The sequence below is a fragment of the Rhinopithecus roxellana genome, chromosome 12 (assembly GCF_007565055.1).
Source record: "Rhinopithecus roxellana isolate Shanxi Qingling chromosome 12, ASM756505v1, whole genome shotgun sequence".
Classification (NCBI taxonomy): domain Eukaryota; kingdom Metazoa; phylum Chordata; class Mammalia; order Primates; family Cercopithecidae; genus Rhinopithecus; species Rhinopithecus roxellana.
Window position 1 is genome coordinate 120434693 of NC_044560.1, and position 125442 is coordinate 120560134.

The window sequence follows — 125442 nt, forward strand, 5'->3', positions numbered from 1 at the left end:
GGAGGAGTGGGCACAGTTGGATGCAGCCCAGAAAACCTTGTATCAGGAGGTGATGCTGGAGACCTGTGGGCTTCTCGTGTCTCTGGGTAAGGCCCCTTCTGGTCCCGTCCTCACTTAGGATTGAGTTGTCCTACTCGTGTTCCCCTCTCTCCTCCACAGCCTACTTGTTCTGAGGCTTCTGGCAGCACACAGGGGTGTTCAGCATTTGCTCTGAGTGTAGCACTTGGGAGACCAGGGTCTGGTGTCCAGGAGTCCACTCCCATCTCCACTGCTTATGATCCTTGTGTTCCTGGGCAAGTTAAGGAATCTCTGTGTCTCAATTTTTCTCATGAATAAAAAGGGCCAGGCCAGCACGGTGGCTCACTCCTGTAATCCCAGCACTTTGGGAGGCCACGGCGGACAAATCAGGAGGTCAGGAGTTTGAGACAAGCCTGGGCAACATGGTGAAACCCCGTCTCTACTAAAAATACAAAAAATTAGCCCGGTGTGGTGGTGGGTGCCTGTAATCCCAGCTACTCGGGAGACTGAGGCAGGAGAATACCTTGAACCCAGGAGGCGGAGGTTGCAGTGAGTGAAGTGCATCACTGCACTCCAGCCCGGGCGACAATGTGAGAGAGACTCCATCTGAAAAAAAAAACAAAAAAGGGGGGCCAATATAGTGTTTATTTCATAGGGCTAGTGTGAGGGCAAATGGTTCAGTACAGTGTGTGTGGTAGGTGGTTGGGTGCAGGTTAGCAATTGTGACCCCTGTTGCTGTCACTATTGTTACTACTCTTTAAATCACTGTCCTTATAATCAGCAGGATCACACTTGGACTCAGCATTTTTTGGAACAACTTTGTATAGTTCTGTGATTACATTGGCCAGATGCTTCTGATGACTCGACTGAGGTGTTCATTTTAGCTTGGCCATTCGCCATTTCCCAGATTTTAGCAATCACTTTCTCTGCCTGAGCCTCGATTTCTTCATCTATAATGTGGTCCTGATTGCAGTACATTCTTAATGTGCATCCTGTGAAGAAATCCTAAAATAGAATTTTTCATGCAGGGCCCATAGGAGTAGCAATGTAGTGCTTTGCTTAGAATGTAAAAAAAAGCCTTAGATCAGTGAAGGAACTTACCTTTCTCCTGAATGGAGATTCAGTATCTCAAATATGTTATTTCTTTTCTAAACTAATGCCTAAATTTAATTCAGTGTTTATAAAATACAATGCATTTAAATTGCTTGGCATATTTGCTAGGTTATAGTTACATTGTATAAATATCAGTTATTTACTTGCTATTAGGAGTAAAGTTCTATGGCGGGGTGGCATATTGATTAAGGACTTGGATTCGAGAGCCACAGCAGGAAAGTCTCTCCAAGAAGTGACATTTGAACTGAGACCCAAAGAGTGAGTTAATTAGAAGGAACAAGAGAGAGGAGCAAGTAGTATTCCAAGTAGGCAGGCCGGCATGTGCAAAGGCCCTGAGGTGGTGGGGAGCATGATCCTAACAAAGCTGAAGGAAGGTCTGATTCCCCTTTTCCACTGCACTGTCATTGAACCCAGTGCCAGACACATAGCAAAAATGAGTGAACATTTGCTTAGAGATGACTGATGAATCCCACCTTGTGTTTTTGTGGGTCCTACTGCCTTGCCATTAACTTCTCTATAGAGTACTTATGTATTTTACCCCCTTATATTTTGAAAAGTTTTGGGCTATATGTGCAGATGAGCTCATACAGTCTTAACCCTGAAGGATATATATATATATATATATATATATATATATATATTTTTTTTTTTTTTTTTTTTTTTTTTTTTTTGAGGCAGAGTCTTGCTCTGTCCCCTGGGCTGGAGTGCAGTGGCGCGATCTCAGCTCACTGCAAGCTCCGCCTCCTGGGTTCACGCCATTCTCCTGCCTCAGCCTCCTGAGTAGCTGGGACTACAGGCGCCCGCCACTGCGCCCGGCTAATTTTTTGTATTTTTAGTAGAGATGGGGTTTCACCGTGGTCTCGATCTCCTGATCTTGTGATCCGCCCGCCTCAGCCTCCCAAAGTGCTGGGATTACAGGCGTGAGCCACCGCGCCCGGCGGAAATACATTATCTCACCGAATAAGCTTAGCGGTAAGGCTGGCTCCTGGGTTGGTGGGTGTTAAGCCAGTTGTCTTTCTTTACTCCCTCTTTCTTTTTTATTTTTTGGAGACAGGGTCTCACTCTGTAACCCAGGCTGGAGTGCAGTGATGCAATCTCAGCTCATTGCAACCTCGGCCTTCTGGGCTCAAGTGATCCTCCCACCTCAGTCTGCTAAGTAGCTGAGACCACAGGTGCATGACACCACGTGCAGCTAATTTTTGCATTTTTAGTAGAGATGGGGTTTCACCATGTTGCCCAGGCTGGTCTCAGACTCCCAAAGTGTTGAGATTACAAACGTGAGCCCCTGTGCCCAGCCTTTTTGCTCTCTCCTCTTGGTAAGGTTTTTAGGCAGGTTCCCTCACAGAATTCCCACGATGCTGCATGGCAGCAGGAGTGGCAGCCTTCCTCATTTAGCCCTTCCTGGAATGAAGGCTTTCTCTCTCTTTGGAGTGGCTGGTATAGGTCACCTGCCTACCTCAGAGTACAGATGATCAGGGTTGCCATTTGCAAGATGATGGAGACCAGGGCTTTTCTACCTGCCATGGGGACTAATTATAAAATCCCTTCAGAAAATTTGTCTGAACAGGGTTGAGATTTTTGTAGGATGGAGATTAAAAGTAACTGGTACTGTCACACAGCCAACACTACTGCTTACAGTCTTTGGGGCCCAATGAGGATGTTTTTTTGTTGGTTTTTTTTGTTTTTTGTTTTTTTCTTTGAGGCGGAGTTTCGCTCTTGTTGCCCAGGCTGGAGTGCAGCGGCATGATCTCAGCTCACTGCAACCTCTGCCTTCCTGGTTCAGCCTCCTGGTTCACCTCCCGAGTAGCTGGGATTACAGGCGCCCGCCACCACACCTGGCTAATTTTTTGTATTTTTAGTAGAGATGGGGTTTCACCATGTTGGTCAGGCTGATCTTGAACTCCTGACCTCAGGTGATCCACCTGCCTTGGCCTCCCAAAGTGCTGGGATTACAGGCATGACCCACTGTGCCCAGCCAGATGGTGTTTTTGTAGTTGTTTTATGGTCACGTTTAATATTTTCTTTGCTTAGCTGAGAATAGCTTCATTTCATGGTCTTCCCCATCCTGAAGTCCCAGATCAGATTGAGAGGTTTCTTTCTTCTAACCTAACTCCCTGTGTCCTCTTTCGTTCTCCATGCACAGGCTGTCCTTTGTTCGAACCAGAGCTGATCTACCAGTTGGATCGCAGAGAGGAGCTATGGATTGTTAAGAAAGACCTCTCCCAAAGCTCCTGTCCAGGTAGGAGCCAACAGCTGGGAAGGTGGGGATCATGGCAGCTTGCACATGGAAAAGTGAACCCTGCCTCTGAATTTTGTGGGCAGTCTTATTGTGGTCTCTCTGGGTGCTTGGGATCCATGGAGACTCTTTTTTTTGTTTTTTTTTCCTCAGACAGGATCTCACTCTCTCACTCAGGCTGGAGTACAGTGGTGTGATCATAGCTCACAGCAGCCTCAACCTCCTGGGCTCAAGGGATTCTACCACCTCAGCCTCCCAGGTAGCTGAGACTACAGGCATGTGCACCATGCCTGGCTGAGTTTTTAAAATTTTTTATAGAGATGGTCTTGTTATGTTGCTGAGGTGGGTCTCAAACACCTGGGCTCAAGCTCTCCTTCTGCCTCAGCCTTTGAAAATGCTGAGCCACCAAGCCTGGCCTCTTTTTTTTTTTTTTTTTTTTTTTTGAGACGGAGTCTCGCTCTGTTGCCCAGGCCGGAGTGCAGTGGCGGATCTCAGCTCACTGCAAGCTCCGCCTCCCGGGTTCACGCCATTCTCCTGCCTCAGCCTCCCGAGTAGCTGGGACTACAGGCGCCCGCCACCTCACCCGGCTAGTTTTTTGTATTTTTTGTAGTAGAGACGGGGTTTCACCGTGTTAGCCAGGATGGTCTCGATCTCCTGACCTCATGATCCGCCCGTCTCGGCCTCCCAAAGTGCTGGGATTACAGGCTTGAGCCACCGCGCCCGGCCGCCTGGCCTCTTACATCTTAAATTTAAGTACTTCCAAGTTAGGTCCCAGATGTATATACTTCACTAACCCATAATAAAAAAGTATGGCTAACATGTATTTATTTTTTACTCAGTGCCTTGCTCTCTGCCAAACATAGTATATGTAGTGTTTCACTTCATCTTCACTATAGTCCTATAAGGCAGACTCGATTTTTGGCCCATTTTCTTTTCCCCCCGAGACGGAGTCTCTCACTGTTGCCCTGGCAGGAGTACGATGGCGTGATCTCGGCTCGCTACAACCTCCATCTCCCGGGTTCAAGTGATTCTGCTGCCTCAGCCTCCCAAGTAGCTGGGATTACAGGCATGTGCCACCACACCTGGCTAATTTTGTATTTTTAGTAGAGATGGGGTTTCTCCATGTTGGTCAGGCTGTTCTCAAACTCCTGACCTTAGGTGATCCACCCGCCTCAGCCTCCCAAAGTGCTGGGATTGCAGGCGTGAGCCACCACGCCCAACATTATTTTCTCATTCAAGATCTACTCTAGGCTGGGCATGGCGGCTTCATGCCTGTAATCCCAGCACTTGGGGAGGCTGAGGGTGCTGTTTCATCTTCTTGTTCTCACTGAAATGCTGATCTTGTTTCTTCTTCTTCTTCTTTTTTTTTGAGATGGAGTCTTGCTCTGTTGCCCAAATTGAAGTGTAGTGGCACAATCTCGGCGCACTGCAACCTCTGCCTTCCAGGTTCAAGTGATTCTCCTGCCTTAGCCTCCTGAGTAGCTGGGATTACAGGCGTGTGCCACCATGCCCAGATAATTTTTGTATTTTTGGTACAGACAGGTTTCATCATGTTGGCCAGGCTGGTCTCGAACTCCTGACCTCAGGTGATCTGCCTGCCTTGGCCTCCCAAAGTGCTGGGATTACAGGCATGAAGCATTGTCCCTGGCCTTTGTTTCTTCTATAATGCCATCTCTAATCCTTTTTGTGTATTGTATTCCTTCCAGGTGACAACACAAAACCCAAGACCACAGAGCCTAGCTTTTTTCACCTGGCCTTGCCTGAGGAAGTCTTACTGCAGGAACGACTGACACAGGGAGTCTCAAAGGACTCCCAATCAGGGCAAGCCAAGGATCAAGATGGGCCATCTGAAATGCAAGAAGTCCACTCGAAAGTAGGGATAGACTCCCAGGGGGAGAAGCTCCTGGAGAAAATGAGTTCTGAACGTGATGGTTTGGGGTCAGGTGATGGTATATGTACAAGGATTACACAAAAACAAGTTTCAACAGAAGATGATCTCTATGAATGTGATTCACATGGACCAGTTACAGATTCCTTGATTCGTGAAGAGAAAAATTCCTATAAATGTGAGGAATGCGGGAAAGTGTTTAAAAAGAATTCCCTCCTTGTTCAGCATGAGCGGATTCACTCTCGAGTGAAGCCCTATGAATGCACAGAGTGTGGGAAGACCTTTAGCAAGAGCACTCATCTTCTTCAGCACCACATCATCCACACCGGGGAGAAGCCCTATAAGTGCATGGAGTGTGGAAAGGCTTTTAACCGCAGGTCACACCTCACACGGCACCAGCGGATTCACACCGGAGAGAAGCCTTACAAGTGCAATGAATGCGGAAAGGCCTTCACCCACCGCTCCACGTTCGTCTTGCATAACAGGAGCCACACTGGAGAAAAACCCTTTGTGTGCAAAGAGTGTGGCAAAGCCTTTCGAGATAGACCAGGTTTCATTCGACACTACATCATCCACACGGGAGAGAAGCCCTACGAGTGCACTGAGTGTGGGAAGGCCTTCAACCGCCGGTCATACCTCACGTGGCACCAGCAGATTCACACTGGAGTGAAACCCTTCGAATGCAACGAGTGTGGAAAAGCCTTTTGTGAGAGTGCAGACCTCATTCAGCACCACATCATCCACACCGGGGAGAAGCCCTATAAGTGCATGGAGTGTGGGAAGGCCTTCAACCGCAGGTCACACCTCAAGCAGCACCAGCGGATTCACACTGGGGAGAAGCCTTATGAATGCAGTGAATGCGGAAAGGCCTTCACCCACTACTCCACTTTTGTCTTGCATAAAAGGACTCACACTGGAGAAAAACCCTATGAATGCAAAGAATGTGGAAAAGCCTTTAGTGATAGGGCAGACCTCATTCGACACTTCAGCATCCACACTGGAGAGAAACCCTATGAGTGCGTGGAGTGTGGGAAGGCCTTCAACCGCAGCTCACACCTTACGAGGCACCAACAGATTCACACTGGAGAGAAACCCTATGAATGCATCCAGTGTGGGAAGGCCTTTTGCCGGAGCGCAAACCTTATTCGACACTCCATCATTCACACTGGAGAGAAGCCGTATGAATGCAGTGAGTGTGGAAAGGCTTTTAATCGCAGCTCCTCCCTCACACATCATCAACGGATTCATACTGGGAGAAACCCTACCATTGTGACAGATGTGGGAAGACCTTTTATGACTGCACAGACTTCAGTCAACATTCACGAATTTTTATTAGGAAAAGAGTTTTTGAATATCACCACTGAAGAAAATCTGTGGTGAAAGGAACATCTTACCATCTGGCCATTCATACTGAAGAGAAACTTCATAAGCATCCTGTCTTTGAGAAAGCGTGTCATAGATTATCATTTGTCATCTGAACAATCATGTTAGAAATTGAACCGGCCTGGAGTCTTATTCTCCATCTGAGAATTCACCCATGAGAGAGACCCAGTGGTTACTATGCACTTAGGAAAACCTTCAGCCACATCTTTCTTCTTAGTTTACAGTGACATATTATCTCAGGGATATTTAAACAAAGGAGAAGGAGATATAGGGAAGAGGAATAAAACACAGCTTCTTTTAGACTTGTCTGACAAGCCTATGGCAATTTGTCATCCCTTTTTTATTTTATTTGGGAGAGGGAAATGTTTCAGAAACAAAAAATCTCATCCCCTTTATTTTTCCTCTGTGTACATTCACTGCTGCCCAGCGTCTGAACAGTTAGATGAATGGTTTGAAAACATTTGGTGAACGCTTGCTTAGTCCTGCAACATTCTCCACTCTTGAGGTGTAGGAGCATACATCTTTATAAAAAATATGGAGGCTTGAGTTATGAAACACTTTTATAAGGAGATAAGGATGTACATATGTTTGGACACATTGTCCACTTCAGATGCTTGTTTAAAAAAAACTTTCACCGGATGTCTGTACCCAATACACATACTTTTTCTTGATGTGGGTTTACTTTTTTTTTTTTTTTTTTTTTTAGTTTTCCTGGGATAGGGATGGTAGTGTAATTGTTCGTGCACAGAGTAATCCTGGGCATCTTAGTTTTTTTCCTATGATTGTGGTTTCTCAGCTTCTTTACCTCTCCTTTGAGACAGTTAGGTCCACCTCACTTTTCTAAAGGTCAGATTAAGGCCCCCCAAAAATACAGTATGTAGCTGAATGCATTTAAAAGATCGTAGTAAGCTCAGAAAAACAAACACATAGAAGGAATGTCATTTTTAATCTTTTTAAACAGTGTGTGAAAATTCTCTTTAACTGGAATTTTAACACGTAAGCCAGCATGCATATATGTAGGGATGTGTGACTTTCACAGTTGTCACCATGGACTTAGGCTTGATTAAAATGATACACATTTAGAGCATTTTGGAATTCCTTTTTGATAACATTTTTAAGACTAGATTTTGCTGGGCGTGGTGGCTCAAGCCTGTAATCCCAGCACTTTGGGAGGCCGAGATGGGCGGATCACGAGGTCAGGAGATCAAGACCATCCTGGCTAACACGGTGAAACCCCATCTCTACTAAAAAATACAAAAAACTAGCCGGACGTGGTGGCGGGCACCTGTAGTCCCAGCTACTCGGGAGGCTGAGGCAGGAGAATGGCGGGAACCCAGGAGGCGGAGCTTGCAGTGAGCTGAGATCCGGCCACTGCACTCCAGCCTGAGTGACAGAGCAAGACTCCGTCTAAAAAAAAAAAAAAAAAAAAAGACTAGATTTTGAGCCACATGTGATAGTATTACCTCATATTAAAAATACATATTGTACAGTAGTAAAAATCATGTATTCACTTTGAACTCCTCAAAGCCTTATTTATTTATTTACTTACTTGGTTTGGGAGCAGAGATTTAATAGGCAAAAGAAAGAGAAAGGAGGCCGGGCATGGTGGCTCAAGCCTGTAATCCCAGCACTTTGGGAGGCCAAGGTGGGCAGATCACGAGCTCAGGAGATTGAGATCATCCTGGCTAACATGGTGAAACCCCATCTCTACTAAAAATACAAAAAATTAGCCGGGTGCGGTGGCGGGCGCCTGTAGTCCCAGCTACTCGGGAGGCTGAGGCAGGAGAACGGCGTGAACCTGGGAGGCAGAGGTTGCAGTGAGTCGAGATCGCGCCACTGCACTCCAGCCTGGGCGACAGAGCAAGACTCCGCTCAAAAAAAAAAAAAGAAAAAGGAGACTAGCTCTCTGCTATGAGAGAGGGGGTGTCCTAGTGGGACTTCCCTCTTCAGAGCCTTTTTCTTTTTCTTTCTTTTTTTTTTTTTTTTTTTTTTTGAGACAGTTTTGCTCTTGTTGCTCAGGCTGGAGTGCAATGGCACAATCTTGGCTCACTGCAACCTCTGCCTCCTGGGTTCAAGCAATTCTCCTGCCTCAGCTTCCCCGAGTAGCTGGGATTACAGGCGTGTGCCACTACGCCCGGCTAATTTTTTATTTTTAGTAGAGATGGGGTTTCTCCATTTTGGTCAGGCTGGTCTCGAACTCCTGACAGGTAATCCGCCTGCCTCGGCCTCCCAAAGTGCTAGGATTACAGGCGTGAGCCACCGCGCCCAGCCCTCAGAGCCTCTTAATGACCACATTTATAGTTTTCTGTTGTAGGCAAAGCCATTTTGTATTGCATTAATTCATGTCATTATTTTGAAGACATCTCTTGGTCCTTTTTTTTTTTAATTGAGATGGAGTCTCGCTCTATTGCCCAGGCTGGAGTGCAGTGGTGAGATCTCAGCTCGCTGCAGCCTTTGCCTTCCGGGTTGAAGTGATTCTCCTGCCTCAGCCTCCCAAGTAGCTGGGACTATGCGTGCGCGCCACCACACCCAGCTAATTTTTGCATTTTTACTAGAGATGGGGTTTCACCATGTTGGCCAGGATGGTCTCCATCTCTTGACCTTGTGATCTGCCTGCCTCAGCCTTCCAAAGTGTTGGGATTATAGGCGTGTGCCACTGCGCTCGGCCCTCCTTGTCCTTTTTATGTCATGTCTAAGAACTCCTCACCAGGTTTTAGGTCCTTAATATTTTCTATCGTATTTCCTCTTACAAATCTTCTACATTTGAATCTGATCCATGTTAATTTTTGTATTACAGTATGAACTGAAGTTTTTTAAGCTCCATTTGTTGAAAAGACTATTCTGCCTCTATTGAATTGCTTTTACACCTTAGCAAAAAGTTATTGGTCTATTTCTGGGTTCTCTATGTTATGCCACTGGTCTTTGAGCCTAAACCTATGCCAGTACCACTGTATTTTGATTACTGTTGCTAGCTAGTAAATTTTAAAATAGGGTAAACTTATTCCTCACTCTTTGTTCTTTTTAAAAATTGATTTGGGGCTGGGCGCGGTGGCTCATGCCTGTAATCTGAACACTTTCGGAGGCTGAGGTGGGCAGATCACATGAGGTCATAAGTTCAAGACCAGCCTGGCCAACATGGTGAAACCTCATCTCTTAAAAAAAAATACAAAACCTAGCCAGGTAAGGTGGCAGGTGCCTGTAATCCCAGCTGCTTGGGAGGCTGAGGCAGAAGAATTGTTTGAACCCAGGAGGCGGAGGTTGCATTGAGCCGAGATGGTGCCACTGTGCTTCAGCCTGGGTGACAGAGCGAGACTCTTGTCTCAAAAAATAATAAAAATAAAAATTGATTTGGCTTTCATACCAATTTTTTCCTTTGGCTTTGCATATATATTGCATGTTTGTCTCTACGAAATATGTTGCTGGGATTTTGATACAAATTGCCTTAAATCTAAAGATCATTTTGGTGGGAATTGACATCTTGTTGAGTCTTGCAGTTCATGAATATGGTACGTCCCTCTGTTTATTGCGGTCCTTCTTATTTCATAAGTGTTTTGTAATTTTCAGCTTATAGATTATGGACATATTTTAAAAATCTAGACAGTTTCTTAGGGGGCCATTATATGTTGTATTGAGTTTTATTTTTATTTTTTATTTTTTTGAGACGGAGTCTCGCTCTGTCGCCCAGGCTGGAGTGCACTGGCGCAATCTCGGCTCCCTGCAAGCTCTGCCTCCCGGGTTCACGCCATTCTCCTGCCTCAGCCTCCCATGTAGCTGGGACTACAGGTGCCCACCACCGCACCTGGCTAATTTTTTGTATTTTTAGTCGAGACGGGGTTTCACCGTGTTAGCCAGGATGGCCTCGATCTCCTGACCTCGTGATCCGCCCGTCTCAGCCTCCCAAAGTGCTGGGATTACAGGCGTGAGCTACCGTGCCCGGCCTGTATTGAGTTTTAAATTTCAGTTTGCACTTGGTATTATAGAGAAATATATAAATTATAATTTTTATATGTATATTGTGACTTTACTGAAGTCAATAGTTCTAGCAACATTTTTTTGATAGCTTTCTTAGGATTTTCTTTCTTATAAATATTAATGTTATTAGAAACATCTTATTTCTTATTTCTCTTTTTTTGAGACTCTTGCTCTGTCACCTAAGCTGGAGTACAGTGGTGCAATCTTGGCTCACTGCAACCTCTGCCTCTCGGGTTCAAGCACTTTTTACCCTCAGCCTCTTGAGTAGCTGGGATTACCGGCACTCCACTATGCCCAACTAATTTTTGTATATTTTGTAGAGATGAGGTTTCACCATGTTGCCAAACTGGTCTCAAACTCCTGAGCTCAAGTGAGTCTCCTGCCTCAGCCTCCCAAAGTGCTGGAATTATAGGCATGAGCCACCACTCCTGACCCAAACATCTTACTTCACTTTCCCAAGCTATATTACTTTTATTTCCTTTTCTTGTATTTATTGCACTAGCTGGAACTTCCAGTGTGATTTTGAATAGAAGTGGTGAAAGAGGATGTACTTGCCTTTTTCTTGATGTTTGGGAGAAAGCATTCCGTGTAGATGGTGAAGTATGATACCTGTAGACTTTTATGTACGTGTTCTTTAGAAAGTTTCCCTTCTGAGTTGCTGAGGGCTTTTATTGTGAATGGGCATTTAATTTGCCAAATGCTTTTCCCCCTTCAATTGATATGATCATGTAATTTTTCTTCTTTAGCCTGTTAGGATGGATTGCTTTAACAGATTTTAGAATTTTTTGTTGTTTTTTTAAGACCACGTCTCACTCTTTCACCAAGGCTGGAGTGCAGTGGTGTAATCTCAGCTCACTGCAACCTCCGCCTCCCAGGTTCAAGTAATTCTCTTGCCTCAGCCTCCCAAGTAGCTGGAACTACAGGCGTGCACCACCACGCCCAGCTAATTTTTGTATTTTTAGTAGAGATGGGGTTTCACCATGTTCCAACCTCAAGGAATCCGCCCACCTCAGCCTCCCAAAGTACTGGAATTACAGGTGTGAGCCACCGTGCCCGGCCGATTTTTGAATGTAGGCCAGCCTTGCACTCCTGGAATAAACCCCATCAAGTCATAGAATATAATTTTTTTTTTTTTTTTTTTTTGAGATGAAGTCTGCCTCTGTCACCCAGGCTGGAGTACAGTGGCACGATCTCAGCTCACTGCAACCTCTGCTTCCCAGGTTCAAGCAATTCTCCTGCTTCAGCCTCCCAAATAGCTTGGACTGCAGTCACGTGCCACCACGCCTGGCTAATTGGAATATGATTTCTTTTAATTACAACATTCCATTTGCTAGTATTTTATTGAGAAATTTTATATCTGAAATCATGAATATTCTATCTGGCCAAATCATGTGGCTGGAATTTCCCCAAAAGTGGCAGAGGGGTTCCCGCAAGGGACTTTCAAAAAGTCCTGAGATAGGACCTGTTGGAATTCCAAAGAAAGGAGCATAAAACACCAGGGTAATCAGTTCAAATCATTTCTCGGAGGAACTTTCATATGGGGTTGGGGGGCTGCAATGTGTCCTTGTGTTGGACAGCAAACAAACAAAAAGCTCTACTTGTGTGTGTCCGGGATGAGAAGTTTGGGTTATAGAGGGTATATGAGGGCGTAAGGAACTTGGCTCAGATCCAGGACCAGTTTCTACATGCTTAGCAACGTGTTTGATCTCTCAGTATTTCGGGCAACAACGTAACTTTGTCAGTGCCTGGGCATTCCAATCCCTAGCTTACATTTAAGCCTGCAGGGAAGGCACACGCTTGGTCCCGGGTCACAGAGCTGTCGAAGCACCTTGCATTTTCTAGGTCAGGACACAGAAAGCAGGGGAGTTGGGGACCACAACAAGGAGCAATACTGGGCAGTAGTTTTAATTTTTTGTTTTCACTTTATCTGATGTTGGTGTTTGGACTAGTACTGGCCTCCCAAAATAAATCGAGAAGTTTTCCTCCAGTGCCCCCCTTTTATTTGCATGACATTTGGTAGAACTGGTGTCGTTTCTTTTCAGTATTTGGTAGAATTTTTCGGTGAAACCATTTAAGTCTGGAGGTTTCTCTTGTGGAAGATTTGAATTACATAGTCATTCAACTTAATAGGTACTCCAAGTATTTCATATGGGGTGGGTTTTGATAGATTATTCTTTTTGAGGAATTGTTTCATTTCATCTAAGTTTTCTAATTTAAATTTGTGGAGTTATTTATTTGAAGCATTCCCTTATTATTCCCTTCATGACAGAAGGTTCTGTAGTTGTATCCTTTGTTTTATTCCTAATAGTGATTATGTGTCTTCTTTCTTTATCTTTGTTCATTTTAGATGTTTATAAATTTTATTGACTATTTCAAAGAACCAGTTTTCTGTGTCATTGATTTTCTATGTGTTCTGTCTTTGATTTCTATTCTGATCGTCATTATTTTCTTTTTCTGCTTGTTTTGGTTGTATATTGCTGTTTGTAGTTTCTTGAGGTGGGAGCTTAGATTATCATTACTTTATTCTAATGTAAGCATTTAGTTTTTTTTTTTTTTTTTTTGAGACGGAGTCTCGCTTAGTCGCCCAGGCTGGAGTGCAGTGGCCGGATCTCAGCTCACTGCAAGCTCCGCCTCCCGGGTTTACGCCATTCTCCTGCCTCAGCCTCCCGAGTAGCTGGGACTACAGGCGCCCGCCACCTCGCCCGGCTAGTTTTTTGTATTTTTTAGTAGAGACGGGGTTTCACGGTGTTAGCCAGGATGGTCTCGATCTCCTGACCTCGTGATCCACCCGTCTCGGCCTCCCAAAGTGCTGGGATTACAGGCTTGAGCCACCGCGCCTGGCCAGCATTTAGTTTTATAAGCTAAACTCAGCACTGTTTGAGCTTCATCTTACATTTTCCTATATTGTAATTATATTTTCATTCAGCTTCACTATTTCTTGATTCCATTTAAGGAATTATCTGTGACACATGGGTTATTTAGAAGTGTGCTCTTTCAGCCGGGCGCGGTGGCTCACGCCTGTAACCCCAGCACTTTGGGAGGCTAAGGCAGGCAGATCACGAGGTCAAGAGACAGAGACCAGCCTGGCCAACATGGTGAAACCCCATCTCTACTAAAAATACAAAAATTAGCTGGGCGTGGTGGTGTGCTCCTGTAATCCCAGCTACTCGGAAGGCTGAGGCGGAAGAATCGCTTGAACCCGGGAGCTGAGATCGCACCACTGCACTCCAGCCTGGCGTGCAGTCTGCCTAGCGACAGAGCAAGATTCCGTCTCAAAAAAAAAAAAAAAAAAAAAAAGAAAAAGAAAAAAAGAAAAGTGTGCTCTTTCATTCCCGAGTATTTAAAATATTCCTGTTATCATTTTGTTATTTTAAGTTTCACATTTGGCCTGAGCACAAGCTCGTTTAATTTCAAAACATTTGTATTTGTTGAAGTTTGTTTTGGGCCCATAAACAAGAAACCAATAAACAACATGCTTGTTGAGTATTCCACAGGTACTTGTAAAAAGGATGTATATTCTGGTGTTGTTTGGTAAAATAGTCTGTGTTTATGGATCCTGTTGATTAATGATGTTATTCAGACTTTCTATATTTTCCTTATTTTTTGTCTAATATTTTGCTAAAAGAAGAATGTTAAAGTCTCCAACTGTAATTGTGGAATTTTTAATTTCTCCTTTCAATTCTATCACTTTTTGCTTCATATATTTGAATGTTCTCTTGTTTGGTGCATATGCATTTATGATTATTATATCTTCTTCATGCATCGACCCTCTTATCATTATGAAACTTTCCTCTTTGACCATTTTGATTTTCTGAGCTCTGAAGTTTATTTTCTCTTATACTAATACAAGATATAACTGCTGCATTGTTAAAAGTTAACGTTTGAGGCACAGCGCGGTGGCTCACATCTGTAATCCCAGCACTTTGGGAGGCCGAGGCAGGCGGATCACTAGGTCATGAGATCGAGACCATCCTGGCTAACACGGTGAAACCCCGTCTCTACTAAAAATACAAAAAATTAGTTGGGCGTGGTGGCGGGTGCCTGTAGTCCCAGCTACTCAGGAGGCTGAGGCAGGAGAATGGCATGAACTCGGGAGGTGGAGCTTGCAGTGAGCCAAGATGGTGCCACTGCACTCCAGCCTGGGCGACAGAGCAAGACCCCGTCTCAAAAAAAAAAAAGTTAATGTTTGCATGGCTTATCTTTGTCCATTTCTTTTATTTTCAACATGCCTACATCATTATATTTGCAGTAAATTTTATGTAGACAATATATAGTTGGGTCTTGCTCTTTTTCACTTTGAAAATCTCTCTTAGTTGGTATATTAAACCATTTATCTTTAAAGTGGCTCTTGATATGTTGCGCTAAATCTATCATTTTTTTCCTTTGTTTTTCTTTTTCTTTTTCTTCTTCTTTTTTTTTTTTTTTTTCTTGAGACAGAGTCTTGCTCTGTTGCCCAGGCTCCAGTACAGTGGTGTGATCTTGGCTCACTGCAACCTCCACTTCCTGGGTTCAAGCAATTCTCCTGCCTCAGCCTCCTGAGTAGCTGGGATTACAGGCATGTGCCACCATGCCCAGCTAATTTTTGTATTTTTAGTAGAAATGGGGTTTCACCACGTTGGCCAGGATGGTCTTGATCGCCTGACCTCATGATCTGCCCACCTCGGCCTCCCAAAGTGCTGGGATTACAGGCGTGAGCCACTGCGCCCGGCCCCATTATTCTTTTAATACAATTGTCTCAAGCGTTTATCCTCCACGTACTGAGCACCATATTGAATGATGTTATAATTTCTGCTTCTGTTGTCAAACCTATTCATTTGAAATCTCTAGTCCTATGTCATAATGTCAAACTTTGTTGAAAGGACAAGAATAGTCTCTTGGCCTGTATTTCTTACCCTTTCCATTGTTCTTCCATCTTGAAGCCTCCTTCTACCATTTTCTTTGCGTGTAGAGAACTTCCTGTAGCCATTCTTTCAGAATATCTACCTGTGACAAATATTCTTTTTTTCTTTTATCTGAGAATATCTTTATTTATTGATTCTTGAAGGAAATTTTTTGTGTGGTATAGGATTCATGGTTGACAAGTCTTTTCTTTTGGAAAACTTGAAAAACATTGCAGCAATTCCTTGTGGCCTCTGGTTTTAAATGAGAAATCTGCTTCCGTTTGAACTGTTGTTCTCCTTTACTAATGTGTCATTTCTCTCTAGCTGCTTTTAAAATGTTTGTCTTTAGTCTTCAGAAATGCAATTATGATGTGCCCTGGTGTGGAATTTTTTTGTGTTTATCCTGTTTGGTGATTGTTCAGGTTTTCAAGTCTTTAGGTGTATGCCTTCTGCCAAATTTGGGAAATGTTTGGCCTTTATTTCTTCAAATATTTTTATTCCCACTCCCTTCCCCCTTTTTGCAACTCAGAAAAACTGAGTGAGGACTTTATTTTAATTGTTCCAAATGTTAGGTCTCTATTTTAACTGTTCCAAATGTCCTTGAAGCTCTCTTCTTTTAAGTTTTGTGCTCTTGATCTGTCTTTGGAGAGGGCTGCAGGGAGTGGAGTGCTAACAACTCTCACTACTTGCCTTGAGATGACATATCCTGGAATTGAAAGTATAATGCCAACCGGCATTGCCTTGCACTGCCTCCTTCTGCCTTGCTACTAGGTGGGGGTGAGAGTTTGACTCTGCTGCTGTGCAAAGGGAAGGAGCATGTAGGCTTTTTTAATCAGGTTGCTTAAAAGTGGGCCAAAGGGGAGGTGGAGCTTTTAAACTGGCAACAGTCAAATGTCACATATAAAAATGGAGTCAGAGGCCAGGCATGGTGGCTCACACCTGTAATCCCAGCACTTTGGGAGACCAAGGAGGAAGGATTGCTTCAGGCCAGGAGTTCAAGACAAGCTTGGCCTGCTGGGCGCGGTGGCTCACGTCTGTAATCCCAGCACTTTGAGAGGCCGAGGCGAGCAGATCACGAGGTCAGGAGATCGAGACCATCCTGGCTAACATGGTGAAAACTCGTCTCTATTAAAAATACAAAAATAAAAATAAAAAATTAACCGGGCATGGTGGCAGGCACTTGTAGTCCCAGCTACTCAGGAGGCTGAGGCAGGAGAATGATGTGAACCCGGGAGGTGGAGCTTGCAGTGAGTTGAGATCACGCCACTGCACTCCAGCCTGGGTGACAGAGCTAGACTCTGTCTCAAAAAAAAAAAGCAAAACTCTGTCTCTACTAAACTACAAAAACTTAGCTGGTCATGGTGGTGCGTGCCTGTAGTCCCAGCTACTCAGGAGGCTGAGGCACAAGAATCGCTTGAACCCGGAGGCAGAGGCTGCAGTGAGTCGAGAATGTGCCACTGCACTCCACCCTGGGCGACAGAGTGAGACTCTGTCTCAAAAAAAAAAAAAAAAAAAAAAAATGGAATCCGACTCTTACACTTTTGGTTGGCTGAAAAATAGGGAAAAAAAACCTCAGCCTTATTTATAGACGGATCATCCTGATGTTTGGAGGAAGCTGCAAACAGACTAATACATCACAACCTGCCTTGAGTGGTTGTGATGTGGCCAGGGATGTAGAGAAATCCTCTCCGTGGCCTGAAGTTGGACCAGTACAAGTGGGCATTACCTTTGTGTTGGGAGAAGTGCCCTGAAGTAAAGATATGTGTGCTTTTGTGGGAAATGGCTTGTCTCCTCGTTCGGAAGCATCGCAGATCAGTGACAAGTATATATAGAACAAGGGCACGAAATTACTGGAGCGGGCAAAGTGAATGGATATTTATGTCCCATGTCAGAGCCTATAAAAAGAAACCCACTGCGGAAGAGGGGAGGGGACCCTAGTAGTTAAGGTTAACCAGGCTCAGTCCTCAGCCATCCCAATCCTTGCACTCTAGGGATATAAACATAGTCACCAAGGTGTTAGGGATGGAGGGTTTTTTGTTTTTTTTGTTTTTGTTTTTGTTTTTTGAGACAGAGTCTCGCTCTGTCACCAGGCTGTAGTGCAGTGGCACAATCTCAGCTCACTGTAACCTGGGATTACAGGTGTGAGCCACCGTGCCTGGCCACTCATAAAGTTTTATTGTGCCCGCTGTTCCATCTCACTGCCTCATTTTCATTCCTGTGCATCCGGAGTTCATATCTCGATAAACTCCCTGTACTCCAGTAATCATCTCACAGTTTACTGCCATAGAATATCAAAAGTAAGAAATTATTTCTATTAATGAACACCCAATTTTCACACTTTCCCCTCTCACTGCTGTAGATTGTCACTTCATACTCATTTTCTGAAATATCTTCTCCCTCTTTTTGCCCCATTCTGTGGCACTCACCATGCAAAGCTCTAAACCTAGATTGAACAATAGCCCAACATTTTCTGAGGTGACCCAGGCTGTTTGGAAGTTCTGGGAAAAACCTTCACCCTACAGACCTCTCAGACCTCTTCCCATCCTTCAGTGAACTAAAATCTCTGGAGGATCCAGTTTCTCAGATGCCCAGTATTTTCTAGCCTTGTCATTGCCAGTTTTGAGGGGAAACCATTTATCCACACCGATTAAAGGAATGTCAGCTGAGGTTTTCTGTTAGTCTTCCTAAATTGTGGCAGCCAGTGTCTCCCCATGAGTTCCGTGCAAACCCCCACATGGCTCTGTACATCTTTCTCTTTGCAAAATTAATATTTGCAGTATATAAAATGATACGTCAGATGTATGGTTGTCTTTCCTAAATCTATACCCCCATCCCTATGTTTTCACTTACTATAAAGGAAGTTCAAATTTTGTATTATTTTCTTGCATGTTTTCTTTATATATCATTCCTTTTTTTTTTTTTTTTTTTTGGACAGGTCTAGGGGAATATCTAAGGTGTAGTCTTGAATTATCTCTAAGTTTAAATATTCTATTAATTTTTTGCCTTTTTTATTTTATTTATTTATTTTTTATTTTTTATTTTTTATTTTTATTTATTTATTTATTTTTTTTTTTTGAGACGGAGTCTCGCTCTGTCGCCCAGGCTGGAGTGCAGTGGCACGATCTCAGCTCACTGCAAGCTCCGCCTCCCGGGTTTAGGCCATTCTCCTGCCTCAGCCTCCCGAGTAGCTGGGACTACAGGCTCCCGCCACCACGCCCAGCTAATTTTTTTGTATTTTTAGTAGAGACGGGGTTTCACCGTGTTAGCCAGCATGGTCTCGATCTCCTGACCTCGTGATCCGCCCTTCTCGGCCTCCCAAAATGCTGGGATTACAGGCTTGAGCCACCGCGCCCAGCCCCAGAACTGTACCAATGTTATGGCTGCCTTTTTTGATATTATTACTGAGATAATGAATATTAAAGCAGACTGGTTTGTTTAGAGATTTAACCCTTTATTCTCATTATACTAAAATTGTTTTATGTAATTTGAATTCATGTTTAAAACTGTAAAGTATGTTTTCCTGCTGATGTTTTCTCCCTTATTTCTATGTGTCAGATACAAATCTGCATTTTTTGTGTATTTGTGTTTAATAATTACAGGTATGTATTTTCTAGACTTCGACTTAATATATTTATATGACATTATACCTTAGATATGTAAGCTATGAACTAATTATTACTGGATATTTTTAATTCATCAAAAATTACTGCCTACTTATTCAATAATTTATTCCATGTTCTTTTCATGTGATAGCTAATGTATTTGGGCTTAAATGCATCTTCTTATTTTATGCTTATCTTTTCTTCAGTTTTGTTTCTTGTGCTTTCTTTTAAAAACATATAGATTATTAATATTAATTTTCCTTTTAATTTGGAATGTATACACTCATTTTGTTAGTCTTTAAGCTGAAAATTATTGCACATGTATTTAACACATCAGGGTATAGAGTTATTAATACCTTTACCCTCCTCTTGGATAATATAAGGCAGGTTATCATGTAGTGGTATTGAGGCATAGTAATTCTGTTGTTCTACTCAACAAGGGGATATTGTTCATGTTTTATACAGATAATGAATAATTGTATTGATCCACAGATGCATTCCTTATATCATGCAGATCTTTGTCCTGGAATCACTTTTCTTTTGCCTTAAATTTAACCTTTCGGGTTACCTTTTTACCTAAAATTTTCATTTTTTACTTCATATGGTCTTATTTTATACTCTTTCTTGAAAAACACTATTGCTGTGGATAGAAATGTAAGTTTGCACTTATTTCTTCAGTAACTTCACTGTATCCTTCCACTACATCCATGAGTCACTATATACTGGATGTGAGTGGAGACAATTTATATTGTGACTATAGTTTTCCTGTGCTACAGAAACAAAATTTGAATCTGATGCAAAGGAAAATACACCCTAGAGATTGTAACAGTGATATGGGGTCAGTGATTGGAGGATACTGAGTTGTTGGAATAATGAAGGAGTGACAGGGTAGAATGCATAGTAGAAATAATAAAATCTGTATCTGGTGAACAAATGGATGGATCATGCCATGAATTGGCTAGATGCTAACTAATCACATTTTCATTTGTTTGTTTGTTTCTGAACACCTGGGGGGAAAGCATGTTCCAGCTTTCCTTACACTTAATTTGGGGCCATGTGAGTGAGCTGTGGACAATGGAATATGGGCAGAAGTGATTGTGAAATTGTGTCTTGGGCGGGCGCAGTGGCTCAAGCCTGTAATCCCAGCACTTTGGGAGGCCAAGACAGGAGGATCACGAGGTCAGGAGATTGAGACCATCCTGGCTAACACGGTGAAACCCCGTCTCTACTAAAAAATACAAAAACTAGCCAGGCGAGGTGGCGGGCGCCTGTAGTCCCAGCTACTCGGGAGGCTGAGGCAGGAGAATTGCGTAAACCCAGGAGGCAGAGCTTGCAGTGAGCTGAGATCCGGCCACTGCACTCCAGCCTGGGCCACAGAGCGAGACTCTGTCTCAAAAAAAAAAAAAAAAGAAAGAAATTGTGTCTTAATTGTGTTTTCATTTGTGCACCATTCTAGAGATGTCTTCAGTGGTTCCCTTTTTCATACCTTCCCAAAATTTAGTGGTCCCATGGGAGCTGCAGGTTCAGGTGATGGGTTGATGGTGGTGTTTTGTTTTTGTTTTTGTTTTTGATACAGAGTTTTGCTCTTATCGCCCAGACTGGAATGCAATGGCATGATCTCAGCTCACTGAAACCTCTGCCTCCTGGGTTCAAGCAATTCTCCTGCCTCAGCCTCCCAAGTAGCTGGGATTACAGGGGCCCAGCACCATGCCCTGCTAATTTTTGTATTTTTAGTAGGGACGGGGCTTCACCATGTTGGCCAGGCTGCTCTTGAACTCCTGACCTCAGGTGATCCACCCACCTCAGCCTCTCAAAGTGCTGGGATTACAGGCATGAGCCACTGTGCCCGGGGGTGATGGTGATTTTTTTTGTTGTTTGTTGTTTTTTTGTTTTTTTGCTTTTTTGGAGACAACAAGAGTTTCACTCTTGTTGCCCAGGCTGGAGTGCAATGGTGTGATCTCCACTCACCACAACCTCAGCCTCCCGGGTCCAAGCAATTCTCCTGCCTCAGCCTTCAGAGTAGCTGGGATTACAGGCATATGCCACCACACCCGGCTAATTTTGAACTTTTAGTAGACACGGGGTTTCTCCATGTCTACATGTTGGTCACGCTGGTCTCAAACTCCCAACCTCAGGTGATCTGCCTGCCTCGGCCTCCCAAAGTGCTGGGATTAAAGCCGTGAGCCACCACACCCAGCCGGTGATGTTTTGATGAGGTCAGGACATTACCTATGTCTCTTAGTTTCAGGCAGGACCCTCTCATAATCAAGTTTGTGATTGAATCTACTTGCCTTGAGTGCCAGAAGGAAGAACAAGAGGTAGAGAGGCAGGTTTTGGCTACTGTGAATTAAAGATGAATCAGGAAGTATCCTCTAAAGTCACAAACTTGAAACTGAATGAATTCTACCCTCCACTTAGGTCTGAGGGCAATTAGTCCTGCTATTTCCAAAATTTGAATCTTCTTTGTAAAATTTTAGTATTACAGACAGGGTCTCGCTCTGTTGCTCAGGCTAGAGTACAGTGGCGGGATCATAGCTCGTAGCAGCTTTGAACTCCTAGACTCAAGCCATTCTCCTCAGCCTCCCGAGTAACTGGGACTACATCCCAAAATTTGAATCTTGTGGCCTGTAATAATGAGTCTCAAGTAGCATGCCTACCTACGGTTTTAGGAACACTTTTTCTGAACTGTTTAAGAAATAACCCAAATGTGTGCTTTCATGTAAAACCTTTAATCATACCTACGAGGCTAGCTGCTGAGTTAGGGTGTCATTGTATTTTATGTTTTGATAAATGCCAAGGATCCTGCTGAGGCTTAGCCTCCCACAGAGTATATGTGAAAGCATTTTGATGTTAATGCTAATGACAATAATAACAATAGTTCTTTTTAAAATTGAATACAATGTGATAACAGTTTTTATGTACATTCCAATGAGGAGCAAAGTAGTATTTCCCATTCTAGTCACGGTATTGTCACAGACGCTGCATCCCATCCCTAGAGTTCCTGATTCAGTAGGCCTGTGTCAGGCCACAGAGTCTGCATCTCTATCAAGTTCTCAGGTTATGAAGATGCTACTGGTCTAGGGACCACAACTTTGTAACCACTGAATTAAAGGCCCGTTTATTAATGTTACTGCCTGGCAGCTCCTGGAGCAAAAGACTGAATTTATTTTTCATTTTAAATCTTGGACCCCAGCTCTGGGAGAGGTGAAGGGGTGAGCCCAGGGCCACGCAGGAAAATCAGGAACGAGTCTTCCCTGCCTCCAATAGCCACAGAAATGTGAGTACTCTGAGGTAAGGACCCCTGTGGTTGGAACCCTGGAACTTTACTTCTCCACTATTTCCTAGTGGTGCCACTTTACCCACAGAGAACCAAACGGGCACAAGCGCGTGGGAATATACGGGACTTTACCCAGAATTCCATTGCTTGCACTTTCCCACGAAAGTCTGAGCCAATGATAACTCAGGAGAGGGTCCTTTCCTGTGGTGTCAGGGAGGGACTTCCGGTTTCCTTTGGAAAGAACTTTCTATGGTTGTATTTTCTGCTCCGGCCACGTGGTCTGTACAGCTACTGCAAGATGCCCTCTCTGGGACGCTGGAGAAAGATCGAGAGCCCCAGCCCCGTCTCTGTCTCCCTGAGACTCAGCATTCCAGACTGGCTCAGGTGGCCTGGCACCTCAGGTTTGCTGTGCGCCCTCCAGGAACGTGCGTGCTCCGGTCCTGCATGGTCCCGCACCCACACTACGTTGCCATAGCCCCCCAAGCAGTGGCCTGAGCGTTGTACGCTTTTTTTTTTTTTTTTTTGATACGGAGCCTCACCGTGTCTCAGGGGCTGGAGTGCAGTGGCTGATCTCGGATCACTGCAATCTCCACCTCCAGGGTTCAAGCGATTCCCCTGCCTCAGCCTACCGAGTAGGTGCAACTACAGGTACGCACCACCATGCCTGGCTAATTTTTTGTATTTTAGTAGAGACAGGGTTTCACCATGTTGGCCAGGATGGTCTCAATCTCCTGACCTGATGATCCACCCACCTCCACCTCCCAAAGTGCTGGGATTATAGGCATGAGCCACGGCTCCCAGCCCCTTGTAAGCATTTTGCACTACTTTGTAGTGATGCTCAGAAGGCAACAAGCACCCTGAAGAGACCCCACCCAAGGTAGGGCTAGACTGGGTCCCCGGGGCTCTCCTTGTTGCCTGCCTTTCATGCTTGCATCTTCATGTTGGGTGGCCGGGTTGGTACTGATGAACTCAGTGCAGGTGAATGGAGGGGAACCAGGGGCCTCACCTTCTCAGATTTTCTTGGTCTCTATCCTCTTCGTGGCAGGCAGTGGTGTCCTAAGACTTTACTGCTCTTTCTCCCTGTTCTTTGTATCAGTGTCTTTATATGGACTCATTTTTGGCCCAGGATCCTGAGCCCACGCGAAAAGATAAGTTCTCATTATTGGCAACAAATGGGTTAACCTGCGGGGAAGGGTGTCCTAGTCAGGGGAACAGGAGTGTGCAAATACTTGGAGATGAGACTGAGTTGAGAATGATCAAGATTTCCATGATACTTGTGGGAACAGAAAACAGTGGGGCAGAAGTCAGGCCTGAAATGGCAACCTAAGGAGCTAGGCCTTTCTTCTGAAAATTTGCATCAGGGCATTGAGGTGATTTTGAAACAGCCAGGTGGGAAGGAGTCCCCCAAAAACCTCCAACCAGCCTGCCCACTGGGGTGGAGCCTCGGGAAGTTCGCCATTTGCAGCAGGGAGAAGCCTGGCCCCTCCTCTTCCTGTGTGGAACCGGGGATTCAAACGCGGTGTGCGGGTGGAGCATGGGGGTCGGGGGAGAGGTGTGGGGGTGTGGGGGGAAGCACTTTAGCAAGGGACTCTGGCCCTGTGGAGAGTCCCCGTTTCCCCCTTTTCTTCCTTTTCACCCGATAAAACCCTGCTTTACTCATCCTTCAAACCGTCTGGGAGCCTAAATTTTTTTGATGGTGGGACAGACAAGGACCCCGTCTTTAGCTGAACTAGGGAAAAGTCCTGTAACAATTTGTCAGATTGGCCACGTGTGGTGGCTCACGCCTATAATCCCAACACTTTGGGAGGCCAAGGCGGGCGGATCATCTGAGATCAGGAGTTTGAGACCAGCCTGGCCAACATGGTGAAACAGCATCTCTACTTCAAAAAGAAAACCAAACAAACATTAGCCATGTGTGGTGGCCAGTGCCTGTAGTCCCTGAGGGAGGAGAATCACTTTGACCCGGTAGGTGGAGGTTGCAGTGAGCTGGGATCATGCCACTGTACTCCAGCCTAGGTGACAGAGCAAGACTCCATCACACACACACACACACACACACACACACGCACACAAATTTCATAGATTACATACAATAGGTTCCTTCTGGATGCAGAGTTGAGACTAAAAGTTGATGGGGGAGACAGAGACCACATAGGAGTATGAACTGACAGCCTTAAGGCTGTAGTACTGGGGGCTTATGGAAAAAGGTTGAAGTGAAGAATGATTGTGCTTGGAAGGCGTAGTCTGTACGAAACCAGAACTGGTGGACAGGAGACCATTTGGACTCTGCATGCCAGATCCATAGCTTAGATGACTGCCTGCCTGCCCGGTTCTGCTCTTGATTAGTTATAGTGATCACAGGGACATGAGGAAGGAGCACGCACTTGTGGTGTCAAGGCCTTGTATTTTCTCTGAGTTGGGAGGCTGGGGAGGAGAGGGACCAGGGTGTATGTGTGTGAGTGGATAGACTGTTGGTGCTCTATGGAGAGATGCTGCTTGTGAGCCCAGCTGTCTCCATCATGAAAAGGTCGTGTGACCTTTGAGGATGTGTTCTTGTACTTCTGGGAGGGGTGGGAACTCTTTGAGGAGGCTCAAAGACTCTGGCCCAGTGATGTGAAGCACTTTGCACTCGTAACCACACTGGGAAAACCCTGCTTTAGTTATCTGTTGCAACATGGAAAATTACCCCAAAGTTTAGTGGATTGACAAAACAGACATTTATTCTCTCAGTTTCTGTGAGTTAAGAATTAGGTACAATTGGCCGGGCGCGGTGGCTCAAGCCTGTAATCCCAGCACTTTGGGAGGCCGAGACGGGTGGATCACGAGGTCAGGAGATCGAGACCATCCTGGCTAACACGGTGAAACCCCGTTTCTACTAAAAAAAATACAAAAAACTAGCCGGGCGTGGCGGCGGGCGCCTGTAGTCCCAGCTACTCGGGAGGCTGAGGCAGGAGAATGGCATGAACCCGGAAGGCGGAGCTTGAAGTGAGCTGAAGTGAGCTGAGATCCGGCCACTGCACTCCAGCCCGGGCGGCAGAGCGAGACTCCATCTCAAAAAAAAAAAAAAAAAAAAAAAAAATTAGGTACAACTTACTGGGGTACTTCTAGCTCAAGTTCTTTTCATGACTATATGGCCTAATTATCCTACAGGGCTGCTATCTTATCTGAAGGATAAGTGGACAAGCTTACACACATGAGGAACAAGCTGTTGGACTGAATTAGTCAGTTCCTTGCTGGCAATTGGCAAGAAGCCTCCCTGAGATTCTTGTCTTGTTGTCTCTACCAAAGGCAGGTCACCATCAAACATTCGGTTTTCACAAGAATGAACAAGAGACAGCATCCACGAGGAAGCTGGTATTTTTGTAATTTATTCTCATAAATGACTTCCTGTCACTTTTGCTATATTCTGTGCATTCTAAAAGAGTTGCAGGGTCTAGTCAAAACTCAACCGATAGGACTTAATAAGGGTATAGATATCGGGGCTTGGGTTTAATTCCTAATTTCCTGGGCTGGGTTTTGTTCTTCACTTTTTCCTCATGGACCAGCTGTCTCTGTCCAACGTTGTATCGTGGCATGACTCCTTTCCCTGGTTTCCTAGAGTATGGGATATAAGTACCATGGCTGGGCACTGTGCATCACCTTCTCCTCCTCCTAAGCAGCCCCAATATTTACTGCCCTAAAACTTTGCAATGAAGGATTTGGGAGTCAGGAGTCTTGTAAAATATTCAACAGATTTCAGGGGCTGGTCTGTCTTGGCTGGGTGAGCAGCTGCGCTCAGATTCCGCCTCCTTCCTCTAATAGTTGTTTCTTGAGACCTGATTGTTTGATGAATTGCAGCAACATTTTTCACAGAATTAGAAAAAACTATTCTAAAATTCACATGAAACCAAAAAAGAGCCCAAACAGGCTCTAAAGAATCCTAAGCAAAAAGAACAAAGTTGAAGGCATCACGTTTTACCCAGCTTCAAACTGTACCAGACAGTGAAAGTCACCAAAACGGCATGGTACCGGAAACAAACAAACAAACAAACAAACACCAGACACATAGACCAACGGAACAAACTAGAGAACCCAGAAATAAAGCTGCCTACAATCATCTGATTTTCAACAAAGTCAGCAAAAACAAACAATGGAGAAAGGACTCTCTATTTAATAAATGCTGCTGGGATAACTGGCTAGCCATATGCAGAAGATTGCAACTGGATGCTTTCCTTCCACAATGTACAAAATTCAACTCAAGATGGAATAAAGACTTAAATGTAAAACCTAAAACTATAAAAAAAAAAAAAACCTAGCATAAAACCTAGGAAAATACATTCCAAATATAGGCCCTGGTAATGATTTCATGATGGAGATGCCAAAAGCAACTGCAACAAAAGGAAAATAGACAAATGAGACCTGACTAAACTGAGGAGCTTCTACACAGCAAAATAAACCATCGACAAGTAAACAGACAAGCTACTCAATGGAAGAAAAAAGTTGCAAGCTGCGCCTCTGACAGTGGTCTCAGAATCTGTAAGGGAGTTAAACAAATTAACAAGCCAAAAACAACCCCATTAAAAATGGACAAAGGACATGAACAAACACTTTTCTTTTTTTTTTTTTTTTTTTTTTTTTTTTTTTTTTGAGGCAGAGTCTCACTCTGTCGCCGGGGCTGGAGTGCAGTGGCCGGATCTCAGCTCACTGCAAGCTCCGCCTCCCGGGTTTACGCCATTCTCCTGCCTCAGCCTCCCGAGTAGCTGGGACTACAGGCGCCCGCCACTTCGCCCGGCTAGTTTTTTTGTATTTTTAGTAGAGACGGGGTTTCACCGTGTTAGCCAGGATGGTCTCGATCTCCTGACCTCGTGATCCGCCCGTCTCGGCCTCCCAAAGTGCTGGGATTACAGGCTTGAGCCACCGCGCCCGGCGAACAAACACTTTTCAAAAGAAGGCATACATGCAGCCAACAGGCATATGAAAAAAAAGTGGTTAACATCACTAATCGTTAGAGAAATGCAAATCAAAACCACAATGAAATGCTATCTCACACCAGTCAACATGGCTGTTAGAAAGTCACAAAATAGGCCGGGCATGGTAGCTCAAGCCTGTAATCCCGGCACTTTGGGAGGCCAAGGTGGGTGGATCACCTGAGGTCAGGAATTCGAGATCAACCTGACTAACATGGAGAAATCCTGTTTCTACTAAACTACAAAATTAGCCAGGCAGGGTAGTGCATGCCTGTAATCCCAGCTACTTGGGAGGCTGAGGCATGAGAATCACTTGAACCCAGGAGGCAGAGGTTGCAGTGACCTGAGATTGTGCCATTGTACTCCAGCCTGGGGCAACAAGAGCGAAACCCCATCTCAAAAAAAAAAAAAAAAAAAAAAAAGAAAGTCAGAAAATAATAGATGTTGGAGAGATTGTTGAGAAAAGGGAATGCTTATACACTGCTGCTGGGAAAGTAAATTAGTTCAGCCATTGTGGAAAGCAGTTTGGAGGTTTCTCAAAGAACTTAAGACCTGGCTGGGTGCGATGGCTCCCGCCTGTAATCCCAGCACTTTGGGAGGCCAAGGCAGGCTGATCACCTGAGGTCAGAAGTTCGAGACCAGCCTGGCTAACATGGTAAACCCCATGTCTACTAAAAATACAAAAAATTAGCCGGGCATGGTGGCGCCCACCTGTAATCCCAGCTACTTGGGAGGCTGAAGCAGGAGAATTGCTTGAACCTGGGAGGCAGAGGTTGCAGTGAGCTGAGATCGCCCCATTGCAAAAACAACAACAACAGCAACAAAACAAAAAACAGAACTTCCACTTGATTCAGCAATCCCATTACTAGGTATATACCCAAAAATATATAAATCTTTCTACCAAAGAGACACATGCACCTGTACATTTATTGCAGCATTATTCACAATAGCAAAGACATGGATCAACCTAGATACCCATCAACAGTGGAATGGATAAAGAAAATGAAGTGGCCGGGCGCGGTGGCTCAAGCCTGTAATCCCAGCACTTTGGGAGGCCGAGACGGGCGGATCACGAGGTCAGGAGATCGAGACCTCCTGGCTAACACGGTGAAACCCCGTCTCTACTAAAAATACAAAAAACTAGCCGGGCGAGGTGGCGGGCGCCTGTAGTCCCAGCTACTCGGAGGCTGAGGCGGGAGAATGGCGTAAACCCGGGAGGCGGAGCTTGCAGTGAGCCGAGATCGCGCCACTCACTCCAGCCTGGGCGACACAGCGAGACTCCGTCTCAAAAAAAAAAAAAAAAAAAAAAGAAAATGAAGTACATATACACTATGGAATATTGCAGCAAGATGGATGCAGCTGGAGGCCATTACCCGAAATGAATTAATGCAGGAACAGAAAGGCAAATACTGCATGTTCTCACTTATAAGTGAGAGTACACATGGACTAAATATTGAGTACACATGGACACTAAGAAGGAAATAGTAGTCACTGAGGCCTACTTGAAGGTGGAGGGTGGGAGGAGGGTGAGTATTGAAAAACTACTTACTGGTATGTTCGTTACCTTGGTGACGAAATGGTCTGTACACCAAACCCCTGTGACTTGCAATTAACCTATGAAACAAACCTGCACATGTACCCGCAGAACCTAAAATAAACATGAGAAAGAAAAAAATAGATTTGTATATAGTTTGTGATAGCAAGTGATAAAATAGACTAGTATCTACATATATTTTATGCATTCGTGACATCTGGCTTTTCTTAATGTTTTCCATATTTCTAGGTTACACAGTTCATCTGTGAATTTTTTCCAATTTTTCATATCTCCAAAATTTTTCCTACCTATCTGTTGAAAAAAATTATGTATGAGTGAACCCACACAGTTCAAACTTGTATCATGTAAGGGTCAACTGTAGTCATAAAATGGAAGAAAACACAGCAATGAAAACTACTGCTTCACATACACAGAAATAAAAATAAGACAAAAAACCCCGCAACTACTAGTTCATGCAACAGCACCAGAGAATCTCATAGAAAAAGACATTGATGATAATATGTCAGATACATACTGTAGAGTTCTGTAGATAAGTCCAAAAATAAAAAAAAAAAAACAGGCAAATCTTATGCATGGTGATAAAGGACAGAATAATGGTTACCTCTTTTCAGGGCTGTTGAGAATTTTCTGCATCTTTGTATAAGTGGGGTTTATGTGGATGTTGATATGCAAATATTCATCAAATGCTGAAGACTGACAGTTTGTCCATTTTATCTTGTTTAAATTACACATATTAAAAACAGATGAAAAGATATAGTAAATACCAATACACACACCCCAGATAATAAAAAGTAGAATTGGTAATACCAAAATTTTAAAATGCGACTCAGATTACAAATTCCATCTTATACTTTAGAGGAAACTTACCTAGAATTTTACTTTGCTCATTTTCTTTTTTCATTCATCGTTTGACACCTTACGTGAGTATCACTAATCCTTTTTTTGTTTGATTTTGAAATTCATATGAATGGAATCATTCTCTTAGTGTGCTTTTCTTTGCTGTGGATTATTTTCAGTGTTTTTGAGATACATTTATCATTTTTAATGATCATTCTTCATTTACTTATAGGATCTGTATTTAAAGTTATTAGTGTCCTTATAAAATTGTATTAAAAACATCTCTAAAGAATATATTGTAGGTACGGTGGCTCACGCCTGTAATCCCAGCACTTTGGGAGGCCGGGGCGGGTGGATCACCTGAGGTCAGGAGTTCGAAACAAGCCTGGCTAACACAGTGAAAGCCCACCTCTACTGAAAATACAAAAAATTAGCCGGGCATAGTGGTGGGCGCCTGTAGTCCCAGCTACTTGGGAGGCTGAGGCAGGAGAATGGTGTGAACCGAGGAGGCGGAGCTTGCAGTGAGCCGAGGTCATGCCAGTGCACTCCAGCCTGGGCGACAGAGCAAGACTCCATCTCCAAAATAAAAAAAAAAGGATATATTGTAGTACCATTATTTGAAAAAATATTACATTTTTAACTGTCTTTTGTGATGCATGAGTTATTCAATATCTTGTAACTTAATTTCCAAATGCTTCTTTTTATATTTTCCATGTATCTCTCTTATTGATTCATATCTTGATAGCATCCTATGTCTTATTTCACTCCATGTGAATTGAAGATACTTTTTAGTCATCTATATTGATAGTTCTGTAAATATTCAGTTGTACTAAATATAAGCATCCTATATTTGTATTTATTAGGCCAGAATTATCAATCTTAGCCTGAGAATTCACTGGAACTTTAACAATTTTATATTGGTTGTTTCTACTAATTGCTGAGATAACAGACATAAAAATGCTCAACATATTCATAGATTTATGTCTTTATCCTTTTAAAAATTGTTGCTTTAGGTAATACAAGTCAGCATTATACATTACATACAGTTCAAAATATAATTTCTTGGTGATCGTTTCTTTCTTTTTTCTTTGTTTTCTTTCTTTCTTTTTTCTTTTTTTTTTTTTTTTTTGTTGAGATGGAGTTTAGCTCTTGTCACCCTGTCTGGAGTGCAATGGCATGGCCTCTCAGCTCACTGCAACCTCCGCCTGCTGGGTTCAAGCTATTCTCTCGTCTCAGCCTCCTGAGTAGCTGGGACTACAGGCACCGTCACCACGCCTGGCTAATTTTGTATTTTTAGTGGAGACAGGGTTTCACCATGTTGGCCAGGCTGGTCTCGAACTCCTGATTCGCCTGCCTTGGACTGCCAAAGTGCTGGGATTACAGGCATGAGCCACTGTGCTTGGCCAGCGATTGTTTCTTTAATACTGATACTTTCAGATATAAATTTTCATTTTCATGTGTTAATTCTTTGTTGTATGAAATATATTTTTCCCAAAGCTGTTTCATATGGTTTTCTAATATTATACTCTAGAAGTGTTTCTTGTATCCATACTACTGTTGGATTTTTTGTTTTGTTTTGTTTTTTTAGTGAGAGACAGTCTTACTGTGTCACCCAGGCTGGAGTACCGTGACACTATCAAAACTCTCTGCAGCCTTGGCTCAAGTCATCATCCTGGCTCAGCCTCCTAGGTAGCTAGGATTACAGGCTTGTGCCACCACACCCTGCTATTACTTTTTTTTTTTTTTTGGTAGAGATGGGGCCTGGCTACGTGGCTCAGGCTGATCTATTAATAGAATTCCTGACCTCAAGTAATTCTCTTGCTTCAGCCTCCCACAGTGCAGAAATTATAGGCATGAGCCACTGTGCCTGGCCTTTTGGAAATTTTTAGCACATCAAAACTTACTAACTGCTAATTTGAGAATGTATTCCATACTCATTTCATGAGATAGCTGATATATTTGGGTTTATATACATCCTCTGGTTGTGTGTGTGTTTTTCTTTGCCTTACTCATTGTGTGTACTTTATTTTTTTTTAATGTTTTATTTCTTTACATTTCCATTTTTCTTCAAATTTGTAAGATATATACTCTGATTCGGTTAATGTTTAAGCTTTAAAACAGTTATTTAATACATTATAGAGTTAATGTCTTTGCTCTCCTCAAGAAATATAAGAAATTTGTACATTGGTTAATTTGCCCATATCAGTTTATATACTATTGAGGATATGCATGGTAATTCCACCATTCTGTTTCCAAGAAGTAAGTATTAATCTTTTATTTTATTATTTATTTATTTATTTATTTTGAGATGGAGTCTCACTCTGTTGCCCAGGTTGGAGTGCAGTGGAGCAATCTCAGCTCACTGCAACCACTGCTTCCCGGGTTCAAGTGATTCTCCTCCCTCAGCCTCCTGAGTAGCTGGGATTGCGGGCACACACCACCACGCCTGGCTAATTTTTGTACTTTTAGTAGAGACGGGTTTTCACCATGTTACGCAGTCTGGTCTCGAACTCCTGAGCTTGTGATCCACCCACCTCGGCCTCCCAAAGTGCTGGGATTACAGGCGTGAGCCACCATGCCTGGCAGTATTAATATAAAGATAATGAGTGGTCTCTGGCTGGGCGCGGTGGCTCAAGCCTGTAATCCCAGCGCTTTGGGAGGCCGAGACGGGCGGATCACGAGGTCAGGAGATCGAGACCATCCTGGCGAACACGGTGAAACCCCGTCTCTACTAAAAAAATACAAAAAATTAGCCGGGCGTGGTGGGGGCGCCTGTAGTCCCAGCTGGAGGCTGAGGCGGGAGAAAGGCGGGAACCCGGGAGGCGGAGGCGGGAGAAAGGCGGGAACCCGGGAGGCGGAGCTTGTAGTGAGCTGAGATCCGGCCACCGCGCTCCAGCCTGGGCGACAGAGGGCGACTCCGTCTCAAAAAAAAAAAAAAAAAAAAAAAAAGATAATGAGTGGTCTCATTAATCCACAGATGCACCCGTCTCAGATCCTCATTTCTTCTGTCATCACAGACCATTCACTTGGGATCACTTTCCTTCAACCTTAACAAAGATCTTAAAAGTTTTATTTTATGCTAGTTATTTTTATCCATTAAATTTCTCATTTTGGGCTTTAAATAGTCTTATTTCAGTTTTTCTTAGTCCATTTGTTGTACATAGAAATCTGTTGGCAGTTATATCTGTAACTGCTTCAGTATGTTATTCCATTGTGTCCCTGACACCTAAACTTATATTGGCTTTGAGTGGAGACAGGTAATTTATATTATACATATATAATTATGTATGTGTGTATATAAATTATGTATGTGTATGTATGTGTATATATAAATTATGTGTGTATATATTTTTCTTTAAATAAAATATGAATTATTTCTGTGTCATCTCATAAAATAAACCAGGTTATAAAATTTTAACTACCGTGACACCTAAGTGGACAGTGGAGTTAAAAACTATGAAGAGCAATTAGTCTTAATAGTTCTGTGTTTTGAATCATATGGCCTGTAAGAATGTGTCTTCTGGACCATACACCTACCTGTAGTTTATGAAACCCTCTTGCATGTGATTTTTTTCAATTAAATGAGTCTAGTGATATATAGCTGTGTTTTTGTGCAAAAATTATAACCATTACTGAGCCGGGCGCCATGGCTCACACTGTAATCCCAGCACTTTTGGAGGCCAAGGCTGGCGGATCACCTGAGGTCAGGAGTTCGAGTCCAGTCTGACCAACATGGAGAAACCCCATCTCTACTAAAAATAAAAAATTAGCCGGGCGCTGTGGTGTACACTTGTAATCCCAGCTACTCAGGAGGCCGAGGCGGGAGAATCGCTTGAACCTGGGAGGCCGAGGTTGCAGTGAGCCGAGATCGCGCCATTGCACTTCAGCCTGGGCAACAAGAGCGAAACTCTGTCTCAAAAAAAAAAAAAAAAAAAAAAAAAAATTATAACTATTATCTATGATGCTACTTGATGAGTGAGGGAATGATTATACTTTTTTTGTTTTGTTTTTGTTTTTGAGACGGAGTCTTGCTCTGTCGCCCAGGCTGGAGTGCAGTGGCTCGATCTCACCTCACTGCAAGCTCTGTCTCCCGGGTTCACGCCATTCTCCTGCCTCAGCCTCCCGAGTAACTGGGACTGCAGGTGCCCGCCACTACACCTGGCTAATTTTTTTTGTATTTTTAGTAGAGACGGGGTTTCACCGTGTTAGCCAGGATCGTCTCCATCTGTTGACCTCGTGATCCGCCCACCTCGGACTCCCAAAGTGCTGGGATTACAGGCGTGAGCCACCGCGCCTGGCTGTACTTTGGTTTTGTTTTGTTTTTTTCAAAATCACCACTGATCCTGAAAAGGTGGATCTTTGATTTATCTTTCTAACACAGTCTGTGTGAGAACCTTGTGTTGAGCAAGACTGATAGTAGCTTGTATGTATTTAGCACGATGTGCCAGGCCCAGCGTTAAGTACTTTTTATCTCACTTCCCATGTTTCCAATGAGGTTGGCTGTAGTATTTTTCATCTTACTGATTTTTGTTTGTTTGTTTTTTTGGCTAATGACTTTTAAAGACCACCAGTTCTTGAACTCGAGCTAGGGTCCCATCCCCAGAGTTTATCAGAAGGTGTAGGTTGGGTCCAAGAATTTACAGTTTTTATAAGTTAATAGTGAAGCTGATGCTGTAAAACCACGTATCAAATTGGGAATCAATGAATTAGAAGAGGCTCATGTTTTCGCCATGTTACCTGCAAGCTCCTCCGCTTTTCACCATGAGTAAAAATTCCCTGTGGCCTCACCAGAAGCAGATACCAGCACCATGCTTCCTGTGCAGCCAGCAGAAAGGTAGCAAATTACATCTCTTTTCTTTATATGTTAAAAAAAAACTAGAAGGACATTCAATGTTTTACAAAAAGGCCCACAAACGAAATACAGACATTGTTCAATTTATTAATACGTTTCAATCTCCAAATCTGAGAGAGGTGAAGCAGGTCTCCCAGGGCCTCAGAAGCAGAAGGATTAAAGAATGGGTCCCTTGCTGGCGACTTCAGTGCCGTGGCCTTGTCCCAGGTGGCCATGGAAATCAGGGTGCATACCCTTTAAAAGCAGCTTTGGGGCGGGCGCGGTGGCTCAAGCCTGTAATCCCAGCACTTTGGGAGGCCGAGACGGAGGGATCACGAGGTCAGGAGATCGAGACCATCCTGGCTAACACAGTGAAACCTCGTCTCTACTAAAAAATACAAAAAACTAGCCGGGCGTATTGGCGGGCGCCTGTAGTCCCAGCTACTCGGGAGGCTGAGGCAGGAGAATGGCGTAAACCCGGGAGGCGGAGCTTGCAGTGAGCTGAGATCCGGCCACTGCACTCCAGCCCGGGAGACAGAGCGAGACTCCGTCTCAAAAAAGAAAAAAAAAAAAAAGCAGCTTTGGCCTCCGAAAGACAGTTTTCGGTCTTTCTTCCCCTCCCAGCGCGACGCCTCTTGGCGGACATCCGGGAGAACCCGAAAGTCGCTCGTTGCCTGGTTGGATGCAGAGTACAAACTACATTACCCAGAAATCTGTGCCCAGCGTATTGGTAGCCGGAGTGCAGCCAATGACAGCCCAGAAACTGGGTGTTTCCTGCTGCTCGGGGAGGCGGGGCGAGACTTCTGGCGTCGCCGTCGTGACGTATTTTTCCTTTGCCCGGTCTGTGCATTCTGGTTGTGAAGGCTGAGTCCTAGATGTGGTCGGCTTTCTACTCGGCTCTCGCGGAACCTAGCAAGGAAAGACAGTGGAGGCTGCAGGACCTTCCTCCGCACTTTTTTACAATCCATGACCCCTGTCGTGGGAAGGGCGGCCTCTCGCGGAGGTGTTTGCCGGGGCTGGGCTCTTACCGAGGCCTCCACACACGCCCTCTTGCCCTTGTCTCCGCCGGAGGCAGCCGCCTTAGTCTTGTGAGCGTTTTTACACCGGATAGACTGAGACTCGCAGTGCTACACTCAGCCCGAGGGCGTCCAGCGCGGTGGAGGCGTGGGGTTTCGGCTGAGCCCACAGGGCACAGCCCGTTCACCCCCTTCTCACGTTCGCCTGCTTCTCATGGCAGCGGCGGTGCTGATGGACCGGGCTCAGGTGAGTGGGGGAATCCCTCAAGTGCACACCAGTCTGGTTGTGTGTCCTGCGATGTTCGCTGTCATCGCGCATTTGTCTTGACCACCCGGGAGGGTGGTCACTGTCGCATTATGTGGAGGGGTTCCGCCCCCCTTATCTATGGCATAAGGTGTGGAACGGACCCGAAGGCGCGGGGCAGTTCGTACAAATGCATGCATGAAGATGAGAATGAGTTTGGAGAGTTCCGGGAACCGTCTGTGCCTGGTGAGAACAGGGACTGGGGGTCAGAGGTGGGCCTGGAATGGCAGCCCGAGGAGCTGGTCCTCTCTTCTAAGGGTGCTGAGAGTCATGCAAGGTTTGGTACAGAGAAGGGAGGTCCTCTGACGCAGTTCTTAAAAAGCTCCCTCTGGCTGCAGGGTGGGTAGACTGGGGAGTATAGGATAGATGGGAAGATCAAGATGGAGTCCACTGAAATAGTCCGAGTGAGCTTTGATGGTGTGGGCCAGAGTGATGGCAGCAGAGGTTAGAGAAGGTATGGGTTTTATATGTAGTTTATAAGTAAAGCTGACCAGATTCTCTGATGAGACATAGTAATGATATCCTGGGATTCTTCACATGTCTCTCGTCACTTGAGACTGGGGGCGGTGAATTGAGGTCATTTCTAGTTTAGTGTCCTGAATCTGGGCCATGAGTTGTATGGAGTTATGTGGAGAAGTCACCACCTGGCGACCAATGGGATGAGTACTGGAAAAGTATATCAGACCCAGGAACAGGTACGCTCAAATGCTTGTAGGATTGAGTTGGGAGTGCTCAGGGAACCTCAGGTCTTAATTACCTTTGTTGGAAACAGGTATCAGAGGAAGGAGTGAGGCAGGAATGGCTGGCTGAGGAGCTGGACCCCTGTCCTGAGTGTGGTAAAAGTTGTGGGAGATTTGGAGCAGAGGAGGGAGATGATCTGACTTGGATTTTAACAAGCTCTCTCTGGCTTTCAGGTTGAGAACAGACTGTGAGCATGAGGGAGGAGCTACTGCAGTAGTGTTGATAGTATCTGGTCTAGAGGGGTGGCTGTGGAGGTGAGAGAAGTTGGTAAATTTTCTGTTTGTTAAGTAGGGTGATTGGATTTTTTGATGTGAAGGGTGAATGAGAGAAGAGAGTCGTGGATGACCCTAAGGTTGGTTGGTTTTTGCTGTAGCTGGTAAAATTATGGAAATGCCATCAACTGAGATGGAGAAGTTGGCAGCAGGTATGATTTTTAGTGGTTATATCAGGAATTAGGTTTCGGTCATGTTTAAGTTAAGAGGTCTCTTGTCGGCCGGGCATGGTGGCTCACGTCTGTAATCCCAGCACTTTGGGAGGCCGAGGCGGGCAGATCACGAGGTCAGGAGATCGAGATCATCCTGGCTAACACAGTGAAACCCCGTCTCTACTAAAAAAAGAAAAGAAAAGAAAAGAAAAGAAATGAAATTAGCTGGGCATGGTGGCGGGTGCCTGTAGTCCCAGCTACTCAGGAGGATGAGACAGGAGAATGGCGTAAGTAAACCTGGGAGGCGGAGCTTGCAGTGAGCCTAGATCGCCCTACTGCACTCCAGCCTGGGCGACAGAGCAGTGAGACTCCATCTCAAAAAAAAAAAAAGAAAAAAAAAGAGATCTCAGTCGACATCTTAGTTGAGGCCTCAAGAAGACACACAGGATTTTAGTTCTGGGGAAGGGTTCTGTTGAAGAAGTTGAAAAAAATGGTGGCCAGTGTGTGGAGTGGGATGGGGTATCTTCAGGTCATGGTGGTAATGCTGTTATTGAGTAAGAAAGTTGAAACTGGAGACTGAGAGAAAACTGGGTCTGTTGCTTAGGCACCTGGGTGGCAGTGGTGGATAGTGTGAAGACACCAGCACTTCCTTGACACCGCATGCAGAGTGGGATGGGGGAGGAGAGATGTAATGGAGGTGCCTATGGCATGGACCAGTGGTGGTCGGGATCTCAGATGTGAGGAAGGTGTAGTCCAAAGAGTAATGTGCGCTTTGGGAGGAGTGTGAACTGATGGCCTTAAGAATCTAGTATAGGCAGCTCGTGGGAGAAGATGGAGCTGAAGTTTCTTTGTGTTTAGAGGCATTGTCTGGACAGCACCAGGAGAACTGGTTGGTAGGAGAGTGTTTGGGACCCTTTACGCCAGACCCAGAGTTGAGACAGCATCTGTCTGCACACTTGCCTGGTTCTGCTCTGGGCAGGACACCGTGGGGAGAGGGACATGAGGAGAGAGCCGACATAGTGGTGCCAAGGTCTGTATCTCCTCTTAGTTGGGAGGCTGGGGAGGCGAGGGACTAAAGGGTGGGTGTGTGAGTGCATAGACTAGGGAGGAGGGAGTTCTGGGGAGAGATGCTGCATGTGGACTCAACTGTACTCATCATGGCAGAGTTGTGTGACCTTCGAGGATGTGTTCGTGTACTTCTCTCGGGAGGAGTGGGAACTCCTTGAGGAGGCACAGAGATTCCTGTACCGTGATGTGATGCTGGAGAACTTTGCACTTGTGGCCACACTAGGTAAGTCTGTGTTTTAGTTGTCTAATGCTACGTGGCAAATTATCCCAAAGCTTAGTAACTTCAAACAATAAAAATTAATTATCTCTCCAGTTTCAGTGCACTGGGAATCTGGTCAGAGCATTTTTTGTTGTTTATTATTTTGAGGGTTTTTGTTTGTTTGTTTGTTTGTTTTTTAGACAGAGTCTCTCCCTGTCACCCAGGCTGCAGTGCAGTATTGTGATCGTGGTTCATTGCAGCCTTAAACTCTTGGGCTCAAGTGATCCCCCCACCTCAGCCTCCTGAGTAGCTGGTACTATAGGTGCATGCCACCACTCCCAGCTATTTTAACTTTTTGCAGAGATAAGGTCTTGCACCTCTTTGTCCTAGGTTCTCCCCTCATCCTCTGGATGACATTTCCTGGGGCCTGACTGTGCCAGGAATTTCAGGAGCTGACACAATCATTTCTTGTGGTGATTACAGGGCCGTCCTGGTACCTCCTCCTTGGAGAGTATTTTTTCTAAACAGTCTGTTTTCTCTGTGGAGTGGGCCTACCTGCGCCGCTCACCTGCCCTTTGTTGGCTTTAGAGCTTTCATTTTCCCAGTCCCATGCAGTTGCCCAGTTGGAGAGGGGCAGAAAACCTTGGGTGCCTGACAGGGCAGACATCACTGCAGCCACAGTAAAGGAGACCTGCAGAGGGCCTGGCCCTGCTGAATGGGAGCTGGAAGAGGGTGTCTGTTATGGTTGGGTTCACATCGAACCTTCAGCTTATTTTGTGTTTGTCAGTGTTTTGTCACCAAGGCCCATAGTGATTCTTCACATCTACTTTTCTTTCCTCGTTCTTGGCACTTTTCCCATTTGTCATTGCTCACCTGTCTTCCATCCTTTGGGTGTTTTCCCACTTTTTTGGCCTCCATGTTTCACTTCCTCTCTTCAACACTAGCTTACTTTAATGTGTTATGAGTTTTGCTCATTAAATAGTCCTTGAGAACCAGCTACTTACTCGGAGTCAGATTTTCCTGGGCATGGACATACCCATTTGCACAGAGCTCACCTGACACCAGCAGCCAAGGCCCTGCTGAAACCCTCTTGCAGAGAAATCAGCTAGAGGCTTAACCTCTACTCCCTATCCTGTATGCCATTGTGTTTAGGTCTTTACCCCGTAGTTAGGGTTCCTCCATTCTGTGACCTGTATAGGCCCTGTACTGACAACCAACCCTTCTTTACACTGCTCCTGGCTCTCTTGTCCTGCCAACAAGCCAGTGGACTCGCATTGGTGTTAGACACACAGTTGTGATAGGGCTGCTGCCTCCCACCACAGTCAACATGCACTTCACCAGCATCGTTTTGCTTTCAGGTTTTTCGTGTGAAGCAGAAAATGAGGAGGCACCTTCTGAGCAGAGTGTTTCTGTAGAAGGAGTGTCACAGGTCAGGACTGCTGAGCCAGGTCTCTTCCAGAAAGCACACCCATGTGAGATGTGCGACCCACTCTTGAAAGACATTTTGCACCTGGCTGAACACCAGGGATCACACCCTACACAGAAACTGTGCACGCGTGGGCCGTGTAGGAGAAGATTCTCATCCAGTGCAGACTTTTACCAGCACCAGAAGCAACATAATAGAGAGAATTGCTTCAGAGGGGATGATGGAGGGGCCTCATTTGTGAAGAGCTGTACAGTTTGCATGTTAGGGAGATCCTTTAGCTGCAGGGAGGAAGGGATGGACTTACCAGACAGCTCTGGCCTCTTCCAGCACCAGACCACTTACAATAGGGTGAGTCCATGCGGAAGGACTGAATGCATGGAGTCTTTCCCACACAGCTCCAGTCTCGGGCAACACCAAGGAGACTATGATGGACAGATGCTCCTCAGTTGTGGTGAAGAAGGAAAAGCCTTCCTGGACACCTTTACTCTTCTTGACAGCCAGATAACTCATCCTGAGGTGAGACCCTTTAGATGCCTACCATGTGGAAATGTGTTCAAGGAGAAATCAGTTCTTACTAATCACAAAAAAATCCACAGTGGAGAAACATCTCATGTGTGTAAGGAGTGTGGAAAAGCCTTCATTCACTTGCACCACCTAAAAATGCACCAGAAATTCCACACTGGGAAAAGACATTATACATGCAGCGAATGTGGGAAGGCCTTCAGCCGCAAGGACACACTTGTTCAGCACCAGAGAGTTCACACTGGAGAAAGATCTTATGACTGCAGTGAATGTGGAAAAGCCTACAGCAGAAGCTCCCACCTTGTTCAGCACCAGAGAATCCACACAGGAGAAAGGCCCTATAAGTGCAATGAATGTGGGAAAGCCTTTAGCCGTAAAGATACACTTGTTCAGCACCAGAGATTTCATACTGGAGAAAGGCCTTACGAGTGCAGTGAATGTGGAAAATTCTTTAGCCAAAGCTCCCACCTTATTGAACACTGGAGAATTCATACTGGGGCAAGGCCTTATGAATGCATAGAATGCGGAAAATTCTTTAGCCATAACTCTAGCCTCATTAAACATCGGAGAGTCCACACAGGAGCAAGGGCCTATGTGTGCAGCAAATGTGGGAAGGCCTTTGGCTGCAAAGACACACTTGTTCAGCACCAGATAATTCACACTGGAGCAAGGCCTTATGAGTGCAGTGAATGTGGGAAGGCCTTCAGCCGTAAAGACACACTTGTGCAACACCAAAAAATCCACACTGGAGAAAGGCCTTATGAGTGTGGTGAATGTGGCAAATTCTTCAGCCATAGCTCCAACCTTATTGTACACCAGAGAATTCACACTGGAGCAAAGCCTTATGAGTGCAATGAATGTGGGAAATGCTTTAGCCACAACTCTAGCCTTATTCTGCACCAGAGGGTTCACACAGGAGCAAGGCCTTATGTGTGCAGCGAATGTGGGAAGGCTTACATTAGCAGCTCCCACCTTGTTCAACACAAGAAAGTTCACACTGGAGCAAGACCTTATGAGTGCAGTGAATGTGGGAAATTCTTTAGCCGCAACTCTGGCCTCATTCTACACCAGAGGGTTCACACTGGAGAAAAGCCTTATGTATGCAGTGAATGTGGGAAAGCCTACAGCAGAAGCTCCCATCTTGTTCGTCACCAGAAAGCTCACACTGGAGAAAGACCTCATGAGTGCAACAGTTTTGGTGACCCTTTAGCTGCATCTCTTAAACTTGTTTAACACCAGAAAATTCACACAAAGAGAAAGGCCTTATGAATGCAGAAAATATGTCATCTTCTTGGTCATCCTCATAGGATTCACACCAGAGCAATGCTCTGTGAGTACCCTTTGTGAGAGAACCATCGGCTAGCGGATGAGCATCGTATATTCATTCCACCCTGGGGAGATGCCTGATAAGCACCACATATGTGGGAAGCTTTCATGAGGCGTGTTGCACTTTGTAACTGTCTAGGGTTCTCGATGGAATTATATCACTGCCAGTGCCTGTGGCGGAAGCCATCTTATTGCTACCAGCTGTGTGTATCAATCACTCTATTTTGCTCAGGGAAGGCAGACTTCTGTGCTTTCTTTCCTGTTCCCTGCAGATAATCATAAGTATTTTCAAGGACGCCCCCCCCCCACTCCCCACCTAACCCCCCACCATTGAGGGTCCTCATCTTTTCCCTCATGATTAGGTTCTGAGCAAACATGATCTAGCTCTGGCTAAAAGGACCTGAGCTAGGGTCTGCTGGGATTTCCTGACAAGATTTTGTCAGGAAACGTGATAGCTGTGACTTACTTGTCTTATTGCCAAATCGCCCAAATTTGGAACTGCTTGTCCCATGCTGCTCTGGTTTAGACAGTGATAAAGGCCTGTTGTGGCAGCCTTTACTCTTGGGGATTTTGTTACTGTGTAGAGTAGATTGAGAAAAGAATTGGGTTCTGTCATGAAGGGAGTAACACCTTTTGTGGGCACCACCTTTATGTGCCTCAGAAGGGACCAAAGGATGGCAGAAGACAGCTCTCAGTCTAGTTTGACCTAATTTACACCATTGTCCTAGGCCTGCTGGAAAAACTAAAAAACATTTTGTGCCTAACTTTGTGGCCTGGCTGCCAGGATTTCCTGTGAGCCCAATGAGGGCACAGTTGGTGTGAAAATCTCCTGTGCTTCTGGAAGCACCATAATTTGGGTCCCTTGACTGTCATGTACTCCCCAGCACTGTTGAGGGATTGCTGTCTTCTGTACCTGTACAGGATCAAGTCCCTGATATCCAGAATCCCATAGGCAAGTGACACTGACTGTAAGACCTCTAGGGCAATGTGAAAATCATGATTGGTACATAAACACTGAGATAATGGAGTGGGGATGACTGTGGCAAACCAAAGGAGACAAACATTCTAGAGGGGCATCCACAAATATTGGTGCAGTTATGATGGTGTGGGATGGGGGTGCATAGAAATTCTCAGTACCTTCAGACATTTGTATCTCCTGTGGCCAAGGCCACTGTCAGAGGAAGTAATCTAAATGTGGATTCCTGTGTCTCCCTGGGCAGTTGACCTTACAGCCATCACTGCACAGACAGGAACCTCAGCAGTGACAGAAGAGAGATCCAGGGATGGGTCTTCTCTGACCCAGCCAGCATCCCTAGTGACTGAGGTGGATGCGGACTTCATTGCTCACCAATTTTTAGCAACATTGAGGCAGGGCTCACTCTCCTAAATTGTAGGGAGAGGAGTATGGTAGAGCCAAAATAGTTGACACCTAATTTTCCTAGTGGAACAGTATATATAGATTTTAATGAGGAACATTTATTTAACAGCTTTATGGAGGTATGATTAACATGCAATAAACTGCATATATGTAAAGTGTAAAATGTGCTATGTGTCAGCATGTGTATACACCTATGAAACCACCACAGTCAAGATATCCAACACAACAAAAGATTGTCCCTTTATAATCCTCAGTCTTTCCTCATCTTGTTTTCCACAATTCACAAGTAACAGCAAACATTTTCTATAATTTTATAAATGAAACCATATGGTGTGTACTTTTTAGGGGGTGGGGCTCTGACTTTTTCAGTAAACATAACTATTTTAAGGTTAATCCATTATCTTGTTGCATGAATCAATTGTTTACTCATTTGTATTGCTGAGTAGTATTTCATTGTATACCACAAGTTTTCTTTTTTGTCAACTTAATTGTTATGGATGTTTGGGTAACTTTCAGATTTTGGCTACTACAAATAAACCTCTGAAGATTCTTGTGCAAGTTATGGCTGAATGATATTCCGTTCTATAAATATACCTCAGTTTCTTTATCCATTTACTTATTGAAGGACAGTTGCTTTCAAGTTTTGGCAGTTATGAATAAACCTACTACATATTTGTATAGTTTTTCTGTAGACATGTTTTCAACTCATTTGGATACATGCCAAGGAGTGCAGTTTTCTCTGTCATATAGTATGTTTAGTCTTGTAAGAAATTGCCAGGCTATCCTCCAAAGTGGCTGTACCATTTTTATTTTATTATTATTATTTTTTTGAGACAGAGTCTCACTCTGTCGCCCAGCCTGGAGTGCAGTGGCATGATCTCGACTCACTGCAACCTCCACCTATTTTAGTAGACACGGGTTTTTGCCACGTTGGCCAGGCTGGTCTCAAACTCCTGACCTCAAGTGATCACCCTCCTTGGCCTCCCAAAGTGCTGGGATAACGGGGGTGAGCCACTGTGACGGGCTGTGGCTGTACCATTTTTGCATCCAATTAACAATGAATGAACACTCCTCTTGCAGCTCATCCTAGTCAGCATTTGGCATTTTCAGTATTTTGGATTTTAAAATGCCATTCAAATAGATGTGTAGTGGTATGCCACTGTTGCTTTAATTTGCAATTCCCTAATAACACACAATGAATATCTTCTTTTTTAAGGCAGGGTTTCTTTTTTAAAGGCAGGGCTGTTTTGTTTTGTTTTGTTTTGTTTTGAAGTGTGCTGGGATTACAGGCATGAGTCACTGTGCCCAGCCTGACTGGGTTTTTTTTTTTTATATGAGTTTCACACATCTGAGTAAGTGGCTTGCAGACAGAGAAGTTAACAACTTTGGCTGTCAGTTTGTACCTGTGATTTGTGAATACCAAAAAGACAAATACAGAATCTAAGAAAACACCTAACAGTCCTGTATACACACAGCAGCTGGCAGCCCTATTCCCAGTGTGTCCCATGTACCTACCATTGACCTGAAACCCAGTTCATACATGCTAATTGAACATTTTGTAGAGCAGTAAATACACATCATCACACAGCTTCCCTATTCATTTTTATTTTTATTTTTTGAGATGGAGTCTTGCACTGTCACCCAGGCTGGAGTGCAGTGGCACTCTCTGCTCACTGCAACTTCCGCCTCCTGGGTTCAAGCAATTCTCCTGCCCCAGCCTCCCAAGTAGCTGGGATTACAGGCACCCACCACTATGCCTGGCTAATTTTTGTATTTTTAGTAGAGACAGGGTCTCACTATGTTGGCCAGGCTGGTCTTGAACTCGTGATCTGCCCACCTCGGCCTCCCAAAGTGCTGGGATTACAGGCGTGAGCCACCGCACCCGGCCTTCATTTTTATTTTTTGACAAGTCTTTCCATTTATTATCTTTACTTATCCCTCCAAACAGTTAATAAGCAATGTTTTCAAGTATGAAAAAAGAATTATGGATAGGAGACAGAAGCATAATGTGTCCAAGGTTCCAGCACAGGCAGTCTCAACTTCATTCTTTGACTTCTCAGACTTTTGCTCAAACTTCACTGTAAGCTTGCATTTTTCCCCTTCACATGTCACAGATTTCTGTAGGACTATTTCTGCCACTTTTTTTGAGTAGCAATATAATCATTGTCAGTCCAAACTGCACCATCCTGTAAGTCCTCTGCCGTTTCACAGACCTTGGTCGGAGTGAAGCATTCCACGGAGTGAGGGCCTTGAGAAACATTCTGACCAACTGCCTTTCTTATCACATCCTGCTGGAAAAAGGTCCAAGGGAGGTCACTATCACACCCTGCCGGAAAAAAGGCCAAACTGCCTCAGGAACATCTTATGAGCATCCTTCAGCCGGGCGCAGTGGCTCATGCCTGTAATCCCAGCAATTTTGGAAGCCGCGGCGGGCGGATGGCCTGACCAACATGATGAAACCCTATCTCTACTAAAAATACAAAAAAATTAGCTCGGCGTGGTAGCACGCACCTCTAAAGCCAGCTACTCAGGAGGCTAAAGCAGAAGAATCGCTTGAACTCCGGGAGGCGGAGATCGCAGTGGGCCGAGATCATGCCATTGCACTCAAGCCTGGGTGAAAAGAGCGAGACTCCTCAAAAAACAAACAAACAAACAAACAAAAACCCCACCATCCTCCTGGGCAGCAAGCCATACCCTCCCACCGCCCCCACCCCACCCCACCGCACTCCACCCCCAGACCTATAATTGCCCCAGCCTGTAAGCGGTGGTGGGTTCTGGCAGTAAGCTAGTTCTCTCCATTGCAGGTCTTGTGCTGGACATAAAACCTGCATTGCTGTAGAGCTGCCAACTCTCTGCCTTTCTTTAACCCTCGCCTTCCCTTCAAAACCTAACAATCATTATTAATAGATTTCTGTAATTTTCATTTCACAAGTATTTTCACAATTTCAACTCCCTGTAAAACGATAACTCACTTCTCAGGAAGGAGATAATCTTAGCCGGGCGTGGTGGCAGGCTCTCTAATCCCAGCTACTTGGGAGGCTGAGGCAGAATTGCTTGAACCCGGGAGGTGGAGGTTGCAGTGAGCCAAGATCTCGCCACTGCAGTCCAGCCTGGGCGACAGAGTGAGACTCTGTGTTTTTATTGGGGATAATACGTGCCCTATGTACATATGCTTCAACTGTGGAATGGCACAAAATGTCCTGTCAGGAAATGGCATGTATCAGTCACTCTCATTTTCAGATAGGATTGAGACTTTTAAAATAAATGTAAAGTATTTCAGACATGAATTAATAAGTATTAAATTTTTGTTTTCTTTTTTTTTGAGACCGAGTCTCGCTCTGTCGCCCAGGCTGGAGTCCAGTGGCGCCATCTCGGCTCACTGTAACCTCCGCCTCCCGGGTTCACGCCATTCTCCGCCCTCAGCCTCCCAAGTAGCTGGGACTACAGGCGCTCGCCACCATGACCGGCTTTTTTGCATTTTTAGTAGAGTCGGGGTTTCACCGTGTTAGCCAGGATGGTCTCGATCTCCTGACCTTGTGATCCGCCCGCCTCGGCCTCCCAAAGTGCTGGGATTCCAGGCGTGAGCCACCGCGCCCGGCCAGTAATGAGTATTATTAGAATAAAAGCATTGCACTCTTGGTAGGAACGCAATCACTGACTGTACAGACAGTAATGATGTTTTCTTTTGGATCCAGAGGCACAGCTTCCCCCTTTCAATCTACGTCGGTATCTCCTGTTACCTTCTGTGCAAATTCCCAGCCATGTAGTCTTTCTTTGTTCTCTTGAACCAAGCATATTGAAGCTTAATAAACAGAAGTCAAAGCTTAACTGTATGTGTATTTGAAAAGCAACATATGGCTGAGAGGCATGAGTACAGACAGAGTGCCTTTATGGTATGGGGTATCTCTTTGGGGGGTGAAGCCGCTGGGAACTTGCTGTGCTTCACAATCCGATATCATAGGTCCCTCATATTTCTGTGAGTATCCTAGACCTTACTTCAAGAAAATCTGGTTATGTCGCCTTTAAGAGCAACTCAAGCCCCGTCCTGTTTTTGGAGTTACCAGCTCCCATGACGGTGCCACGGAGCCTCTACCCGCCATATAAAGCCTGACCAACGCTCTAAGGCGAGTCCAGAAGCGGGGTCAAAACTTCGTAACCCAGAAGACACTGCGGTTCTCGGAGGCGCAACTGACCCAATGAAGGTACAGGAAGGAATGTTTGCGTGCGTGCGTGCGTGCGTAAGTGCGTGCGCATCATAGGAGGGCGGGACTTCCGGCGTCCTACGCGGAGGTTGATTTGGTTCTCTTTGGTATTTTCACTAGCTCCGGCTTTTGGCGCTCTATGACGTCACCGAAGTGGGGAGCGGAAAAGCGCGAGAAGCGGCTGGGTTCCCTCGGCGCGGAGGCGGTAGTGATACAGGCACAGCTGACAGTGGCAGAGGTTCGGCTGATAAGGACTGGGGACGGCGGTGTCCTTGTCTTGCCTTTGTCGCTCCCGCCCCTCTCTTCCCTGGCTGGGCTGGCGGAGTCCGCGCCGAAGAACCTAAGGTGGGTGCCCCATCCCAGGCCCCCCAACTCCGCCCGACCCCTCCTTCCAGTGCTGAAGCCCACAGAAGGGGCCCTGCCGGTCAGGCCCCTTGTCCCGAAGAGGGTGGCGTTCCTGTGTGGGGTCCCTGTATCAGCTGGTTTGATGCAGCCTCAGAGCTCCTCTTCGGGGACCTCAGGTTCTGGTCATGGAGGCGCTGCCGAGTGGGCCGCGTCGGGGAGCCCAGAGTGTGTGTTGTTTCTGCGGGAAAGAGAGGGTTTTGTGAATTCTCTCTTGGAATGGCAACCTGAGCAGCCAGTAACCATGGAAGGTTGTCAAGGGAGGACCAGTCGGAGGGGCAGGTACAGAGTTAGAACGAGCAGGGTGGGGAATTGACACAGAGAGACCGAGAAGAGGCCACTGCAGTGGATCCCAGAGACTGCACCAGAGCCATGGTAGAAGAGGGGCGATGTGATGGGATTCTGGATAGACCTGGAAGATAGAGCCAACAGGTTTCTCTGCTGTATCAGATGTGTCTGTGAGCAAAAATAGGGAGTGAAGGACCGTTTTTTTTTTTTTCTATTTTGCCTGAATATCTGAAAGAATGAAATCAGCAGCATGAGGAGTAGGTTTCATGGAGAAGATCATGGGTTGCAGTTTGGCCAGTGTCATTCTCAGGCGTCTCAAGTGGAAAATGTCACATGGGTAGGGGGACAGAAAGGTCTGGAGTCTACAGAAGAGAGCTGGTGTAGTTTCTTCAAAAGAATAGAGGGTGGAGGCCGGGCGCGGTGGCTCAAGCCTGTAATCCCAGCACTTTGGGAGGCCGAGACGGGCGGATCACGAGGTCAGGAGATCGAGACCATCTTGGCTAACACGATGAAACCCCGTCTCTACTAAAAAATACAAAAAAAAAACTAGCCGGGCGAGGTGGCGGGCGCCTGTAGTCCCAGCTACTCCGGAGGCTGAAGCAGGAGAATGGCGTGAACCCGGGAGGCGGAGCTTGCAGTGAGCCGAGATGGCGCCACTGCACTCCAGCCTGGGCGACAGAGCGAGACTCCGTCTCAAAAAAAAAAAAGAAAGAAAAAGAATAGAGGGTGGCTGGGCGCGGTGTCTCCCGCTGGTAATCCCAGCACTTTGGGAGGCCGAGGCGGGCGGATCACGAGGTCAGGCATTCAAGACCAGCCTGACCAACATGGTGAAACACCATCTCTACTAAAAATACAAAAACTAGCCAGGCGTGGTGGCACGCGCCTGTCATCCCAGCTACTCGGGAGGTTGAGGCAGGAGAATTGCTTGAACCCGGGAAGTGGAGGTTGCAGTGAGCCAATATCGCTCCACTGCACTCCAGCCTGGGCGACAGAGCAAGACGCTGTGTCAAAAAAGGTGCGGAGCGCGGGTCTCTTCCGCGGAAACTGACATTGCGTTTCCGTTGTCGGCCTCCCGCTGCAGGAGCCATATATTGAAGACCATGTCTGGGAGCTTCTACTTTGTAATTGTTGGTCACCATGATAATCCAGTTTTTGAAATGGAGTTTTTGCCAGCTGGGAAGGCAGAATCCAAAGACGACCATCGTCATCTGAACCAGTTCATAGCTCATGCTGCTCTCGACCTCGTAGATGAGAACATGTGGCTGTCGAACAACATGTACTTGAAAACTGTGGACAAGTTCAACGAGTGGTTTGTGTCAGCATTTGTCACCGCGGGGCATATGAGGTTTATTATGCTTCATGACATAAGACAAGAAGATGGAATAAAGAACTTCTTTACTGATGTTTATGATTTATGTATAAAGTTTTCAATGAATCCATTTTATGAACCCAATTCTCCTATTCGATCAAGTGCATTTGACAGAAAAGTTCAGTTTCTTGGGAAGAAACACCTTTTAAGCTGAATGCAGAAAATTCCAAAATAAATGATACCACCAGAGTGGTGTATACTCAGGAGTGTGTACATTGTAAGTTACTTGATTAAATAGCCTGGAAAACTTTTGTGTATTCTCAGCTTATCTAAACTTAATTAAATTCCTTTTAAATTTAAAAATAGTACATTCTGTCTCATGTCACACATCAATAGATCAATTGGTATTCCCTTGTGAACAGTGTTATTTATAAAGAGCTCGTTATCAAGAATAATGAATTTTTTTTTCTTTTCTTTTCTTTTTTTTTTTTTTTGAGAAGGAGTTTCGCTCTTGTTGCCCAGGCTGGAGTGCAGTGGCACGATCTCGGCTCACTGCACCCTCCACCTCCCGGGTTCAAGCAATTCTTCTGCCTCAGCCTCCTGAGTAGCTGAGATTATGGGCTCCCGCCACCATGCCTGGCTAATTTTTTTTTGTACCTTTAGTAGAGACGGGGTTTCACCATGTTGATCAGGCTGGTCTTGAACTCCTGACCTCGTGATCTGTCTGCCTTGGCCTCCCAAAGTGCTGGGATTACAGGCGTGAGCCACCGCGCCTGGCCATGAAATATTTTTACTTAAAACTTGGAAATAAGCTTTTCTTTCCTTTTTTTTTTTTTTTTTTTTTTAGATAGTCTTGCTCCTGTCATGCAGGCTGGAGTGCAGTGGCACGATCTTGGCTCACTGCAGCCTCTGCCTCCCGGGTTCAAGCAATTCTCCTTCTTCCCAAGTAGCTGGGATTACAGGCATATGCCTGGCTAATTTTTGTATTTTTAGTAGAGACGGGGTTTTGCCGTTTTGGCCAGGCTGGTCTTGAACTCCTGAACTCAGGTTATCTGCCCGCCTCAGTCTTCCAGAGTGCTGGGATTACAGGCGTGAGCCACTGCTCCTGGCTGGGAATAAGCTTTTGACTTTCCCAATTCAGATAGGTTGATCTTCTGTTTTTTTCTGAATGGAGTTTCGCTCTGTTGTCCAGGCTGGAGTGCAATGGCACTTGACTCACTACAACCTCCGCTTCCTAACTTCAAGCGATTCTCCTGCCTCAGCCTCCCAAAGTGCTGGGATTATAGGTGTGAGCCACCAAACCCAGCCCAGATAGGTTGATCTTAATGTAACAATCCAAAACAAATGTCATAGTCAAGATTTGGTAGCTAGATTTAAAACTAAAATATTCTGCAGTTGGGAGTGAAGTGTTGTTAGCACATACGTCGACGTTATGCATTTAGAGATGTTATAAAAATGTATAGGCAGTATACACAGCACTACTCAAGAAGCCAAAGAAACACTTGTACAGTGCTATGTGTCACATGTCTGCTTCTGCCAGAAGGTAGGAATAGTGATCCTGCTATAATGTGAGAACCTGAATCATGTTTGTAAAATAGGAGGCTGGGAGCAGTTCCAGGCCACAGTGAAGTCTGTTGCTTCTGTCACTTTATATTCTTATATTTCCTTTCCCTCAGACAGTAAACTGTTGATACCCGTACTTGTAAAAGTTGTAAGGCAATTTTTAGGATTGTTGTCAAAGAAAAGCTTGGATTACATTAACATTTGTACTCAGTCTTTTAGGCAGTACATCAGAGGGGCTGGGGATTGTGTCTGTGTTCCTATGATAAGTAGATCTTACTGTACAATAGTAAATGTCCATTGAAAAGCAAGTAATACAACCTGTGCTCATTGGGAGCACTTGAACAATTTTGTTCCATTCTGAATAACTTTTGAGCAAGTAATTCTAAGCTTTGTCTTGTATCCTTGTGTGAAATTGCTACCATCATTTTCACCCTATTTGATTTCTTAAATAAAGATGTTTGTTCAAGAAAAAAAAAAAAGAATAGAGGGTGTAGATTGAACTGGGCCCTGAGGATCCAATTTGGTAGGGAAGTCTGAATGTCATTGCCTGTGAGCTATGTGGTGAGGGAGGAGAGAGCTGATACTTGGGGTTCAGACCATAGGTGGAGCCATAAGCCAGACACTTACTTTAGAAAGGCACCGACCTGCCATAGGAAGGATTTTGTCCTCTGCCTAGAAAAAGGGAGGCATGGATGGAATAAGGAATGGGCTTGGGATGGAGACTAAGGTTTCAGATGGTTTATATTCTGCACCTATAGGCTTGACTGACCCTCAGGGCCACTCTTTTGTAGGAAAAGAAAAAAGTTATCCAGGCTAGTGGAGCAGCTGGGTTCTAAACTAGAGCACTGCGTTTTCCCCTTCTCCACATATCAAGGCAAGATTGGATGATCTGCCCCAGTCAAGGTCTCCCAGCAAGCTCCCCTCAGAGCCTATTAACAGGCAGGCCTGGTTGCAGAGAGGACCAGTAGCTAACCTACCTGCTCAGCCCCTCCCTACAACTCATTAAGAATGTGTGAGGCCGGGCGTGGTGGCTCACACCTGCAATCCCAGCACTTTGGGAGGCTGAGGCGGGTGGATTACAAGGTCAGGAGATCGAGACCATCCTGGCTAACACAGTGAAACCCCGTCTCTATCAAAAATACAAAAAATTAGCCAGGCGTGGTGGTGGGCGCCTGTAGTCCCAGCTATTCAGGAGGCTGAGGTGGGAGAATGGCGTGAACCCAGGAGGCAGAGCTTGCAGTGAGCCGAGATTGCGCCACTGCACTCCAGCCTGGGCGACAGAGCGAGACTCCGTCTCTCAAAAAAAAAAAAAAAAGTATGAAACACTTACTGGTATAAACACTAGCCATTGTCCTTCTAAATGTGTACACATAGGTAGGCAGTTAGAAGTGAAACTACTCATTGAGTTAAATTCCTGCAAATACTACATAATTGATTTGACCCAAATTTGCCTATAATTATCAACGTACCATGGAAAATTTTAGTATCATATCCTCTAAAATTTTAAAAGCTAAAAAATACATCTCAGTTTTTGAAATTCTACTACATCATTTACACTGAAAACATATAGTAAACCACTAGTCCCAAGAACAGTGATAGCTGAGACATATGATGAGCTACCAGTGTTTGACACCGGTAAGAGTCCTATGGGGTGGGAGCCATTCTTACAACCTATTTACAGATGAGAGCACTGAAGCTCCAGCAGGTTCAGTTCTTTCTAGAGTCACAGTGCTGCTAAGAGCCAACACTGAAGTCTGAGAAGCTGAGTTTATACAGTCAATTTGAGATCAGTTTGCTTTCGGGTAAGGAAAAAGAGATGGTGGTCCAACTCTGCCTGTAGGATCTTCCCGTGGTTTCCCATTTCTCATGGTTTCCCTCTTCCCTCAGGGCCCCCTGGCGATGGCAGAAATGAACCCAGCACAGGTGAGTAGAGTGTTTTCTACCTTTCACCTACCAGTTATCTTATAGATGGTTTTGGCACCTCCATGTAAAGAAAAGTGGTGTGCTGAGACTCTTTTTCTCTCTTTTTCCCTCTCTTATGTCTGAAAAGTGGGTGGTTCCACCAGTTCTAGTATCTTAAATTAGGTCTGGGATTTTTGTTTGATTATTTTAAGTTTATTGTGACACCTTACCTGGATGGCCCTGGATTACGTGGAGTGGTTCCCATTTTTGACAACTGACGTGGTAACATCTGTCAGAGTGTCATGGGCACAAGATTAAGAATGTTTCAATGTTTGGAGGAGAGACTGAACTGGATTTTTAGGGAACTGCAAGTGTCTGTTATATCAGATAGGAATAGGGAGCAGAGTGGGAGGTGGCTAGAGACACACAAACATCAGGCCTGGAATGACAGCCTAGGTCCTGGGTCTCTAATCTAAGGGAGGTGGTAGATGGGGAAGATTTGAAGCAGAAGAGGGCAGTGATAGGACCCTAGCTTAAGGAACTTTCTTTGGCTTCTGAGGAGGACAGACTGTGGAGATGAGGGTAATGGCAGGGAGATCTGAGAGGATGTTCCTGCAGCAGTCTAGGTGGATGTTGGTGGTAACTTGTCAAGAGTAGTATTGGCGGCCGGGCGCGGTGACTCAAGCCTGTAATCCCAGCACTTTGTGAGGCCAAGACGGGCGGATCACGAGGTCAGGAGATCGAGACCTTCCTGGCTAACACGGTGAAACTTAAACACGGTCTCTACTTAACACGGTCTCTACTTAAAAAAAAATACAAAAACCTAGCCAGGCGAGGTGGCGGGCGCCTGTAGTCCCAGCTACTCCAGAGGCTGAGGCAGGAGAATGGCATGAACCCGGGAGGCGGAGCTTGCAGTGAGTCGAGATCGCGCCACTGGACTCCAGCCTGGGCGACAGAGCGAGACTCCGTCTCAAAAAAAAAAAAGAGTAGTGTTGGCTTCAGGATGTGTTTTGAACTGGAGCTGCCCACATTTTATGATGTAGAGAGTGAGGCAGCTGGGGAGGTAGGATAGAAGGGGAATCTGGAGTGGCCCCATGGTTTTGTTTGGAATTATAGATGCTCCATCAGCTATGACAGGAGAAGTCAGCAGTACAAGGAATTTTCAGAGTGAGTATGAGGAGTCAGTGTTTGTTCAGGCCACAGATGTCTCAGAGACTCCTGGTGGAGGAGTTCAGGTTGGAGACATCCACACCACGGTGGCTGTCGTATGCACTAGGATGAAGCCGTGGATTCAGTTTAGGTGACAGCATCTCTAGGTTATGGTGGCAGTGCTGTTTGACGATAGAGAATTGGAATGGGGCATGAGAACTGGGTCTCTTACTGGGTACTTGTGTGGTGGGGTTGGGGGAATCACTAGACAAATGAGGGAATGGAGTGTTTGTGGGGATGAGTGTATGTGAGATGGTGGGGTATAGGAGTGAGAAAGGCTTCTGAAGGAGAGTGGACATGATGGGGTTGATGGGGGGGTAATAGGGTGAGGTTAGAGAGTTGCTAAGCATCAGTTGGGATGAGGTGAGGATAGGAGTTGTATTAGTCCATTTTCATATTGCTACAAAGAACTACCTGAGACTGGGTAATTTATGAGGAAAAGAGGTTTAATTGACTCACAGTTCTTTTTTTGTTGTTTGTTTGTTTTTGAGATGTGGCCCAGGCTGGAGTGCAGTGGCACAATCTCAGCTCACTGCAATCTCTGCCTCCCAGGTTCAAGTGATTCTTCTGCCTCGGCCTCCTGAGTAGCTGGGACGACAGACTCACGCCACCACACCCAGCTAATTTTTTTATTTTTAGTAGACATGGGGTTTCACCATGTTGGCCAAGATGGTCTTGATCTCCTGACCTCGTGATCCACCCTTCTCAGCCTCCCAAAGCGTTGGGATTACAGGCATGAGCCACTGTGCCTGACCCATAGTTCTTTAGGCTTAACAGGAAGCGTAACTGGGAGGCCTCAGGAAACTTACAATCCTGTGTCCATGAGGCAGGACACAGCTGAGAGTATGTGAAGTCCTCACATGGTTTGTTTGGGCTGCTGATAGTGAACTGAGAAACAGGAGCATGTAGGGAACCTTCACAGCAAGGCTTTGGGCTGCCCCCGGTGCTAGGGGACTTTGGTGTTCTGGGGCAGGACTAGGAGTGAACTGGATGCTGAGCGTATTTGCCATGCACCACCTGGTTTTCTTGTGCAGAGTGGCCTGTTAGGAGGTGAAGGAAATGCCTGTGGTGTGGGCTGGGAGGTGTCTGTGGAATTGACACGAGTGGAAGTGTGAGAGATGGGATTGGAGTGCTGACCAAAGACTGATGTTTAGGCAGGAGAAGTGTGAATGGAGGCCCCAGGCCCTGGCCCTGGTAGCTCAAGGGAGGAGGATGAGTCTGAGTTTGGTTGTCTTGGGAGGCAAGATCTGGGTGACTCCATGGACACTGGCTGGCGGGAGAGGATGGATCCCCCCATGGGAGTCCCACATTCCTTTTCTACCTTATCTTCCATCTGTTTCCTCTGTGCTGGACACGGTGGCCAATGTAAATATGGAGAGAAAAGTCACTTGTGCCACCTGGATGTTGTTTCTCTTCCACACTGGGAAGGTGTGGAGATTGAGGAAGGAATGGAGGTATAGGGGAGAGGGATGAGTTCCTGGAGAGAGAAACGTAGCAGTGATTGTACCCACTGGGTTTTTTCTTTTTCTCTTTCTTTTTTTCTTTTTCTTTCTTTTTCTTTCTTTTTTTCCTTTTTTTTTTTTTTTTTTTTTTTTTTGAGATGGAGTCTCGCTCTGTTGCCCAGGCTGGAGTGCAGTGGCACGATCTTGGCTCACTGCAACCTGCACCTACTGGGTTCAAGCAATTCTGCCTTAACCTCCCAAGTAGCTAGGACTACAGGCATGTGCCGCCATGCCCAGCTAATTTTTGTATTTTTAGTAGAGATGGGATTTCACTGTGTTGGCCAGGCTGGTCTTGAGCTCCTGACCTCAGGTGATCTGCCCGCCTCAGCCTCCCAAAGGCCTGAGATTATAGGCATGATCCACTGTGCCTGGCCCCCATGGAGCTTTCATTTATGGATGTGAGTGAGTGATGCCAGGGACAGGCCAATGACACTGAAAGAAGATATTTATTCCTTACGTTTCCCTAAGGAGGGTGCACACCACATAACACAGGGCCACATGGTGAAGCACCAGATTTGGTCAGGAGAAAAATTGCCATGAGGAGAGTTTAGTTTAGTCCACAGATGCTCTTGGGGTTTCAAAGGGAAGCAAGGCAGGGCTGGGTGTCAGGATAGTTTGGCTAGTTTTAGTAATTCCAGGACACCTGGGCTATTGGGACTGTCCCTAGTTGAGCAGTACCTGTCCCTGGGTTGACTTAGAACATGGGAAATATTGGCTGGTTTGAGAAAGTTAGAGATGGAGGTGGTTCGGAATATGTGCCCAGGATGGTAGGGGAGATGGAAACACATTTGGCTGTTAGTTTGGCCCTGTGTTTAATGGGTGACAAATATAAGTAGAAAATAAATAGAGAACCTAAGTAAATACAGCTTGAAAAGAAGCTACTCATGTCTTCATCTTTCCCAATTTGGCAGGGCCGTGTGGTCTTTGAGGACGTGGCCATATATTTCTCCCAGGAGGAGTGGGGGCACCTTGATGAGGCTCAGAGGTTGCTGTACCGCGATGTGATGCTGGAGAACTTGGCCCTGTTGTCCTCGTTAGGTAAGGCCTTCATACTTGCCCAGTGTCCTGGGTTGGGCTGTGTTGTCTCCTTTTACCTGAAGGTGGCGCTGTGTTTCCCACGGTGAGACCATGGGTGCTGCTGCTTTTCCTTGTTTCCTGACATATGTTCTATGAGTCAGGACTGGGCTGTGTGCTCTGTGCTCCCTTTTTCCTAGCAGCCCCATCCCCTCTGCTCCGAGGCTTGCAAGAAAGGGCTCAGGATCCAGAAATGTTGAAGTTGACATAGAGACCCACTGGCCCTGTGTTCTCGTCAAATGCATGGGACCTCTGTGCTCTGTTGTTCCCTTGCTCTTGCCAATATTTCTTGGTGCCTTCTTGTTCCTGGAATTTCTGGCACTGACCTGATCACTAATCTGGTCAACCACTGGCTTGATTGTGCAGGATGTAGAAATCTTCTGTGAAGTTCTGGTGATTATAGAATGTGCGATATCATCAGGTGGTCTCTCTGGGCGTGGGCTGTCTTGTCTCTTTCTGTGTCTTTCCCCTAGGACCGGTCTCTTTCAGGTCTCACAGACTGTCACCTTAAGCAATGGGGAGGGCCCTGGTACCCAAGAGGGTGGCTATTACTCCCTGAAGGGCTGTAGAGACTCAGAGAGACATGATCTTGGTTCCTGGGAGTTGGGAAAAGGTGCAATATCACAGGTTGGGTCATACCACACTAGGAACCTGTCCTGTGACCCCTGTTGTTTAGTTCAAGACCGGTTGCCACAACTCACTCTTCCTTTCCTTCCTGCATTGTCATTTCTACTCTGACTTGTAATCCCTGGCTTCCACCTGTTACCTGTTCTCTTCGACTGCTCCCTTTGCAGTGCCCTCCAGTGCATGACCTTTGCTTGAGGTGAGGTCTGCATGTATTTGTCAGCAGTCCCTGAACACCATCTCCTCTGTCACAGTCAGATCTCTCTGGGTTTAGACACAGCCTTCTACACACTGCTCACTAGTCACCAGCAGCTGTGGCTTGTGGAAAGCCATTTGCAGAGAAGTGATTTGGAGACCCTCCGTCTCCTCTCTGCACTGTACCCCTCTCTCGTGTTCTTGCCTATCATCAGGGCCCTCCCATTACGGGTATTTGCCAGGCCCAGCTCTGCACAGCAGGCCTTCCTCTCATCGGCCTTCGTGTTTGTATTACTTCGTTCTCACTCTGCTATTAGGAAATACCCAAGCCTGGGTAATTTCTAAAGGAAAGAGGTTAATGGACTCACAGGTCCCCATTGCTGTGGAGGCCTCAGGAAACTTACAATCATGGCGGAAGGCAAAGAAGAAGCAGGCATCTTCTTCACAGGGCGGCAAGACAAATGAATCCAAGCAGGGAAAATGCCAGACACGTAAAACCAGCAAATTTCGTGAGAATTTACTCAGTTTCGTGAGAACAGCATGGGGGAAACTGTTCCCATGATTCAGTTATGTCCACCTGGTCCCACCCACCCTTGACACGTGGGGATTATTGGCATTACAATTCAAGATGAGATTTGGGTGGGGACACAGAGCCTAACCACATTATTCCACCCTGGCCCCTCCCAAATTTTATGTACCTTTCACATTTCAACACCAATCCTGCCTTCCTAACAGTCCCCCAAAGTCTTAATTCATTCCAGCATTAACCCAAAAATCCAAGTCCAAAGTCTCATCTGAGACAAGGCAAGTCCCTTCTGCCTATGAGCCTGTAAAGTCAAAAGCAAGTTAGTTACTTCCAAGATATAATGGGGATACAGGCATTGGATAAATGTACCTATTCCTAATGGAAGACATTGGCCAAAACAAAGTCTACAGGCCCCATGCAAGTCCAAAACCCAGCGAGGCAGTCATTGACTTTTAATGCTCTGAAATTATATCCTTTGACTCCCATCTCTCACATCCGGGCACACTGATGCAGTAGGTGGCTCCCACTGTCTTGGGCAACTCTGCCATTGTGGCTTTGCAGGGTATAGACCCCCTCTCAGCTGCTCTCATGGGCTGGCATTGAGTGTCTCTGGCTTTTTCAGGCACACGCTGCAAGCTGTGGGTGGATCTGCATTCTGGGGGCTGGAGGACAGTGGCCCTCTTCTTATAGCTCCACTAGGTAGTGCCCCAGTAGGGAGTCTGTGTGGGGGCTCCGACCCCACATATCCCTTCCTGCAGTGCCTTAGCAGAGGTTCTCCATGGGTTCCACCCCTGCAGCAAACCTCTGCCTGGACATCCGGCATTTCCATACATCCTCTGAAATCTAGGTGGAGGTTCCTTCCCAAATATCAATTCATGACTTCTGTGCACCCACAGGCCCAACACCATGTGCAAGCCACCAAGGCTTGGGGCTTATACCCTCTGAAGCAATGGCTGGAGCTGTACCTTGCCCCTTTTAGCCATGGCTGGAGCTGAAGCAGCTGGGATGCAGGGCACCATGTCCCGAGGCTGCATAGAACAGGGGGACCTAGGGCCAGCAGCTGGGAGGCAGGGCTCCATGTCCTGAGGCTGCACTAAACAGCCTGGGCCAGGCCCACGAAACCATTTTTCCCTCCTAGGCCTCTGGGCCTGTGATGGGAGGGGCTGCCAGGAAGGTCTCTGACAGGTGCTAGAGACATTTTCCCCATCATCTTGGTGATTAACATTCGGCGCCTCGTTACTTATGCAAATTTCTGCAGCAGCCTTGAATTTCTCCCCAGAAAATGAGTTTTTCTTTTCTATTGCATAGTCAGGCTGCAAAATTTCCAAACTTTTCTGCTTTGCTTCCTCTTGAACACTTTAGCACTTAGACATTTCTTTTGCCAGATACCCTAAATCATCTGTCTCAAATTCAAAGTTCCACAGATATCTAGGGCAGGGGCAAGATGCTGCCCGTCTCTTTGCTAAAGGATAGCAAGAGTCACCTTTACTCCAGTTCCGAACAAGTTCCTCATCTCCGTCGAAGACCACCACAGCCTGGACTTCATGGCCCATATTGCTAAATCAGCATTTTGGTCAAAGCCATTCATCAAGTCTCTAGGAAGTTCCAAACTTCCCCACACTTCCTGTCTTCTTCTGAGCCCTCCAAACTGTTCCAACCTCTGCCTGTTACCCAGTTCCAAAGTCACTTCCACATTTTCGGGTATCCTTACAGCAGTATTTCACTACCTCGGTACCAGTTTACTACATTTGTCCGTTCTCACACTGCTATTAAGAAATACCCTGGCTGGACGCGGTGGCTCAAGCCTGTAATCCCAGCACTTTGGGAGGCCGAGACGGGCGGATCACGAGGTCAGGAGATCGAGACCATCCTGGCTAACACGGTGAAACCCCGTCTCTACTAAAAAAATACAAAAAAGCTAGCCGGGCGAGGTGGCGGGCGCCTGTAGTCCCAGCTACTCGGGAGGCTGAGGCAGGAGAATGGCGTGAACCCGGGAGGCGGAGCTTGCAGTGAGCCGAGATCCGGCCACTGCACTCCAGCCTGGGCGACAGAGCGAGACTCCGTCTCAAAAAAAAAAAAAAAAAAAAAAAGAAATACCCTGGCTGGACGCGGTGGCTCACTCACTCCTGTAATCCCAGCACTTTGGGAGGCTGAGGTAGGTGGATCACCTGAGGTCAGGAGTTTGAGACCAGCCTGGCCAATATGGTGAAACCCCATCTGTACTAAAAATACAAAACTTAGCCGGGTATGGTGGCAGGTGCCTGTAATCCTAGCTACTCGGCAGGTGAGGCAGGAGAATCACTTGAACCCAGGAGGTGGAGGTTGCAGTGAGCTGAGATCGCGCCACTGCACTCCAGCCTGGGTGACAGAGCAAAACTGTCTCAAAAGAAATACCCAATATTTGGCCGGGCTTGGTGGCTCACGCCTATAATCCCAGCACCTTGGGAGGCTAAGGTGGACGGATCACTTGAGGTCAGGAGTTCCAGACCAGACTGGCCAACATGACGAAACCCCGTCTCTACTAAAAATAACAACAACAACAAAAATTAGCCGGGCATGGTGGCTCATAGCTGTTATCCCAGCTACTTGGGAGGCTGAGACAGGAGAATTGCTTGAACCCAGGAAGCGGAGGTTGTGGTGAGCTGAGATCACGCTACTGCACTCCAGCCTGGGGGAAAGAATGAGAGTTCATCTCAAAAAAAAAAAAAAAAAAAAGAAATACCCGAGATTGGGTAATTTATAAAGGAAAGAGGTTGAATTGACTCACAGTTCTGCATGGTTGGGAGGTCTCAGGAGATTTACCATCATGGTAGAAGGCGAAGGAGAAGCAGGTACCTTCTTCACAGGATGGCAGGACGGAGTGAGTGCAAGCAGGGGAAATGCAAGATGCTTATAAAACCATTAGATCGTCCAGGCGCTGTGGCACATGCCTGTAATCCCAGCACTTTGGGAGGCCAAGGAGGGCGGATCACCTGAGGTCAAGAGTTCGAGACCAGCCTGGCAAACATGGTGAACCCCCCGTCTCTACTAAAAATACAATAATTAGCCGGGTGTGGTGGCACACGCCTGTAATCCCAGCTGTTCAGGAAGCTGAGGCAGGAGAATCACTGGAACCCAGGAGGTAGAGGTTGCAGTTAGCAGAGATCGTGCCACTGCACTCCAGCCTGGGCGGCAGAGCAAGACTCAATCTCAAAATAAATAAATAAATAAAACGCATCAGATCTCAGGAGAACTCACAATCACGAGAACAGGCTGGGGGAACTGTCCCCATGATCTGGTTAGCTTCACCTGGTCCCACCCATGGCACGTGGGGGTTATGGAGATTACAATTCAAGATGAGATCTGGGTGGGGATACAATGCCTAACCATATTGTTCCCACACCAAACTGAGGGTGGGGCTGCTTATTCTCGCAACCCAATAATGAGATGCAGATGAACTGGGAAAAAAGAGTTTTTATTTCTGTAACCGGCTACAGGGAGAAGGCCTGGAAATTATTGCCAGACCAACTCAAAATTACAAAGTTTTCCAGAGCTTATATGCCTTCTAAGCTACTTGTCTACATGTAAGTGTGCATTCTTCTAAAGATGTAAGTGATTAACTTCTCTATAACCAAGATCTGAGTCCTGAAGACCTTCCTCTGGAGCCTCAGTAAATTTACTTCATCTAAATGGGTCCAGGTGCTGGAGTGATGACCCTTGTCTCCTTCTAAATCATGGAGGTTTGGGGAGTTTCTTTAGAACCCTAATAAACTTATTCGGGGAGGCCTGGGGAGTTTCTTCAGACCTCCAATAAAACGTATTTAAAACGTATTTAATCCTAAATGGGTCCTGTTAAGAATTCCTTCGTGATCTTGTCATCCTTCAAGGCCCAGGAAAGGCCTAGGCAAAACTCTTGGTGGACTTTTTTACACTCCAGTCTGTGCATGAGAGCACTGGCACTATCAGCCTTTAATCAACTTAACCAGTCAGTGCTGAAACTGTTGTCATGGAAGCCTGCCTGCTCAGCTATTAGGGAGACCTGGCCTGCCACAGTACCAGGGTTCATACCTGTCACCAATTCCATGATCATTTTCATGGGGTGTCTGACTGACATTTGTGATGGGGTTGCCTCCGCTCATCACAGTCAACATGCACCTCACCAGCATTTTTATTCTTACAGGTTGTTGCCATGGAGCTGAGGATGAGGAGGCACCTTTAGAGCCATGTGTTTCCATAGGAGTGTCACAGGTCATGGCTCCAAAGCCCTGTCTATCTACCCAGAAGACCCAGCCCTGTAAGACATGTAGCTCACTTCTGAAGGACATTCTGCGTCTGGCTGAGCATGACGGAACACACCCCAAGCAGGGACTGTACACGTGTCCAGCACATCTTCACCAGCACCAAAAGGAGCAGATTAGAGAGAAACTTTCCAGAGGGGATGGAGGAAGACCGACATTTGTGAAGAACCACAGCGTTCACATGGCAGGGAAGACCTTCTTGTGCGGTGAATGTGGGAAAGCCTTTAGCCACAGACATAAACTTGCTGACCATCAGAAAATCCACACTGGAGAAAGACCTTATAAGTGCAGCAAATGTGGGATATTGTTTATGGAAAGGTCCACACTCAATAGACATCAGAGAACTCACATTGGAGAAAGGCCTTATGAGTGCAATGAATGTGGGAAGGCCTTTCTTTGTAAGTCTCACCTTGTTCGTCACCAGACAATCCACTCTGGAGAAAGGCCTTACGAGTGCAGTGAATGTGGGAAATTGTTTATGTGGAGTTCCACACTCATTACACATCAGAGGGTTCACACTGGAAAGAGGCCTTATGGTTGCAGTGAATGTGGGAAGTTCTTTAAGTGCAACTCGAACCTCTTTAGGCATTACAGAATTCATACAGGAAAAAGGTCTTATGGTTGCAGTGAATGTGGGAAATTCTTTATGGAAAGGTCTACACTCAGTAGACATCAGAGAGTTCACACTGGAGAAAGGCCTTATGAGTGCAATGAATGTGGGAAATTCTTTAGCTTGAAATCTGTCCTCATTCAACACCAAAGAGTTCACACTGGAGAACGGCCTTATGAATGCAGTGAATGTGGGAAGGCCTTCCTTACAAAGTCCCACCTCATTTGTCATCAGACAGTTCACGCTGCAGCAAAACAGTGCAGTGAATGTGGGAAATTCTTTAGGTATAACTCCACACTTCTCAGACATCAGAAAGTCCACACTGGATAAGGCCCTTATGAATGCAGTGGATGTGGGAAAGCCTTCAGTCGTCAACATATTGTGGCTGGACAGCAGGCACTACACACTGGAGAAAGACTGAGTGCCATGAATGTGGGTAATTATGTAGGTACAGTTCTCCAATCGCTATGTATCAGATAATTCACACCGCAGAAATATGTGTTCAGCAAACTTGGGACATTATTTTGGTTTGACTCTCATCTCATTAGACATAGGAGAGTTTACACTGAAGAAGAGTCTTTTCAATAAAGTAGAAAGTGGTAAAGATTCAACATGGAAGATTGTACTTATTGGGCTTCAGAATATCCACACTAGTGAAAGTCTTCTGAGTACAGCAAATGTGTGACATTATTTTGCTACTACTTCGCACTACTTAGACACCGGTAGTTCACACTGGAGAAGGGCCACATATGTGCCTTGAATGTAGCCAAGATGATGAACAACACCCAGAAATCTCTGGTTTAGCACTGAGAACTAGTATCATGTTTTTTAAAAAACAATGGTAAAGTACATGCCACATCAAATTTGCCATCTTAACTGTTGTAATGTCCTGTTTAATACTTGAGGTACATTCACATTGTTGTGCAAATAATATCCTGAACTCTTTGTCTTGTAAAATGAAACTCTATAACCATTAAATAACAACTCATTCCCACATTTCTTCAGTCCTTGGTGACCACCATGCTAAAGTCATTATGAATCTGACTCCTCTTGGTACTTTACAGAAGAAGAATCTTAGAGTGTTTTTCATTATTATTTTTTTTTTTTTTTTTCGCTTAGGATAATATCCTCAAATTTCAGCCATGTTTTAGCATGTGTCAGAAATTTTAAGGCTGAGCAATATTTCACTGTTGGCATTTGCCACACTTCCTTTATTTATGACATCTATTCATGGACATTTGGGTTACTTCTACCTTTGGCTATTGTGAATATTGCCCCTACAAGCATAAGGGCACAAATATCTCTTCGAGACCCTGCTTTCAGTTCTTATTGGGTATACCCAAAAGAGTGGAACCGCTGGATCCTGTGGTCATTCTAACTTTAATTCTCTGACAAACTGAGAAACTTTTCCATAAAACTTGTACCGTTTTACATTCCTAGCATTTCACAAAAGTTGTGATTTGTCCTCATTCTAATCCATAGAAGGCAACATTTCTAACAAGTTTCTAGGTGATTTTGTTGTTGCTGATGTAGGGACTACATTTTGAGAACTGCCCTATCCCATTTTTATAACAATGCAGATATTCTGTAAATACCCCTTGTTTCTATGTTCTATCCTGTGAACCTTTTCATTTTGTTAATTTTTCCCTATGTTTACAACCAGGAAATAGCTTGTCATCTTTAATATAAAACAAATCTTTGCAAAATACCAATTGCATTCTGTAGCCCTTGGATCAGTTTCTCCCCCAATCTATGTAGATATTTAGTGGTGTATAATCTTGTGTGAGAATCCTCATGGTAAGAATACATTTTAAAGGATCTTAAGTAAGGTCACAAAATAACAGCAGTTTACCTGTGGACCTGCCCTCCACCCAGGCCATCCAGTCCCAACGACAGTGCTCTCACTGCTGCTTTCCAGGTGTGTACCTGTCATGGGGTGTGCATCCCGCTGACCATTCCTCTTAGTGGGTTCTAGGCAACAGATATAATAGCTTAGATGCCAAAGCCATAGAACCTGCCAGGGGTTGTGTCATTTTGAAAATTATGCAAAATTCTAAATGATCTTTTTTTTTTTTTTTTTTTTTTTTTTTTGAGATGAAGTCTCGCTGTGTCACCCAGGCTGGAGTGCAATGGCCAGATCTCAGCTCACTGCAAGCTCTGCCTCCCGGATTTATGCCATTTTCCTGCCCCAGCCTCCTGAGTAGCTGGGACTACAGGCGCCCACCACCTCGCCTGGCTAGTTTTTTTGTATTTTTAGTAGAGACGGGTTTCACCGTGTTAGCCAGGATGGTCTTGATCTCCTGACCTCGTGATCCGCCCGTCTCGGCCTCCCAAAGTGCTGGGATTACAGGCTTGAGCCACCGCGCCCGGCCTCTAAATGATCTTAATGGCAGCAGTCCCTAACGTTGTTGGCACCAGGAACTGGTTTCATGGGAGACCACTTTTCCGTGGATGGTTTTGGAATGAAACTCTTCCACCTCAGATCATCAGGCATTAGATAGATTCACATAAGGCCCACACCTAAGTCCCTCGCATGCACAGTTCAGAATAGGGTGTGCGCTCCTATGTCTAATGCCGCCGCTGATCAGGAGGTGGAGATCAGCAGGAATGCTTGTTCCTGCTGTGCGGCACTGTGTGGCCTAGTTCCTGACAGGCCACGGACTGGTACAGTCTGTGGTTTGGGGATTGAGGATCCCTGTTAAATGGGATTTGGGGAATTTTATTTGGGTTCTCTCTTTGACTATTCTATTGTCAAAGTTATTGCATCTAATTTTTCTAGAGTAAGCCAGGTTCTGTGTCACGTCATAGAGCCACATAAACAGCAAGGGGCGCTATTGTGAACTGTGCCTGCGAGGGATCTCGGTGTGCTCCTTACGTGAATCCGAGGTAAAATCAGAAAAAAATAAAAATTGAGCCTGTGAGGTTAGAAGCAAGACAGTCATGTTAGATTTCTGTCATTATTCATAGTTCTGCAAAGGTGGTTTCAGGTTCTGCATCAACCCAAATGTGCTCTTCCTTCCAGCAGCATTTACAACCAAAGATGCAGTCAGGCGCGGTGGCTCAGGCCTGTAATCCCAGCACTTTGGGAGGCCGAGGCGGGCAGATCACGAGGTCAGGAGATCGAGACCATCCTGGCTAACACGGTGAAACCCCGTCTCTACTAAAAATACAAAAATTAGCCGGGCGAGGTGGCGGGCGCCTGTAGTCCCAGCTACTCGGGAGCCTGAGGCAGGAGAATGGCGTGAACCCGGGAGGCGGAGCTTGCAGTGAGCTGAGATCCGGCCACTGCACTCCAGCCTGGGCGACAGAGCGAGACTCCGTCTCAAAAATAAAATAAATAAATAAATAAATAAAACCAAAGATGCTGTCCCTTAATTAGTTACTTTCACAGTCCATTTTAGTACTGGTTCCTCAGGAAACTATTTCAATCTATAAAAGTGAAACAGTTTCTTCATATTATAGTCTCTGGTTTGAATAGTTACTTGGTTGCTCTTCCCCACATTGACTACCTTCTTGGTAGCCATAGGTCTCAAAGGCATTTTCTGTTGTCCCTAAATGATTCTGCCCTTGGTAGGGGTGGCTTTTAGGCTGGCTGATGGCTTTCATTCAGATGGACAGAAATCTAAGCTTGATCTAGCATCAAGTCTGGACCCAGCACTCTCTCTCTTTTTTTTTTTTTTTTTTTAGCTATTATAGATAACAAAGGATTGAATAATTTGCTTTTGGCTTATTAGCTTGCATTTTCTTATGAATCCAGTGAACCAGAGATTGAATATTTTGCTTTTTGCCTATTAGTTTGCATTTTCTTATGCATCCAGTGTGCCAACTCCCTGGGAGTTGGATCCATCTCTAAATTTCCATGGTAACTTTTACCTTTAGTAACTGAGCACAGACAGCCACAGCTCCACACCATGTATGGACATTTGGCCACCGAGGAATCAAAGGTTTTTCATCCTCCACCCATTTTTAAATAGAGGATTATTCAAAAGTTAAACAAAAAACTTTATTATCTCTTACTAATATATGAAAATTGTATTCAAAATAGAAAGTGACCTTCTACTTTTTTTTTTTTTGAGTGGTGTGATCTTGGCTCACTGCAACCTCCACCTCCCAGGTTCAAGTGATTCTCCTGCCGCAGCCCCCACATAGCTGGGATTACAGGCACACACCACCACGCCCCGCTAAGTTTTATGTAAGTAGAGATGGGGTTTCTCCATGTTGGCCAGGCTGGTCTCGAACTACTGGCCTCAAGTGATTCACCCACCTCGGCCTCCCAAAGTTCTGAAATTATAGGCTTGAGCCACTACACCCAGTCTGAGATCTATTTACTTTTGTCTACATTATTTTACTTTCATTTTGAAATGATCTTTACATAACCCCTAAACCAGAGAAAATCCCCCCCCCCTTTTTTTTTTTTTTGAGAGAAGTCTCACTCTTGTCTCCCAGGCTTGACTGCAAAGATGGCTTGATCTAGGCTCACTGTAACCTCTGCCTCCGGGTTCAAACAATTCTCCTGCCTCTGCCTCCCAAGCAACTGGGATTAAGGCACCTACTACCACGCCCGACTAAGTTTTGTGTTTTTTTTTTTTTTCAGTAGAGACGGGGGTTTCACCAAGGTGGCCAGGCTCATCTCAAACTCCTGACCTCAGGTGATCTGCCTGCCTCTGCCTCCCAAAGTGCTGGTATTACAGGCGTGAGCCACTGCGCCCGGCCCAGAATTACTTTTTCTTTAGCAAAAACCACATCTTCATTTTTTAAATATAAGCTTCTTCACCAAAAACACATAGTAAACATCATGGCGCTGGGCTGCACAATACTTTGATAGAGCACGTTGATGTAAAGACATTTTTCTAAGTGTTTAGAACATGCCTTTTATATCTAAACATGTAAGAAATGAGTAGGCTCCTGTAAACAACTGCCACCAGCTGCCTCTGACACTGCAGCTCTTGTTTGTGACAGCCATTATGCACACCAAGGTCAAGTTCTTTCCCAGGACAAAGTAATCTCTGATACCCCCAGAACCAATGATATCAGGTAATACACTACAAAAGAAGGCAGAATTTTAGACCTGAGAGGAATCTGTCCTCTTAAAACTCTTGAAAGATATTTCCTCATCTGGTTAGTGTAGATAATAAGTTGGCTTCCTGAGCTGGTCAGTGCAGTAGTGGGCTAGAGTTCTGTTTTATATTTGGCTTGGCCATTGTTGATTTCTATAGTCAATTTCTTACATGTAAACAAGGAAGATATCTATAATATTGAGATTTCTTGTTTTCTTAACTGGTCTTAGGTTGAAAACTGATTTAATTTTCATTCTCCTCCCCGCTCCCCGCACCATCCCATTCCTCTGCCTCTGCCAGATCTTCAGCTGGATAGCATTTTGGTTTTGTTTGTTTTTTAACCTGGAGGATGTCCCCAAATATCAAAACCTAAACTTCTGATTCTTAGAAGTCCTCCCTTCGATGAGTTGCTAGTTTTATTTCTGAACATGAACTTACCAAAACATCCCCCAGCAATCCCCTTGTTTCAGACATAGCTCTCTATGCTTCCCATTCCATGGCAGCAACTAAGCTGAACTCATCCAAAGCAAAAAAGCAATCCCTTTTTGCTTAAGTGACACAGGGATCCCCAGATGAACAAGTAGCTGTATCACCCTCCAATTAAATGGAAATAATATTTACTTCTGGTGGAACCTCTCCTTCCTTGAAACAAAGGGCCCCCAACCAGCAGAATTTACAGTTAAGAAGAAGTGGCCAGGCGCTGTGGCTCACGCCTCTAATCCCAGCACTTTGGGAGGCCGAGGCAGGCAGATCACAAGGTCAGGAGTTCAAGACCAGCCTGGCCAACATGGGGAAACCCTATCTCTATAAAGATACAAAAAATTAGTTGGGCGTGGTGGTGCATGCCTGTAATCCCAGCTACTCAGGAGGCTGAGACAGGAGAATCGCTTTACCCCGGGAAGTGGAGGTTGCAGTGAGCTGAGATCACGCCATTGCACTCCAGCCTGGTCAACAGGACTATATATATATATATATATTAGCCGGGCGTGGTGGCAGGCGCCTATAATCTCAGCTACTCAGGAGGCTGAGGCAGGAGAATCGCTTGAACCCGGGAGGCGGAGGTTGGAGTGAGCTGAGATCATGCCATTGCACTCCAGCCTGGGTGACAGAGCAAGATTCTGTCTCAAGAAAAAAAAGAAAAAAGTAAAAGAAGAAGAAGGGTAGCAGAAATTCTGTGAATGAGTTATTAAGTTCAAAAATGAGGATGCTCAATATAATCCATAGGTTCAGAAAAAAATTACGATGAAAAGAATTGTCAAATTTTGTAACTGATACTTGACCTGGTTAAATTTGAATTATTTCTAATTCCCTATGCAGTGAGATAAAAGATAAATATTGTATGTGACATATTCATCATAAAATTATTTGTTGTTTATCCGAAATACATTCTAAATTAGGGGTTCCCAACCCTGGGGCCACAGATGAGTACTATGGCCTGTTAGGAACGGGGCCATATAGCAGGAGGTGAGTGGCAGACGAGTGAGCATTGCTGCCTGATCTCCGCCTCCTGTCAGATCGGCTGCAGCATTAGATTCTCATAGGAGTGCAAACCCTATTGTGAACTGCACATGAGAGGGAACTAGGTTGTATGCTCCTTATGAGAATCTAATGCCTCTGAAACCATCTGCCCCCACACCCCTCTCCCTTATCCGTGGAAAAATTGTCTTCCACGAAAAAGTTTGGGGACCACAGTTCTAATGACACAACTCTTTCCCTGATTATTTTTATTTTTATTTATTTATTTTTTTTTTTTTGAGACGGCGTCTCACTCTGTCGCCCAGGCTGGAGTGCAGTGGTGGGATCTCAGCTCACTGCAAGCTCCGCCTCCCGGGTTTACGCCATTCTCCTGCCTCAGCCTCCCGAGTAGCTGGGACTACAGGCACCAGCCACCTCGCCCGGCTAGCTTTTTGTATTTTTTAGTAGAGACGGGGTTTCACCGTGTTAGCCAGGATGGTCTCGAACTCCTGACCTCGTGATCCGCCCGTCTCGGCCTCCCAAAGTGCTGGGATTACAGGCTTGAGCCACCGCGCCCGGCCATCCCTGATAATTTGCCTCTACTTAACAATGCCTTGTTTTATAGAATTTGCTCACAGAATTCCTGCAGTTACAGTCTTGATGCCATTTATGTTGTGACAAACCTTCATCATTCGTCATATTCAACTCATTTCATTCCTTTATCTATTGGACGTTCATTAATGAGAAACACACTCAACAGTAGCATTCTGAGCCTAAAGACTCATGATGATAAACAGTGTAGAAAACATTACAAACTCTATTATAATTATCTTACCATCTCCATCTGAATTTAACAAAAAAGTGATTTTGTCTCTTTCTTTGGAACTAGCTGACATTAGGGGCCTGAGCCACCACACCCGGCCAGGTCATATTCTTAAACTGTGTCCAGGTCTTAATTCATAATTAGCAATGACACAGGTCACTGCCATCAATGTTACAGTTGCCCTGGAAATAAGAGGCACTGCACACCACACAGGCCACAGGAAACCTTGTTACATACAGAGACCAGAAAGCAGAAAGAGAAAAGAGAGTAACTGGAACTATGTCTTTATAACTAAAGTGGCAGAGAATGATGTAGAGATATCATCAACGGGCAGGAAGGAAAAACACATTTTAGTGTTTGTGGTTGGGTTTTTTTTTTGTTTTGTTTTTTGTTTTTTTTTTGAGACGGAGTCTCGCTCTGTCTCCCGGGCTGGAGTGCAGTGGCCAGATCTCAGCTCACTGCAAGCTCCGCCTCCCGGGTTTACGCCATTCTCCTGCCTCAGCCTCCCGAGTAGCTGGGACTACAGGCGCCCGCCACCTCGCCCAGCTAGTTTTTTGTATTTTTTTTTTAGTAGAGACGGGGTTTCACCGTGTTAGCCAGGATGGTCTCGATCTCCTGACCTCGTGATCCGCCCATCTCGGCCTCCCAAAGTGCTGGGATTACAGGCTTGAGCCACCGCGCCCGGCCTGGATTGTGATTCTTAAAATAAATGGAAGATGTGTATCAGATATGAAGTAGTAAGTATTATTAGAATAAAAGCGTTGTACCCTTCATAGGAACACAATCGCTGACTCTACAGTTAGGTAAGATGTCTTCTCTTTGATCCAGAGGCATAGCTTCACCCTTTCAACCTACTTCAGTGCCTCCTGCCATCCTTCCTACAAATTCCAGTCCATAGCCCTAACTGTGTAGTCTGTCTTTCTTCTGGACCAAACATATTGAGGCTTACTAAACAGACTCCAAAGCGTAACTGTATCTGTATTTGAAAAGCTATAGTATGGCTGACAGGCATGAGTAGAGACAGAGTGCCTTTATGGTATGGGGTGTCTCTTTGGACGTGTAGTCATTGGGAATTAGCTGTGCTTAATAGAGTCTTAAATAATAAGTTGCTAACATTTCTGTAAATATTCTACACTACACTACAAAAAAAATACCGTGTGTTGCCTTTAAGAGCAAGCCAAGCCCCCTCCTGTCTTTGGAGTCGGGGACTCCTTTTCCCAGCTCCCCTGACAGTGCCACTGGGCCTTTATCTGCCATATAAGGACTGATCAACGCTCTAAGACAAGTCCGGAAGCGGTGTCGAAACTTCATAACCCAGAAGACACTGCAGCTCTCGGCGGCACGACTTACCCAATAAAGGTTTAGAAGGTGACAGTTGCGTGCGTGCGTGCGCACCGTCGGGGGCGGGACTTCCGCCGTCCTCCTGGTGGTGGTCGTTCTGGTTCTCTCTGGTGTTTCACTAGGTCCGGCCTATGGCGCTCTGTGACGTCACCGAAGTGACGGAGCGGAAAAGCGCGAGAAGCGGCTTGGTTCCCACCGCGGAGAGGCGGGAGTGAGTCAACTGACAGGCGCTGGGGACAGTGGTGTCCTTGTCTTGCCTTTGTCGCCCCCGCCCCGCTCTTCCCTGACTGGGCTGGCGGAGGCCTTGCTGATGAACCCGACTGAGGTGGGTGCCCCGTCGCAGGCTCCCCCGCCTCCCAGTGCTGAAGCCCCTAGAAGGGGCCCTGCCGGTCAGGCCCCTTGTCCCGAAGAGAGGGGCGTTCCTGTGTGGGGTTCCCGTATCAGCCGGTTTGATGCAGCCTCAGAGCTCCCTTCGGGGACCCCAGGTTCAGGGCATGGAGGCGCTGCCGAGTGGGCTGTGTGGGGGCGCCCGGGGTGTGTGTGGTTTCTGCGGGAAAGAGCGTTTTGTGAATTCTCGCTGGGAATGGCAGCCTAAGCAGCCAGTAACCATGGAAGGTTGTCGAGGGACGGACAGTTGGAGGGGGCAGGTCCAGAGTTCGAAGTTTCAAGTTAGGAAAACCAGGCTAGGAATGGACACAGGGAGACCGGCGAAAAGGCCCTGAGGCCACTGCAATAGACCCAGGAGAACTGTGGTTGGGGCTGGACCAGTGACAGGAGAGGGAGATGTGATGAGATTCTTCGTAGGCCTGAAGGATAGGGCCGGTAGGTTTTCCTGGTGCTTCAGTTATGTCTGAACAAAGGCAGTGAAGAGCCGTTTCAAGTGTTTTGTTTTGTTTTCTGTTTAAACGTTGGAAAGAATGGAGTTGGGGAAGTCAGTATAAAGAGCAGATTTCCGGGAGAAGATCACAGGTTGGGTTTTGGACATGGCGGTTCTCACATGTCTCAAGATGGATATGTCACACAGGCAGGTGGACATAAAGGTGTGGAGTCTGAGGAAGGGGATTGGGTTGGCCATACCAGAGGGATGGAGGGCGTGGACTGGGCCGGAGCATGGTCTGAGGATCAGATTGAGTAGGGAGGTCTCTGGGGTTTTCGTTTGTTTGCTTGCATAAGTTTAATGAGTCAAGTGGAGTTTTGTTATATGGATATATTGCATAGTGGTGAAGTCTGGGCTTTTAATGTATCCATCGCCTGAATAATGTACATTGTATCCATTAAGTAATTTCTCATCACCCATTTTCGTCTCATCTTTCTACCTGTTTGGAGTCTCCAGTTCCTGTCGTTCCCCTCTGTGTCCATGTGTACACATTATTCAGCTTCCACTTATAAGTGAGAACATTTGGTATTTGACTCTCCCCCCTCCCCGCCCCCGGGCAGAGTCTCGCTCTGTAGCCCAGGCTGGAGTGCAGTGGCGCGATCTCGGCTCACTGCAAGCTCCGCCTCCCAGGTTCACGCCATTCTTCTGGCTCAGCCTCCTAAGTAGCTGGGACTACAGGCACCCGCCACCACGCCCGGCTAATTTTTTGTATTTTTAGTAGAGGCGGGGTTTCACCATGTTAGCCAGGATGGTCTCGATCTCCTGACCTCATGATCTGCCCGCCTCTACCTCCCAAAGTGCTGGGAGTACAGGTGTGAGCCACCGCACCCGACCGGTATTTGACCCTCTGTTTTTGAGTTGTTTCATTTAATAATGGCCTCCAGTGCCATCCACATTGCTGTAAAAGACATAGTTTCATTCGTGTGTGTGTGTGGCCCGGTGGTATTACCTTGTGTGTATATATGCCCCATTTTCTTTACCCAGTCATACTTTGATGGACAGTTACGTTATTTTCCTATCTTTGCTATTGTGAATAGTGCTGTGATAAAAATACATGTATTTTTTTATATAATGATTTCTTTTCCTTTGGGTAGATGCCCAGTAGTGGGATTGGTGGATTTAATGGTAGTTGTATTTTCAGTTATTTGAAAAATCTTCATACTGTTTTCCATTGAGGTTGTACTTATTTACATTCTCACCAACAGTGTATAAACGTTTTCTTTTCTCCATATCCTGGGCACCATCGGTTATTTTTTGACCTTTTTTTTTTTTTTTTTTTTTTTGAGACAGAGTCTCGCTCTGTCGCCCAGGCTGGAGTGCAGTGGCCGAATCTCAGCTCACTGCAAGCTCCGCCTCCTGGGTTTAGGCCATTCTCCTGCCTCAGCCTCCCCAGTAGCTGGGACTACAGGCGCCCGCCACGTCGCCCGGCTAGCTTTTTGTATTTTTAGTAGAGACGGGGTTTCACCGTGTTAGCCAGGATGGTCTCGATCTCCTGACCTCGTGATCCGCCCGCCTCGGCCTCCCAAAGTGCTGGGATTACAGGCTTGAGCCACCGCGCCCGGCCTTTTTTTGACGTTTTAATGATAGCCATTCTTACTGGTGTAAGGAGATACTGTGGTTTTAATTTGAATTTGTCTGATGACTAATGATGTTGAGCATTTTTTTATATGTCTGTTTGCCATTTATATGTCTTTTTTTGAAAAATGTCTATTAATGTCCTATGCTTACTGTTGAGATTTTTTGTTGTTGTTTTGTTTGTTGTTGAGTTCTTTGTAAATTCTGGATACCCTGTCAGATGCATAGTTTGCAAATATTTCATCCCATTTTTCAGGTTGTGCATTCACTTGGTTGATTAGTCTTTTTGCTATGCAGAAGCTATTTAGTTTAATTAGGTCCTATCTGTCTACTTTTCTTTATGTTGTTTGTGCTTTTGAAGTCTTATTCATGAATTTTTTGCTTAGACCATGTCCAGAAGGGGTTTCCCTGGGTTTTCTTTTCATATTTTTAGTTTCAGATCCTACATTTAAATCTTTAATTCATCTTGAGTTGATTTTTGTATATGGCGAGAGAAATTGGTCCAGATTCATTCTTCATCTGGCAATCCAGTTTTCCCAGCGCCTTTTATTGAAAAGTGTATCCTTTCCCTAGTGTACGCATTTGTTGCCTTTCTCAAAGATCAGTTGGCTGTAGATATGTGGCTTTATTTCTAGGAACTTTATTCTCTTCCACTGATCTATGTGTCTTATTTCTGCACTCAAATGCTTTACCATTGAGCTATACTCCCTATGTGTCTATTTCTATACCATTATCATGCTATTTTGGTTACTACCAACTTGTAGTATAATTTGAAGTCAGATGGACTTAATTTGAGGGAAATCTTGGGGTTGTCATTTCAGGTGGGCTCTGTGGTGAGAGAGCAGAGGGCTGAGACTTGGGGGCCAGACCATTGGTGGCTCCACAGACTTCATACTCTGTCCAGAAAGGCACAGACCTGGGATTCGGGATTATATCTGTAAAAAGGGAGGCCTGGACTGGGTAAGCAGATAGCCTGGGATGGAGGCTGAGGTGTGAGGTGGTTTCGATTCTACATCTGCAGGCTTGGTTGACCCTCAGGGCCACTCTCTGTTGAACAAGATAAATGTTATTGAGGCTGGTGGAGTAGCTGAGTTCCACACCAGAGCACTGCTTTTTCCCTTTCTCTACATGTAAGGGCAAGAGGCGATCATCTGCTGCTCCAGCCAAGGTCTCCTGGCAAGCTCACTTTAGAAGATTCTGCAGCGGGTAGACCTGGTTGCAGAAAGGACCAGTACCTGACCTGCCTTCTCTTCCCCTCTCTATAACTCATTAACTTAATAATGTATGAAACACATACTGATTTAAACCCTAATTAGACAATATCTTTCTAAGTGTGTGCAAACAGGTAGGCAGTTAATAGTCAAATTATTAAGTTAAATTTCCAAAAGTGGTTCATAATTGGTTTGATGTTAATTTATCTCATTTGCTTTCCATGGAAAAATTTAATATCACATCCTCTAAAATCTTAAGCTAAAAACATACATGACAATTTCAAAACCCCACAATTTCATTTGTATTGAACACATGTACAAAAGCATTAATTCATGGACCCTAGCAGCTGATATATGGTATATGCTACTGATGTTTGATACTAACATGACCCCTGTGAGGGGGCAGCTATTCTTACAATCTATTTACAGATGGGGACACTGAAGCTCAGGTGGGTTCAGTTCTTTTCCATGGTCACAGAGCTGCAGCACTGAGGCCTGAGGAACTTTGTGCAATGAATTGAGATCAGTTTGCTCCCAGGCAGAGCAGAAGAGGTGGTGGTCCATCTCAGCCTGTAGGATCCTTCCATGGCTGTCCGTTTCTCATGGCCTTTCTCTTCCCTCAGGGCCCCCTAGTGATGGCAGAACCGGACCCTACACAGGTGAGTAGAGTGCTTCCTACCATCCACCCACTCCGGTTATCTCCCAGATGGTTTTGGCAGGTGCCAGAACCTCTTTTCCTGTCTTTCTCTTATGTCTGAAAAGTGGATGCTTTCACCAGTTTCCGTATTATAAGTTGGGTGCTGGGTTACAATGGACTGGTCCCCGTTTTTGAGAATTGATCTGATAAGATATGTTAGGGCCTCCTGGGCACAGGATTCAGAATGTTTCAATGTTTGGAGGAGAGACTGAGCTGGATTGTTGGGCAACTGCAAGTATCTGTTACATCTGGTAGGAATAGGGAGCAGAGTGGGAGGTGGCTAGAGACACACAAACATCAGGCCTGGAATGACAGCCTAGGTCCTGGGTCTCTAATCTAAGGGAAGTGGGAGATGGGGAAGATTTAAAGCAAAAGAGGTAGTGATAGGACCCTAGTTTAAGGGACTTCCTTGGGCTTCTGAGTGGAGGACAGACTGGAGGTGAGGGTAATGGCAGGGAGATCTGAGAGGATGCTCCTGCAGAAGTCTAGGTAGATGTTGGTGGTGGCTTGTCAAGAGTGGTCATAGCTTCAGTTTTAACTAGAGCTGCCCACATTTTATGATGTAGAGAGTGAGGGAGCTAGGGAGGTGGGATGGAAGGGGAATCAGGAGTGGCCCCATGGTTTTTGTTTTGGAAGCATAGATACTCCATCAGCTAAAATGGGAGAAGTCAGCAGTAGAGGGAATTTTCAGAGTGAGTATGAGGAGTCAGTGTTTGTTCAGGCCACAGATGTCTCAGAGACTCCTGGTGGAGGAGTTCAGGTTGGAGACGTCCACACCACGGTGGCTGTCATATGGACCAGGATGAAGCCGTGGATTCAGTTTAGGTGACAGCATCTCTAGGTTATGGTGGCAGTGCTATTTGATGATAGAGAATTGGAATGGGGCATGAGAACTGGGTCTTTTACAGGGTACCTGTGCGGTGAGGGGGAATCACTAGATAAATGAGGGAATGGAGTGTTTGTGGGGATGAGTGTATGTGAGATGGTGGAGTATAGGAGTAAGAAAGGCTTCTGAAGGAGAGTGGACATGATGGGGTTGCTGAGGCGGTTAATACAGTGAGGTTGGAGAGTTGCTAAGCATCAGTTGGGATGAGGTGAGGATGGGAGTTGTATTAGTCCGTTTCCTTACTGCTATAAAGAACTACCTGAGACTGGGTAATTTATGAAGAAAAGAGGTTTAATTGACTCACAGCTCTTCAGGCTTAACAGGAAGCATAACAGGGAGGCCTCAGGAAACTTACAATCCTGGCGGAAGGTGAGGGGAAGCACGGCACATCTTCCCATGGTGGGGCAGGAGAGACGGAGAGAATGAAGGGGGGGAGACACACACTTTTAAACGACCAGACCTCATGAGAACTTACTGTCATGAGGAAGGCAAGGGGAAATCCGCCCTTGTGATCCAGTCACCTCCCACCAGGTCCCTCCCCTGACATGTGGGGATCACAATTTGACATGAGATTTGGGTGGGGACACAGAGCCAAACCATATCAGGAGTGGAAATGTGGAGGTCAGTGCAGCTGGGCTTGGAATGAGGTTTTGGTGGGGAGTGATTTTCCTGGGTATGAGCCAGAGTGTGCCATGAGGCAGGACACAGCTGAGAGTATGTGAAGTCCTCACATGGTTTGTTTGAGCAGCTGACAGTGAAGTGAGAATCAGGGCGATGTAGGGAACCTTCAAAGCAGGACTTTGGGCTGCCCCCGGTGCTAGGGGACTTTGGTGTCCTGGGGCAGGACTGGGAGTGAACTGGATGCTGAGCGTATTTGCCATGCACCACCTGGTTTCCGTGTGCAGAGTGGCCTGTTAGGAGGTGAAGGAAATGCCTGTGGTGTGGGCTGGGAGGTGTCTGTGGAATTGACAGGAGTGGAGGTGTGAGAGATGGGATTGGAGTGCTGACCAAAGACTGATGTTTAGGCAGGAGGAGTGTGAATGGAGGCCCCAGGCCCTGGCCCTGGTAGCTCAAGGGAGGAGGATGAGTCTGAGTTTGGTTGTCTTGGGAGGCAAGATCTGGGTGACTCCGTGGACACCGGCTGGCGGGAGAGGATGGACCCCCCCATGGGAGGCCCACATCCTAGATGGTGCTTTTCTTGTCCTTCATGTATTTTCTTTGTGTGCTGGGCACGGTGGCCCATGGAAATGGGGAGAGAAAAGTCACTCATGCCACCTGGATGTTGTTTCTCTTCCACACTGGGAGGGTGTGGAGGAGATTGAGCAAGGAATGGAGGTATAGGGGAGAGGGATGAGATCCTGGAGAGAGAAATGTAGCAGTCATTTCACCCATAGGGTTTTAATTTATGGATGTGAGTGAGTGATGCCAGGGACAGGCCAATGACACTGAAAGAAGATATTTATTCCTTACGTTTCCCTAAGGAGGGTGCACACCACATAACACAGGGCCACATGGTGAAGCACCAGATTTGGTCAGGAGAAAAATTGCCATGAGGAGAGTTTAGTTTAGTCCACAGATGCTCTTGGGGTTTCAAAGGGAAGCAAGGCAGGGCTGGGTGTCAGGATAGTTTGGCTAGTTTTAGTAATTCCAGGACACCTGGGCTATTGGGACTGTCCCTAGTTGAGCAGTACCTGTCCCTGGGTTGACTTAGAACATGGGAAATATTGGCTGGTTTGAGAAAGTTAGAGATGGAGGTGGTTCGGAATATGTGCCCAGGATGGTAGGGGAGGTGGAAACACATTTGGCTGTTAGTTTGGCCCTGTGTTTAATGGGTGATAAATATAAGTAGAAAATAGAGAACGTAAGTAAATACAGCTTGAAAAGAAGCTACTCATGTCTTCATCTTTCCCAATTTGGCAGGGCCGTGTGGTCTTTGAGGACGTGGCCATATATTTCTCCCAGGAGGAGTGGGGGCACCTTGATGAGGCTCAGAGGTTGCTGTACCGCGATGTGATGCTGGAGAACTTGGCCCTGTTGTCCTCACTAGGTAATGCCCTCACTCTTGCCCAGTGTCCTGGTTTGGGCTGTGTTACCCTTTTTACCCAAAGGTGGTGCTGCGTTTCCCACAGTGAGACCATGGGTGCTGCTTCTTTCCCTGTTTCTTGGCATTATGCTGTGGGAGGCAAGGCTGGGCTGTGTGTTCTAGACCCACTTTTTCCAAGCGTCCCCATCCCTGCTGCTCTGAAGCTTACAAGAAAGGGCTCAGGAACCCAAAATGTTGAATTTTGCATAGAGACCCCACCAGCCTTGTCTGTCCCTGATCAGGTTACTCTGTCCAAACACATGAGACCTATGTTCTGTTGTCCCCTTTCTCTCGCTGCTATTTCTTGGTGCCTTCCTGTGCTTGGAATTTCAGGCACCGCCCTGGTCACTAATTTTGGGGACTACTGAGTTAATTGTGCAGGACAGAGGACTCTTGTGTGAAGTTCTTAGGATTGTAGAATGTGGGATGCCATGGGCTCGATCTCTCTGGGCATGTGCTGTTTACTCTTTTTCTCTTTCTTTCTGTTAGAGAGGGCCCTAGGCACCTGAGAGGGTGGCTAGTACTTCAACAATGGCATTAGAGGCTCAGGGACGTGGTCCTGGTGCCTGGGAGTTGGGAAAAGGGTTGACGTCACAGCTGGGGTCAGATCACCCTGGGAACCTGTCCTGTGCTCACCATTGTTTGCTGTCAGGGCCACTGGCGACAAATTTCTACCTTTTCTTCCCCATTATCATTTCTAGTATGATTGCTGGCCCCTGCACCTCCAATGCCCCACAGTCTGTACTTCTGGGGCCACCACCCCTCACCCATTCTTTTCCACTGCTCCCTTTGAATGCCTGCCAGCGCATGACCTGTATTTAAGGTCGCGTGAAGTCTGCATGTATTCCTGAACACCAGCTCCTCTGTCACAGTCTGATCTCTCTGGGTTTGGAGAGAACCTTCTACACACTGCTTTCCAGTCTCCAGCAACCATGGCCTGTTGATGGCTGTGTGCAGAGGAGTTAGTTGGAGATCCTGCCTTCTCTCTCTGTACCATGTCCCTCCTTTGTATGCTTACCATCATCAAGGCTCTCCCATTATGGGCCCTCGCCAGGCCCAGTCCTGCATAGTGGACCCTCCTCTCACTGGCCTTAATGTCTATGATGTCCCCAGTCCCATGGCCTTATTTGTGTGTGTGCCTGACACACATTTGTGATGGAGCTGCCTTCTCCACCAGAGTCAGCATGCACTTCACCCGCATTTCTGTTCTGACAGGTTGTTGGCATGGAGCTGAGGATGAAGAGGCACCTTCACAGCAAGGTTTTTCTGTAGGAGTGCCAGAGGTTACAACTTCAAAGTCCTGTCTGTCCACCCAGAAGGTCCACCCTAGTGAGACATGTGGCCCACCCTTGAAAGACATTCTGTGCCTGGTTGAGCACAGTGGAATTCATCCTGAACAAGACATATATATTTGTGAAGCAGAGCTTTTTCAGCACCCAAAGCAGCAAATTGGAGAGAATCTTTCCAGAGGGGAGGATTGGGTACCTTCATTTGGGAAGAACCACAGAGTTCACATGGCAGAAGAGGTCTTCACGTGCATGGAGGGCTGGAAGGACTTACCAGCCACCTCATGCCTTCTCCAGCACCAGGGCCCTCAAAGTGAGTGGAAGCCATACAGGGGCACAGAGGACAGAGAAGCCTTTCATTCTGGACAAAATGATTACAAATGTAGTGAATGTGGGAAAACCTTCACCTGCAGCTATTCCCTTGTTGAGCACCAGAAAATCCACACAGGAGAAAGGTCTTATGAATGTACCAAATGTGGGAAATTCTTTAAGTACAGTGCCAATTTCATGAAGCATCAGACAGTTCACACTAGCGAAAGGACTTATGAGTGCAGAGAATGTGGAAAATCCTTTATGTACAACTACCGACTCATGAGACATAAGCGAGTTCACACTGGAGAAAGGCCTTATGAGTGCAGCACATGCGGGAAATTCTTTCGGTACAGCTCCACATTTGTTAGACATCAGAGAGTTCACACTGGAGAAAGGCCGTATGAGTGCAGGGAATGTGGGAAATTCTTTATGGACAGCTCCACACTCATTAAACATCAGAGAGTTCACACCGGAGAAAGACCTTATAAGTGCAATGACTGTGGGAAGTTTTTTAGGTATATCTCTACACTCATTAGACATCAGAGAATTCACACTGGAGAAAGGCCTTATGAGTGCAGTGTATGTGGGGAATTGTTTAGGTACAACTCCAGCCTCGTTAAACATTGGAGAAATCACACCGGAGAAAGGCCTTACAAATGCAGTGAATGTGGGAAATCATTTAGGTACCACTGCAGACTCATTAGACACCAAAGAGTCCACACGGGAGAAAGGCCTTATGAGTGCAGCGAATGCGGGAAATTCTTTCGTTACAACTCCAACCTCATTAAACATTGGAGAAATCACACTGGAGAAAGGCCTTATGAGTGCAGAGAGTGTGGGAAAGCCTTTAGCCACAAACATATCCTTGTCGAGCACCAGAAAATCCACAGTGGAGAAAGACCTTATGAGTGCAGCGAATGCCAGAAGGCCTTTATTAGAAAGTCTCACCTGGTTCATCACCAGAAAATCCACAGTGAAGAGAGGCTTGTGTGCTCCATGAATGTGGGGAATTCTTTAGCTAAAACTCCAACCTCATTAAACATCAGAGATTTCACAATGGAGAAAGTTTACCATTGACTATTGTAATTGGGTAGTAATGTGATATAAATTCCACATTTTTATGCAACTAATCTCCAGAACATTTTTCCTCTTGCAAAAAAAATAAAATGCTGGACCCATTAACAACAACTCATTCCCCTTCCCTACTTCCCCAGAAATGTCTCAACTATATTTCTATACTCTATGTCTATGAATTTGATATCTATCGGTACCTCATATAAGTGGATTCATACAGTATTTATCTTTTGAGACTGGCTTATTTCACTTAGGATAAGGTCTTCACGGTTCACCCATGTTGTATAATGTGTCAGAATATCCTTCCTTTTTTAGGTGAAAAAATATTCTGTGCTATTTATATACTACATTTATTTATCCAGTCATCTGTTAATGGATGCTTGGGTTACTTCCACCTTTTGCCTATTGAAATAATGCTGCTATGAAGATGAGTATACAATTGTCTATTCAAGATTCTACTTTCAATTCTTGTTGAGTATATACTCAGAAATGGTAGTGCTGGATCATATAGGATTTCTTTTTTTTTTTTTTTTTTTTTTTTTTTTGAGACGGAGTCTTGCTCTGTCACCCAGGCTGGAGTGCAGTGGTGTGATCTCGGCTCACTGCCAGGTCCGCCTCCCAGGTTCACGCCATTCTCCTGCCTCAGCCTCCTGAGTAGCTGGGACTACAGGTGCCTGCCACCACGCCTGGCTAATTTTTTTTGTATTTTTAGTAGAGATGGGGTTTCACCATGTTAGCCAGGATGGTCACGATCTCCTGACCTTGTGATCCACCTGCCTTGGCCTCCCAAATTGCTGGGATTACAAGCGTGAACCACCGCGCCTGGCCAGGATTTCTATTTTTAATATTTTTGAGAAAATTTTTTCCGTAGTACCTGTGCCATTGTACATTCCTACCAGCAGTGCACACGGATTGCAATCTATATATATCCTCACCAACATTGTTCATTTTCTATTTCTGTTTTTTGGGTTTTTTTGTTGTGCCTTTTGTTTTGGATAGCAGCTATCCTGTTGGGTGTGAGGTGGAATCTCATAGTGTCTTTCATTTTTATTTTGTGTCTTTTGTTTTTATTTTGTGAATGATTAATGATGTTGAGGATCTTTTCATGTGCTTGTTAGGCATTTGTGTATCTTTAAAAATATTCAAGTCAGGCCGGGCGCGGTGGCTCAAGCCTGTAATCCCAGCACTTTGGGAGGCCGAGACGGGCGGATCACGAGGTCAGGAGATCGAGACCATCCTGGCTAACACTGTGAAACCCCGTCTCTACTAAAAAATACAAAAAACTAGCCGGGCGAGGTGGCGGGCGCCTGTAGTCCCAGCTACTCGGGAGGCTGAGGCAGGAGAATGGCGTGAACCCGGGAGGCGGAGCTTGCAGTGAGCTGAGATCCGGCCACTGCACTCCAGCCTGGGCGACAGAGTGAGACTCCGTCTCAAAAAAAAAAAAAAAAAAAAAAAAATATTCAAGTCTTTTTTTCCATTTTTAATGGGACTATTTGCTTTTTGTTGAGTTGTAGAAATTCTTTATGCATTCTGGATATTAACTCCGTACCAAATATATGCTTTTGACATATTACCTCCCAGTCCATAGGTTGCTCTTTTGCTCTGTTGATTGTGTCCTTTGATGAAATTTTAAATTTTGATGTACTGTTGACTCCCTCTGTCTCTGGGTTCTGTATTCATGGATCGAAGCAACCATGGATCAAAAGTATTTGGAGCATCCATGGATTGCACTGATCATTAATCAGAAATATTTGGAAAACGGGTAGTTGGATCTGTACTAAACACGAACAGACATTTTTTCTTGTCATTATTCCCCAAACCATATATTATAAATATTTACATAGCATTTACATTGTATTAGATATTATAAATAACCTAGTGATTATATAGGAAGATGTGTGTAGGTTATATGCCAACATTATGCCTGTTTATGTGAGGGACCTCTTGAGCATCAGATGATTTTGGTATCCACAAGGGGTCCTGGAATCAGTCCCCCACGGACACCAAGGGATGACTGTAGTCCAGTTTATCTATTTTTACCTGTTACCTGGGCTTTTGATGTTATATATATATATAAATTAGTATCAAATCCAATGCCAAGCATTTTCCCTATGTTTTAATCTAAGAATTTTATATTTGTAGGTCTTACACTTAGGTCTTTTTTTTTTCTTTTGGAGACAGAGTCTTGTTCTGTCACCAGGCTGGAGTGCAGTAGTGGAATCTCAGCTCACTGCAACCTCCACCTCCTGGGTTCAAGCCATCACCCCACCTAAGCCTCCCTAGTAGCTTGGATTACAAGTGTACGCCACCACACCTGGCTAATTTTTGTATTTTTAGTAGAGATGGGGTTTCGCCATGTTGGCCAAGCTGTTCCTAAACTTCTGGCCTTAAGTGATCCCCCCACCTTGGCCTCCCAAATTGCTGGGATTATAGGCAGGAGCAGTAATGCACTATGCCTGGCTACATTGAGATCTTTAATCCACTTGAGGTTCATTTTTGCATATGGTTTAAGGCAAAAGTCCACTTCATGTGGCTATCCAGTTTTCCAAGCACCATTTGTTGAAAAGAGCATCTTTCCTCTGTTGAGTAGTCTTGGCACACTTGTCAAAGTCATTTGTCCGTATGTGCCATGGTTTATATGTGGATTCTCTATTGTATTGGTCATATGTCTGTCTTTATGTCAGTACCACACATTTTAGGTATGTGTGGGAGACTCCGTTTTGAGGACAAGGCTAGTGGGCTTTCCACTCCAGACTGCTGTATTCCAGCCCAAATTATTCAAATTAGCCAATCCCTGGGGAACATGGAAAACATAGCTAATGCAATCCCCTTGCCTTCCCTGAGTTGTCCCCTGCAGCCTCCGGTTGCTGTTACTCTGTCTCAGATGCATCCCTCTGTGGGACCTTACCCAAGTTCTCTCATTCTTCGCTATAGGTAATAAATAGTTCTGATTTTGTGTATCCAAGTGACATTGGGTTGTTTCTTGCTATGAGAAAAACCCAGAAAGGTATTATGAGTCTAGTGAATGTTGGAAAGTCTTTAGCCATTAGCCTAATCTCATTTCGTGCAGCACGTTCACCCTAGAGAAAAATAGAAGTGAAGGCAATGTGATCTTTCCTTGTTAACATAATAACTCGGTAGAGCAATGCTTTGGAGATTAGTTTTTTAGGGAGAGAGCCAGCAGTTGAGCCTCCTGCATCTAAACATCCACACTAGGGATATTGTCTATACCGCCAGATATATGGGAAGATTTTGTGAACTGTGTTGCTCTTTTCAACTTGACTGGGGCCTTTGCCAGAGTTATGTCCCTGCCAGGGCCTATTAAAAAAGTCATCTCTTTTCTACCAACTGGCAAAGAGCCATGGTGTGTAGCACTTTAGTCACATTAAAATGCAGTTATGGCAGCATGCTGTGTTCTCTATCTGAAGAATTCACTAGTCGCTTGAACACTTTGGAGGCCTCACCCCCTCTCCTATGATTGATTAGGGCATAGACATCAGCCTTGGACAGAAGACATGGACTGGCTTTGGCAGGCAGATTGCAGAAATTTCCTTTCTCCAGGGGAAAGTATTGGTTATCTCATTGATAGTGGTAGGACGCAGATAAATTCCTAGGCAGACTAAGGATGGGTCCCTGGTGAAACCCAAACTTCAAGCCAAAGACAGTTTAAAGCCTGAAAATTGAGCTGCCAGTTCCAAGTCCATGACTGGAGTGAGAACTTCCTCAATGCCTTTTAGCCAATCGAATGGTGCTTTTTCCAGGCCCACCCATGGACCAATCAGTATGCAGTCCCCATTCTGAGCCCATAAAAACCCTGGACCCAGCTGCACACTGGGCTACCCACTTTCGGGTCCCCTCTTGTTGAGAGCTTTTCTGCCACTCAATAAAGTTCCCTGCCTGGCTCACTCTCTGGTGTCCACATAACGTCATTCTTCTTGGTTGTGGGACAAGAACTCGGAAACTGCCAAATGGCGGGTGTGAAAGGAGCTGTAACACTGTAGCCCTCCTGCCTTCCACCAGGCCCAGGCAGCCACCCCATGTGACAGGAAGCAGTGGCAGCAGGGCCAGGCCAGCCCACACAGGGTGGCAGGACCAAACCAGCTGTGCCACACCCCCATTCAGTGAAGTGTGTGGACGGTAGGAATGGACAAGCTGTAACACAAATCAGCTGTAATGCTTCCTTGGGGCTCAGACCTTGGGATTCCCTGAGCAAAAGCTGTTAACACCCCTTGGGGCTCTGTGGTTGCTGGCGTCTCTGAGTTTTTGGGCGCTACTGTGTCCCCCTTGTCCAGACACCAGCTCCCAAGGCAGAAGCTGGTCGCAGCACGCCTGGACCAGCTGTAGGCCAAGCACAGAGCCATAATGGGCACAGGATCCGGCTGGTAGCATGAGCCAAGCACAGCCTGCCGGACTGAGTGGGTGGAGTGAGCCCAGCAGGCCAAGCGATGTCTGGGCAGAGGTGCTTCGGCCATGGAGGTTTCTGGCTGGTGAAGTGGCGCCGAAAGTATCCTGTGTCATCATGACACTTGGGATGGAATTTTCCAACCTGCCAGTCACCCACACTGTGAACTCCTTCTCACCCCTAATGCACACACATACCCTGGTTGGTTTTGTGATAATAAAGGTCACGTTGTTTAAGCTACCTTAACTCTTGGAAATCTAGTCACTGTCTGCAGTGGGTTTTGAACAGAATTGATTTCTGCTAGAATAAAAGTATGAATGTTTTTTCTGTGGGACCTTTACTTTGTGAGCTCCAGAGGGAGTAGTAGGAAGAAAAAGCTCCACTCTCATGCAGATTGGGACCAATGTGCACTGCCATGAGAAGCCTCCTGGGAAAGTCTGAAGGACTTCTGCACAAAATCTCAAGCCCCGAGTACAAAGATTATTTGTATTCAAAAGAGTACAATTTGAGGAGAAAACAGTTGCCTTGATGTTTAAGGCATTGGGCAACAGTATGCACTGGGTATCCCTACACAGATTTCCCAGATTTCCCCTGCACTGAGGAGGGATAGCTGTCTCTTGTGACCTGCTGGGAGCTATGTGTCCTGAAGGAAAACACTATCTAGGTGTGTGTTCCTGGCTGTTGACCTTTAGGGCCAGATGGAAGCCATATTCCTTTTTTTTTTTTTTTTTTTTTTTTTTTTTTTTTGAGACGGAGTCTCGCTCTGTCGCCCAGGCTGGAGTGCAGTGGCCGGATCTCAGCTCACTGCAAGCTCCACCTCCCGGGTTCGCGCCATTCTCCTGCCTCAGCCTCCCGAGTAGCTGGGACTACAGGCGCCCGCCACCTCGCCCGGCTAGTTTTTGGTATTTTTTAGTAGAGACGGGGTTTCACCGTGTTAGCCAGGATGGTCTCGATCTCCTGACCTCGTGATCCGCCCGTCTCGGCCTCCCAAAGTGCTGGGATTACAGGCTTGAGCCACCGCGCCCGGCCCCTTTTTTTTTTTTAGACGGAGTCTCGCTCTGTTGCCCAGGCTGGAGTGCAGTGGGATGATCTCGGCTCACTGCAACCTTGCTTCCTAGGTTCAAGCAATTCTCCTGCCTCAGCCTCCCGAGTAGCTGGGACTATAGTTGCACACCACCACACCCGGCTAATTTTTGTACTTTTATTAGAGACAGGGTTTCACCATACTGGCTAGGCTAGTCTCGAACTCCTGACCTCGTGATCCGCCCACCTCAGTTTCCCAAAGTGCCAGGATTATAGGTGTGAGTGACTGCACCCAGCCAGAAGCCATATTCCATAATAAATAGTGGGCCGGGCGCGGTGGCTCAAGCCTGTAATCCTAGCACTTTGGGAGGCCGATACAGTTGGATCACGAGGTCAGGAGATCGAGACCATCCTGGCTAACATGGTGAAACCCCGTCTCTACTAAAAAATACAAAAAACTAGCCGGGCGAGGTGGCGGGCGCCTGTAGTCCCAGCTACTCCGGAGGCTGAGGCAGGAGAATGGCGTAAACCCGGGAGGTGGAGCTTGCAGTGAGCTGAGATCTGGCCACTGCACTCCAGCCTGGGCGACAGAGTGAGACTCCATCTCAATAAATAAATAAATAAATAAATAAATAGTGGTTGGATTAATAGGACATGGGAGAGACTGCAGTACAGTGGTTCAGTCCTCTCTAAAGGAGCACTCACAAATGTCCCAGTAACTATGGTTATGTGGGGTGGGGTATTACAGGAATTCCAAAGACCTAAGGACCTGTGTACCTCCTGTAGCCAAGGTCAATGTCAGAGCAACTAATTCAATGATTTTATGAACTCCTGTAGCCTCCCCGGGCTATAAGTTTCAAACCATAGTTGCATCATCTACATAGGGATGGGCCTTGAGCCTTCCCTAAAGATAAAAAGCCCACATAGCCTATGCTGCCCAGCACCTGTGTGTTGGAACATCTTCCTTGTTTCAAGCTAAATGAGTGCTTTGTTGTCCTGTTGAAGTGAGTCATGTCACGCCTGGTGAATTAATACATCTGTCCTCTGTAACTGACCGCGCTCTTCCACTGTGAAGCAAGAGGGTTGTTTCACTAACTGGGAGTGAATTAAACCTTTTTACTTTAAAAATTACTCAGTCTTGGGCCAGGCGCGGTGGCTCACGCCTGTAATCCCAGCACTTTGGGAGGCCAAGGCAAGCAGATCACGAGGTCAGGAGGTCGAGACCATCCTGGCTAACACAGTGAAACCCCGTCTCTACTAAAAATACAAAAATTAGTTGGGCGTGGTCGTGGGCGCCTGGAGTCCCAGCTACTCGGGAGGCTGAGGCAGGAGAATGGCGTGAACCCAGGAAGGGGAGGTTGCAGTGAGCCAAGATCGCACCATTGCATTCCAGCCTGGGCGACAGAGTGAGATTCCGCCTCAAAAAAAAAAAAAAAAAAAAAGGTACTCAGTCTCAGGCAGTTCTTTATAGCAGTATGGAAATCGATGAATACAGGTATGTTGAAGTGTTTTGGCTGCCTTTGCCCCTGTGGTGAACACTGGTATCTGAACTGTGGGAGAGCACCCCTGCAAAGCCAAATACTGGTGTGGGCAACAATTTGGTGACTTCTTGAGGGCATTACATTAGACTACCAACTTGTGCTGCACTGCTTGCTCCCCCAGGAACAAGGGGCAGTGGTGGAGTACCATACTTGGGGTGCAGCTGTTGGGGGACTGTTTCCTGCCTAGAGAACCTCAGTCCTGGCCAGGTGCAGTGGCTCACGCCTGTAATCCCAGCACTTTAGGAGGCTGAGGTGGGCGGATCACGAGGTCAGGAGTTCAAGACCAGCCTGGCCAACATGGTCAAACCCCGTCTCTACTAAAAATACAAAAAGTAGCTAGGCAAGGTGCCGCACACCTGTAATCCCAGCTACTTGGGAGGCTAAGGCAGGAGAATCACTTGAACCCAAGACGCAGAGATTTCAGTGAGCCGAGATCATGCCGCTGCACTCCAGCCTGGGCAACAGAGCGAGTCTCCATTTCAAAAAAAACAAAAACAAAAAACTCCACCTCAGTCCTTGTGTCTCTACATTATGATCAGACTGTTAACAGTCTGATCTCTCTGTCTTTCCCCACATATGAGAGTCCCCAAAGACATTCCATGGTGCCCACTCAAACTGGGAGCTGCACAGGGCTGGCTGGACCCAGGGTGGCTGCAAGGTTGCCAGTGGTCCAGCCCTTAGGGAGTGCTGCTCCAGAGGGATAGTGCAGCATACCAAGATAGCACTTCTTGGGACAAAGAAAACCAGAGCCCGTACTTTCCAGTGCCCAAATACCTCCCTTTTGCGGGCTGTGAGAGAGGCACTGCCTCCAGCAAAGATGTGAGCACAGTGATCAGCTCTGTAAGGGAGGAGTGTAGTTCCGTCCCAGCAGCCAAATGGCCCCAGTGCTCAGGCCCAGATGTGGAGAGGGAGACTTCTCCCCACTCTGCTCACTGCTACAGACATCACTGTGACTGTCCCTGTTAGGTTTTGAAGGGAAGGCGAGGGTTAAAGAAAGACATAGAGGGCTGGGTGTGGTGGCTCATGCCTGTAATCCCAGCATCTGTGGAGGCTGAGGCGGGCGGATCACTAGGTCAGGAGATCGAGACCATCCTGGTTAACACGATGATACCCCATCTCTACTCAAAAAAAAAAAAAAGACACAGAGAGGGCAAGTTGGCTCAACAGCAGCACCAGTTTATTGCAAGGACCTGCAGAGGGGGACCAGCTTAGTGCTGGAGCCCACTGTCACTTAGAGGCTGGGGTAAATAGGGGTCTGGGCAGGAGAGGTCTGGGTGGTATGGATTGCTGCTCAGGAGGTATTGATAAGCATGTTTCTTGGGCCTTTGCACAGCAGTATGTGATAAAGAAGTCAGGTGGTTGGGCAGGATGTTACTCATGGCCCAAGCCCCTGTGGAATATTTCACTCTCATCAGGGTCTGTGAAGTGGCAGGGGGTTTACAAAATGGTGCAGCTTGGGCTGACATGCTTGCCTTTTACTTTAGTATAAAGGACACTGTTGACTATCTGGCTGCTTCCTGCTGAACAGGGGTGCTGTAATCAGAGTTTGGATTTTGAAGCCGTGGGCATCTGGCTTCACAGCTGCTTTCCTGGAGGCACTGATACCAGACTTGGTGGAAGAGAAGGATGGTATTAACATGTTTCTGGGTGGTTGTTTGGACAAGGGAGTTCAACCTTCAAGAGATAAAGTGGGATATAAAATGTGCATGAGCCAATTGTTACTATTAGGAGGAGGAAGATTAGGGGCTTTAAGCAAGGGGCAACCTGCTATTCTGGTGCCCAGTGTAGCAGAGATGCTTAGTCCTGTAAACAGGGGAGTGAAGTGTACAGCCTGCTTGGTGTGTGTAAAGTAGGAAATAGGGATTACTAAAGGAACCTGAATGGTTTGGTTGTTAGGCAAAATGTTAATGTCTGGAGATGGAAACACTAAGGTGCACGTTCCTGACCAACTTGTCGGTAGGCAAAGATAAGAGTTTTAGGCCGGGCGCGGTGGCTCATGCCTGTAATCCCAGCACTTTGGGAGGCCGAGGCGGATGGATCATGAGGTCAGGAGATCAAGACCAGCCTGGCCAATATGTCGAAACCCTGTCTCTACTAAAAATACAAAAATTAGCCGGATGCGGTGGCGGGTGCCTGTAGTCCCAGCTGCTCTAGGGGCTGAGGCAGGAGAATCACTTGAACCCGGGAGGTGGAGCTTGCAGTGAGCCGAGATCGTACCATTGCACTCCAGCCTGGGTGACAGAGCGAGACTCCGTCTCAAAAAAAAAAAAAAAAAAAGGAGTTTGTGCCACACAGAAAGAAAAGACGAGGGGTTGACAAGCAAAAGGTTGTAAGTGTAGTGAGCCATGAGAAGGTGGAGGAGGTGGGGAGGGCTGTTTGGTTTTGGAGAAAGAGGAAGAAATGGGCTTTTGTTGACTAATAGCCATTGTGGTCCTGACAGGGCAGAAGGATAAAGGTTGCAGTTGGGGGAACTTTTTGCATATTTTTTCCAAGGAGTGCCCTTAAGTTGAATACAAGGAGAGTGGTGCTGGCAGAGAGGGGAAAGGTTGGTAACGAGTGAGGGTAGGATTACAAAGGGATGGGGAAATCTGTCCAAGAAAGGCACCATGGGCTGGTTTAGGGTAGGTTTGGCTGAGACATAAAAGGGCCAAGAATATAAGTAAATTTGGGGTAGATACAGGATCCCCATGGGTGCTTTATGAAATTGGATTTGTAACATATTTAGTTTAGAGATTACGAGGTGAAGGAGGGTGACAACCCTGCATGTGACGGTATGGGTGAATTTGATGGATTGGGGAAGAGAGGTGTTTAGCTGAGCAAAATTCTAAACAGGTTTTGGGGATGGATTGGTTGAGTAGGTGAGATACAGGTTTGTTTTTGACCGGGTCCACGTGCATGGGTTAACAGAAAGAGATGTGAACTACTGGATTTGTGTGAGAAATTGAAGTGGACTATTCAGGGACTTAGGGAAGGGATGCCAGAAAAGATCTGAAACAAGGTTTGAGATAAAAGATTTGAAATTGGAGGTGGAGCATTAAGGACAAGGGCCTCCTGGATTTGCAACTTTTGGAATTTTTTTTAAGCACAGCAAGGTTGGTCCTGTGAGAAAGGAAGAATATTTTTGGGGTAAGAAAATGTTTGGATGTGGGTCTGGTGCTGGTTTTAGTTTGGAATAGTGAGTGTGGAGAGGATGTTAGCTTTGCCACCATGGGAGTCGCTAGGGTAACCTGGTGAGGACCTGTCCACTTAGGCTGGAGAGGGGAGGAGTCTGTGATCCAGACTCAGTCTCATGGTTGTAGGGGCAGGAAAAAGTATTTGGAGAATGGACTTTCAGGCTTGGGCAGGTAAGCGTTAGCGTAGTGTCTTATTAGATGTTGAGTGAGGAGTAATGCCGGCCAAGTGTCCCGTATAGAAGGTAGGGAGATACAGGGAGATTCTGGAGGAAACAAGGACGTCCACACATGAGTTAAAATGGGCTTAGGCTGAGGGGCTTGCAGGGAATGGCTTGTAAACACATGAGGACCAATGGGAAAAGTGAATCACAGCGAGGACCAATGGGAAAAGTGAATTACGGGCCATTTAACCTCTTAGGGAGAGTTTGGCCAGTTGTTGCTTTAAAAGGGCATTGGCCTGTTCAACTTTTCCAGAAGATTGGAGGTGGTAAGGGATATGGAAGTCCCATTTAATGTTTAGAGCTTTTGCCAGCTGTTAGTTAACCTGTGAAACAAATGCTGACCTGTTGTCTGACTGGATGGAAGAGGGGAGTTTAAACGGGAATAATATGGGTGAGGAGAATAGAAGTGATGATGTATGCCTTTTCGGTGGTGGTAGGAAGAGCTTTTCTTCATTCAGAGAATGTGTTTACTATGGTCAGAAGGTACTGGACTTGTTTTATGGGAAGCATGTGGGTGAAGCTGATTGGCTACTTCTGTGCTGGTGTCTTTGGTGTGTGGGGAGAGGAGGTGGTCTGAGAGCTCCCTGAGGGGAATTCTGAGTGCAAATGGAACATGCCTTAGTAATACCTTTGAGACTGGCAGCCATGGTGGGAGAATGTATCTAAGGTTTTGTTGTTGTTGTTGTTGTTGTTGTTGTTTGTTTGTTTGTTTTTGAGATGGAGTCTTGCTCTATCGCTCAGGTTGGAGTGTAGTGGTGCAATCTTGGCTCACTGCAATCTCTGCCTCCCCGGTTGAAGCAATTCTCCTGCTTCAGCCTCCCGAGTAGCTAGAACTACAAGCACACACCACCATGCCCAGCTAATTTTTGTAGTTTTTGTAGAGACGGGTTTCACCATGTGGGCCAGGATGGTCTCGATCTCCTGACTTTGTGATCCGCCCGCCTCGGCCTCCCAAAGTGCTAGGATTACAGGCGTGAGCCACCGTGCCTGGCCAAGGGTGGCTTTATCCACGCCAACTAGGAGTTATTATATGGCCTCATTTCTGTTAGTGGAAATTATCTGATAATCCCAATTGGGGTTAGTTCTGGGGACAGCTAAGGTTCCTGTTGCGTTATGAGCAGCATCTTGTTGGTGAAGCATCATGCAACATCATGCTGTCCGCATGGGCCTGTCCAGATATGTTCCCTGTCCTCCAGGGTGAGGGAGGAGGAGAGGAAAACATAAACGTCATGCCGGGTAAGGTCATAAGATTGAGTGACATAGAGAAATTCCTTGTGGAAGGAGGTGGGATTTGTGAAAAAGGAGCCAGATCTCTTTTCAAGGTGGGAGAGGCTGGCTGGGGAGAAAGGAACATGAACTTGGACTATGCCTTGGGCCCCCACGACTTCCCTCAAGAGGAGAACTTTGGAGGCCCTTTGGGTGTGTGTCTGGTGTTCAGTGGAAGGGGGCTGGATACGAGATTGGGTATGACGGGGAGAAGGAAGGGAAGATGGAAGACAGGGATAAGGGGGTATGTGAGCCGAAGGGGGAGGAGGAGGAGATGGTGGTGGAAGTTGGGCTAGTGGGGTGGTTTCATCAGTGGGATCAAAATCGGAGGAGGAGGGCTTGTCTGGAAGGGGAGGCATTTTGGCAGGTTTCTCATTTAAGAGCAGAATCTGTAAGGTGAACAGGACCTACAGAGGGAAGGGCACAAACGAAGGCAGGCAAAAGCCTGGATGTCGGGTACCTTGGACCACTTGTCATTGCATTGGAGGAAATTTTCTAAATCATGTTAAATTGGAAGTTGACTGTTTTGTTTTCCGGCCGTTGACTATTATTGTCCAGTTTACATTGGGGGCTAGGCCACATTTCAAAGGAACATAAGGTGTTTGGTTTTAATGGAGTTTGCCAAGCCTAAGGCTCAGAGGTCTTGGATGTTTATACTGGGGCCAGGCCCCGTTACAGAGGAAAATAAGGTGTTCGGTTTTAATGAAATCCAGGAAGCCTAGGGCTTGGAGGTTCAGGATGAGACATGTGAGAGGGGTGTTTGGAGGGGTTTTGAGGAGGCTTTTCTCATATTGGGGGCCGGGAGGGCCAAAACCATAGAGGAGGGGAGTGAGCACCCCGATTCCAACCGCGAGAAGGGAAGTGGAGGAGCCGGGGCGTCCTCACAGCTCTTTGTGTTCCCTCGGGGCTGCAGTGGCTAGAGCGTGAGCGTTCTGAGGGCATCCCCGGAGAAGGCAGGCCAGGGTCATCCAGTGGTGATCAGGGAGTCCTCTTACCCAGCGCTGGGATGTTCTGGCGAACAGGCAGCAGATGGCGCTCGCAGGCAGGAGATGGCTGAAGTGGGCACAGTAGGGTGTTTAGGCCTAACCTCAGTGTCCTAGGAGGACTGCTCAGGTGTTTCACATGGTGGACTAGGTTGTGCAATCTCTGGGGCATTTTAAAAGTTTATTTTGCAATGGAGAAAGGGATGTTTAGAATTTTTGTCTCCTACAGATTAAAGGTAGAGTATGGGGAAAAAATCAAGCAAAACTAGGAGTTTAAAGAAAAGGAGAGAGAAGAAAAAGAAATGAAGATACAACAATACAGAAAAAACGGAGGAGAAAACTTTATTTATATTTAATACCTATGATGTGACATGCCCGGAGTTAGGAGCATTCATAAGCATCATCTCATATTATCCTCCAACCACGCTACTCATGTCAGAAAAAATTAAAATTAACAAAGGTCAACAGGGAGTAAGAAATAGAAAATGGAAAGAAAACAATTTTAGACAGAGACCCGCAAAATGATCTCAGAATTCACCCTCCGATAAGTCTTTCTTTGATCCCAGAGTGCACAAAATGTTACATGAAAAACAAATTAATATAATTAGATGTAAATTTCAAGCTTTCTATTTTGTAAAGATTATAAGTCAAAATTGAGTGAGTTCAGGGACTCAGAGAAGACATTTTGAAATATCTAAGTGTGCCCAGTTTTACGGTTTTAGGCACGCAAATTTTAGATTTTTTTGCTTTTTTCTTGAGACAGGATCTCACTCTTTCACCCAGGATGGAGTGCAGTGGCATGATCTTCACTCACAGCAGCCTCCACCTCTCAGGTTCAAGCAATCCTCCCACTTCAGCCTCCCCAGTAGCTGGGACTACAAGTGCACACTACCATGCCTGGATAATTTTTAACTTTTTGGTATATATATATTCAAAGATATGTGGCCTGTCACCAAGTATTAGATGGATGTTTGGGCCAGGCGAGGTGGCTCATGCCTGTAATCCCAGCACTTTGGGAGACTGAGGCAGGTGGATCATCTGAGGCCAGGAGTTCAAGACCAGCCTGGCCAACATGGTGAAACCCCATCTCTACTAAAAGTACAACAATCAGCCAGGTGTGGTGGCCATGCCTGTAATCCCAGCTACTCAGGAGGCTGAAGCAGGAGAACCACTTGAACCTGGGAGGTGGAGGTTGCAGTGAGCTGAGATTGTGCCATTGCACTCCAGCCTGGGTGACAGAGAGAGACTCTGTCTAAAAAAAAAAAAAAAAAAAGGTTTGTTTAATTTGTTTAATTTCTCCTGGTAAATATCTAGAAATAAATTGTAGGATGGTAGGGATGTATTGTTGGTAAATGATTAACATAATTTTAATTTTCAATTTTTTCAGAGACGGGTATCTCATTATATTGCCCAAACTGGTTTTGAACTCATGAACTCAAGTAATCCTCCCGTCTTAGCTTCCATGTACCTGGCACTGCTGAGCAGCTTTAACTCTTCCAGACCTTCAGTTGGGTGGTTTTCTTTTCCTTTCCTTTCCTTCTTTCTCTCTCCTTCCTTCCTTCTTTTTGTAATTTGATAAACCAAATTTCAAGACTTTGGCCAAAATACAGTCTTCTCCTTTACTGAACATCTCAGTGCTCCATTTTATTTTTCCCTCACCAATTCTGCAGGAGAGATCACAAGACTATGTCCATATCTTTATTTGTAGGGGTATGATTTTCAGCTAACATAGCCACTAAGTGATTTAATTTACAATTATAGTGGTAGAAAAATAGCTCTGACTTCTGAGGTTTTGTAATTTATTGTAAAAAGCTGAATACAGGACATTTAAAGTGACCTGACAAAAGTCAATACAGGACTGAGGACTAATTCATTAAATATGTCTTACATGTCTTACAGGATCACAGACAGCTGGCAACCCTATTCCTGATGTGTCCCATGCACTTAGTATTGTACCTGGCATCTAATGAGTGTTCATCAAACATGTTAGAGTAATAAATACGACAGCACAGTTTCCCTATTCAGTTTTACTTTTCTGGTAACTCTTTTTTTTTTTTTTTTTTTGAGGCGGAGTCTCGCTCTGTCGCCCAGACTGGAGTGCAGTGGCGCAATCTCGGCTCACTGCAAGTTCCGCCTCCCGGGTTCACGCCATTCTCCTGCCTCAGGCTCCAGAGTAGCTGGGACTACAGGCGCCCACCACCTCGCCCGGCTAGTTTTTTGTATTTTTAGTAGAGACGGGGTTTCACCGTGTTAGCCAGGATGGTCTCGATCTCCTGACCTCGTGATCCGCCCGTCTCGGCCTCCCAAAGTGCTGGGATTACAGGCTTGAGCCACCGCGCCCGGCCACTTTTCTGGCAACTCTTTTAATGTATAGTCTTTACCTCTCCCTTCAAGCTGTTAATGCACCACGTTTTCAAGTTTGAAAAAGAATCAGATTTTGGACACCAAATTTGAGTGTGTTCAAGGTTCTAGGACAACCTTAGCTTTTTTCCTCCTATCACAAATATATTTCTCTATAACTATTTTTGCCAGTTTCTTTGGATAACTACCTAATCATCATTAATAGTTTCAATAATAGCCATTTCACAAGAGTTATTCAGAGACGATTTCAACTCCCTGGGCAGACACTGTTAATACAATTTCAGGCGAAATGATAAATCACTTTCCAGTAATGAGATGAGATCATGCATTCCCAAACCTTTATCTCAGGAGTAAGATGCTTTCTTTGCACAAGGGCTTTGACTGGTGGAAGGCCACACTATTCTGGCAGATAATGGTAGATAAGTCACTTTTCCTTTTCAGTTAGGTTTCAGTTTCTTAAAATAAGTGGAAAATATCTCAGATATAAAGTAATAAGTATCATGTGAATAAAGTGTTGCTGGGTAGGCTGAAAGACAGTAACTGATTATTCAGAAAGGAAAGATTTTCCTCCTCAAACTCCCCATCATGCCATGTCTGGGTCTTTTCTTGTCCCAGCAGAGCACATTGAAGATCATAAAACAGTCTCCAGAGCTTCGTTCTGTGTGTATTTGGCAAGCACAAAAGAGCTGATCGCTATGCGTGGAAGATCAGTTCATTATGGTTGGCCATGTTCCTTCGGACGTTCGTCCTTTGGGAACTTGCCGTGCTTTACAGAATCTGAAAGGACAGGTCTCTGAAACATTTCTCTGACTTGTTCTAGACTGCCTTCCGGGAAAATCTGGATGCTTGCCGTTTATAAGCCAGTGAAGCCCCTCCACGCCCTTGGAGCCCCGTAACTGCATCTCTCAACACCTCTGGAGGATCCTCCTGGCTTTCGTCCTGAACGCAAGTTACCTAGGTTCACAGGCGGGGCAGGCAGCGGCGTGGGAACTACATTACCCAAAAGACACAGCGGCGGACACAAGCAGCGAGTGTAGCCAATGAAGGCCTAGCAGAGAGGCGTCTACGTGGGTTCGCAATGCATGTGGGCGGGACTTCCTGCAACGCCCCATGGTGTTGTCAATATGGCTGAGTTGGGATCTGTTCACCCTCAGGCTGAGTCCAGACTGAGGTGAAAGAGCGGAAAAACGCGAGAAAAGGTTTCCCCGTTGTACAGAGGCTAGAGTGAGGCTTGACCGACTCGGTCGTAGGCGTCGGTGCCTTCGTCAGCGTCCAGGTCACTGCCGCTCCCGCCCCTCTCTTCCCTGGCTGTGCTAGCGGAGGCCGCGCCGATGAACCTGACTGAGGTGGGTGCCGCGTCCCAGGGCGCCCCGCCAGACCCCTCCTCAGAGTGCTGAAGCCCCGATGAGGGGCCCTGCAGGTCAGGCCCCTGTGTCCCAAAGAGAGGGGCGTTCTCGTGTGGGGTACCGGTGTCCGCGGTGCTGTGAGGCGGGGGAGCTCCTGTCAGGGACCTGCACTTGCGAGGCTTAGAGGCGCTGCAGAGCGGGCGGCACTGGGGATCCCGAGTGTCTTTGTCTCCACGGAGCTGAGGGTGAGGCGGAGTCTCACCTGGGAGGGCAACGGAGCCTCTGAAAGCCGTAGAAGGCTGTGCAGGAAGGGTTATGCCCAGAGGTAGACGTTTAAAGTTGGGGAAAACAGGATGTTAAAGTAGGACAAGGGGACCGCTGAGGAGACCCCTTGAGTTATGGTAGGGATGGTCCAGAGGAGTTGCAGTAGAGGGGAAGTGTGATGAGATTCTGGGTGGATCTCAGAGAGACAGTCGACAGGATTTCCTGGTACATCAAATATAGCAGTGAGGGTAGTGAAGAGTCTATTCCATGGGTTTTATTTTGGCCTGAAAATCTGATAGAATGGAGTCGGAGAAATCGGCTTAAGGAGCAGGTTTCAGAGAGCATTACAAGTTGCATTTTAGAGGACTGAGTTTTGGAAGGCAGGTCATGGTTGGGTCCATAAGCCTGACACTCCCTTTAGAAAGGCACAGACCTGTCATAGGAAGGATCCTGGCCCGTGTCTGCAAAAACGGAGTGCTGAATGGGTTAAGGAACTGGCCTAGGCTGGAGACTGAGGTGTGAGGTGGTTTAGATTTCGGCACCTGCAGACCCAGCAGACCCCCAGGCCCACTCTGTGGAACAACAGGAAGGTCATCGAGACTAGTGGGGAAATTGGGTCCAGACGTGGGGTGGGCTTTCTCACATCTAGTCAAGGGCCTCCAGCGATCTTCCAGCAACTGAATTTGTAGCAGGCAGGCCTGGTTGCTGATGGGACCAGGAACTGACCTGCTTGCTTATCCTCTCCCTACAACTTACTTATTTATGAATGTATAAAACATTTCTTTAACCACTAATGAACCAATATTCTTCTAAATATGTACACATAGGTTGGCAGTTAGAAATGAATGTAATCAATAGTTAAATTTATTCACTTAATAGTTGTTGAATGTTAATTTTTCTTTTTTCTTTTTTTTTTTTTTTTTTTTTTGAGACAGAGTCTCGCTCTGTCGCCAGGCTGGAGTACAGTGACACGGTCTCGGCTCACTGCAACCTCGCCTCCCAGGTTCAAGCGATTCTCCTACCTCAGCCTCCTGAGTAACTGGGATTACAGGCATGCGCCACCATGCCAGCTAATTTTTGTATTTTTAGTAGACAAGGTTTCAGCATGGTTGGCCAGGATGGTCTTGATCTCTTGACCTCGTGATCCGCCCACCTCGGCCTCCCAAAGTACTGGGATTACAGACGTGAGCCACCGCACCCGGCTGAATGTTAATTTTTCTATTTGCTTGCAGTGGAAAGTTTTATGTATCACGTTTGCTTAACACTGTAAGAAGTGGGAAAAATACGCACCCAAAATTTCAAAACCCTTCCATGTCATTTGTGCTGAAAACATGTACAAAATATTTAATCCAGTAGAAAGAAATTGCTGATACATAGTGTGTACTACTTACGTTTGGTGCCAATATAAGCCCTATTAGTTGGCAGTCCTTTTAATCTCTATTTTACACATAAGGGCACTGAGACTCAAGGAAGTTCAATCCTCGTCAAGACTCTGAACCCTGAGGACTTACTGTGTAGCCTGAGATAACTTTGCTCTAGTTGCAGGGCCAGAGGTGGTTGTACAGTCAGCCTGTAGGATGCTGCAATGCTGTCTTAATCCTCATGGCCTGCCTCTTCCCACAGGGTTCATAGCAGTGGCAGCAATGCTTATGGATGCTGGACAGGTGAGTGGAGAGTGTTTCCAGCTTTCACCCATCCCAGATGGTTTCAGCATGCTGATATAGGGAATGGTGTTATCCTGAGACTGTTCACCTTTTCTTCTTTCTCCCTTGGGTCCAAGGAGAGCCTGTAGTTTCATCAGACATGGGTTCCAAACTCAGTCCCTGGTTATATAGAGTGGTTCTAGTTCTCACAACTGATGGTTGAGATTTGGCAGGACATCTCAAACACAGGATCCAGAATGTTCAAATGCTTGGTGGTGAGACTTTGATGGGATGCTTAGAGAACTGTAGCTTAATGTTCTAGCTGGTAAGGATAAGGAGCACAGCAGCAGGGCAGGAGGTCGGGGCATGCAGGGATCAGGCACGGAATGGCAGCTTGAGGTTGTCTAGGTTTTGGTTTTTGTTTTGTTTTGTTTTTGAGACAGAGTCTCGCTCTGTCGCCAGAATGGAGTGCAGTGGCGCAATCTCGGTACACTACAACCTCCGTCTCCCGGGTTCAAGCAATTCTCCTGCCTCAGCCTTCTGAGTAGCTGGGATTGTAGGCATGAGCCAACACACCCGGCTAATTTTTGTATTTTTAGTAGAGACAGCGTTTCACCATGTTGGCCAGGCTGGTCTCAAACTCATGGCCTCAAGAGATCTGCCTGCCTCAGCCTCCCAAAGTGCTGGGATTACAGGTGTGAGCCACCGTGCCCGGTGGTTCTAGGTCTTTAATCTGAGGGGGTTAGTAGCTAGGGAAGGTTTGAGAAAGAAAAAATAGGTCATTTGGCCTAGATTCTAAGAGGCTTCCTCTGCCTGCAGAATGGGGGACAGAGTGAGGGTTAGGGAAGAACCAAGGATACCTGGGTGAGAATTCCTGCCACAGTCCAGTGGAGGTTAGTGGTGACTGGACACGAGTGGTGGCTGTGGAGGTGGAAGGGGTGGGTGGCTTCTGTAGGTTTTGAACTAGAGCAGCTCACATTTTTTGATGTACAGAGCAAGGAAGCTGGGGAGGTAGGATGCAAGAGGGAGTCAGGAATGGCCCCATAGTTTTGGCCTTGTTGAGAAGATTGGATGTTCCAGCAACTAAGATGTGGTAAATTTTGTAGTAGGAGGAGTTTAATAGAGCATATGAAGAACCAGGTTTGAGCCAAGTCAAAAATGTTCCAGAAACTCGTGTGGAGGTGCCAGGAACACACAGAAATGGAGTTCATTGGAGGTGTTCAGGATGGAGACATCTACTACATGATAGCTGGTGTGTACATCATGGTAAATCTATGGGTCAGATTTAGGAAGAGACATCTTTAGATTCTGGAGGCAGTGCTGTTAGGGAGAAGGAAGGGGAAGAAGGAAGAGGCTGAGGACTGGATCTTTCTATTGGGCACCTGGATAGTGTTGCTAGGCATCACAAAGACAGATGAGGGAGTGGATGGACTGAGGATACGTGTGTGTGTATTTGTGTGTTTATGTTGGGCACGGCCCTTGGAAAATAAGAGGCTTTTGATGGGAGAGGGCATATAAGATGGATGGTGAAGGCCGGGCGCGGTGGCTCAAGCCTGTAATCCCAGCACTTTGGGAGGCCGAGACGGGCGGATCACAAGGTCAGGAGATCGAGACCATCCTGGCTAACCCGGTGAAACCCCGTCTCTACTAAAAAATACAAAAAACTAGCCGGGCAAGGTGGTGGGCGCCTGTAGTCCCAGCTACTCGGGAGGCTGAGGCAGGAGAATGGCGTAAACCCGGGAGGTGGAGCTTGCAGTGAGCGGAGATTCAGCCACTGCACTCCAGCCTGGGTGACAGAGCAAGACTCCATCTAAAAAAAAAAAAAAAAAAAAAAAAAGATGGATGGTGAGGCATCTCCACAAAAGAGGTGAGATGGTAATGAGGTCTGGGAGGGGCTTTTTACCCTGTTATGGACTCAACAGGGTTTTGTGGCAAGTCTTAGTTGTACCGGGGTAGTTTCATGTGAACTCTGAGACTATTTTGGCAGATGATGGGATCAGCTAGAAGCATTGCTAGGCCTGGGGTGGGGATGGAGTTGGGGAGGTCAGTGTATCTGGGCTTTGGATTAGAGCTGGGCGATAGAGAAAGTCTTGACTGCTTGTGGGACAGCATATACATGTAGAAGTGGGAGACAGCCAAGATCTGGAACTCAAAGGAGGTGTGCAGGAATATGTGGGTTTGGAAAGCCCAGGTCAAAGCAAGAAACAGGACTGGGTTCAGAGACCTTCAAAGCAATGTTTCCTAAACATTGCCTTCTGGTCAGTCAAGGGACAAATAGGATTCTGGTTGCATTTGTCATGCACCGCAGGATTTCATGTGCAGAGTGGCATGGTAGCAGGCCATGGAAATAATCCCGGTTGGGCTGTGGTGGTTGTTAGTGTTGGAAGAGTGGAGGTGTTGGATACATGCGGAAAGTGCCATCCAAAGCATGAGTAGAGGAGCATGAATAGATGGTTCCACCTCTGGCACTGGGCACTTAGGAGGGTGAGTCCAAGTTTGGTTATCTGAGAGGCAAGATCTGGGTGACTCTAGGGAAATTGAGTGACAAAAGAAAGGTAGGCCCCCATGTGCCAAGTGTTTTGTTTTGTTTTGTTTTTTGAGATGGAGTCTAGCTCTGTCGCCCAGGCTGGAGTGCAGTGGTGCGATCTCGGCTCACTGCAACCTCCGCCTCCCAGGTTCAAGCAATTCTTCTGCCTCAACCTCCTGAGTAGCTGGAATTACAGGTGCCTGCCATCATGCCTGGCTAATTTTTGTATTTTTAGGAGAGACGGGGTTTCACCATCTTGGCCAGGCTGATCTTGAACTCCTGACCTCATGATCCACCTGCCTCGGCCTCCCAAAGTCCTGGGATTACAGACATGAGCCACCATGCCCGGCCATGTGCTGGGTTTTGATGGCGCTTTTCAGTCTCTCCCCACTCATCTTTGTTCTATGCTGGAGTCAGTGATCAGTGGCAATGAGGGGAGAGCAAGTACAGGTGCCACCAAGACCTGGTGTCTCTTCCTCATTGAGAAGTGGGTGGAGGCTGAGCAGGGGATGGATGTGTGTGGATGTGGTGAGGAGCACTGAAGGTCCTGGAGACGGAAGTGTATCAGTGATCGTACCCAGAGGATACAATCTTGTTCAATCTATGAACCAGAGTGAGTGATTACAGAAAAGCCAATGACATTGGAATAATTTTTTTCTTCGATTGGTGAGAAATCATATCTGGATGAAATGATTTTTATTCCTTTAATTTCCTGAGTGCAGGGGGCATGCCACACAGCCTAAAGCTACAGAGGAAATCACGGATTTGGTCAGGTGGCAGATGCACAATTGAAGGGAAAGCATACATCAGAGGCTTTATTGGGGTTTTGACTGGAAAGGCATTCAGGGAAGAGTGAAGAGCTTAAGACTGGGTGCTTTGCATGATTTTGGCACCCTTGGGTATAGGGACTATCCCTCCTTTTGTGGTACAAGCCTTGTGTTGATTTAGGGCAGGAGAAATAATCATGTGTGATTGTTAGATAGGAAGCAATTCAGACTATGGGATCTGAATTTTAAGAGAAATGTTAAAACGCTGGTTGTTATTTTGGTCCTCTGATTCTTAGATTTCAAGTAGATAAATACAGATCTAAGGAAACAGAATAAGAAGTTGCTCGTGGGTCGGGCATGGTGGCTCATGCCTGTAATCCCAGCACTTTGGGAGGCTGAGGCAGACAGATCACGAGGTCAGGAATTCTAGACCAGCCTGAACAACATGGTGAAACCCCGTCTCTACTAAAAGTACAAAAATTAGCCAGGTATGGTGATGCGTGCCTGTAATCCCAGCTACCCAGCAGGCTGAGGCAGGAGAATTGCTTGAACCCGGGAGTCAGAGCTTGCAATGAGCTGAGATCGCACCACTGCACTCCAGCCTGGCGACACAGCGAGACTCCATCTCAAAAAATAAAAGTTGCTTATGGACTAAACTGTCATAATTTTGGCAGGATTGTATGGTTTTTGAGGACGTGGCCATACATTTTTCCCAGGAGGAGTGGGGGATTCTTAATGACGTTCAGAGACACCTGCACAGCGATGTGATGCTGGAGAACTTTGCACTTTTGTCATCAGTAGGTAAGGCCCTGACACCTACGTCAGTGTCTTGTGCTGGGCAATGTTTTTTCACTTTTTTCCTTGGCAGCTCTGTCTCACACCAGATCATGGATGCTGCATCCTCTCCTAGTTTCCCAGCATGTGTGTTGTGGCAGCTACAGCTGGGCTGTGTGATCTGTATCAGTTTTCCTTAAGAAGCTTAGCTCTTGTCACTCTGAAACCTTATGAGGCTCAAAAGTCAGAAGTCTTCAGGTTTCTCAAGAATATCCTAATGACCTTGCCTGTCCCTGGTTAGTTTACTCTGTCCAAATGCATGACGCTTTTCTCTGTGCAAGGCTTTCTCCATTCTTCTTGCCGACATACCTGGGGGATACCCTGTGTCGGGAATTTCAGGGACCTACCTGGTCACTGCTTGTGAGGACTGTGGGCTTATTCCACTAGAAGTTCTGGTAACTTTAGAATGCAGCATGTCCTGGGCTTATTGCTGTGTGTACTGTGTACATGCTGTCCCCTCCCTTTCGTTGTCCTTCCCCTAGCTTGGCTAACGCCACACCTAGATAGTTGCTTACCTTGAGCAAGGTAGAGGTCTGTGGGTGCCTGACAGAGTGGACGTTACTCCATTGATGACAAGAGATGCTCCAAAGGACTTGACCCTAGTGGATGGGAGCTCGGAAGGGGTGTGATGACAGGGCTGGGTTCACATCACACTGGGAATCAATCCAGTTTGATGCCCCTGCCAGTGGCCACACCACATGTCTCTCTTTTCTTCCCTATTGTGATTTCTTTTTTGACTTTCATCTCCTGGCTCCCACCTCTGACCCTATCTCTTTAGCCTCCACCTCTCACCTGTTCCCTTTTTTTCTTTTTTTGAGATGGAGTTTAGCTCCTGTTGCCCAGGCTGGAGTGCAATGGTGCACGCGATCTTGACTCAGTGCAACCTCCGCCTCCCCGGTTCAAGCGATTCTCCTGCCTCAGCATCTCAAATAGATGGGATTACAGGCATGCGCCACCACGCCTGGCTAATTTTGTATTTTTAGTAGAGATGGTGTTTCTCCATGTTGGTCAGGCTGGGCTCGAAGCCCTGACCTCAGCTGATCCGCCCTCCTTGGCCTCCCAAAGTTCTGGGGTTAGAGGTGTGAGCCACCGCACCTAGCCACCTGTTGCCTTCTACTATTCCCTTGATAGTGCCCTCCAACATGTGACCTGTACTTAAGGTGTTGTGAGTTGTGGATGTATACTTCAGTCGTCCCTGAACACCAGCTCCACTGTCACATCAGATCTCTCTGGGTCTGGACACAGCCTTCCACACATTGTTCACCAGCAGCTATGGCCTGTTGAAAGCCATTTACTGAGGAGTAACTTGGGGACTCCACTTCTATGCTCTGCACTGTGCACCCTATGTTGTTCCCTATCATCAGGACTTTCGTTATGGGTTTCTGTCAGGCCCGGTTCTGCCCAGAAGGCTTTCCTCTCACTGGCTTTAGTGTCCCGTGCCTATCACCAGTCTCGTGGTCTTATTTGTGAATTGGTCTGACAGACATTTGTTTAGGGGCTGCCTCCTCCCTCCAAAGTCAACATGCACTTCACCAGCATTTCTGTTCCTAGGTTGTTGGCATGGAGCCAAGGATGAGGAGGCACCTTTCAAGCAGTGTGCTTCCGTAGGTGTGTCACAGATCACAATTCTAAAGCCAGCTTTGTGCACCCAGAAGGCCCAGCCCTGTGAGACATGTAGCTCACTTCTGAAGGACATCCTGCACCTGGCTGAGCATGACGGAACACACCCCAAGCATACAGCTGAGCTTTACCTGCACCAAAAGGAGCATTTTAGAGAGAAGCTCACCAGAAGTGATGAAGGGAGGCCTTCGTTTGTGAATGACAGTGTTCACCTGGCAAAGAGGAACTTCACATGCATGCAGGGTGGCAAGGATTTTACTGGTGATTCAGATCTTCAACAACAGGCTCTTCCCAGTGGGTGGAAGCCACACAGGGACACTCATGGTGTGGAGGCCTTTCAAAGTGGACAGAATGATTATAGCTGCAGCCAATGTGGAAAAGACTTTTGCCACCAGCATATGCTGTTTGAGTACCAGAAAATCCACACAGAGGAAAGGCCTTATGAGTGCAGTGAATGTGGCAAATTTTTTAGGTACAACTGCGACCTTATTAAACATCAGCGAAATCATACTGGAGAAAGGCCTTATAAGTGTAGTGAATGTGGAAAAGCCTTCAGCCTCAAATATAATGTTGTTCAACACCAGAAAATTCACACTGGAGAAAGGCCTTATGAGTGCAGTGAATGTGGGAAAGCTTTCCTTAGAAAGTCTCACCTACTTCAGCACCAGAGGATTCACACCAGGCCAAGGCCTTATCTGTGTAGTGAATGTGGGAAGGCTTTCCTTACACAGGCTCACCTTGTTGGTCACCAGAAAATTCATACTGGAGAACGGCCTTATGGATGCAATGAATGTGGGAAATACTTTATGTATAGTTCAGCACTCATTAGACATCAGAAAGTTCACACTGGAGAAAGGCCTTTTTATTGCTGTGAATGTGGGAAATTCTTTATGGACAGCTGCACACTCATTATTCACCAGAGAGTTCATACTGGAGAAAAACCTTATGAATGCAACGAATGTGGGAAATTCTTTAGATACCGTTCCACACTCATTAGACATCAGAAAGTTCACACTGGAGAAAAGCCTTATGAATGTAGTGAATGTGGGAAATTCTTTATGGACACTTCCACACTCATTATTCATCAGAGAGTTCACACTGGAGAAAAGCCTTATGAATGCAGCGAATGTGGGAAATTCTTTAGGTATTGCTTCACACTGAATAGACATCAGAGAGTTCACTCTGGAGAGAGGCCTTATGAATGCAGTGAATGTGGCAAATTCTTTGTGGACAGCTGTACACTGAAGAGTCATCAGAGAGTTCACACTGGAGAAAGACCTTTTGAATGCAGCATTTGTGGAAAATCCTTTAGGTGTCGCTCCACACTTGATACACACCAGAGAATTCACACTGGTGAAAGGCCTTATGAGTGTAGTGAATGTGGGAAATTCTTTAGGCACAATTCAAATCATATTAGACATCGGAGAAATCACTTTGGAGAAAGGTCTTTTGAGTGCACTGAGTGTGGGAGAGTTTTTAGCCAAAATTCCCACCTCATTCGGCACCAAAAAGTTCACACTAGGGAAAGAACTTTTAAATGCAGCAAATGTGGGAAATTTTTTATGGACAGCTCCACGCTCATTAGTCATCAGAGGGTTCATACTGGAGAAAAGCCTTATGAATGCAGTGAATGTGGGAAAGTCTTTAGATACAACTCCAGCCTCATTAAACATCGGAGAATTCACACTGGAGAGAGACCTTATCAGTGTAGTGAATGTGGGAGAGTCTTTAACCAAAATTCTCATCTCATTCAGCACCAGAAAGTTCACACCAGATAAAGAATGTGTATATAAAGCAGATATGGAAAGACTTCACACAGAAATCTACTCTGATTTAGCACTGGAACCTATGTTTTTAAGAAAGTATTCTCGTAGAATACAGATAAAATCTAACATCATAACCATGTTAAAGTGTATGGTTCAGTACTGTTAGTCATTCACATTGTGCAATGAATATCTAGAAGTCTTTTCAATTTATGAAACTAAGTCTATACTTTTTAAAACCTTATTCCCCAGTCCACCCAGCCTCTTGACAAGCACCATTCTCTATGAATTTTACTAATCTGGGTACCTCATATAAGAAAACTTAAGTTTTGGTCTTGTGGATTATTTTGTGGCTTATTTTGCTTAACGTTATATTTTTAAGGTTTCATGTTCTAATCCATTAGAATTTCCATCCTTTTTAAAGGCTGAATAAAATTCTGTTACAGTCATGTGTTGCTTAACAAAGGGGAAGTGTCCTGAGAAAAGTGTTATTAGGTGATTTTCTTTCTTTTTTTGGAGGGGGAGTGGGTTTGTCAATGCCTAGGCTATATGGTATATCCTATAGCACCTTGCTACAAACTTGTACAGCATATTACTGTGCTGAATACTGTAGGCTGTTGGAACACGTGGTAATTCTTTTTAAGTATATCTAAACAGAAAAGCTACAGTAAAAATACAGTATAAAAGAAAAAATGATAGACATACAGATAACTTACCATGAATGGAACTTACGGTACTGAAAGTTGCTCTGGGTGAGTCAGTGAGTGGTGAGTGAATGTGAAGGCCTAGGTTGTTACTGTGCTGTAGACTTTATAAACACTGTATGCTTAGACAACACTACATTTTTATTTTTATTTTTATTTTTGAGACAGAATCTTGCTCTGTTGCCCAGGCTGGAGTGCAGTGGTGCTGTCTTGGCTTCCTGCAACCTTCACCTCCTGGTTCAAGCAGTTCTGCCTCAGCTTCCCAAGTATCTGGGATTACAGGCATGCGCCACCACTATGCTCCGCTAATTTTTTTATTTTTAGTAGAGAACGGGGTCTTACAATGTTGGCCAGACTGGTCTCAAACTCCTGACCTCAAGTGAGCCACTTGCTTTGGCCTCCCAAAGTGCTGGGATTACAGGCATGAGCCACTGTGCCCGACTGGACAAATTAAAATTTATAGAATATTTTTTCTTTAACATATTAACCTTAGCTGACCATTTTTTACTTTATAAGCTTGTATTTTTAAAGACTTTTTGACTTTTGTAATAATGTTTTGCTTTTTTTTTTTTGAGATGGAGTCTTGCTCTGTGGCCCGGGTTGGAGTGCAGTGGCCGGATCTCAGCTCACTGCAAGCTCCACCTCCCGGGTTCACGCCATTCTCCTGCCTCAGCCTCCTGAGTAGCTGGGACTACAGGCGCCGCCACCACGCCCGGCTAGTTTTTTGTATTTTTTTTAGTAGAGACGGGGTTTCACCATGTTAGCCAGGATGGTCTCGATCTCCTGACCTCGTGATCCGCCCGCCTCGGCCTCCCAAAGTGCTGGGATTACAGGCTTGAGCCACCGTGCCCGGCCAATGTTTTGGTTAAAACATTGTACAAGTGTACAAAATTTTTTTATATCCTAACTTCTTAAACTTTTTTTTGTTAAAAACTAAGATACACATATTCGTCTAGGCCAGCACAGGATCAGGATAATGTCATTGTCTTCCACCTTCAGATCCTCTTCCAGAAAGTCTTCTGGGGCAGTGACACACATGGAGCTGTCATCTAAAATAACAATACCTTTTTCTGGAATACCTCCTGAAGGAGGCCCTGTTACAGTTTGTGTTTGTGTGTATATACACCTGTATATTTATATACATACACACAACTCCATATATACTCTACTGTCGGAGAATACCTAATGATAAAAAGTGTAGTATACTAAGAACATAAGCTAGTAACTCATTTATTATATACTGTACTTTATTGCATACATTATACTTCTTTTTTTTTTTTTTTTTTTTTTTTTTTGAGACGGAGTCTTGCTCTGCCGCCCAGGCTGGAGTGCAGTGGCCGGCTCTCAGCTCACTGCAAGCTCCGCCTCCCGGGTTCACGCCATTCTCCTGTCTCAGCCTCCCGAGTAGCTGGGACTACAGGCGCCCGCCTCGTCGCCCGGCTAGTTTTTTGTATTTTTTAGTAGAGACGGGGTTTCACCGTATTAGCCAGGATGGTCTCGATCTCCTGACCTCATGATCCGCCCGTCTCGGCCTCCCAAAGTGCTGGGATTACAGGCTTGAGCCACCGCGCCCGGCCACATTATACTTCTATATGACTGGCAGCACAATAGGTTTGTTTGTACCAGAATCACCATGAACATGTGATTAATATATTGCCTTACCACTGCTGTCATGTCATTAGGCAATAAGCATTTTTCAGCTTCATTGTACTTTTATGGGACCACTGTCATGCATGTGGCCATTGTTAACTGAAAAGTGCGGTGCATGATTATATATGTATGTGCCACTTTCCCTTTCATTAGTGGACATTTGGGTTGTTTCCACTCAGCTGTTGTTAATAGCAGATGAGCATGAGTGTACAAATGTTTCTTTGAGGCTGTGCTTTAAATTCCTTTTGAGGATTTACTCAGAAGTAGAATTGGTGCTTCCTTTGTTTTTGTTTGTTTGTTTTGAGACTGAGTCTCACTCTGTCACCAGGCTGGAGTACAGTGGCGTGATCTCAGCTCACTGCAACCTCTGCCTCCTGGGTTCAAGCAGTCCTCCTACCTCAGTCTCCCAAGTAGCTGGGACTACAAGCACGCACCACCACACCCAGATAATTTTTGTATTTTTAGTAGAGACGGGGTTTCACCATGTTGACCAGGATGGTCTCAATCTTGACCTCATGATCCACTCACCTGGCCCCCATGTTCATCTTAAAAACATTTTTAATTTTTAAAATTTCTTCACAGTGTTCCCATCCTATGTTAATTCTATTTTAATTTTTTTGAGAACTCTTTTTTATAGCAGTTGCATCATTTTTTAACTTTATTAATTTTAACTTTATTAATTTTTTTTAGTAGTAGCTTTACTACTGGGTTGAATTTTTTTTGTTTTTTGTTTTTGTTTTTGTTTTACTTCTCTAGGGTTATTTGGTTTTGTTGAAATGTAGGAGTTTTTTAGTATATGTGGGGACTTCAGAAAGTTTGTGGAAAGATGAAAGTAAAAGATAAAGAAAACATAAGTTTTATTTCTCAACAGAAGCTCCATCAAGTTCAAGACAATTTTATAAGTGATAATACTAGGCATTTAGTCCATCCCTAAATAAGTGAGGTTCCTGGGAATTTAACCTTGTGTATGCAAATCTTTTAAAATATTAACTAAAGAAAAATGGGTGCCCTTTAAAGATTTTAGTAGGAAACAAGAAGTCAGAAGGAGCCAAATCAGGACTGTAAGGTGGATGCGTTAGGATTTTACATCAGAATTTTCATAAAGTTGCAGTTATTTGATGACAGGAATGAGCAGGAGCATTCTAGTGAAGGACTCCTGGTGAAGCTTTCCCAGGGGTTTTCTGCTAAATCGTTAGCTAACTTTCTCAAAACAAGCTCATAGTGGGCGCAGTGGCTCACGTCTGTAATCCCAGCACTTTGGGAGGCCGAGTTGGGCAGATCAGCTGAGCTCAGGAGTTTGAGGCCAGCCTGACCAACATGGAGGAACCCCCTTCTCTACTAAAAAATACAAAAATGAACCGGGCGTGGTGGCGCATGCCTGTAATCCCAGCTACTGGGGAGGCTGAGGCAGGAGAATTGCTTGAACCCAGGAGCGGAGGTGCCAGTGAGCCAAGATCACGCCATTGCACTCCAGCCTGGGCAACAAGAGTGAAACTCCATGTCAAATAATAATAAAGTCATGTTTCATCTGTACAGTTCTTCAAAGAAACGCTTCATCTTGATCCTACTTGCTTAACATTTACATTGAAGGTTCTGCTCTTGTCTGCAGCTGATCAGGATTCAGTGGCTTTGGCACCCATTGAGTGGAAAGTTTGCACAACTTTAATTTTTCAGTCAGAATTGTGTAAGCTGAACCAATACAGATGTCTGTGGTGTCAGTTATTGTTTGTGCTGTTAATCATCAGTCTTCAACTAGGTCGTGAACAAGATGAATTTCATCCTCGCAAATTGATGTTAATGGTTTGCCATTGTGGGCTGCGTGGTTAACATCATCTCATCTTTTTTTTTTGAGACGGAGTTTCACTCTTTTTGCCCAGGCTGGAGTGCAATGGCACGATCTTGGCTCACTGCAACCTCCGCCTCCCAGATTCAAGCAATTCTCCTGCCTCAGCCTCCCTGGTAGCTGGGATTATAGGCATGTGCCATCACACCCAGCTAATTTTGTATTTTTAGTAGAGACGGGGTTTCTCCATGTTGGTCAGGCTGATCTTGAATTCCCAACCTCAAGTGATCCACCCGCCTCGGTCTCCCAAAGTGCTGGGATTACAGGCGTGAGCCACCGCGCTCGGCCCACAACCCCTTATCTTAACCCAGACAACTATTACAACTATTTCTACTGATTCCAGGTCTTTAGATAAAAGCTCTTTCAACCAATTGCCAATCGGATAATCTCTGAACCCACCTGACCTGGAAGCCCCACCCCTCCCAGTTGCCCCGCCTTTCCAGAGGGATCCAATGTACATTTTACATGTATTGACTGATGTCTTATGTCTTCCTAAATTGTTAAAACCAAGTTGTAGATGGGCCATCTTGGGCACATGTTCTCAGGATCTCTTGGAGCTGTGTCATGGGCCATTAGTCACTCATATTTGTCTCAGAATAAATCTCTTCAACTATTTAACAAAGTTCCACCCTTTTCGTCGACAGAAAGATATTCCTCCTTCAACTCCCCATCACATCCTGTGTGGGTCTTTTCTTTCTTGTCCCAACAGAACACACTAACGATCAAAAAACAGTCTCCAGAGCTTCCGTATGTGTGTACTTGACAAGCACAAAAGAGCTGACCGCTATGAGTGAAGGATCAGTTCGTTATGGTCAGCCATGTCCCTTCTGATGTTCTTCCTTTGGGAACTTGCTGTGCTTCATACTGTAGCAGGAGGAGCTGCAGACAAAACTCCCCAGACACCGGATTAAAGAAGGAAGAGGTTTTTTATTCGGCTGGGAGCGTCCGCAGACTCGTGTCTTAAGAGCCCAGCTCCCTGAAAAAGAAATACTTGGCCTTTTTAAAGGCTTACAACTTTAAGGGGTCCACGTGAAAGGGTCATGATAAACTGAGCAAGCGTGGGAAACGTGACTGGGGCCTACATGCATCAGTTAACATAAAGTTTTACAATGCTTTTTTTCATACAGTGACTGGAATTTACAGATAACACAAGTAGTTTAGGCCAGGGGTTGATGTTATTATTATTTGTTTAACTCCTAGGGCCGACTGGTGGTGCCAAGGTTGTCTGGCTATTTATCTTACTTTTGTTTCTTTTTCTCTTTCCTCCTGTCTTGTGAACTAGGCAAGGTGGGGGGAGGAGGGCAGCAGGAGTAGTAGTGGTCTCCTTCCTTAATACAATCTGAAACGACAGGTCTCTGAAATATTTCTCAGACTTATCCTAGACTGCCCTCTGGTAAAATCTGTTTTACTTGCAGTTTAAGAGTCAGCAAAGCCCCTCCACGTCAGTAAGAGCCCCGGAACTGCATTTCTCAATGCTCCTCCAGGGACCTCCAGCTTTTTTTCCCTAAGGTCAGGGCGCTCTACATTATGAGGCGGGGCAGGCAGCTGCGTGGGACTTACATTACCCAGAAGACACTGCGGGCGACACAGGCAGCAGCGTGGGAACTACACTACCCAGAAGACACTGCGGGGGAACGGCAGCGAGTGTAGCCATTGGTTTAGCAGAGAGAGGACTAATGAGGTCTCAGTTGTGTGGGCGGGACTTCCGGCGGCGCCCTCATGGTTACCTTAGCATGGATGTCTAGAGATCCGTTTACTGATTTAGGGGGTCCCAGAGCTCTGGGTCGGGACTGAGGTGACAGAGCAGAAAAACGCGAGAAACGGTGTTCCTTCTACACAGAGGCTAAAGTGCGCATCGGCTGAGTCGGCTGCAGGCACCCCTGCCTCCGTCAGCGTCCAGGTGACCGCCGTTCCCGCCCCGCTCTTCCCTGGCTGGACTGGAGGAGGTTGCGCCCATGAACCTGACCTAGGTGCGTGCAGCGTCCCAGGCCGCCTCGCCCAACCCCTCCTCCCAGTGCTGAAGTCCCAAGGAGAGGCCCTGCAGGTTAGGCCCTTGTGTCTCTAAGAGAGGGGCGTTCTTGTGTGGGGTGCCCGGGACTGGGACTGCGGTGCGATGAGGCGGGGGAGCTCCCGTGGGAGACCGACACGTCTCTGGGGCTTGGAGGCACTGCAGAAGGGGAGGCACTGGGGAGCCCGAGCGTCTTTGTCTCCAAGGAGCAGAGGTTGAGGCGGAGTCTCCCCTGGAAGGGCGGTGGAGCTGCAGAAAGCCATAGAGGGCTGTTCAGGGAGGATGAATGGGAGGGTCACGCCCAGAGTTAGAAAGTTTAAAGTTGGGGAAAACAAGGTGTTGAACGGGGGCAGAGGGAACGCCGAGGAGACCCCCTTGAGTTATGGTAGGGCTGGGCCAGAGGAGTTGCAGTAGAGGGGAGATGTGATGAGATTCTGGATGGATCTCAGAGGATTTCCTGCTGCATCAAACAGCTGTGAAGGAAAGTCGGTAGTGAAGGGTGTCTTCCGTAGGTTTTGTTTTGGCCTGAAAAATCTGAAAGAATGGAATTAAAGATATCAGCTTAAGGAGCAGGTTTCAGACAGAAGATCCTGGGTTGGATTTTGGGTGACATCACATGGGTAGGTGGACGTAATTTCTTTTTTTTTTTTTGAGACGGAGTCTGGCTCTGCCGCCCAGGCTGGAGTGCAGTGGCCGGCTCTCAGCTCACTGCAAGCTCCGCCTCCCGGGTTCACGCCATTCTCCTGTCTCAGCCTCCCGAGTAGCTGGGACTACAGGCGCCCGCCTCGTCGCCCGGCTAGTTTTTTGTATTTTTTAGTAGAGACGGGGTTTCACCGTATTAGCCAGGATGGTCTCGATCTCCTGACCTCATGATCCGCCCGTCTCGGCCTCCCAAAGTGCTGGGATTACAGGCTTGAGCCACCGCGCCCGGCCTAGTGGACGTAATTTCTAAAGGTCAGGGAAGGTAGCTGGCCTGGAGCTTTAAATGAGTTAGAAGTTGTGCACTTCAGAAGTTGGCCTGTGGATCAGATTGAGAAGGAAGAATCCTAACATTGTTTTTTCGTATGGGCTGAGGGAGAGGAGGGCTCAGATTTGGAGAAAAGACCACGGTAGGGAGGGCATCTCTGATACTCCCTGCAGAAGGGAGCAGATACGGGCTAAGAGTTTGGTCTGTTTCTGTTGAAAAAGAGGCCTGGATGGATAAGGAGTTGCCCTGGACTACAGAGACTGAGGCATGAGATACTGTAGTCACTCCACCCTTCTAACTCAGCTAGCCCTGAGGGCCACTCTTTGGGGAACAAGATAAGGCCATGGAGCAAGTGGGTCCAAAACTGGGCAGGGCTTTCTCACATCCTCCACCACAGTTAAGGGCCTCCAGCAAGCTCCCTTTACTGAATTATATGGCAGGCAGACCTGTTTGCTGAACGAACCAGTAACTGATTGACTGCTCAGCCCCATCCTGCAACTCATTAACTTAGGGATGTAAAAACAGGTAATTGACTTAAACACTAATGAACTGTATCAATCTTAAATAACCAAGCAAGTCAGAATCTAAAGAGAGTTCACATGTTGATAATAGCCATCTGAGACACTAGATTCAAGTTGTCCTGAATATACACTTCAATTAGCAGCAGTGACAATTTTTTTTTTAAGGGAAAAAGAAGCAGTTTCTGAGTTGTTTACCAATAACTTATGTTAAAGTAACGTAAGTTTTTATTGGCTATACACTGTTCTTTATATTGTAGATTACAGAAACACGAAGATAATAGGTGAGACAGCTAGTCAGGAACAAAATGTCTTTAAACAATGTTCTCAGGCATCGGTTCAGGGATGTGACTGACATCTCATATTCTTGCCTCTCTGAGCCTGATACATTTTGTGTAGGTCAGAGAGCTCTAGGCTATTTTTGTTTGTTTGTTTGTTTCTAAGCCAATATCCTTCTAAATGTGTACACATAGGCAACTGGAAATAGATGTAATCAATAATTTAAACGTAGTAAAATATTTATTGTTAGAATGTTAATTTACCTGTAACTCTGCTTATAGTTACAAATCTTTATAGTTTTGTAATTATAAAGTTACAAATTTTATAGTTACAAATCTTTTTATATATCACATTTCCTTAAAACATTAAGAAGTGGGGGCTGGGCGCAGTGGCTCACAGCTGTAATCCTAGCACTTTGGGAAACGAAGGCGGGCAGATCATGAGGTCAGGAGTTCGAGACCAGCCTGGCCAACATGATGAACCCCCCACCCCCCCCCGTCTCTACTGAAAATACAAAAATTACCTGGGCGTGGTGGCGGGAGCCTGTAATCCCAGCTGCTCAGGAGGCTGAGGCAGGAGAATCGTTTGAACCTGGGAGGCGGAGGTTCCAGTGAGCCGAGATTGTGTCATTGCACTGTAGCCTGGGCAACAGGGCAAGGCCCTGTCTCAAAAAAAAAAAAAAGAAAGAAAAAAGAAAAAAAAAAGTGGGAAAAATACTCAAATTTTCGAAACCCTTCTACTTTGTGCTGAAAACATGTACAAAACCATTAATCCTATAGAAAGTAATGCTTATACATAGTGTGTACTACTTATGTTTCTTGTCAATATGAGCCCTATGAAGTGGAAACCCTTTTAATCTCCATTTTACGCATAAGGGCACTGAGGCTTAGAGAGAGGTTCAGTCCTTGACCAAAGACACAGAGCTGCTAAGAGGCAGCAGTGAACTTAGGACTTGCTGTAACTTCAGATTACTTTGCTCCAGTACAGGGCAGAGATGGTTGTACAGCTCAGCCTGTAGGATGCTGCAATACCGTCCTGATACTCATGGCTTGCCTCTTCCTGTTACAGGCCAAAAGAGTGAGGGTTGTGATCAACTGAGTAAACCACTGGAGGCCGTATGAGTAAACAGCAAACTGTTTCTCTTGAAAGCAGGATGTTGGCAAACTGACAAACTGCGTCTCCCCCCCAGAAGGAATGCTGAAGGTAGTCACGACCCAGGCACAAGTGTTTCTTGTGATTAGGCATAATTGAAGCCTGTTAACAATGTGAACTTGTGATCAGTTAAGCGGCTGACCAGTCGTTACCTCCTCCTCCTTTTCATTCTACCCAATAAATGCGGAGGGCTGTGGAAGCTCGGGGGCTGCCTTTGCTCACTAGGAGCAGGGAGCTCTCTTCTTCCTCGGTTCACCTTCTTTAAAACAGTTTCTTTTGTCTTAAGTTTTCATTTCTACATTTGTCCCCCTTCATTCAGTCTCGTAATGATGGTCTCAAGTAGTAACTGTACAAGTCTGTCACATCTTCCCACAGGGTCCACGGCAGTGGCAGCAATGCATAAGGACCCTGCACAGGTAAGTCAATGGTTTCTCAGGCTCTCTCCCCCAGCCCCCCACCACTTATCTCTCTGATATTTTAGGCATGCTGATATAGAGAAAGGTGGTGTCCTGAAACTTCATGTTTTTCCCTTCCTTGGGTCTGAAGACTGTGGTTCCACCACAACCAGGGGTCAGAACTCAGCCCCTGGTTATAGAGTGGTCTGGTTCCGACAACTAATGGTCTAAGATGTGGCAGGGCATTCAGGCACAGGATATAGAAAGTTCAAATGCTTACTGGTGAGACTTAGCCGGGATGTTTGGTGAACTGAAAATTCATGTTCCATCTGGTCGTGATACAGTATGGCAGCAGGGTAGGAGGTTGGGGCATGCAGGGATAAGCATGGAATGGCAGTCTAAGGTTCTGGGCTTTTCATCTGAGGGTGATGGTAACTGGGGAAAGTTTGAGCAGCGGGGAAGAAGAGGTGACCTGACCCAGATTTCAGCGGCTTCCTCTTCCTGGAGAATGGAAGACCATGTGGGGGTGAGGACGGAGCCACAGATACCTGGGTGATCAGTCCAGCAACAGTCCAGGTGGAGCTTGTTGGCGACTGAACGAGAGTGGCGGTGGTGGAAGTGGGAGGAGTGGGGGCTTCTCTATGTGTTTGATCTAGAGCTGCCTGTATTTTATAATGTTGAGAGCAAGGAAGCTTGGGAGCTGAGATAGAAGAGGGGGTCAGGAATGGCCCCACAGTTTTGGCCTTGTTTGGAAGGATGGATGTTCCAGCAACTAAAATGTAGTAAGTTCTGTAGTAGGGGGAGTGTTTATGTAGTAGAGCATATGAGGAACCAAGTTTTGGCCAAGTAAAAAATGTTCCAGTGGCCAGGCATGGTGGATCACACCTGTAATCCCAGCACTTTGGGAGGCAGAGGTGGAAGATCGCTTGAGGTCAGCCTGGGCAACATAGGGAGACCCTGTCTCTACAAATAGTAATAAATAGCTGGGTGTGGTGGCGTCTGTCTGTGGTCTCAGCTAATCGGCATGCTGAGGCAGGAGGGTCGCCTGAGCCTGGGAAGTAAAGGCTGCAATGAGCCATGATTGTGCCCTGCACTCCAGCCTGAGCAACAGAGTAAGATCTGTCTTCAAAAAACCAAGCCAAAACAAAAACAAAAATCGAAGCCAAAACAAAAACAAATATACACAAAAAATGTTTCAGAGACTTTGAGTGGAGGTGCCAGGCTGGCAGTTGTACACACAGGAATGGAGTTCAGTGGAGGTGTTCAGGATGGAGACATCCACTACATGATAGCTGAACTGTTGTGAAACTAGGTCAGACTTAGGAAGCAATGGTGTTAGTGGGAAGGAAGGAGAAGGAACAGACTGAGGACTGGGTGTCTCCATTGGGCACCTGGATGGTGTTCATGGGTGTCACAAAGACAGATGAGAGTGGATCGACTGAAGGTATGTGTGTATGTTTGTGTGTTATGTTGGGGTCGGCCTGTGGAGTATAAGGAAGGGCTTTTGAGGGGAGAGTCATGAGGTGGATGGTGAGGCATCTCCACAAACTCACCAGGGTTTTGTGGCGAGTCTTGCTTGGACCTGGGTAGTTTCATGCAAACTGTGAGACTACTTTAGGGGAAGATGCGATCAGCAAGGAGCATTGCTAGGCCTGGGGTGGGGATATCACTGGGGAGGTCAGTGTATCTGGGCTTTGGATTAGGATTACGGGGATAGAGAAGGTTGTGACTGCTTATGGGACAGCATGTACAGAGCAAAAGAGGGAGACAGCCAAGATCTGGAACTCAGAGGAGGTATGCAAGAACTGTGAGGTTGTCACTTGGGTTTGGGGGGCTGAGGTTAAACCAGGAAATGGGACTGGGAAGGGAGACCTTCAGAACAGGGCTTGGTGCTGCCCCAGGCACTAGGGAACATTACATTCTGGGCAGCCCAGAGGCAAATAGGTTCTGGTGCACTGCAGGACTCCATGTACAGAGTGGCATCTTGAGAGGCCATGGAAATGCTCCTGGTTGGGCCAGGGCTGCTGTTAGTATTGCAAGAGTGGAGGAGTTAGATACATGAGAGATGTCCTGTCCAAAGCAAGATGTGAAGGTGAGGAGGAGCGTGAATGCATGGCCCCAGCCCTGGCAATGGGCACGTAAGGGAGAAGAATGAGTCTAAGTTTGGGTGTGTGGGAGGCAAGATCTGGAGACCCCAAGGAAATGGGGTGATAAAAGAAGGTAGGGCTGGCCAGGCGCAGTGGCTCACGTCTGTAATCCCAGCACTTTGGGAGACCAAGGCGGGCGGATCACGAGGTCAGGAGTTTGCGACCAGCCTGCCCAACATGGCGAAACCCCATCTCTACTGAAAATACAAAAATTAGCCAGGAGTGGTGGCAGATGCCTGTAATCCCAGCTACTCAGGAGGCTGAGGCAGGAGAATTGCTTGAACCTGGGAGGTTGCAGTGAGCCACTGCACTCCAGCCTGGGCGACAGAGCGAGACTCCCTCTCAAAAAAAAAAAGAAGAAGAAGAAGATAGGCGCCCTGGGCTAGGCTTTAATGATGCTTTTGCTTTCTCCCCACCCATCTCTGAGGTGTGCTGGACTCAGCAATCAGTAGCAGTGGGGGTGAGAGAAGTGCAGATGCCAGGATGTGGAGTCTCTTCCTCCTTGGGAAATGGGTGGAGGCTAAGCAGGGGACGGATATGTGTGGGTACTGGGGAAGTACTGAAGATTCTGGAGAGGAAAGTGTATCAGTGATTGGCCCACTGGATTTTAATTTTTGGAAAAGAGTGAGGCTTATTTCCCTTAATGTCTTCAAGGTTTATCCATGTTGTAACATAGCTTATAATTTTCATCTTTTTTGTTTTTTGCTTTTTTTTTTTTTTTGAGATGGAGTCGTGCTCTGTCACCTAGGCTGGAGTGCAGTGGTGCGATCTCGGCTCGCTGCAACCTCCACCTCCCGGGTTCATGCCATTCTCCTGCCTCAGCCTCCCGAGTAGCTGGGACTACAGGCGCCCGCCACTACGCCCGGCTAATGTTTTGTATTTTTTAGTAGAGACAGGGTTTCACCGTGTTAGCCAGGATGGTCTCGATCTCCTGACCTCGTGATCCACCCGCCTCGGCCTCACAAAGTACTGGGATTATAGACGTGAGCTACTGCGCCCAGCCATAATTTCATCTTTTTTAAAGGCCAAATAAAATCGCATTGTAGTCATGTATCACCTAACAAGAGGACTGTGTTCTGAGTAATCATCTTAAGGTGATTTTGTCACTGTGTGAACAAAGTGTACTTACACCAACCTAAAGGGTACAGCCTATTACACACCTAGGCTATATGATATGGTCCATTGCTCCTCAGATGTAAACCTTAACAGTGTGTTACAGTATTGAATATTGTAGGGAATTGAAACACAGTGATAAGTAAATGTGTATCTAAACATATCTAAGTTTACAAAAGGAACTGTAAAAACGTATGAAAAGTGGTAAAACCTTTATAGGGCACTAACGTGAACGAAGCTTGCAAGATCCCTGTGGTTGCATCAGGGACTGAGTTGTGAGTGGATGTGAAGCTCCAGAACATGACCGCACCCTATCATAGACGTTATAAACATTGTACACTTAGGCTACTCTAAATTAATTTTTTCTTTAGTAATTAACCTTAGTCTACTGTAACTTTTTTACTTCATAAACTTTAAAAATTTTAAAAAACTTTTTGACTCTTTTTTAATAACTTAAAACACAAACGCATTATACAGCCTATATAGAAATACTCCTTTATATTCTATAAACTTTTTCTATTTAATTTTTTTAACTTCTTAATTTTTATTTTTTTTTTTAAACGAAGATGCACATTAGTCAAGGCCTACACAGGGTGAGGATCATTAATATCACTGTCTTTCGCCTCCACATCTTGTCCCACTAGAAGGTTTTCAGGTTCAGTAACAAGGGATTGTTATCTCCTATCATAACAATGTATTCTGGAATATTTTCTGAAGCCTTGCCTCACGTTTTTTTTTTTTTTGAGGCTGAGTCTCGCACTGTCGCCAGGTTGGAGGGCAATGGCACAATCTCAGCTCACTGCAACCTCTGCCTCCCAGGTTCAGTGATTCTCCTGCTTCAGCCTCCCAAGTAACTAGGATTACAGGTACCTGCCACCACGCTTGGCTAATTTTTTGTATTTTTAGTAGAGACGGGGTTTCACTATGTTGGCCAGGCTGATCTCGAATTCCTGATCTCATGATCCGCCGCCTTCGGCCTCCCAAAGTGCTGGGATGAAAGGCATGAGCCACCGCGCCTGGCTTTATTTATTTATTTATTTTTTGAGGCAGAGTCTTGCACTGTTGCCTGGGCTGGTGTGCAGTGGCGTGATCTTGGCTCACTGCAACCTCTGCCTCCCGGGTTCAAGCGATTCTCCTTCCTCAGCCTCCCATGTAGCTAGGATTACAAGCGCCCACCACCATGCCTGGCTAATTTTTTGTATTTTTAGTAGAGATGGGGTTGCACTATGTTGGCCAGGCTGGTCTCGAACTCCTGACCTCATGATCCGCCCACCTTTGCCTCCCAAAGTGCTGGGATTACAGGTGTGAGTCACTGCACCCGGCCTGTGCTCTTTTTATGAGTGGCAACCCAGTAGGTTTGTTGACACCAGTGTCACCACACACACTTGAGTAATGGGATTGAGTTACAGTGGCTATGGTGTCACTAGGTGATAGGAGTTGTTTAGCTCTGTTATAATATGGGATTACTGTTATACACGTGGTCCACGGTAGACGTGTGGCACATGACTGGAATATGTATATGCCACTTTTCCTGTGTTCTTTCATCAGTGCACATTTGGGTTGCTTCCACTCTTCTGCTCTTGTTAATGTTGCTATGAGCATGAATATACAAATACCTCCTGAGGCCCTGCTTTAAATTCTCCTTGGACATATACCCACAAGTGGAAATGGTGCTTCCCGTTAATAATAATAATAATTGGCTGGGCGCGGTGGCTCAAGCCTGTAATCCCAGCACTTTGGGAGGCCGAGACGGGCGGATCACGAGGTCAGGAGATCGAGACCATCCTGGCTAATACGGTGAAACCCCGTCTCTACTAAAAAAAAATATTAAAAAAACTAGCCGGGTGAGGTGGCGGGCGCCTGTAGTCCCAGCTACTCGGGAGGGGGAGGCAGGAGAATGGCGTAAACCCGGGGGGTGGAGCTTGCAGTGAGCTGAGATCCGGCCACTGCACTCCAGCCTGGGCGACAGAACTATTATTATAATTATAAATTATTATTATTATTATTATTATTGAGACGGAGTCTCGCTCTTTTGCTCAGGCTGGAGTGCAGTGGCACCATTTCGGCTCACTGCAAGCTCCGCCTGCCAGGTTCACGCCATTCTCCTGCCTCAGCCTCCCGAGTAGCTGGGACTACAGGCGCCGCCACCACGCCCGGCTAATTTTTTGTATTTTTAGTAGAGACGGGGTTTCACAGTGTTAGCCAGGATGGTCTCGATCTCCTGAACTTGTGATCCGCCTGCCTCGGCCTCCCAAAGTGCTGGGATTACAGGTGTGAGCCACCGCGCCCGGCCCTCATTCATTTATTTTTTTAGTGCTCATACTAAAGATACGACGGGTTCACACACCAGAACTACAGTATTAGAATATGCTCAATTTGTCTGTGTATTTACTTTTGCCAGTAAGTTTTATTCTGTCAGATGACTTCTTGTTGCACATTAGCATTCTTTTCTTTCAGATTGATGAACTCTCTTTACTATTTCTTGTAAGACAGACCTGGTATTGATGGATTCCCCCAGCTTTTGTTTGCTGGGAAAGCTTTTATTTCTCCTTCATGGTTGAAGAATATATTTGATGACTAGAATATTCTTGGTTGAAAATGGTTTCCTTCAGCACTTTAAATATGTCTTCTCACTTTCTTCTGGCCTACAAGATTTCTGCTGAGAAGACTGCTGCCAGATGTACTGGAGTTCCTTTATATGTTATTTGTTTCTTTTCTCTTGCTACCTTTCCTGTTTTACGTATTTGACCTTTGAGAGTTTGATTGTTATATGTCTTGTGTTGAATCTGGTTGGCATTCTTTGACTTTCTTATACCTGGATATTCATATATATATGCATGTGTGTATATCTATGTATATGTGTATATGTGTGTGTGTCTGTGTATATACATACATTTGGAAAGTACTCTATAATTATTTCTTTGAATAAATTGTCTATCCCTACATCTTTCTCTACACCCTTTTTAATCACTCTTAGACTTGCCCTTTTGTGGCTATTTTCTGTATCTTTTAAGCACAGTTCTTTTTCTTTTTTCTCCTCTCTATTTTTTTTTTTTTTTTTTTTTTTTTGAGACGGAGTCTTGCTCTGCCGCCCAGGCTGGAGTGCAGTGGCCGGATCTCAGCTCACTGCAAGCTCCGCCTCCCGGGTTTACGCCATTCTCCCGCCTCAGCCTCCGAGTAGCTGGGACTACAGGCGCCCGCCACCGCGCCCGGCTAGTTTTTTGTATTTTTAGTAGAGACGGGGTTTCACCGTGTTAGCCAGGAGGGTCTCGATCTCCTGACCTCGTGATCCGCCCGCCTCGGCCTCCCAAAGCGCTGGGATTACAGGCTTGAGCCACCGTGCCCGGCCTCTCCTCTGTGTTTTCAATAGCTTGGATTTAAGCTAACAAATTCTTTTTTTTTTCTTCTCCTTCTTTTTTTGAGATGGAGTCTTGCTCAGTTGCCCAGGCTGGAGTGCAGTGGCGCGATCTCAGCTCACTGCAAGCTCCACCTCCCAGGTTCATGCCATTCTCCTGCCTCAGCCTCCCGAGTAGCTGGGACTACAGGCAACCGCCACTACACCCGACTAGTTTTTTTGTATTTTTAGTAGAGACGGGGTTTCACCGTGTTAGCCAGAATGGTCTCGATCTCCTGACCTCATGATCCGCCCGTCTCGGCCTCCCAAAGTGCTGGGGTTACAGGCGTGAGCCACTGTGCCCGGCCACTAACAAATTCTTCTGCTTAATCAATTATGCTGTTGTTATATTCCGAAGTATTTTTCAGTTCATCCATTGTCTTTTTCAGCTCTAGGATTTGTTTGATTTTTTTTTTTTTTTTTGGTAATTATTTCAATTTCTGTTAAATTTCTTTGCTAAAATTCTGAATTCTTCATGTTTTCTTGACATTCTTTGAGCTTCTTCAAGACAGATATTTTGAATTCCCTGTCTGAAAGATATTCCCTGTCTGATAGATCTCTATCACTCCAGGGTTGGTCACTGGGCAGCTTATTTAGTCCATTTGATGAGATCATATTTTCCTGAATGTTCTTAATACTTGTGGATATTTGTATATGACTGAACACTGAAGAGTTTATTTATTCCAGTCTTCACAGTCTAGCTTTGCTTGTACCCGTTCTTCTTCAGAGGGCCTTCCAAGAATTCAAAGGGTACTGAGTGCTGAGTTGCCTAAGCTGTAGTCACTGCAGCCATTTCAGCACTAGAGGCTACCATAATCCCAAGTATGCAATAAATCTTGCAGACTCCTAGATACCCAGACTAGATACATGTGGGAAAGAGAAGAGAATGTTCTGGGTTCCCAGAACCCACTCTCTTTTCTCTCATTCCCCCAAGTATAAGAAGTCTCTCTGGCCGGGCGCGGTGGCTCAAGCCTGTAATCCCAGCACTTTGGGAGGCCGAGACGGGCGGATCACGAGGTCAGGAGATCGAGACCATCCTGGCTAACACGGTGAAACCCTGTCTCTACTAAAAATACAAAAAACTAGCCGGGCGAAGTGGCGGGCGCCTGTAGTCCCAGCTACTCGGGAGGCTGAGGCAGGAGAATGGCGTAAACCCGGGAGGCGGAGCTTGCAGTGAGCTGAGATCCGGCCACTGCACTCCAGCCCCGGCAACAGAGTGAGACTCTGCCTCAAAAAAAAAAAAAAAAAAAAGAAGTCTCTCTATATATCAGGCTGCCTGTAATTGGGGGAGAGGTGACAGGGACTCCTGTGTTCATCACAGCTGGCATCACAGTAATGCTAATCTAAACCCATGGACTCTACGACCAGCACAGGACTGGGGATTGCCCAAGGTTCACAGTCAGTACTGCCTGTCACTGATGTTTATTCAAGGCTTGAGGTCACTTTAGTCAGCAGGTGGTAAAACCAGTCAGAACTTGCATCCAACCAACCAGGACAGCAGATTCCCTTCTGGCCTGGGTCTGGTCTAGCAACATTGTCCAGGAGCAAAGGCCTGGGATCAGTGGCTTCAGGATTCTACTTGGCGCTTTATTTTCCTATGACTGAGCTGGTACTGAAGTTGAAAAACAAAGTCATCTGTACTTTTCCCTCCTTTCCTCAGGCAGGAGTCTCTCTCTGAGCCACACTGCCTAGAGTTGGGGGAGGGGTATGGCACACTCCCTTGGCTGCTACAGCTGGTGTCATACTGGGTCACATGCACCCAAAGTCCACAGCCCTAGAGACCACTGCAGCACCAGGGCTTGCCCAAGGACTGCAGTCCTTGTGACCTAATTGCCACTCAAACTTATTCTGGGCCCCAGGCCACTTCAGTCAGCTGTTGGTGGTGCCAGGTGAGACTCAGGTTCCTTTCACGGAGGTTGAGGATTTGCTTCTGGCCCCAGGCTGGTCTAAATGCTCTCTCCATGGGCACAAGTAGAATTGTGCCGTGTTGTGTTCTTCCATGCCTGGGCAGCACTGGGTTCCAATGCAAAGTCCCACACTCACTTCACGCTCTCTTCTATAAGCACACAGATTTTTCTTTGCATGTTGGTCTGCCAAGGGATGGGGAAGGAGTGGTTTAGGCAATGCAAGACCACCTTTCCTACCCACTTCAATGCCTTTATTCTTGACATTATGTTAAAATCAGGTACTCTGATAACTCATCTAGTTTTCTGGTTCTTATGAATGTGCTTTCTTG

The 125442-nt window shown here is 46.0% G+C and overlaps 6 protein-coding genes across 9 annotated transcripts in view; all 6 read left to right on the forward strand.

Moving 5' to 3' along the window:
- ZNF543 (zinc finger protein 543) overlaps nucleotides 1-7805 on the forward strand; it is an 11012-nt gene extending 3207 nt beyond the window's left edge. For both annotated transcript variants that reach the window (XM_010387012.2, XM_030941661.1), the window contains exons 2-4: nucleotides 1-86; nucleotides 3275-3370; nucleotides 5074-7805. The exon at nucleotides 1-86 is cut by the window's left edge and continues 41 nt beyond it. In XM_010387012.2, the coding sequence (XP_010385314.1) occupies nucleotides 1-86; nucleotides 3275-3370; nucleotides 5074-6635 (1744 nt within the window). In that variant the 3' untranslated portion in view covers nucleotides 6636-7805. The remainder of the gene's footprint in view (nucleotides 87-3274; nucleotides 3371-5073) is intronic.
- Nucleotides 7806-35363: 27558 nt separating this feature from the next.
- ZNF304 (zinc finger protein 304) lies at nucleotides 35364-43500 on the forward strand. Its single transcript, XM_010387014.2, has 3 exons — nucleotides 35364-35801; nucleotides 38188-38314; nucleotides 39649-43500. Exons 1-3 carry the CDS (start codon nucleotides 35769-35771, stop codon nucleotides 41469-41471), a joined length of 1983 nt encoding a protein of 660 aa, XP_010385316.1. The 5' UTR covers nucleotides 35364-35768; the 3' UTR covers nucleotides 41472-43500.
- A 3728-nt stretch (nucleotides 43501-47228) lies between these two features.
- Nucleotides 47229-49482, forward strand: TRAPPC2B (trafficking protein particle complex 2B). Its single transcript, XM_010387010.2, has 2 exons — nucleotides 47229-47489; nucleotides 48916-49482. Exons 1-2 carry the CDS (start codon nucleotides 47284-47286, stop codon nucleotides 49355-49357), a joined length of 648 nt encoding a protein of 215 aa, XP_010385312.2. The 5' UTR covers nucleotides 47229-47283; the 3' UTR covers nucleotides 49358-49482.
- Nucleotides 47233-64331, forward strand: ZNF547 (zinc finger protein 547). Of its 2 annotated transcripts, none has more exons than XM_010387011.2 (4): nucleotides 47233-47489; nucleotides 52594-52629; nucleotides 56231-56357; nucleotides 61898-64331. In XM_010387011.2, the coding sequence occupies exons 2-4, from the start codon at nucleotides 52606-52608 to the stop codon at nucleotides 62953-62955; spliced, it is 1209 nt and encodes a 402-aa protein (XP_010385313.1). In that variant the 5' UTR covers nucleotides 47233-47489; nucleotides 52594-52605; the 3' UTR covers nucleotides 62956-64331. The 2 variants fall into 2 exon arrangements, with proteins under 2 accessions (XP_010385313.1, XP_030798395.1); XM_030942535.1 differs by lacking the exon at nucleotides 47233-47489 and adding an exon at nucleotides 49304-49420 and having other exon boundaries at nucleotides 61898-64321.
- A 7032-nt stretch (nucleotides 64332-71363) lies between these two features.
- Nucleotides 71364-81779, forward strand: ZNF548 (zinc finger protein 548). Its single transcript, XM_010387009.2, has 4 exons — nucleotides 71364-71626; nucleotides 75588-75623; nucleotides 78468-78594; nucleotides 79846-81779. The coding sequence occupies exons 1-4, from the start codon at nucleotides 71612-71614 to the stop codon at nucleotides 81303-81305; spliced, it is 1638 nt and encodes a 545-aa protein (XP_010385311.1). The 5' UTR covers nucleotides 71364-71611; the 3' UTR covers nucleotides 81306-81779.
- Nucleotides 81780-97358: 15579 nt separating this feature from the next.
- Nucleotides 97359-107507, forward strand: LOC104680912 (zinc finger protein 17). 2 transcript variants are annotated; one of them, XM_010387007.2, is made up of 4 exons: nucleotides 97359-97618; nucleotides 99506-99546; nucleotides 103494-103620; nucleotides 105205-107507. In XM_010387007.2, the coding sequence occupies exons 2-4, from the start codon at nucleotides 99526-99528 to the stop codon at nucleotides 107049-107051; spliced, it is 1995 nt and encodes a 664-aa protein (XP_010385309.2). In that variant the 5' UTR covers nucleotides 97359-97618; nucleotides 99506-99525; the 3' UTR covers nucleotides 107052-107507. The 2 variants fall into 2 exon arrangements, with proteins under 2 accessions (XP_010385309.2, XP_010385310.2); XM_010387008.2 differs by lacking the exon at nucleotides 99506-99546 and having other exon boundaries at nucleotides 97373-97618.
- The last annotated feature ends 17935 nt before the right edge of the window (nucleotides 107508-125442 follow it).

Excerpts from the sequence above, each read along its gene's own strand:
- ZNF304 (XM_010387014.2), top strand. The coding sequence starts at position 35,769 with ATGGCAGCGGCGGTGCTGATGGACCGGGCTCAG. Across the intron at positions 35,802-38,187 it reads TGCTGATGGACCGGGCTCAG|AGTTGTGTGACCTTCGAGGA; the intron begins GTGAGTGGGGGA and ends TCATCATGGCAG. Across the intron at positions 38,315-39,648 it reads TGCACTTGTGGCCACACTAG|GTTTTTCGTGTGAAGCAGAA; the intron begins GTAAGTCTGTGT and ends TTTTGCTTTCAG.
- TRAPPC2B (XM_010387010.2), top strand. The coding sequence starts at position 47,284 with ATGACGTCACCGAAGTGGGGAGCGGAAAAGCGCGAGAAGCGGCTGGGT. Across the intron at positions 47,490-48,915 it reads TCCGCGCCGAAGAACCTAAG|GAGCCATATATTGAAGACCA; the intron begins GTGGGTGCCCCA and ends CTCCCGCTGCAG.
- ZNF547 (XM_030942535.1), top strand. The coding sequence starts at position 49,379 with ATGATACCACCAGAGTGGTGTATACTCAGGAGTGTGTACATT. Across the intron at positions 49,421-52,593 it reads TACTCAGGAGTGTGTACATT|GGCCCCCTGGCGATGGCAGA; the intron begins GTAAGTTACTTG and ends CTCTTCCCTCAG. Across the intron at positions 56,358-61,897 it reads GGCCCTGTTGTCCTCGTTAG|GTTGTTGCCATGGAGCTGAG; the intron begins GTAAGGCCTTCA and ends TTATTCTTACAG.
- ZNF548 (XM_010387009.2), top strand. Across the intron at positions 75,624-78,467 it reads CAGAACCGGACCCTACACAG|GGCCGTGTGGTCTTTGAGGA; the intron begins GTGAGTAGAGTG and ends CCAATTTGGCAG. Across the intron at positions 78,595-79,845 it reads GGCCCTGTTGTCCTCACTAG|GTTGTTGGCATGGAGCTGAG; the intron begins GTAATGCCCTCA and ends CTGTTCTGACAG.
- LOC104680912 (XM_010387007.2), top strand. The coding sequence starts at position 99,526 with ATGCTTATGGATGCTGGACAG. Across the intron at positions 99,547-103,493 it reads TGCTTATGGATGCTGGACAG|GATTGTATGGTTTTTGAGGA; the intron begins GTGAGTGGAGAG and ends TAATTTTGGCAG. Across the intron at positions 103,621-105,204 it reads TGCACTTTTGTCATCAGTAG|GTTGTTGGCATGGAGCCAAG; the intron begins GTAAGGCCCTGA and ends TTCTGTTCCTAG.